The sequence below is a fragment of the Panthera uncia genome (genome assembly GCF_023721935.1).
Source record: "Panthera uncia isolate 11264 chromosome A3 unlocalized genomic scaffold, Puncia_PCG_1.0 HiC_scaffold_11, whole genome shotgun sequence".
NCBI classification, from domain to species: Eukaryota; Metazoa; Chordata; class Mammalia; order Carnivora; family Felidae; genus Panthera; species Panthera uncia.
This window is the reverse complement of record NW_026057578.1, coordinates 83,613,858-83,758,036: the sequence shown is the minus strand read 5'-3', so window position 1 is coordinate 83,758,036 and position 144,179 is coordinate 83,613,858. Positions and strand designations below refer to the sequence as shown.

The window sequence follows — 144,179 nt, the reverse complement described above, 5'->3', positions numbered from 1 at the left end:
TGCCATTGTGAATAGAGTGTTCAGAGCAGGCTTCATGGAGGAGGTTACCTCTGAGCAAAGACTAGAAGGGGGTGAGAGTGACTATGTGGATTTGGAGGAGGGGGGAAGGTTGTTTCAGGCAGAGGAGCAATTGAAGCAAGGATTGTAAAGCGGGAACACGCGTGGGGTGTTTAAAGAATACCACGGTGGCCACTGGGGCTGGCGTGGAGTAAGAGGCAATGACATCAGAGATGTAATAGAGGGCCATGTGGGCTTTTGTAAGACTTTGTCTTTTTCTCTGAGTGAGGAAAGGAGTGATGATATGATGTCATGTCAGGATCTAGGTGCCATGTTGAGAATGAACTGCTAGGAGGTGAGGACAGAAGCAGTTAGTAGCCTATTACCACAATCCAGGCAAGAGGTGATGTGGCACAGACTATTAGTTTCCACGTATTTCTGAGACTGGCGGTATTGTATGGAGAATAAATGTTATCTGACCACTCCATAATTTCTCTTTTACAGACCTGAATTTCAAGTAAACAAATATATGAATACATTACTGGTTGTGAAGACCATGTGGGAATGTGAAAAACCCTTGAGATGAAATGGTGAGTGACAAAAAAGGAAAAGGCAAAGTTATGTATCTGTGTAGCATGGCTATTTAAAAATAATCCATGGGGCGCCTGGGTGGCTCAGTCGGTTGGGCGTCCGACTTCGGCTCAGGTCACGATCTCATGGTCCGTGAGTTCGAGCCCCGCGTCGGGCTCTGTGCTGTCAGCTCAGAGCCTGGAGCCTGCTTCCGATTCTGTGTCTCCCTCTCTCTCTGCCCCTCCCCCACTCATGCTCTGTCTCTCTCTCTCTCTCTCTGTGTCAAAAAATAAATAAACATTAGAAAAAATTTTTTGTTAAGAATCCAGGACCTCCTAAGTGGTCCAGCCCCTGCCTGCTTCCTCTTAGACTTCATCGTCTGTAACTCTCCCCCTCACTTGATTTTAATAACCATCCTGCCCTTCTCACTGATGCTTGCGCCTCCCAAACATGCTGTCACTTTACAGTCTTTGCATGGGCAGTTCCCTTTGCCTGCAATTCTCTTCCTTCCGTGGACCTGCATGGCTGGCTCCCTCACCTCCACTTGGGAGGCCTTCCTTAGACTTGACAATTAAATAGCAACCCCTTCCCCTTGGCATTCCTTGTCCTCTTACTTTTTTTACCCCCACTGTATTTATCACCACCAAACAGCCACTTCACTTTAGTTGTATATTTGTTTATTATTTCTCTTCTCCCAGCTCGAAAGCAAACTCCATAAGGTCAGGGGTTTGGTCTGTTTTCTTTAGGTTTTGTTTTTGATCCGTACATAGTAGGTATGTACAAGAAATCTTGGGGGGAAAACTGTGACAAAGAACTGAATTTTTTTATTACTAGCCTAATTACTAGTTAAAACAATTTTTTTAAATGCTTATTTGTTTTTGAGAGAGAGACAGCATGAGTGGGGGCGGGGAGGGGCAGAAAGAGAGGGAGACACAGAATCCGAAGCAGGCTCCAGGCTCCGAGATGTCAGCACAGAGCCCTACGTGGGGCTAGAACTCAGGAACTGTGAGATCATGACCTGAGCTGAAGTCAGACGCTTAACCGACTGAGCCACCCAGGCGCCCCTATTACTAGCCTAATTATTGATGAAAATTCACATGAGAAGCCTGATTGGTGAATGAAGGGCTCATGTGGAAGGTTATAGAAAGAAGGAGGTAAGGGACTACTTAAACCACAGCCGTTGGAGGAGCTGAGTTGAGGAGATGGCCCCTGTGCGTTGCTGTGTGAGAACCACTTGGTAGACTGACAAGCCTCAGGTAAGCAGCAACCGAAATGCTGAGGGCTCAGAAGAAGCAAGGAAACACTTCCTTGACTGAAAATGTGGACTCTGAAACATGAATTGATGAGAAATGCCCTGTCGAGGCAGCTTCCAATCCTAGAGGAGATTTTGGGGGAGATGACATCAGAGGAGAAGAGCAGGAGCTCTCTGACCCAGCCGAGGGACAAAGGCAGCCCAAATGGTTTCCTAAGTCTCGGTACTATGGGCAAGATCTGGACTGGAGAGCGAGACGGCAGCCAGAAAGCAGATTCTAGTAGCAGGCAAGGGAATAATCAGTGCAGGCTATCTATCCTCGTGTTGAGTTAGCAAATTCTAACGGCATGTAGCTTGCAGAGCTCTGGCTTAGTAGTTTTAGGCAATACTTAACATGCACCTGTTATACATAGTACAACGGTAATATGTAGTGCTAAAATATCAAAATATTTCCATACAGGTTGGTAAATAGCTGTTGCCTAAGCCCCTCCACCAGTATCCCACCCCAAACTCCCCAAGATCTAGAGCTCATTAAGGGAAGCTTGAGGCCTCTGCAATCCTGCTCTGGCACTCTGGCTTGTATCTGTTTTGATTGGCTTGGACCCGTTATATGGCTTGCTGAGTGTTTTTATTATCATACTTGGTTTGAGAAGGTATACCTCAAAGTCCTGAAAATTCCTAAGTAGCAAGAGTAGTGTCAGGCTTCTGAAGTAGGGTCCAAGGTGGAAGGTGGAGTCATGTCCAAAGATCTCCTGACTTCACTGACCATTTGTCAGTCAAGACAATTTTGTTGATCGCATTTATTCAGGACGTGTTCAGTCCTAACAGGGGACAGCAGCATTCACATGGGTGTTGCCCAATGGATCTTACCTTCCCCGGATCACAGATCCCTTTGAAAACTCCAATGGAGTTCAGTCAGATCCTTCGAGTATGTACGGTAACTAGAACTAGTCTTAAAAGTTGGCCCACGCTTTGTAAAGTGGAGACTCTGGAGCATTTTACAGTGGGTTTGATAAGCATGATGCTAGTTAATATTTTGCTCTCCACCCATGGAGCTTCTCTTAAAACATCTAGACGTGCCTTTCATCTTTGACTCAGAAAATAGTCATCTTCCATCTACTCTAAACGGGGTATAACACGTTCCAAATGAAAGGGATCCAAAATAATGAGACAGTGCAAAGTAATAGAATAGACTGTGTCCGGGAAATCAAGATAGGGGAAGGAATGTGGAGATATTTGGACCTTTTAAAGTCAGGTAAAGGCCATCGGGAGAAGCTTCTAGGTAAAATCATGTGGATAAAGACACTCTGCAGCTAAAATGCAAAGTATCCCAGGCCTAGAAGAGGGTGAGGCTTCTGCCTCTCTCCTCCGTGCATGGAGTCCAATCTCCTTCCTTGTCCACCCCCAGCGCAGATGTGGGGCTTAGGGACATTGCATTTCAAGAAGTCATAGGCATTGAGATGTGGTTATAGACATTTTGTTATTTTACATTTAAGTCAGCCAAAAATATAAACATCCTTGATGCAGCAACTGGTCCAGATGTTCAACCCCAACAGTTACTCCAACACCGAATACAGAGGATTCATGGAAATCTCCGCTGCATGTGTTCCCCCTAAGAATGCAAAACGCTGGAGTTCTGTGATGCGGGATGTCCGTCCCTCCTCCTGACCTTTGAAGCCAGTGCGCCCGGGCTGTAAGTACCGTCACTTACTCTGCTGTCCTAAGGCAGTTACACGCACATGCCTGCCATTCAGAGTTTTGGAGTGTGCGTTGACATCTCTGTGTGTGTGAAGAGAAACGGGTGCTTGTTTTGATGCAGGACATGATACAAGGGCCCCGCTGGTATGCTGTCAGAAACCTCATGTTAAAGCCCATCCCTGGGGCGGGTTGGACTCTCTTGCTTATGGACCTGTTAGGGTATAATCTATTTCTACTCTACAATTGTCTTTTTAATGTGGGAGCCGGAGCCTTAACCAAGATAGAACACCGAATCAAAATCAACAACTACTCAACAAAGGCACAATGTTGAGGAGAGACTTTTCCTCAAAATACAAGTCTTCCTATGGTAGTTCAAGAAAACTGCTGTAAAGTTGCATTTTAGGGGAGGAAAGAATCAGAAGATGGTTGCGCAGGGAGCTTACAAGAAAAAGGAGAGTGGAGATATTGTAGCTAACCTATTGGGGTAAACATAGGAAAGTTTAACTCAGAAACGAGGAGAGTATTCCAGTGTATCAAAGACCTGGATCCAGTCTTCTGGACACAACGCCAGCTGCCTGTAATTGCACAGGGAGTGCACTGAACAAGTCAGGAGACACCAGTCCCACCACCTCAGGGGAGAGAGCACTCCCTGGAATTTTCCACCCAGCCTGACCGCACCACACCAATACTGCCACTAACTAGGGCTGGAAAGTGATATGAACTTGATTTGTCCTTCCTAAACCAGGCACACAATCAGTTTCACCAGGTTCTCAGACAAAGGCATTTGGTATTTTTCATCTGCCTAATAATGTTGTTTGCCACAACTTTATTTGGAACCACCTGATCAGTTTGGTTTAGCCATAAAGATGGATTTGGCAGAGATTTTGGCCATCCTGATACTTCATTGCCAGGGTGAAGGACCTGGGCTTCATGTCCAGCTGCAAATCGCTGCCTGCCTCCTGACTGTGAACTCTCTAGAAGGCTCAGCTGGGGCTTACTTAGCCCTTGCCCCAACCTCAGGGAACACCGGTTGAAAAGTCTGTTTTCTTCTTTGTATAAGAGTCAGAATGCCTAGGTTCAAATCCTGACTCTATCACCTTGTAGCTCTGTGACCTCTAGCAAGTTATTGAATTTTAGTGACCCATACCTGTGATGGGAATAATAATAGGGTTATTAGAGGGAGCACATTTGGTGATATACACAAAGCACTTAGCACAATGCCTGTTTATAGGAAAGCACCTAAGAAATTTTAGTTGCTATTATAATGAAACACTCACCCTATGTTTCAAAAGCCATTTAACCAGATTAAATCTGTATGAAAAGGCCCTTGACCACAAAGTTTATACTTCCCTGTTTCTAAAAATGTAAGCTTCTAAAAATTTATATAAATTCATTTATATCTATTAGCTTAACTTAGAGATGCTGGATATTTGATCTGACTTCAGAAATGTTGATGTGAGGACGGAAGCCCTATCACTTGAATTAATACGTGTTGCCACTGATGTGTATTGTGTTGATTCTTAGTATCTATTCTAGGCATGTGTGAAAGTGAACCGCATAAAAGCAGAACTTAGACATTCCTGCCAAAAGGAAGTGGATTGAAAGGAAGAGAAGCAGAGCTTCTGTGAAGAGAAAATTGTCCTATCTCTTCGCCAGTGTCAGAATGTGGAAATGTTTACAAAATGCTCATTAAAAGAAAAAAGGATCGCAAGATAGAAACAAAATCTGGTGCACAAGTTTACACTAGGGAGATAAGAAAGGCTAGGCCCCTATAGGGGATTTTGTTATCCAATTACTGCAACCTGACTTTTGAGGGGAGAGGAAGAGTGGTAGGGGGAGGGAGAGAGAGGGGAAGAGTTTCCAAACTTGTCTCCAGTGACACGAGACATTAACGCGCTACAAGATAAAACTGCCACTTAGAGCCCAGGAGAGCTAAACCTTCCCGGGTTGGCCTGGGGGCTTGAGCAGAGTCATGGGTTCTCTGGCCCTGCAACTGTGTGCTCTCGTCTGCCTGGTGGTTCACTCAGTTTCTGGCAGCCCCATCATGAGTCTGGAGCAGTCGCCTCTGGAAGAAGATATGCCCCTCTTCGATGATGTCTTCTCAGAGCAAGATGGTGTCGACTTTAACACATTGCTGCAGAGCATGAAGAATGAATTCCTCAAGACACTGAACCTCTCCGACATCCCTTCGCAGGATTCAGCCAAGGTTGACCCACCAGAGTACATGCTGGAGCTCTACAACAAGTTTGCAACAGATCGGACCTCCATGCCATCTGCCAACATCATTAGGAGCTTCAAAAATGAAGGTAAGTTTACATATTATTGATAGATTCTGCTTGGATTTTCTTTTCAAGAGGCGGATAAGTAAATTTACAATGCGTGGGAATAATATAGATAAGGGTGAATGCCTCTGTATAAGGGTGTATGTACATAGATACTCAAAAACAATTCACATTTTGGGTCTATACCATTTTCATGGTCATTTCCCAAATGTTATTAAAAGGTACTAAAGAATATCTTTTAATCCAAAGCCATTTTGACTTCATGACTGGGTTGTTAAAATTTTTTTAAGTTTGAACAGTAAGTGATAAAAAAATTATGTTGGTCGACCACTATACTTGTGAGTGTCATTTTCCAGATACATCTCAATTTCCGTTTGTCTTTTGATTGACTCAAAAATGCATGAACTTCTGCTTGGAATGTAAATGATGAAAACAGACAACACCCAAAAGTTGTGATTTGTGCTTCTTTCGAACTTTGAATGAGTTTCTATTTTCTGACCTTATTAAAGAAATATTCAGACAGGCTGAAAATGTATGTTTTAGAGGTTCTTCCTAAAGTTTTGGTGTGTTTGTGTGACATGTTTATCCTTGAATCACTGTTTATAATGCCCAGGAATAATGTATGACCCAGTTAATGATCCAGCTTATTTCAATGTCTTTATGAATAGTAATGTGCAAGTTTTAAATATCAGTAGGAAACCTATGGTATCTCCCCCAGCTTTATTCAGTGACTAAATCTAATGACCTAGCAAGTTAATCTTTTAGTTAATATGGTACTAGTAGGCATATATATGGTAAAAGCTGTAGATCCAAAGAAATGAATTCTTTAATATTAACCATAATCATTGACCAGGTAGAAAAGAGGGTTTTGATTGATATTGACCAGACGTTCTTAAAAGCAGAAAGGCAATAGCAAAGCAATAGCTTAGGATTTGGAATTTTGAGATACGCTTGACTTAGTAGCTAGAGATAATTAGTTTAATTTCTCGGGGCCTCAATTTACTCATCTGTAAATTGGGGATAATATACCTATGTAACATAATTGAGCTATTTCAAAGAGGTTCTGAGTAAGAAAGCACTGCATTTACTATGAATTGCTGAATAAACGTCAGATATTACGAATGAATTCCTTAAATTCTAGGCACTGGAGGAAACGGGGAGTTGGTGTTCCTCAGTGCTAAAGATATCGTTTGCCTTTAAAATTTAGGTAACTGCCCAAATTTCAGATATTTAGTAACACATTGGAAATGTTACTTAGTAACATTTAGTAACATAATGGAAATGGCAAACTGAAGTTACAGATTCCTTTTGGGGGTGAGTCTGGATTGAAAATAAATAGCTTCCTTCCATGGGAAACCTTCCTAGTGTTTCCGACAACTGAGCCCTGGGTGCCTGGCTGAGAGTGCAGGTGGGAAAGTGTTCACATCCCCTGGGAAAACAGGAGTGCTTCAGTTCTCGCTTCTTCCGTGGAGGATTTGCGTGAGGCAGGTCAGGAAGTGGAGTTTACAGAGCATCTGATCACTGGACACCAGCGAAAGCCGGAGCGGATCTCTCCGTGGACGCCCCGGCTGTGGCGTCCTCTGCCAGTCTGCGGGTGGAGTGTGCACTGGGCTAGCCCTAGTGGCTGTTAACTGTCCCTCCTTTGACTCTTTGGGTCTGCACAGTGCAGCTGCCTAGGAGACAAAGACCAACCCCTCCATCCCCACAAAACAAAACAAAAAAACCTCCTCCAAATCTAACTAATCAGGGGAAAACAAGCGCACCTCTAAGGTAGAAAAAAACCATGACTTTAATTCCTACCGCTGCTGACCTCACTTCATCGTTTTGGGGAAGTCAGTCCTCTGCATTGAGGCTTGATTTGTTCTGGTGTAAAATGAGCACAATAGCAATAAAGAGTCATTGTAAGTACTAAATAAAACAATGCTTTCAAAACACCTGGCACGTTACAATATGCTCAACTAACGTCAGTTCCCTTGCCTAGAATGCAACACCTCCATCCACTACTTAGTATATTTGTACATGCTCTGCGAACTTATTTTTTTAATGGCTTTATTGAAGTATAATAGATATACAATAAACTGCACATATTTGAAGTATATAATTTGACAGGTTTTGACATATATAAACATCCGCTGAAACCATGACCCAATCAAGATCATGAACATATTCATCACCACCCAAAGTTTCCTTGTGCTCCTTTGGAATTTCTTCCACCCACCACCATAAGCTTTTATCCTGCACTTTTGTCATGGATGGAGCAACCTGTCTACCTTCCTATTTTTGATCTTCTCATGTTCCCTGTCCAAGGAGAGTCAAGTCTCTCTATTCTTATAAGAGGGACAACTCCCAAGTTACTTGATGTATTAAGAACATATGCCATGCCCATAAATCAGTTTGATCTGATGTTCACAATCATCAACTAATCAATATTTTGAAAGTGTTGCCTCTGTTTAAGGCATCATGGTAGCATGGAGGCACAGAAGGAGTTTAAGGCACAGTACCTGCCAGCTTGGTCATGATCTAGTTGGGAAGACCCATTCATAAAAAGAAACCTGAAATGGAAGGATATAAATGGCAAAGCTCAAAGGAGAGACAGAGAGTAAATATTCAAGGGACCCAGAAGGGAGTGAACTTCTAGATAGGGATGAGAAGAGGGGCCCACGAGGAAGGGCCACACACCCAAAAGGGGAGAAGACTTTCCAAGAGTCAGAGGAACATCTCCAAAGGTGCAATACACAACAAGGCAAAGGAATGTTTTGGCAAATGGTGAAGATATCAGCCTACTTTATTTTTTTTAAGTTTTTATTTATTCATATATTTTGAGAGAGAGAGAGAGAAAGCGAGAAAGAGAGAGAGAGAGCAAGCACAGTGGGAGAGGAACAGAGAGAGAGGGAGAGAATGCCAAGCAGGATCCTCACTGTCAGTGCAGAGCCCGATGTGGGACTTGAACTCACAAACCATGAGATCATGACCTGAGCTGAAATCAAGAGTTGGGCGTTTAACTGACTGAGCCACCCAGGCACCCCTCAGTCTCCTTTCGATAGGAATTTTTATGATTTAAACTTTCAACAAATATCAGTTGGCCAATTACAATGTTCCATGTACTGTAGGGGATGAATGGCAGCTATACATCGATCAGGAGGTTAAGGCCTGGTTATAGCTGCTTTTAAGAGTCATGTTAGAGAATTCAAATTCATTCCTTTGACCAGTATTTCCCACTGTTGGTGTTTGAGATGATTTTAGTGGTACCCAGAGAAAGCTGTAAATTATGAGACCTTATTATATATTTTCATTAACGTGGATCAGAAAAAAGTCCACATGGCTATCACCTCAATGCCCTCATTTCATGAATGTTGTTGCTTAGGACAGAACTAAAAGAGATATTAAGTACTAAAAAAAATATTACAAAGTGAAATAAGAATATTAAAGGGTACAATCTGGAACAAGGACCACACTAAAATCAGGAATTGGTTACAGAGTTGGGAAAACTGCCAGAGGTGATAGAGAACCCCTCCATTGGTGGGTCCTTAGTACCCTGGTTTCACGGAACCCTTTGCTGGTTGACAAATGCCTTCAGGGACATTTTGTAATCATGTATTTCCTGGGGGCAAGTGTACAGAGGCTTTGGGCTCCCGTAAAATTCTCAGATAGGAAGTCAACATGCTAACATTTGGAGGCATGCTTCTGAGACTAAAGGACTTTTAAAAATTTGTTTCATAAACATTCCGAGTGATTCTTATGTACCAAACTCCGTGATGTTTGCTAAGGGTAGAAGACTACCCTTGGGATAGAAGACTTCTATCCCAAGTTTCCTTTCCTCCAATTCCTCCTTGTTGACAACCACACACCCAAAATTCATCCACTGTGACCCCCTTGGTATTTGGCTGTCTGGTTACCTTGTCAGATTTTGGCGTCTAGAGCAGAAGTCAACAAAATATTTCTGTAAAGGGCCAGACAGATAGTAAATATTTTAGGTTTTGGGGGCCATGTTGTTGTCACAATTCTGCCATTGTAGTACAATAGTAGCCACTGACCACACAGAAATAAACGGGTCAGGCTATGTACCCATGAAGCTTTATTTCCAGAGGTAGAGCCCAATATGGCCCATGGGCTATAGTTTGCCAACCCCCAATATAGCTGGAGGTCTTTTAATGCTCAGCCAACCATGTGGGCAATCTCCACCCATTACAAATGCACATGTGAAAAGCCATGAAGTCCTCATCTCTGAAAAACTTCCAAGAAAGAACAACTACCCCATGTCCAATTTGACGGCTCCTCACTGGTTGGAATAACTGGGGGCTTGCCTGCACAGTCTCCAGGCTTCCTCCCAGCTCTGTCATTCTGTGGCTGATAAGCTACGCAAGCAAGGCCGGGAGAGCGGTGTCCCATTCATCAGGCAGCCATTTTCCATCTTAGCCTTGGCCGCGAAAGTCAGCTTAGTATTCTACCACTGACCTTTCAGTGTTTTCTGTCAGAGAATGTTAACATTGTGTTTGTTCTCATTGATTTCTCAGTGTCAAGCTTCTCGTGCAGACAGGCCCTTTTATCACATAAATAAGCATCTGTTTTTCTCAGTGACATACAGCAATTCTGATTTTTGTCTTTTTTTTTCAGATCTGTTTTCCCAGCCAGCCAGTTTTAATGGGCTCCGAAAATACCCTCTCCTCTTCAATGTGTCCATTCCTCACCATGAAGAGGTTATCATGGCTGAACTGAGGTTGTACACGCTGGTGCAAAGAGATCGCATGATCTATGATGGAGTAGACCGAAAAATTACCATTTTTGAGGTACTAGAGAGCAGAGGGGACAGTGAGGGTGAAAGAAGCATGCTGGTCTTGGTGTCAGGGGAGATCTATGGAACCAACAGTGAGTGGGAGACTTTCGATGTCACTGAGGCCATTAGACGTTGGCAAAAGTCAGGTTCATCCACCCACCAGCTGGAGGTCCACATTGAGAGTAGACACGACGGAGTTGATGATGCTGGCAGGGGACAACTGGAAATAGACACCAGTGCCAGGAATAAGCATGTCCCTTTGCTTGTCGTGTTTTCTGATGACCAAAGCAGCGAGAAGGAGCGGACAGAAGAACTGAATGAAATGATCGCCCATGAGCAACTTCTGGAGTTTGACAACTTGGGCATGGACAGTTATTCCAGCGGACCCGGAGAAGAAGCTTTGCTGCAAATGAGGTCAAACATCATCTATGACTCCACTGCCCGCATCAGAAGGAATGCTAAAGGAAACTACTGCAAGAGGACCCCGCTCTACATCGATTTCAAGGAGATTGGCTGGGACTCTTGGATCATCGCCCCACCTGGATATGAAGCCTACGAATGCCGTGGGGTTTGCAACTACCCCCTTGCAGAGCATCTCACACCCACAAAGCATGCGATTATCCAGGCCCTGGTCCACCTCAAGAATTCCCAAAAGGCTTCCAAAGCCTGCTGTGTGCCCACCAAGCTAGAGCCCATCTCCATCCTCTACTTAGACAAAGGCGTGGTCACCTACAAGTTCAAATATGAAGGCATGGCAGTCTCTGAATGTGGCTGTAGATAGAAGAGGAGTCCTGTGCTAATTTAATAACTGTAAATGTGTATATTTTGTGTTCCTATTTAATGAGATTATTTAATAAGAGTGTACAGATGATAGAGGCTTGCTGCCTTAGGGAAATGGGCAGGTCAGTTTGTTGTAGGAAATGCATGTTTTGCTAATACAATATCATCCCTTCCAATATGTTTTTCTTTGGACTTGCCATTTCTTGTCAATGCCATTTCCAATAGCAAGTGGCAAGCCACACTAATTGTCCTCTATGTCAATTTGAAAACAACAGGCCCTAAGCAGAAATAGAGTGTCAGTGATAGATACTCGTGTATGTATATGTGTACAGAGATAAACTTACAAAATTCTCCTGGTTCTATAGAGGTAGATTATACTCACACATATGCATGACTCAATCAAATGTGTATATATTAAAAACTGATGGTATATTCTCAGTCAACTCTTCTCTGAGTAGGATTTATGTCAAGATAATTTGCACCAGGAATTTGACCATCCTATGAAGTATGACATTTCCTAAATACTATTGGAAATGTAGGTGTAGCTTTTTTTTTTTTAACTTTTTTAAAGTTTATTTATTTATTTTGAGAGTGATAGAGACAGTGTGAGTAAGGGAGGGGCAGAGAGAGATAGAGGGAGAGAGAGAGAGAAAGAGAATCCCAAGTAGGCTCTGCATGATCAGCACACAGCCCGATGTGGGGCTCGAACTCACAAAACTGTGAGATTATGACCTAAGCTGAAACCAAGAGTCGGAGGCTTAACTGACTGAACCACCCAGGCGCCCGGAAATGTAGATTAGCTTTTATCAGTTGAGTTTGTGCCATTGCTCAGGGCAACAGGACCAGGTAAAGGGTGCTGCCTGTTTAAGGAGAGGGGTTATCTGATACAGAAATCAAAGGGCTTCAAGAGGCAGTGGCCTTAAGCTACATTACCAAAGAATGAGTCCCTGGAACACCACTGCGCTCTAGAGGGCAGCGCCTGGTCAAGAAAAAAAAAAGAAAGAAAAAACAAAGAGGGAACTTCAGGATGTTCCTGAGATAACAGGACAGCAAGGCCATGTGTGTTGGCCTTTACTGCTGCAGAGGGTAGAGGAGGTGGGACGGTGCTCGCAGGAGAAGAGAGAAAAGGATATAGATGCTAACCTAGGATGTGTTTGTAAAATTATAAGCAGTTTTAACTGGAGATTTAAATCTTTTGGACAAAATAAAATTACCCAAGACCAAGAGGAGGAAAATCAGAAGGGATCCGTTTGTTGGACTCTTCTTAATATTTTTCTTTAATTCTTACTATTTCTCCCTTGCCTCTGCACCCCTGCTTTTGCTTCTTTCCACCCCTCTCCTTCCTTCTTTCTTTTCTTGTCCCAGCGTCTCATATCCTTCTGTCATTCTTGTTTCTCCTGTCTTCATTGGCCTTTATTGCCCTTGCTGTGGGGTTGGGAGGGAACACCCGAAAGCATTTGCTGTCAGGGTGAGTGGGGTTAGTGCTCTAATTTCTAGATTTCCTCCCAAGATTTAACTTGACTTTACTCTAATAAGTATTCTTTATGAAAGGTTTTTTCATGAAGAATACTTAAGTATAAGAAAAAAGAAAACCAGGGTCCAAACAGATACACCTAAATAAATGGATTCATAAAGAGACACACAAGCTAATGACTCAAGAGCTAAGCCTCAATTCTGAAATCAGGTTTGCCCCCTGGTAGGCTTCCCAACTCTCCCATGCTGCAGTCTCCCAGTTTGGAACTGGCCAGGGCTAAGGTAATGGGGAAGTGTTCCTGATACAGGTGGTCCAATGGGCTCGCCAGCAGTTGGCTACATGGAGGGACACTGAGGCTCTGATCTTAGCTCCTCCCAGCACCACCATCCATGTGATATCATGGGCTTTGTGCAGGAAGAACGAGAGCAGTATAGGTCTCAAATTGTTTTGACTCCTCCAGGAAGCCGACACTGAAGGTTCACACTTCTAGGAATATGGTTTCCAGTACATTGTCCCCCACTCACCCCATTGAATGCTTCCTTAAGAAGTCTTGCATTTTTTTTTTTTTACCATGGGAAACCAGCAGCCTCCCTTTCACAAACCTCTTGGGGTGATAAACTCAAATTGCACTAGAAAATAGAGGTAAGGGAAGCTAGAAGGACATTTTGTCCGATTTGGACCTCTGCTCTGTATATCCATTGTCCACTGATGTCCAGAGGGCAGATTCTGGGAAATCACTGCCCCAGAAAAGTGGAATTTTGACCTTCAGTGAGTATACAGTGATTGACAATTTGAGTTGGCCACGCAACTCAGATCATTCGTTTATGAAAGAGCTTCCATATAAAGTGGCGTGCATGTGTGCGTGTGTGTGCGCGCGCGCGTGTGTGTGCGCGCGCGCACATGGGTAACTGGCTTTGGATAGTGACACTTAGAGCCCTCAGAGGGACATAGTGCATCCTTTATATCCACGGTATACACTCTAACCTCACTTACTCTATGGTACTGCTTCTCTTTTCTAAAGGACACTGTCTATGATAGACATACAGTAAAATCTCAGCTGAACAAGATAGTTCTGGTTAGATAAAAATCCAGCAACATTTTCTTTATGTCTAAAATACATAAGACAGTGACGTGCTGGTGAATGCTTTGCAACCAGCAATCCTGATTTGTAGGTTTCAAAGGTGTAACTCACTGTAGCCTATTTCAAGCTACCAGTGTGATGTCAAACGGCTTGCAAAATTCCTTAAAACTCAGCAGGCTGCTCTCAGGAGCCACGTGAACAGGCCCTACACCCCGCTGCTATTAGAGTGCTGATGGTAGAACACTAAGATGTGCCAGGGCCTGTTTCCTTCACGCCCTCTGCTGACTCAGCCAGGTTTGGGGGGAAATCTTGTGGCAAGCACACTCTTCTGTTAAAGAGATGTGAACGTCTAGGTTGTCAGTGATTAGGCTGTGTATCCCAGATGTTTGTCCTTTTACTACAGGCCAGACGTAATCATGCATTTCTATGATTTGCTTCTTCACTATGGAAAAAGAGTAGAGCAAGTCACATGTTGGTTATTCAAACGTTGCTAGTTGCATTTTTTTTTCTCGTCAAGAAATGCAAAGGCACAAACCTTAAATAGGGACCCCCATCAGGCCTCTTGCAATGTGTCTCACCTCTCCTATATCCCTACGCTAATACGAAGCCATGAAATTGTCAGATCCTCGGGAGGTAGAGGTCACTAACGTCCTTGCTGGTCACAGACCTTGGCTGCATCCTGTGCCAGTCTTTTTTATTATGGAAGAATTATCATCACTGAAGTTGACACCTAAATGATTCTTGAGGAGGATTGTAGCAGAGGGATTTTGACAGCCCACAACCAAAATATTCTTGTAAAAGTTTCTAGGCTTCTTACTATTTATTGATGGATATATTTATTTTTGTAATATAGTGTAGAATACCAAATATTTTATTTTTAATGTTTGTGATTCCCTCTTGGATAAAATAGTCTTCTGTGCTTTTCAAATAATACCTTCCTCGGAGTATGGCTCCTTTACAATTTACGGCCTGTATTTTCATCCGTCTTTTTTGCATCAACATTTCCTGTTACTTTAAGAGGACTTGTAATAAGCTTGCCATAACTGTGTATATTTGCGTCTGGTAGGCATGCTGTGAGCCCCTTGGCATATTTACTCATTTGCAAATAGTACAGTTCTTTTTTTTCAACATTTTTTTTTTTTATTTATTTTTGGGACAGAGAGAGACAGAGCATGAACGGGGGAGGGGCAGAGAGAGAGGGAGACACAGAATCGGAAACAGGCTCCAGGCTCCGAGCCATCAGCCCAGAGCCCGACGCGGGGCTCGAACTCACGGACCGCGAGATCGTGACCTGGCTGAAGTCGGACACTCAACCGACTGCGCCACCCAGGCGCCCCTGCAAATAGTACAGTTCTAACTGAATAGTGTAGGTGTTCCAGAAAACATTTAACCAATACATTGTCATGTCATTTCCTGGGCTGACATTGTCATTTTTCCACAACAGGCAAATATTGTCAGGCTGTGAGGGACTGTGACTGCCTGCCAGTGAGCGGAGGCAGTGTTTAATGGGGGTTTTTCATTCCCCAAACTAGGTGCTTCCTCCTGACCGTATTCATTGCTTTCACTGACCAGCAATGTAGAGACCCAGTTGGACAAATCCATTTGTAATTAGTCCAATTACTCTATAAGCAGAAACAATGTTAAGTTAGCGATTCCCCTAAGAATCAGCCTCGAAATGCTTCATTCTTTCCCTGTGTGTAATTTTTGACCCAAGGAATTCATGGTAAATACTTTTCCCAGCACTGTGAGTAAATGTTTTGCTATTCTTTGAAATCTATATTCTTCAAGTAAAACAGATTTTCACAGAATGGAATTTTACATATTACTTCTTACTGGACCCATCAACAGCCTATGAAGCCCAGAAGCGTTGTGGCAAAACCATTTACAGTTTGTCTGTAATGCATAGTGGATATTGCCCTTCCTAAGGACTGTAGATCTTTTCATAGAGTCACCATGGGTCATACTTGGCCCTTTGCAGTTCCGGTGAAAAAGGAACGCTGTTGTGCATTTTCTCTGCATTTTCTCATTCCTGACAAACGCATTTGACTTCACACATTAGGTGGAAGGAAAACATATAACACTGTACACCAGCAGCAGAAAAAAGTGTTTCTGGGTGTGGAAATGTACCCGTAAGTTAATAACCTCATCTAGGAATGACCGTTTGCTGTGATCAACACGCTTCTCTCGCACATGAACGCTTGTTTTGTGTGTGTCTGGCTTGATTGCACTTGGGAAGTGGGGGTGATCGTGCCCACCCGACGAACTTCCACAGATACGGGAAACCAGCTAACGCCACAGTCACACAGAACCAGCTGAAGCACACGCATTTCTTTTCTTGTGTAAAATGTGTTCATCATTTATTTCCAAATGTATGTAGTAATTACTAGACTGAAAGGAAGATGGAGATACTTTACACTGTGTTCATATGCCAAAAGTGTACATTCAGAGTCATCTTGTGAAATAAAATGGAACCATTATTTTGACGATTATTATTTGCAACTTATTTTTCTTTCGGATGAAATGTCTTTTGCGCTCCCCCCGCCCATCACCCTTGGCCTTTTTTTTTTTTTTTTTTTTTTTTTTACATTTCTCTTTCACAGTAAATCCAGGTGGACTAAAACTTCATGCTATATTAGTAGAACATGGCCTGAGAAAACAATGTGTTGGCTCTAGATTCTAAGTGGTTTCACCAGAGAGTAAGTGTTATGTGATTATCCCATTTCACACAACTTTCTATAAATCCCATGAATGCCAGAGACGTACCTAGAAAATGAAATGAGCTCCTCTTTGTCAATAACTGGGAAATATTTCTTCTTCAAATTTAGAATGACACAGATTAAAGAGCGATTACTTTGGGAAGAACATTCAGGCTAAGTTTCACTGAAACATGATTATTGAACTTCATTGAATCTCAGGCTACAAGGGACTTGTAAACATTATTTAGTGTGCTCCACTGCCCCCAGCAGCCGACCAAAGCACTTTTAATCTTTACTGCAAATATCAGTAAAGAGAAGAGAGTGCCCTACCTCCTTAAAGACACCTGTTACATTTTTAGAGGCACCGCCTCAATTGTACTGTATTTAACCAATGGTGTAGGTCAGTATGCACACAGGTCACTGAAAGAGAAACAAAGATAAGCAGAAAGTTGTGGGGAGCTCTTTTTCACATGAAATTGATGTGTCTCCTGTTGTCCCTCATAACTTCCCAGTTCACAACTCTTGGGGTGGCACGTATGCATCGAATCCATCTTTATGACAGCCCTTGGCGTGCAAATAGTTCTCCTGTTCTTCTGGATCCCCTGTTCCCCATTTCCTGCAATGGTGTGCGTCTGAACACAGTCACACGTAGTGAACTCCCTCAGCCAGATGGAAATAGATGGAATGTCTGTACCTGGACTAGACCTGCCCCCTGAGTGGGTAGCAGGTCTGGTGACCAGAAAGATCCCGCTGCCTGCTCTGGAAGGAAGTTCATTTCTGTGGCAAAATGTGGGATTTGAAGGGCATGGAGACAGAGCCACGTGAACTAAAATTCCTTCCATCAGACCATCATCCTGTACCGCTTTTGGGGTGAATCCTCTATATTCCCACTGGCAGGGTTTATCTGGCAAGTGCCTCAACAGAGAGCACACAGTTCTTGTCCCTCAGTATCAGGGGAAATGACAAGGGCAAGATAAGAGTTCTAGTCATGGAGGAAAGGGAGCTAAGAACCAAAGATGAGTCATGGGCCAGCCTTGACTAAAAAGGCCTGGAAACCCATCATTATTACTTGATTTTGAATTCTGTAGCAACCTATTCATTCTGTTCTGTAAATAATTCCGTTTACAGTGGTCTCTCACAGCATGGTGCCTGGACCCATTCTCCATTTGTGGTCGACCTGACCATGGCAGCATAAGACCAGCCACCATTGCTCTAGGAGTTTCTTATCTACAGAGAGAGCACGGGACCGATTTGGGAAGACACGGCTGCAAGTTATTTTGGGGGGTGGTGTGTTTACAAAGTAAGAGAAAAAATTGTTTTCAAAGCTCAGATTATTAGTGTCTAACTTCGTGGTGTTGGGGGAAAATAATGCCATGAGACGGGCTGCATGTGACTCCAGTCACACGGATGAGAGCCCACTTTTGCACAGAAGTGACTATTTGTAAATAAGGGGCCTATTTGGAGAAGGTGAGAGCTTGTTAACTTGGGTGGTTATAAATGGATTATGCGATTATCTCCAACTCACTCTCCCGAACTGTCAGTTTACAAGAACCAGTTCCTGCCCTCTCTTAACCTTCCTCATACCGTTAGCACAGATCCAAAATTCTCATCTTTCCAAGAAGGAAGCCCCAAAACACATGGACATCTCAATCCATTTTTCACTCTTAAATGTGATTCTGAAAATCTTACACAAGATTTAGGCTCTTCAGTTCAAGTTGAGATTTTTGGTGGGAAGCATGAAGCACCACGGTCAAATCAGGATTTGGCAGAAAATTTTCACTCACAGGACACAGGGCCAAATTTCTGGTGCAGCATGGGAATAGTGTTAGAAAATCCAGTTCTAACACCTTATGAGTATTTCTGCCTAAAATGCTTCACCTAACCTTATCAAGAATGCAGAAACATCACATGAGCCCATTTGAAGAACATTCTACTGCAGTCTTCAAAAAACATCCATGAAAGGCAAAGACAGATTGAGAAACTGTTATAGACTAAAAGAGATGAAAAAGATGTGACAACTAACTGGAACGTGTGATCCTGGATTTGATCCCAGATCGCTAAAAAATAGGCAAAAAGGAAATTATCTCTTTGTTAGGCTCACTGCAGCTCAGTTGGGAGACTGTTCAGCTTTATCATCTGTAGACTCTCAAGTGACATTCACCTGCAAAAATCTCCTGCATGGTTATTGCTCTTTTTTGGAAACTGTAAGAGGTTTGTGTGGGAGGAGTAAGCAGGCTTTTGACCAATTTGATGTTGAAGAAGCAAGCAGGCTGCACTAAAAAATGAAACCTTTGCCCAGTAGGCGAACTCAATGGGAGGAACAGAGCCGGGGTGGGGGGGGGGCACTTAATCAGCGTGGCAAACCTGACGTCAGTACATGAACTGCAACAAAACATTTTCCTGAAAGAACCAAGCTCAACCCTCCATTCCCCGAAAAGAATGCTTTTCAGGCAATCAACCATCTGTTTCAACTGTTTAGAAAACAGATCTCCAATCCCTGGTAATTTAAACTTCCTTATACCCCAGTTCAATGCTTGATAAGGAAAGAGTGCGAACAAGAGGGGAACTGAGTTACTATATTAAGAAACCCAGACAGAACGAAAACCAGCCCCCTCCGGTTGTTTTGTTTATGCAGTGGACCCATCTGTTTTAATTAACATAATATTTACATGAGGCCAGCTCCTGGTACATCTTTTGCTGCAACTGTCACATGTTTCATTCTCTGTTTTTTTATAAAGTTCCTGCAAAAGCAGAACTGCGACCTTGCCCAAATAAGGGATATATAGTGGAATCACATCACAGCATCCTAGCTCCCAAGGGCCATGCCCACTTGCTTCATGCGGTATGGAGCCAAGTATCAGGTTGCCAGATGAAATATAGGAGTCCAGTGAATTTTGAGTCTAAGATAAGCAATGAATAACTTGTTTGGTATAAGTGTGTCTCAAATATTGCATGGGACATATTTATACTGAAAACAGGATCATTGTTTTTCTGAAATTCAAATTTCAGCCTTAGCCAGATGTTGCTCAGCAGGTTACAGGAGTGGAAAGAGTCAGAGGAAAATAAAGTAACTGTCCTTCTGTTCCCACATGGACCACAAATCATGCCTGGCAGAGTTCATTGTTAAAGAACAGCTTTGAGGTTGGAAGTTGAAATCTACTTGAGCATGATACATGCTATACCAAAAACAGTAGCATTACCTAACACGCCCTCCTCCCCCATTTCCCCCCAGATCTTACTTTTAAAGGTTCTCTTTTTCATGGTGACTTTGCCTGTTTCAGATTTTGTTATATTCATTAAAATGAAATTGCTGGAGAAAAGACATGCACGTTTAAAATATATCATCCTGAGAGATACTAGCAAGTTCATCTACAAAATGTTACACAAATTATACCCCACCAGCTGTATACAAGAGTACTGTTTCTATACAGTTTCCAACATTCAACACTACCCCTTTTCTTTTTTTTTTTAATTTTTAAAAAAGTTTTTATTTATTTATTTTTGAGAGAGAAACAGAGAGGGAGAGCAGGGGAGGGGCAGAGAGGGAGAGACAGAGATAGAATCCCAAGCAGACTCTGCACTGTCAGTGCAGAGCCCAATGCGGGGTTTGAACTCACAAACCATGAGATCATGACCTGGGTCGAAACCAAGAGCTGGACACTTAACTGACTGAGCCACCCAGGTGCCCCAACACTACCCCTTTTCTTAATGGATGCTGCTATGGTTGAATTGTGTCCCCCAAGTTCATACATTGAAGCCCTCGCCCTTAGTACCTCAGAATGTGAACTTATTTGGAAATAGGGTCTTCAAAGAAGTAGTCGGTTAAAATGTGGTCTTCAGGGCAGACCCTGACCCAATATGCCTGGGGTCCTTATGAAATAAGGCAGATTTGGACACAGAGACAGACATGAACACAGGGTGAACGCCATGTGAAGATAAAGGCAGAGGTCAGCATGGTGTATCTCCAAGCCAAGGAGTTCTGGTGATTGTCAGCAGGCCACCAGAAATTAGGAGAGAGGCATGGACGAGATCTTATATCGCAGCTCTCAGAAGGAACGAACCTTCCCAACACCTCGATCTCAGACTTCTAGCTTCCACAACTGTGATACAATAAATTTCTGTTTTCCAAGCCACCCAGTTTGTGGTGCTAGGTTACAGCAGCCCTAGAAAACTAATGCAGATGCTAAGTACAATAAATATGAATAAATTTAAATGTATTTCTGTAATGATTGGTGAGTCTAAATATATTTGCGTATATTTCATGACTAATTCTCTTCATTCTATCAGTAGACTTCCTGCTTTCACCCATTGTTCATATTCTTCTCACTGATTCATTGGCACATGTTATGCCATATATATTGTGTGCAATCAATTCATTATATGCTGTCAATTGTTTTCCCATTTGTTGCTCATCTATTGACTTTTCAAATATATTGTGTTTTGCTACTCAAAAGTTTTACAGTTTTATGTGGTCTTTTCCTTTGTGGCTTCTTGGTTTTATGCATCTTGCTCAGAAATGGTTTTTCCGTCTCAAAATTATGGACATGTTTTTTCAGCAAGGGAACGTTTGGCCTAGCTTAGTGGAACAGCCAAAGGAAGAAGAGGTGGAGGGAATAGGAAAGTTTTTTCCTGACTCAGACCTTCATAAACCAATTTCATGCTGGGCCTGGAAGAAGTTTAAAGTCTCACTTTCTCTTCTAAGTTCTTTGAAAATCTCCAATTTTGCAATTGCCTCTCAGTCTGCAGTCCCTATGACCTGAGAGCTGGTTGCTTACTCCTCCTACAATGCCCAGGGAACCAGGAATTGACCCCGGGTTCTCCTGTGCTAATGTTCCATCATGTCTTTAGGTGGTCTTACTGAAGGATGTTCCCATTATCTGTCCCTGGGTAACAAACCAGACCCAACAGTGCTCAGACCGGTAACAGTAAGTGGAAGCCTTCCTCACTCACAGGGGTGGCACTTGGCCAGTGGCTCTTTGAGTCTCTCTCACTTCTCTGTCTCTTTACATGGCTACCTCTGGGTAACTGGACTTCTTGTATGGTCGCAGAAGGTTTCCAGAGTGCCTGTCCCAAGAGTGATAGTGAGGCAGAAGTTGTTTTGTCTTTTATTATCTAGCTTTGAAAGACATGTAGCTATCACTTCTGCCACATTCTATTTGGTAGGAGTGAGTCACTAAGGCCAGCTCATGATTAGTGGGATGGGAATTAGACCCATCTTCTGAATAGAGGTATGCTGATGATTTTTTCAGACATCCTAGAAAACCCCCATCAATAGTATCTAAGAAATCTCTAAACTGATTCTCTCTCTTCTGTGCACTGTCCTTCCTGGGTCTATGGGATACTCCTGAATTCCTTGCCCTGTTAGCCCTGAGAGAGCCAGCCCATTGGTGCTCAACAGTAACTTCTATTCTCCTCCACCAGAGGGAGTCACCATCATGGCTCCTGAACTTGGATTTCCTGGGTGGGGCTCAGACTTGAGTCCTTGATCTCCCTCCTCATAACCTAGGAATAGCCTATCAAGTTCTCTGCCAGGCACAGTTTGAAGCAACTCTTACTCAACTTCAAGTCTAGGGCAGGAGCGCTTCCCTCCCCTTAATTCCAAAATGCAGAGACAGTCCAAATGAATTCACAGTCACAAATCATGTTTTGCATACATGTAGGCATGGAAAATATTTCCTTCATAGGAAAATATTTTCTGAAATCAAGTCAAATTGTGATAGGTTTTAAAATCTTGGTGTCTCTACATGGTAAGCATGATGTTGAATCTAGAGCTGTAGGCCTCTTTTGGTTCTTTTTGCTTACTAGATGTGAAAAAAATTCTAATTTGGAATTCTTGCTGTTTGGACAAAGGAATAACAAGAAAAATCAAGCTAACTAAAATCAACTAGTTAGTCAATGGAAGAATTAATCATTAAGACCTAGACACTGTAACTTCTTACATCAGGATTCAACCTCACGCGAACAAGATGTTTTTAGCAAACTTTTAATCCTAAGATTTGCCTCAATACTTGGTTGTTGTTGTTTTTAACAAGCAGAAAACAAAAAATTCCAGATCCTAATAGACTATCTTCTGTATTTTCCAAGCTTTTATGAATGTATTTGAACAAAAGCCAGATTTTAACAAATAAATATTGCCAAGCATTATTATTTAGAGTACGGATCTCCATAATGTGGTCGAATGCCATTGGCTTGAGGGGTTGCAAAGTGAGAAGCAAAGTGCTTCTGAAACAACCCAGGAGCATGGTGTTGAAAAGCTACATGTGGAATTAAGTAAAGGTTGGAGGCAGTGTGGGTTCACAGGGCAAGTACAGTAACCAAGTCCCGTGATGCATCACCTTTAGGTTTGTTGTGTTTTGCCATGACAACAGCTTATCTTTGGTAGATGTGTTTGGATCCACAGCTGACACTTGAGGAGGTGGCTTTTCTGAACTGGATTGACAAAGGCCGAAGATGAAAATGAAGCAACAGAGCAAGAGATTTCTAGAAAGAGGATATTAAGGGGTATATTATAACTGCCCTTTTCATGTCAAAAAGACACTAAATAGAGAATACTGGTTTTTCTGAGCTCTTATATTCACAAATAAGATGCAATTAATCCATACAGCTAATCTGAGCCCTTTAGAGCTATTACTAGTGCTATAACTACCACAGTAACTTAAAATCAATTATTATTGATTATTATTATTTATTAAGGGACACCTGGGTGGCTCAGTTGGTTAAGCACCCAACTCTGGACTTCTGCTCAGGTCATGATCTCACAGTTGTGAGACCAAGCCCTGCTTTGGGCTCCCTGCTGGGCATGGAGCCTGCTTAAGATTCTCTCTCTCCCTCTCTGCCCTTCCCCACCTCATGCTCTCTTTCTCTAAAAAAAAAAAAAAAAAAAAAAAAAAAATCAATAATAGAAAGGTCAAACTGTTGGCCTCTAACCCTTACACCACACATATTAGATCAACCTCAAGTTCTAGTGCCAGATTTTAGACTGTGCCATGCCACCCTGAGTTTGTGTGGCCATCTTGTCATTCTGGACAAGTACGGCATCGGGACTGGTACAGCCCTAGTCCTTGTCTTCTTCTTAGACCACCAAAGGATCCCATCATTCTCTTTGAGCTTTCTGGAGGAGGGCTGGCAACCCGAGGGGCCAAGCAAGTGACATAAGCAGTGAGGTGGCCTGGAGGCTGTGGATGGCTTAGGTTCTACCTGTTGGCAACAGTACCAGTACAGTTCCAGGCAACTGTTGCCATGGTAGGGTTTAGGCCCATGTATACCAGATCTCCCAATTTTTAAGGCAAACTAGGAATCTGGAATTTAAAAATTTTTGAATGCTTCCATCTGACTCCAGAAAGTGTCTACATTCTAGGAAGTACAAATGATGCATATCTGTGAGCCAAATTTGGCCCACAATCTACCCCTCCGGCCTTGAGGTTGGAAACATGGGAGTTGCAATCCCCCTGATTCCTACCAAGCCCATACTCTGGCAATTGTGTCCAGAGCTGGAACTGTTCCTCTTGAGGCTCATTTTGACTGTCAGCTGCTTCTCTTGGTTAAGAAGAATCAGGAGTTGGGTTGGGTACTTCCTTGCTCCCCAGTGCTGGGGAGTACCTCTGCTCCTTGGTGATGCAAAGTCAGCAGCATCTTTAGAGTCCCAGTAACCTGTTAAAGCCTGATCTTGATCCTGGCATTGTTCCTACAGCTCAACATTAGGATGGGACTTTCTCCAACAAAGAGGCATTCTATTCCAATTGTTCTCAGGCTACATCAGAATCATCTGAGCAATATTTTTTTAAGAAAGAGTCTCTGGTCTTACCCAGGAGAATCAGATTTAGTCAAAGGAGTATGATCTTGGGCAGCTGTTCTCAAATGTTTTATCCTCAAGACCCCTTTGCATCTTTGAAAATTACAAAGAACTTTATGTGGGTTATATCTATTTATATTTACTATATTAAAATTTTAACTGAAAAAATTTAAACATATATTCATTGATCCATTTCAAAATTAATAAACTCACTGTATGTTAATTTAAAAGAATGTATTTTGTGAATAATAGATATATTTTCCCAAACAAAATTGACATCATGGGAAGATTGGCATTGCTTCACAATTTTACAAATGTCTTCAATGTCTGGTTTAATAAAAGACAACTGGGTTGTCCTATCTGCTTCTGCATTCAGTCCATTACCATATGTTGTTCTGGTTGAAGGGATGAAGAAAATCTGACCTCCTAACAAATTTTCAGTTAAAAAAATGGAGACATTTTAATAGCCTGTTCAGATCATTGTGGATCTTCTTCTTTGATACTATACTAAAACTCAGTGAGTGGTAGTTTCCTAAATGTTAATGGCAAAGTGAAATCTTAAATCATATTAATGAACTCTGAACTTAGTTACATTAAAATCCACTGGCCTTTTTGCACTGTTTCTCTTTCTTTCTTTCTCTTTTGGTCTCACAGTAGTTTGGGACGCTAGAAGTCCAAAATAAAGGTGTCAGCAGTGTTGGTTTCTTCTACTCTAAAAAATGTTTTGACTATAGTTGATACACAGTGTTATATTAGTGTCAGATGTACAACATAGTGATTGAACACCTCTATATGTTGTGCTGTGCTCACCACAGTGTAGCTACCATCTATCACCACACAACACTATTACAGTATCATTGACCATACTCCCCATGCTGTACCTTTTATTTCTGTGCCTTATTCATTCCATGACTGGAGGTCTTCTTGCACTTTTAATGCATATTTACCCAAGAATGATTCTATAACATCACACATTGCCGCTTGGAAAATATTTGTTCACAGATCTTTTACATGTTGACACATTTCCTTATACATAGACATCATCACACATCACGTAGCCTCTGGAAAAGTGCATTGCACATTCCATGAGAGAATGAAAACAATAAAAGGGAATATCTTGGATTGTTGCAAACATGGTTTTGACCTCTACAGACCCTCTGGTGTATCAGAAAAAGCCCTTTTCTAGAACTATATAAGTCTACTGTGTATAGTGCTACAAGCTAGCTAAGTGACCTTAAGACAGTTTCCTCACCTTTCTATGGCAGTTTCTCAACTTTAAAATGGAAGTTTGGAACTGGAGTTGGTGTTTATCAGTGGGGCACCATTGGCATTCAAGGCAGAAAAATGTGTTGTTGTGAGGAACTGTCTCTCGTGTTGTGGGATAGTTCACATCTCTGTCTCCCTCATGAAACACAAGTTGTACCACAGCCCGTATTTAATCCTTGTAACACACCCAGAACCCTGGCGAGAACCCTCTAGAGGGCGATATTGCCTCCAGTTGAGATCTAGTGGACTAAATGAACTTCAAGTTTCCTTTTTATTCTGAAACCAGTTCTATTAAAAAGTGAGAAAATGACCTAAAATAATTTAACATATTTTGAATTTCTCCTTTGCTTTTTGTGTGTATGTGTGCATGACTCTGTGTGTTTGTGTGTGTGTGTGTGTGTACACTTCTTTTTTAAATATACCTGACTTGAACAAATGTTCATGACCATTTTGGTCTAGTGACATAGAAGGTAACATAATTAGAGGAGTGAGAGTGGGGGTAGGAAGGGGAAAGAGGGGTAGGAAAGATATTCACATTCTCCTGCCGCATTTTTACAAACTAAGAATTCTTAAAATCTTTAATAGTTGATAGTGTGTTGTACAATCACTTGTGCAGCTGACCAGAGGGGCGGGAAGAGAGAGCTAAGATTCCCTAGACTACCAAACTTTGGGGAACCTGTAGACAGCCACATAAACATCCCTCAGCCAACACTGCCTTCTTTCTGCTCCTGAAAGGGCAGTGCGTGAAGTGACTAAAAGCTTGAGTGCCAGAGCCAGCCTGCCTGCCTGTTACTTAAACTCTCTATGCCTGTGTTCCCTCATTTGCCAAGCAAGAAAAATAAAGCACCTACCTTATAGACCTACTGTGAGAATTAAGTGTGCTAACGTATACGAAGTATTTGGAACAGCATGTGCCAGTGGGTAAGGAAGCAATACATGCCAACTGATAGTGTTAATAAGCAAAGGCAGGAAGCCCACTGCCCTCTGCTGAAAATCCCCCTCTGAACAAAAACTTTTGTTTACCTTTCCTTGTTACATTTTTCCATTCTTTTCTCATAAGGCTGACTATAAAGCTGACTTTATCATACTTTCATGTGAATACATGCACAGTTAAAGGGGGAAACTCCATGTTTATAACCCTGGATGGTTTCAGTGAAGAGATCTTAGGCTGCTTTCCTGATGTCCATGCTAAGTAAAGGCAGCGACATTTCCCAAAGCCCAGTAGAGCTGGTGCACCAGAATTTGGGGGGATTGGAGCACACACGTTTAAATGGGGCTGATCTGAAATTGTCTCTGCTGGCAATGAAAATCCCACAGAAACAGACCAAAATGGAACTCCCAAGATGTTTGGCTTCGCAAATGACCAGTGAGAAGAAAATTCCAGATTTAACAGGGAGACCACCTTGCCAGGACTTTTCCACAGTAAGCACTGGAAAAGGTTTGGAGGGGAATCCTGGAGGTCGACTGTCTTCCTCTTCCTCCTCCAGAAAGACAGAAATTGATTTACATTTGCGCACTCTGCTCTTTGCAGAACCTCCCCCTGGGCTCCAGAGAATTTACACTTTCACATCACCAGAGAAATGAGGGTGGTGAAGAGATAAGAAAGCAAAGGCACCTACCTCTTGGGTTGACTGTGGACCTATCTGCAATCTGACTTCCGGCTGGCTCACGGAGTCCTGAGAGAAGAATTCTGACAGATGTGTGTATTCCATCCGCGTTGCAGAGATAAGAGGAAGGTGATCTCACAGCAAAGCTTCTGTATGTTTGTGTATGTGTGTCTCTGAATAAACACTCTTGAGTAGAGCTTCTCGGTCTGTATTTCTCATGTCTGTTTTGAGTGGCCCAGACACTTAGCTACTCTTTCCTCGAGATACTACTAATGACCAATTTAAGTACTTAATGGGCAAGATACATTTAGGGTGTCTTCAAGTTGAGGGTCTCTTCCAGCTCTGTACATGTATACATTTATATATTTGCAGGACTGGAGATGGCCTCAGAATTCATCTAGTTGAACTCTATTATTTTTTTTGACATGAAAATGTCCTGGATCAGAAATCACTTTCATAGCAAGACTGAGCCAAGAACGTCCAAACCATAACACTTTTTACTACTTGCTCCAGGGTTCTTGAAATTGGGGTCCATGTGCTCCCCTTGAGCCATGCAGCTGTGTGCACAGTAGATCAAAAAATGTAGCTTACAAAGGCCTTAGAGATATGTCAGTGGAAATGTTTGAGAAGACCATGGTGATGCTAAAACCAGGTGCCTCAAAGAAGCAGCTAGACTGTGGCCATGCGCCCCATGTTTCTATATGTTACCAAAATCCATTGTGTTTTGAAATGGGATGAATGAGAACATTGTCTCTCTTGTCTCTGTTGGACAAAATTCCTCCCCTTTCCACCTAACTACATAATCTTTTCCCTTTTCTTACTTTGTCCCCAAGAAAGGCTTCCCTGAACTTCCAGACTGAGAGAAATCCTCCAGTTTTATGCTTTATTGAAACCTGCACTCCTAACTTGTAGCCTTCAACACACTTGGTTCATGTCTGCCTTCCCAGCTATGCTGTCAGTTTTCTCTGTGAGGTGTGGTTCATGTTGGTCTCAATACCTGATATCTCTGATGCCTTGACCAGAACCTAGAACATGGTAGGTAATAAATAGTGTTTAATTAAAACAGAATTCAATTTCCTAAGCCAAGCAAAGTAGTAATTGAAGATGCCTGGCTTACTCTGCTCCAATCCAGAAACAATGGTGCTTGGCCCGCCAGAATATCAGCAACTCACTTCATACCAGATACAGGCCAGTGTCTCCTGCTGCCTACTTCCAGAAGCTAAAACAGATGCAGGTCACTGACTCTTCAGACCCAGTGGCCCCTCACCGTGACTCAGGCTATTTGGCCATGTCTTACCACCAAGGTCACTGATGCCCAGGATTGTCTTATTTCCTAGTTGAGAATTATTTGAGGTAAGGAGTCCAGCAAGGAAGTGGATTTAAAAAAAAGGGGGAGGGGATGCCTGATGTGAGTCAGCAAAAGTGCTTGAGAAGAGTAAAGGATGAATTCCAGAAATATTTTGAGGAAGAGAGTCACCTAAGCTTGGTGAGGGAATGGATGTGATGGGAATAGAGATCAGGGTGTGGAGAACCCCGAACAGTTCAGTGTTTTGTAGCTTGGATGACTGCCTGAATGGGGACACTGTTAACTAAGAATGATGAAAGAGAGGAGGATATATGAAGGGGAAAAACAAGAGCTCCAGTCTTAAAATATTGAGTGTGAGATCCCCACTGCTGTGATGTGTGTGTCCAACAGTTAGAAATATGAATGCAGAGATTGGAGACAGGTCAAGGCTGGAGACCTATACGGGGAAACTGCCAATTACCCCTGGAAGGATGTTCTGTTCATAGTCAACTACCTGGCTCTTTACCCAAGATCCTGGGGTAGGGACCCTAGATCCTCTCTCTTGATAAATGACCACAGTGCCTGTGGCCTTTGGGTCAAGTAAGGTAGTGGTTATGGCAGTCTCAGTGGGAAAGACAGGTCAAGCCACCGGACTTGGCCCAGCCTCAGTTAAAGATTCATCCCTGACCATGATCCCAGAGGAGGCAGGGGTTCCAACATTATCAGGATTGGCTCTGCTGGTGAGGTGACAGGAGGTGGAACATATCCGTGAAAATGTGATAGAAATAAGTGGGAGGGGTGTCTGGGTGGCTCAGTCCATTAAGTGTCTGACTCTTGATTTTGGCTCAGGTCATGATCTCACGGTTTGTGGGTTCTGGCCCTGTGTCAGGCTCTGTGCTGACAGTGCAAAGCCTGCTTGGGATTCTCTCTCTCTCTCTCTCTCTCTCTGTCCCTTCCTCTCCCCCGCTCATGCTCTCTCTCTCTCAAAATAGATAAATAAACGTTAAAAAAAATATGTGGGCACTTGTCAATCTTGATAGAAAAATGGACACTTGTGAACAATTTTTTAGAAACAGAAGATGTCAAGCCAAGTAGATCTGTGATGTGTGACATGGGCAGATAGAAATAGATGTATAGTAAAACCTTGGTTTGTGAGCATAATTTGTTATGAAATCATGCTTGTAATCCAAAGCACTTGTACATTAAAGTGAATTTTAAGAATCATTGGCTCAGTTGTGATCATGTGACATTAGGCTACTCACATAACTACTCATATTGGAAGAATGGCTCATCAATCCAGTTAAAATTTATTAAAATGTTTGTTTGTCTTGCAGAACAAGCTACTTGCAGTCCAAGGTTTTACTGTATTTAGTTCTTATTTTGTAAGGGATTCTGCCTGGTCTGCCCTTCTAGCCACTTGGCTGAGTTGTCCACTCTTTTCGTGCTCTCCCTGCCTCACTTTCACTGACTGTACTTTCTCTTGGACTTACTTAAGGTAATTACTTATTCCCCAGAATTCCTCATCTGACCGTGTGACTTTTCCAGCTGCATCGCCACAGGCAGAGTGAAGAGAGATGACAATGGAGTCAAAGAAAGAAAAAAATCTGGCTGGCACCAGGCAATTAGCAAAAAGGGAAAATAAAGCCTTGAAATTCCAGACTTGCACCAGTTTACTCAGTGGCCAATTTTTAAAAGTCTGGGCTGGGAAGTAAGGGCATAGAACTGTGAATGGTCTCTTCAGAGATGTGAATTTTGAATAATTGGCATGAAATCCTGCCACCTTTATTTCAATCCAATCTTCCTTACTCCTTCTGGGACCTAGAACCATCCAGCCAGATTGATGGCTGGTTTCTGAATTAATTGATTGCTCTGCTTTGCATGTGTCATCGTCTCCACCTCGAACCACCCTTAACCTACCCACCAAAAGACTACCATTCAAGTGCCATCGTCCCTGGGTGGCTCCCCCACATTTGGTGTTGGGTTCTTCTTTTTTGTGTGGCCTATCTGCAACCTGTACATGTTTCCATGACAGTACCTGTCCTGTTGATCTGGAAAAGCCTTCTCACAAGGACGGTTTTTTTAATCATTTCATCCCATACCTACCAGGAAACTTGTCTCTGCTGTCTCCTTTGACAGAATGCCCTTCTTAAGGCTCACTCTGAAAATCAGTTTATTCCCTTGCAGAGTACCCTATTTACTTCTTTTATAGCATTAATCATCATCTGCAGTTCTTTTGTTAGCTTTCTAGCATCCATCTCTCTCTCCCCTTGGAAGGACCCTTGGGTGAGGGCAAGGACCTTGCTTTCTCATCTCCATCATAGGGCCTGGCTTTCACGAAGTGCTCCAAAAATATTAGCTAGAATAAATAATAACATGCCCTGCACATGCATAATAGTAAAAAATGCCTAGAATTCAATCCAGAGCTGCTTTACTGCATATCTTTCCAAAAGCTAATTATCTGTATTTTTTTGTTGTGGAAAACTCTTATTTCATGCCAACCAATATCATTAATATGATACACAGACACACACACACACACACACACACAAATGTTTAGGTGGAAACCTTGCAAAAGGCTTTTTCGGTGTGATGGCATCTGGAAATGGCAAGAGCGGCACGCTTCTTGGAGAGTACTGGTGCTTCAGAGCTTTGAGACAAAACATGTTGTCGTTAAAATCCCTTCCTTCTAAAACTATTGGAAACACCCTTGGGCATTCCATTCTAGGTTTTAGAGCAAGGGCCGGGCCCAAGGAGCCTATCCTGTAACCAATGTTGGTGTAATTGTGAGGCTCACTCCAGCCCCACGCTCCATACCCTATCGATCTACGATCTCACCTCCACTTACCTATTTAGGTGCAGATGACGAACTCAGGAAATGATTGTTTCCTCAATATTTCCTCCAGCAAAGAGAAATATTGTTTGTCACCATGGAGTAGACAAGACATGATTTTTTTCTATGTACTTTTTTCTTAGTATAGCTGTCATTTAAGGTACTGCCCAGGAGATTGTAGAAGAAGGTGGGATGAGGAGAGGCCCCAAGGATGCCCAGCTTATTGGTCTTACCTGGTCACTTAACACAAATCACTCTCCCAGAACAAAGAAGTCTGTACGTAGATTAAGTGCCCTGGTGCTGAGATTAAGTGCCATGTGCTCCCAGATGCCTCTACAACTCTGAAAGAGCCACTGAACTCTTAAGAAGAGAACTTTGACTTCCCTTGCCTTCATATTTCTTGAGACTTCCAGCTCATTTGGGACTGCAGCACACAGACCTACCTAAAAATACTAGAATTTAATGAATCTTACTTCTCTATTCCCCACTCTTGACATGAGTAGTAATTTCTCTGTCTGGTAACCAAATTTGCGCTGGAAGTTCCTCGTATTTTGCTTTGTTAGCACAGAGCACACTCAGTCTGAATTTAAAAGCTGGTTGCACCTGCAACAGGGTGCGATGCTGGGCTAAGCATGTGGCCTCGCCAAACCTCCTTCGTTTCTTGTTTGCTCGTGTATTACTGCTTAGTGAAATAGGAGTCATTGTCCTAATAATACCTACTTCTTAAGATTTTATTATTAAATGGAATACTCCACATAAACTCGTTCTACCACGTCTAATGTACCGCCAAAGCTTACATTTTAGCACTAGTAATAAAAAAATACAATTAGTCAAAATGATAGCTAATCATGCATGATAAGTTATCAAGATTTACCACCATCATCCTTGTTATGATAATTATTAAGAGAATGAGTTTTGGTATAAAGCAAACCAGCTTCTGAGTCTGTGTCTACCACTTACCACCTCTGTGCCCTTTTCCTCCTATGCAAATAGGAGCAACAATCACCCTCAGAAGACTGCGAGAGGATAAAGGGAGGTCAAGTTAAAAACAAATAAGTAAAAGCTTAGGGCCTGGCTAATAGTTAAGTGTTCAATAAACAGGGAGTTGCTCAAAGAGAGAGCTCAGCGACAGAAGTCTCTTCTCCTCTGGGAGGAAAGAGTTCAGAGACCCTTTTTCTCTGACAGTGTCTTTTTGTTCATTTTGAGTTGTTTTGTAGACACAGGACTGCAATCCCGAGGCCATCAGTTAATCAACCAATCCTGACCAAGCCAGAGGTTCCCAGACCTTCTCAGTTCGCAGTGCTGTTAGTTTCTCAGTAAGTGGTTCTCCGTGTCCCTGGGCCAAAAGAACTACCTAATGGCACCATTTATTGAGTAGTTAAGTACAAACAAACTAGTAAGCATTTATTTATTATCTAATAATGCAGTAGCTGTTTGGGGAAAAAAATGCTCGTACATTGGAACAAAAACAATACTATTTTTAATTTCACCTTTAAATCACCACAATTACTAGCGGGCTGTGCTCTTGTTGGGCACTGTCTGCTTTCCCAAACCTTGGCATGAGCTCGGACCCACCACCCCCGTTTGCTGTTCCACGTTGATTTTGTGCAACTCTCGCATTTTGTCACAGCAACAGCCAAAAGCCAAGGTTCAAAAATGATGTCATTGATGTCATCGAAAGGAATGCAGGTGATATGACATTGAAACTGTGCACTACCTCCAGCTGGTAGTCTGCTCTGGGTCCCACAGATGTTGAGGATCACTGTGTTTCCCTCAGACAGGTAAAATATTGTGGTGCCCTGTGGATTTCTTGCAGCTCCAAGGGCAGGGTGCCTCAGCACACAGTTTGGGAACCACCAGTTGGGTCAGTTGCCACGTGCCAGGTACTCTGCCAGCACTGGATCTAATGCATGAACCAGATGGATACAGTCTGTGCCCCATGATTCTTACACGTTACTGGATGAGACCAACATTAATCAAAGAATCTTACCAAAAAGTCCATTATTACAAACCAAGTGCAGTGAAGTGAAACCAGCCTGTTCCTGGCTGGGCCTTGTGTTCAGACCTGAGAGGAGACTCTGCCCGCATTTGATTCCAGCAGGTATTTCCTTTGGCAGCTACAAACCTACAGTTGTACTCAGCACCATCCGTCCTAAACAATGACTTGGACAGAGAAGAAAACTGGTGTGCCTAGAACTAGGAAATTAAAAATAGCAATGTCAGCTTTAGTGAGATGCATCTGGTGGGGTCAAGGATACTCTACCTACCTCAGCATTATCTCATTACCCCTGGTTCTCAGGGAAGACATTCAGAGGGGAATAATCACTATTTCAACAAGGCTTTCGCAACAAGTCTACAGGTCTGGCCAGGGTGCATGTCTGGGCTTCTTAGGATGGATGCCTTTTGTCCAGGTCCTGGACAGGCTAAAGCTTACATCCTGGAAGCAGGCTGTCTGGCATCTCGAGCCCTTGTACACTAGGCTCTTGCCCTCTTCTCTAGGTCTGTAGTTTTTAAACTCACAATGTATAAGGAGCTGAAGAGGTGAGGGAAGGCCCCAGGTCTCTCTTACCAAACTACTTGTGTGCAGTAATGACTCGCAGAAGACAATGCTGCAGAGGAGAGTTTTGACCTGAGCTTCTCAGCCCCTCTTTCTAGGCCCACCAAAATTATTTTCACCCTGAGCTCCAACTCTCCTCTGGTTGATGGAGAGACATGAACCTAGAGCTCCCACTAGTGGCAAGAGGAGGCCACCACCCTTGCCTGACTGGCCATTTGTTTCTTCCCTCGTTCTTATTCAGTTTACCAGCTAGGCTGATGGTCTATCAGAAATATTCAAAAATGCCGCCTCCACTTTTCTGTGGACATTTACCCAAATGTTGGCAGTTTTCTATAGACCTTCAGGGAACAATGGATGGCTCCAGGCTTTTATGAATGTCACTTCCATTGTTGACCCCCAAAGCCAAAGCTACTAGGAGTAAAGTATAAAGTCACCGTATCCCTACCACCTCCCCTCTCTTCCCTTCTTTTTATGGGGACTGTTCAGAATCAAGACATGTGGAGTTTGCACACACACACACACACACACACACACACTGCCTTCCACCAGCAGGGAGATAGGTAGGGCTGCTGGGGGGGTCTGCAATGAGTGGCTTAGGAAAGCTCCACTCAGGGATTAAGAAAAGTACTTCCCCCACCCCCTCCTTTTCTTGTTGATGCTTCTTCATAGGTCTGCTTTTTCTCAGTGTCAGGGTGGTGAGATTGGCAGAGGTGGGGAGCAGGGAGCAGGAAGGGGCCAAGGAAGCCGCCCAGCCTTCTCAGAGTACAGGCTGCAAACCCACCTCTAGCCCAGGGACCAAGGGCCTGGTGCTGCCATGATGTCCAGCCCAGGACACAGGGGGATTAAACCGTAGTTTGGGCCAAAACTTTGGTAGAAATAAAGAATGTGCTCTTGTCTGGCACATCCCCACAAACCTACCACAGTAAGAACTGGGTAAGTATAAGTTCAGCATTCAGGGTTCCTGGGCCAAGTTAGATACCGCCTCATTACAGCTAACCAATAAAAGTATTAATAATAATAGTTTAATAAATAATCTAATAAAAATGCTGTTTATCATCCTTTAAAGCCAGGTTTCCTGACCCCCATTCAGTGCCCTTTTCACAGCACACATGGGTCAGCAAGATTTTAGAGTTCTACTCCTACTGATTTTCTGTGTAGAAAATTTTAAACAAAATGCAACAATAACAGTTCCTAGTTATGAACATATTGAAATTTTTACTGATTTGCAGAAATTGTGAGAGATAAGGATCTCTCTTCATTGGAGATCTAAGTGATGATACTTTTTAAATGTTACCAAGTATTGTGGGCTGAATTGCGCCTTCCTCCCCATTCATGTTGGTATCTTAACCTCCAGTACTTTAAAATGTGACTGCATTCGAAGACAAGGCTTTAAGAGGTGATTAAGGTAAAATGAGGTCATACGGGTCATTCGACATTAATCCAATATGACTGGTGTCCTTATAAGTAGAAAATGTCAGAACACAGACAGACACAGAGGAAAGGCCATGTGAGGACCCAGGGAGAGGGTGGCCTCTGGGGGCCAAGGAGAGAGACCTCAGAGAAAAGCAGCTCTGCTGACACCTCAGTCTCAGACTTCCCACCTCCAGGACTGTGAGGAAGTAAATAACCCATCGGTCCATGGTACTTTGTTATGGCAGCCCCAGAAAACTAATGCACCAAGGTTGGGAGTTTTTCATCACCAATGATGATGTCAAGTCAAAAATAATACCATTGAATAGAGTAGAACTGGGATTCAAATTCAGGTAATTCTCTTTCTGGAGACTTTCCATATATGGCAAATGTTATTAATTGTTTACCACCTAGGGCTGCTTTGAAACAATGACTTTCAAAATAATGGTTTTTAAAAGGCTATTTTTTTTTTTTAATTTTAGAGAGAGAGAGAGAGAGAGAGAGAGAGAGAACATGAGCTGGGGAGGAGCAGAGAGAGAGAGAGAGAGAGAGAGAGATTCCCAAGCAAGTTCTGCATTGTCAGTGCAGAGCCCAGTGTGGGGGCTCAATCTCATGAACTGTGAGATCATGACCTGAACAGAAATCAAGAGTTGGATGCTTAACCGACTGAGCCACCCAGGCACCTCTAAAGAGTTATCTTAAGATGGACTTCTTAGAAAATCTCTTGAGATCTAAGAATCCTCTTATCCCCTCTGTCTCTGAGTTTTTACCTAGTTACTTTCAACAAGGGTGGCGGGCCTGAACTTCCTTGTTCTCAACGTGCTATGCTGCCATTTCTGCTCCACTGAGGCCGTCTGTTGGAGAGTCTGCTGGAAGCTCCTTGGTGTGAGCTGAAAACTTCCCGCTGTGGGCTGGCTCAGCCCTGAGGCGCTGGTCTTAGTGAGCTGGCTGTACCTCTGTGTGGAGGAAAGTTCCCCCTGGGTGAGTAGTCTGGCCCATGGCTTCAGGGGCAGAGTGTGGGCAGAGTGGGAGCTGCCCTCATGCCCTCAGCTGTACAGCTGCACAGGGCTGCAGCGCTCACCCCCAGTTCCACATGGCAAGCTCCTTCTGCCTTCTGTGTCTGTGTGTGTGTGGGGGGGGGGGGTTCTAACCATTGCCCCGCCCAACCCCACCCCTGGCCAGACCTTCAGTTCAGTGGTCCTGGAAGAGGTCTCGGCCTTGCCTTGTACACTGTGTGTGTCTCTCCGTCAGGTGTAAACTTACTTATGTTGTTGCCTCCCTCTTCACTTCACTCTGGTTTCTAGTAAATCTCTGTTTCTTGTTGGCCAGCTTGGCTATTAATATGTGAAAGCAGACTACTTTGTCAAAAGCCAATTTGTCAGATGAGCATTTCACCCAATTACTGGAGATTTTTTGAAGCATTAACATTGCCCTAAACCTGCCCCAGCTCTGTCTCTAACCCTAGAAACTGTCAGAAAAATGTTTTCCTCCAAATGGGAGACAATTAGCAGAGCCACAGTCAAAGGCAGGAGCAAAAGCAGAAGCAATTTGTTTTGTTGTGAAAAGGGAATATGACTATCTAGCTCAGGGAGATTTGTTAGGATTAACTCAGTTAATACAAATAAAGCACTTAGAATAGTCTGGCAGGCAATATTCAGCACCCAATGTTAGCAATTATTACTAACAATTTTTACTTTTAATTTTTCATGTGCATTTAAATTATAGGAATTAAACTATATGCTAGATGAAAAATAAAGATAACAATTTAGGGGCACCTGGCTGGTTCAGTCAGTAGAGCGTCCAACTCCTAGATCCCAAGATCATGAGTTCAAGCCCCCATGTTGGGCATGGAGCCTACTTAAAAACAAAACAAAGCAAAACAAATTTAAATGGGAATGTTGGGAAAGAGGATGGATAGAAATCACTAGGGCCAGTTCAGTGGTCCATACCTTTGGTTTCATCATTTACCTGGGGATGGGAAAAGTGGCTGGAGACTGAGTTTAATCACCAATGGCCAATGACTTAATCAGCCATGTCTATGTAATGAAACCTCCGTAAAACCACCAAAGAACAGGGTTCAGAAAGCTTTGAAGTCGGTGAACACGTGGGGACGTTAAAGCTCCGTGCCACTCTCCCCATTTTTTGCCCTAGAGTTATATCATTTTATAATAAAACAGTAGTCTAATAAGTAAAACGTTTCTGAATTTTGTGAGCCACTCTAGCAAATTAATCAAACTGGAGGAGGAATTCGAGGGAACTTCTGATCTATGGCCAGTTGGTCAGAAGCACAGGTGACAAGCTGGACTCCCAACTGGCATCTGAAATATCTGGGGCAAGGGGGACTCTTGCAGGACCGAGCTCTTAACCTGTGGGGTCTGATGCTGTTTCCAGGTAGATAGTGTCAGACTTGAGGTAATTGCTTAACTATGTTGGGGAAAACACGCATTGGACATACTAATTTCAAAAGTGTTCAAATGAAAAAAAAAATGTGTCTCAGAAATAAGACATTACCTATGAGTCTGAGCAAATTACTTAACCTCTCAAAGTCTCAGTTTCCTTATCTATAAAATGGAGATAAAACTAGCAACCACCTCATAGTTTCCTGTGAGAATTAATTGACACATTGCAGGTAAAGCAGAGTATATCATGCTTCAGGAATAGAAAGCACTCAATAAGTGTATTTTTTAAATGTCCCTAGTTAAATGTAGTTCTTCTAAAACACTTACCTGCAGGAGGAAGAACTGGTGTTGTAACATTTTGCTGCATCATGAGTGCAGTTTGCTTGTGGTAAGTAAAGATATGATTGGCAACATAGCTCTCCAGATTCTAGAGATCAGCTTTCTCAAGACTGGTGTGGCAGCTACCAGATGCTGTGTGATTTTCATGTGTTTTATTTCTCCAGTAACCCTCAAATTCTTTGGGAGATAGATCCCAATACTCTCAGAAGAGTAAGAAAGACACACAAGAGTGACTGTCAGCGACTAAATAAGTAGCATGAATAGCAAGCCAGACAATTGATGTGCACCTGACTGACTCCAACCGAGTCTATGAAACCCTATGTAGGAAATCTTAATGAAGGCTGTAGCTTGAATTCTGAGGGTATTAGTTTTGCATTTTAACAGTTCAGTAAACTCAGTATTGCGGAGCATGGTGTTGGCCTTTTCTGATTGGGGTTGGTTTTCCATTGAAGGTAATATCCAGCCCTAAGATAGACACAGTACGTAATCCAAACCACCTGCTTCCTGGTAATCAAATTCAAATTCCCACAGAATGTGTCTGATGTCTACCCAGCCAGCTGAGCTGGGCCACGTGCTCATCTAGCTCTTTCCCTAAAAGGACACCGACCGGCAAACCACTGCCTTCTTTCACAGTCAGGAAAGAGTGACTTCTAAGGAAAATAAAGGCTTTCGTACCTTAGCTGAAAATAAGTAATGATAAAATGCAAGAAGCAGAGGGCCAGTCCAAGTAAATGCATCATTAGATGGGCCTTGTCTCCCAAGGAGTCATGTATTGACACTTGCTCTGCTCGCTGATCTACTGGCAGTGTTTTGAAAACAATCAGACCACATGAAACAAGCTGAAGACATTCCAGTGCCTTTTTGCTCAGAAGCTGCAAGCCTCCAGGCAGAATGGGCTCTTTGAGGCTGTAAACATCCACAGGGCAGAGCCTATATTTAACTTACGACACATCTTAAGATACGGAAAGGATGGGGAATTGTGTCTTTATTTCCTCCCACCAATACCACCTCTTTCATGTTGAAGCCCTAAAGTTTCTACGTGGAATAAGAAGAGGTTTTTCTCTCTCTTAAAGGACTCAGTGGCAGTACATCCTTCAAGCTTATCCAATAAGCCCACTTGAGGGCCCTTCTAAGCTCATGGAAAGAGAAAAATTCTCTCTAAATGGAAAGGAGAGAGGAGAATATATGAGGCACTCACTCCTTAGCACTGTGGAGCAGAGACTCTTGAGAGACCTTGATCCCAGAGTTACTCCCAAGAGACTTTTCTTTTCTTTTCTTTTTTTAATGTTTATTTATTTTCAGAGAGAGAGAGATTGTGTATGAGCAGGGGAGGGTCAGAGATGAGGAGGGGTTGGACAGAGCATCTGAAGCAGGCTTCACGCTGACAGCAGAGAGCCCAATGCGGGGATTGAACTCATGAACCATGAGATTGACTTAAGCTGAAATCAGACACTCAACTGACTGAACCACTCAGTCGCCCCCAAGAGATTTTTCAAGTGTGGAGCTAATAACATAGGACACTGAACCTACTCCAGGCAAGGGCCTGGTGTGGCGCGTGGCCTCCAGCCACTCTCAGGGCAAGCAGGCAGGCTGTGTCTTGGGATGTGGCAAAGGTATCTGCCTGCAGATATTTCTCCCCTTTGATGCTGAATCAGAGCAAAATTAGTGGTTCTTTCTTGGATCTGCACCAGTATTCTTTAAAAAAAAAAAAGTCCCCAGGATGCCTGGGTGACTCAGTCGTTAAGCATCTGACTTCGACTCAGGTCATGATCTCACGGTTTCGTGAGTTCGAGCCCCATGTCAGGCTCTGTGCTGACAGCTCAGAGCCTGGAGCCTGCTCTGGATTCTGTGTCTCATTCTCTCGCTGCCCCTCCCCCAACATGTACTCCCTCTCTCTCTCTCTCTCTCTCTCAAAAATAAATAAAACATTTAAAAAAATTTTTTTAAGTTAAAAAATTTAAAAAAATAAGTCCATGGGGCACCTGGGTGGCTCAGTTAGTTAAGCGTTGACTTCGGCTCAGGTCATGATCTCACGGTTCTTAAGTACGAGCCCCCCGTCAGGCTCTGTGCCGATAGCTCAGAGCCTGGAGCCTGCTCTGGATTCTGTGTCTCTCTCTCTGTCCCTTCACCAGTCACACTCCTTCTTTCTCTCAAAAATAAACAAACATTAAATAAATAAATAAATAAATAAAATTAAAAAATAAAAAATAACCGAAGTAATTTAAAAATTAAAAAGACCTTAGAAATTTTATTTTGGTCCATCATCACTTAGAGATAGCTGTGCTGCATTCCCTCCCCACATGAGTGCGAGGCCAACACAGCATTGAACAAATTGGACCAACCTAGCTCTTAGCTCTGCTGCATTGAAACCTCCATTTCCACATCTGTAAAATAGGTAGAGTAGTACTTAATCCAAAGAGTCTTCTTAAGATTTAAAGGATACGACACTCACAGAATGTTTGGCACAGTACCTGACAGAGAACAAATGGTATTTGTTGCTAATGAATGGTAGTTCCTCTTATGATATTGGTAATGGTGCTAATCAAGAACAGAGGGCAGAGGAAGAAGTCCAAGTGCCAACTCGGACCAGTTGTCAGATTTTCTGCAGGGCAAGTCAGCTTTCCACCCTGCTACCTAAATCCCCCTTACCCCTTTTAAAGCCCTGCCCCCTCGCCTCACCTCAGATCATATGCCCTGTGCTCTCAGGTGGCCAGTGCCCCTACACGACACTATTCCTTGGTGACATCTCACACTCTCCATCTATCCCTCCACCCACAAGCATCTTATCCTCCTGTCATCATTTCATTACACAGCTCTCTGCTTGGAATCAGTATACTAATATTAAGATTGTATTAATGATTAATGGAAGCTTCATGGTTATTTCCCAGATATATCACATTCATGGTTAATTCCCCTAAGGCTCCTGATAGAAATTTCTCAACCTGCTATGAATTTGAAAGGAAGATGGTTTTAATCAGAGCTTTTCTTGAGACTCTATAAATCAAGTCCTCCAGTACTGACCTTCTTTGCCTATGTATAGGATCAAGGCTTAAAGCAAGTTGAGAGAATTCCTGTACATTAAGGAAATCTCAAGATCCTTAAATTTGTTCATGACTAAGCTATTATTATACTGAGATTTTTTAGGTAACGTCTTTGGGTTCATTTTTTTCCCCATTTAAAAAATGGATAAATATCATAGATCCATTTTCCATTGCTTAAGCATCTCTTATCCTAAATGGGTGGACACATGATAAACTAGCAAATAGGAGGGACAGAGCGTGTAGTTGTGTTGCCTGGGGATAGAAAAAAGGAGTAGGTAGATTTAATATTATCATTAGTCATGACCTGAGCCAAACTTATCAGTTTTAGAAACATGTTTAGCAATTCTGTCTGCATATTAGAATTAACTGGAAAGTTTTTTAAAGAAAAAAGTTCTGGGATGCCTGGTGGCTCATTCGGTTAAGCGTCCAACTTCAGCTCAGGTCATGATTTCATAGTTTGTGGGTTCAAGCCCCACATCAGGCTCTGTGCTGACAGCTCTGAGCCTGGAGCCTGCTTCAGATTCTGTGTCTCCTTCTCTCTCTGCCCCTCCCCTGCTCGTGCTCTGTCTCTTCCAGTCTCTCAAAAATAAATAAACGTTAAAAAAATGTTTTTTTAAAAGTTCTTAGGCTCCACCCTTCAAAATTCTGATTCAATTAACATAGGATGGGGTTTTAGCATCAGATTTTTTGAAAATCTCCTTAAGGTAATTCTACAGTGCAGCCAAGACTGAGAACCACTGTCTTAAAACAGCATCAGTAATATAAAGGAGGTAGAAACTAGCATCATATTAGATGAACGTTGGTTGTGACCAAGATATGAGACTGGCTCTCTATTCTGGAAGTACTCAGCAAGTGACGTTCAATGGGTTTCACATGGTGGTCATGGCCTGGGGGAAAGAACTCCTGGATAGAAGCCAAGAATCAGTAGGTAGTGTGCTAGAGGAGGCTCAAAAACCACCTAACTAATCCTTTTCCTTATCGCTATGTGAGCACTTGGCAATTCAGCTTGTCTTCAGGCCTCAGTTTCCCTATCCATTAAATGAGCAGATTTGATTAGATTACCTGAGCTCCTGGGTGTTTTCCAATGTTGTACTTCTCTGATTCTAAGATAATTTTTGAGCGTCACAGGAAAGATGCACCTACGCATTGGTATTCTCTGCTCATTCCTCCTCTGAGGTCACCCACCCTGGGAAGCCTACTGAACCACAAACCCTACAGCTCCAGCTCTTCTGCTGCTGGCCAAATGCCACCCTGGCCTCCTCCAGCAGTAGCAAGACTTCCATCCATGAGGCCTTCTCTAGCAGGATGAAGGCTTGTGTGCAATTCTTATAAAGACAACTCATTTGAATTGCAGGGGCAGCCTCTAAGTGATCTCTCTGCTCCACAGCAAGCACACGCCTGACCACTGATGCTATCTGCAGAGGAAGTGCTGGAATGCGGAAGTTTACACGATATCAGTGTGCGCACATCCTCCTGTCTTTAGCCCAGGGAGCCCAGCCAACAGCAACTGTACCACGGTGCTCCCTGTCTGCCCCATCTCGGCAGCCTTGAGCTGCCTTGGAGTCTCCTGCTTTGTGCTTTTTTTCAATGGATGGGCTGTGGAAAAGGGCTTAAGGAATTGATCAAAACAAAAACACGTTTGGTGCTTACAGCCTCTGCACAGGCTCTGTACTAGGAATGTCATGCTCCATGTCTCCAGACCTCAGACTCTGACCAGAATTCACTGGAAGGGAATTGTTGTGGTCTGGGTGTTTGTGCCCCTACCCCTAATTCATATGTAGAAATCCTAACCCTCAGAGATGATGGCATTAGAAGGTGTATAAATGTTTAGGGTGGAGTCCTCATGAATGGGATTAATGATTTATAAAAGAAGAGAGATTCCTAATCCCTCCACCATGTGAAGACACAATAAGAAGTCTGCAACCCCAAAGAGGTCCACACTTGACTCTGACCTCAAACTTCCAGCATCTGGAACTGTGAGAAATAAATTTCTGTTGTTTATGAGGCACCAAGTCTGTGGTATTTTGTTATAGCAGCCTGCATGCATGAAGACAGGGATCATCTCAGCCAATCCCTTAGTGCAAAATGTCCTATCCAGTGCACAGACTTACTGGGAGACCCATCAGCTCTGCCTCAAACTCGAGACAAAAGTGACCTGATACGCACCATGCTTGGGGCTGTGTGGTAAATGAAAAATTTTGGTAGGGAAGATGGCCAGGGGTTTCAAAGTACATATTGCAGATCCTTTTTAGTTTCTCAACATCTGCACAGGTAGAAGAGAGGTAAAGGGAAGAGGAGGTGGGTGGCTGGAAAAAGGCAGACTGAGTAGATCTTGTCCATGGAGGAGCTGAAGGTGGGGGCTCCAGGGTCAGCAGAACACCAATGACAGAGGTCTGTCTCTGGGTGCTGCTTCCCAGATCCTGGCTCCTTGGTCCAGGTGAGATCTGGAGCTATCCTGTTGTCTACCTCACATGTAGTCTTTTGGGCATTGAAGCCAGTGACATCAGACTCCAGATCTTCTTCCCTGGCCCTTCCTTGCACTCACAGGGTATAGAGTGCTGGAAAAACTCTGTTTCTTATGTTCTCTTTATATGGACAGTGTTAGCTTAGGCAAGCCAGGTTCCCCTCTTGCTCATGAAGAGGAATAGACACTCCAGCTTCCCAGGCTGAGCGGAGAGGCCACTCTGGTATCTCATAGTACTGGTGGAAGAAATAGAACAAGAGGCATCACCTGGCCAGGAAGAGCTTGGAATTCAAATGCAGCCCTTCTGCTCAGTCTGAGCTCATGCTCCCATGCCCAGCAAGTTCCTGTAATATGGACCTGCAAGCAAACAGTCTTCAGGTCCTCCTCTTTGCACCTTCAAACAAATGTTCCCTTTAGAATTATGAAGCCAACTGCTTCCATGCTCAGCTGTGTTTGAACACCTAAAGAGTTTGGGTGAGGAATTCATGGGAGAAAACGGGCACTATGTCTGGCAGAATTGTAGACTCTCATCGGTGTAAATGAGGTGTTCAATAAGTGTCTCCCTGCTTGCGACTCTAATTAAAAAACAAGTAAACCCCAGGAAATCAAACATTTTATTGCTTTACTTAATGATGTTCCAAATCAACCCACTCCCACACCCCGATCTTTCATTAGCAGGTCTCTAGAACAAACATGCCAGGTCTTGTCCCTGCCCTCCATCAGTCTGGTGACTGGTGGCAGGAGAAACAGGACCTGAGTAGCAGGACTGAGCAACACTGACGTCACTGTTTGTACCACTAGGTCTGTAGCTAATGTGTCATGGCCACAGGCAGGGGTGGGGCAGGGGGAAACAACCAGAGCGAAGAGAACAAAGAGAAGAGGAGGAAAGGTGAGAAAACAAAAGGAGAAAAAGAAATAATTGAGGAGACACACGCTGGGAAGACTAAACTCTCACCGCAGTAACCATTGATTTCAGACCTCTGATGAAGTCATGTGGTTTCAAGAGTCAAGTCAATGTATGACAGCAATGGGGATGACATATGTGAAACGAGAACAGGTAACACCTGCTGGGAAATCTGGCCAGTGGCCCCCAAAGCTGAAAGCACATTTGTTCTTACCCTTACTCAATGTCTGTCCTGTATATGTTTTATGATTTACATGATATAGCAATGTAGCAGTACATGATATAATTTATAAGTAAAGAAATATATTGGGGGGGTGTCTGCTCAAATATTTTCTACTCATGGAGTACATAGTCAAAAGAGCTTGGAGACCACTTAATCAGGATAATGACAAAAATTTTTAAAGCCTCCACTATCCTTCCTAGCGAGGCTTGGGGCCTCACCCAGGCCCTCTGCCAGGCTGGCTTCACTCTAGGAGGAAAAGTCTGCCAGGAAGGCTCCTCTTCTAGCTACTTTCTAGTGCCTCTTATCCCTAACAAGAGTGAAATCACTGGCATTTTGGTGAAACAGAAAAAATATTATTGGGACTACTACTATCTAAAACCCCCAGCCAGCCTCTGAGGAAGTCACAACGTGGTGAGAAGGCCTCTTTCACAGGCCGACCATACACAACTGTGGCCATGGAAAGGCAATGTAATCCAGCCCATGTCCTGCTCACCAAGCCTTGCGCCTGGAGAGGGGTGTGTCTGCTTCAAGGAAGGGGCACCTTTCACTAAGGCTCACAAAGGTGTTTGGAAGGATTACCAATAGCCCTGCTCTCATAAATACACATTTATTGCTTGTTTTGTCTTAGTCTAATAATAATTTTGAGTTTCCAATCCCTGGAAAGTGTGCATCATGGAGGGGGTGGCAGAATGGGGCTCCAGTCAACAGGTGCAGCTCCCCAAAATACAGCTCACCACAGGTGAATACAAGAAAGCTAAATATCATTTTCTGCCCCTATGTCTCAGGGACACCATGAAGCCATCTGACTGGATGAATTGTTCCACAAAGAAGAAAAGAAAAAGAACTAACGCCTCAGTCCACCTTCGGTTGGGGCCAACATGTTGCCTAGGTCCTTGGCACATGGCCTCAAATGTCTCCACTGGACATAGTCACCCAACCATGGAAGGTTCCATCTCACTCAGCCTGAGACCACGGTGGAATAATGCAATCCTTTTGAATACAGCCACAGGGGGCCATAGATGTCCCCACATGTCCCTGCTCACCCTCATCTTCCTGCAAATTCCATTGATTTATTTTACTGGGAAATGTGGTGTTTCCCCCCAAAATGTCTTCTTCTCCCTCATAGGGAGTAATTTTGCTTCTCAGTCATCAGGTAGCGCTGAGAAAGGGAGAGTGTCAGGTGGGCCTCTGTGGGCTGTCTCCATGTTTTCCTGGGACCCTCAAGCATCGGCCTTGGGCTCTTTCATTGATTTGACAAATTCCTTGACTTCTTCTTCCAGGGCCTTGTTCCTCCTCTCAACATCCTCCCGGGAGCGCTCCACATTGTGGAGGCTGATTTCCAAGGCTGCAAATTTCTTCTTCTCCTTCTCCAGTTCTTCATTGAGCCTCACCACCTTGGCCCAGACATCGTAATTTTCCTTCTCAAGGCTGCAAGGAAGAAAATAGCAGAATGAAAGAACAGGGTAGGACCTCTAGACTGTCCCTTCACCCTTGCTCACAACACCCTCTGTCCATTTTCCTTTCTACATCACAAGACCTATAGCCAACCTGAACCTCTTATTAATGTTCCACCCACCCCCACACACGCAGACTTCTCAGTAAGCCTGAATTCCCAGGGCATGTCTGAACCTCTCTTTTGTCATTTTAATACCATCTTGTGACATCTCTTGTGTTGTTCCTTCTCATGTCATTCTATGTTTTGTATCCTCCAGCAAATAATAAAGTCTTTGAAAGAAGGAACCACCTCTAACATATGTATATTTTCACCTCCACAGCACCTTGCACATGTCCTGCTCAACAGAAATGTTAATTGACTGCTGAGGCCCCGTATTCCAGATTCCCAACACCTTTGCACACACGAGGACCTGCTCATCCTGCTTCCACGGAGAGTACCAGCGCCATCTCTTATCAAGACCCCCTAGGGGTGGAGGTTTGGAGAAGTGTGGGGAACTGCCGTTTGGAAGCAGAGGTCCTGACAGCCCCACCCCCACTTCTGAATCTGCTCCAGGTGAAAAATCTGTTGGGTTCCCGAATTCCCAGAATTTTCACTGTTACTGGTCCAAATCTTAGTCTAGTCCCAGGTGCTCCCTGCTCTGCAGGCTATGCTGAATTAACTCCTAGGAATGAGAGTACAATGCCATTTTTAAGCCCAAAGAGGAAATTTCAGGACTGTGGGGAGATTGTGTGACTGGAAGTTTGCTTCAGAATTCCATTCTATGAGATGCTGCCTCCCTGCCCACCCCGCCTCCAAATGGCATATTTTATATAGAAAATTGAGCTCTCATTTGAGCCCAGCCTGGCTTCTATCTTCAGGGGCTTTGGCCCATTCTGCATGTAACAGCCCATCTTTGGAGCCTTGCCTACCCCTGCCTATCTCTTCCTACAGATAATCTAGTCTCATTCCTTCTGGCCCTCTCATTACAAATCTAGTTTTCTTCTCAGAGTTTACTCTTGCTTCCATCTTGCTTTGGGAGAAATCTCAATTGAGAGAATACTGCCAGATTTTGACCACTGATTCCAGTGGAGAGGTAGAATCTGAGTGGGCTCAGGAGCCTGACTAATTCAGGTTCAAATACCTGATTACATCAAATACTGATGATTAGTTGTGTGACCCTGAGGAATCTTTTAATACTTCCTGAGCCCCTATTTCTTCTATAAAATGGGGCTATTACCTATTTTGCAGGATTTCTGTGGGGATTACATGAAAATGTGTATCTGGGGCACAAAGTTCAGAGCAGGCACTATGGACTGTTAACTCTTCCTCTGTTGAAAATGGAGGACCCTTCTGATGGGTGAATTCAGAGAACTTGGTTCCATTCAGAAGGAGCAGCCCTTCCATGGCAGCTGGGTCTTTCCCTACCTTGTCAGTGACATTCACGTCAGAGTGCAGTGGGAAACTTCTCTGGGGATGCTTCCCTCAGAGTCAAGATGGCACATGAGTGTTGTAGGCCTACAGATGATTGACTTCAGGATCTTAGACAAAGGATCTCCATTTTGCTTTTAGACGGGCACCCCTCTATGTAGGGAACAAAGAATGAGGGCTCACAAAAGTCTTCCTGTCATGTACCTGAGTCTCAATGGACTGAAAAGTGGTCATGATTGGGAAAACCCTACTAGTTCATATTTCATTGTCATGATTAGTGTTAATATGGATTAAGTCGGATTGAGCTTTCCTCTCATGAAAAGTCAGTGGTGTGAAAAAGATTTCAAGAAAGTAGTTTAGCTACCCAAGAGGGCAAATTGTGTCCAGGCATCTTAGGGATGTGCATGAAAATTGTGGCATGAGCTGCCTCACTGGCCTTCCATTCACCCCTGCAGCCTGTACTCCGTAGGAAGCCAGTGATTCAGTGAAGCTTTAGTCAGGTAGATCTTCCTAGAAACTCTGCTCCACACAGGCTTTAAGGGGGCTGGAAAGGCCTCCTGCACTTGTCTGCCCTCTCTCCTCTCAGTCACCCTCTGCTTCTCCAGCTCACCACGGCTCTTCCTGTGCATTAACATGCCAGACCTGCTCCCTTCCATGGACTCTGCACCTTTGCTTCTCCCTGCCTGGCCTGATCTTCCCCAGTATGTGGACCTGACTCATTCCCTCTTCTCTTTAGCCCTTTGCTCTCATGCTACCTTCTCAGTGAAGCCTTCCTGACCACATTATTTAACATAGGAACCCCCTTCTTGAACCCTTCCCCAACTCCTGCCCTGCTTTATTTTTCTCCATTGCATGTTCCATCCTCTGACATAGCATATATTTTAATTATGCTATGCCTTCCTATAGAAGGAAAATTCTATAAGCACAGGCAAAACTTTTGTTTGTTTTGTTCAGTGCTGTTTCCCAACAGCCAAGATAGTGTCTGGCACACTATAGGTGCTCAATAAATATTTTCAGAATGGATGTATTACATTAAGATGAACAAAATGTAAAGTTCCTCTTCATTCATTACAGCATGCCGATCCTTAAGGAACAACTATTTGGAAATGGTTGCTTAAGCCTTGTAAGCTACATACTTAACTTCTCATGAATTTAACCTAAATAGAGTTTTCACTAATTTGGTCATCTGATTACTCCCTTTACCCCTTCCCGTAATTAAGCCCAATTGCTGTAGATTAGTGTGTTCTCTAAACTCAAGCTTTCTAGTATCATTTCTTAGCAGATGAGAACAGTCCCTGTTACTGCTGAAGATGGAGGCCGGGTGGCTGCTCAGGACCCCTCTGCATGTGACTTACTTTTTGATCTGTTCCTCATACATTTGCTTCTGTGTTTCTATTTCCTTTTGCAGTTCCTGGACCACCCTCTGCAAGGATTCAAGTTCCTCTTCTCCAGAGTTCTTTTTTCCAGGTCCGGTTTCAGAGTTTGGGCTGGCAAGAGTTTCTCTCTTGGAGTCACAAGCATGGGAAGAGACCGCAGCTGCCCCATCCCCAGGGGCCCCAGGCAGGGAAGGGATGTTATCATAGGTGGAAGTCCGCTGGGAGTCAGAAAAGTGGGGCATACCTTGAGACATTGTTCTCCGGTGCCCTTCCCCTGCTTCTACCCCTGAAGAGGGTGACCAGAACTCATTCTTAAAGATCTCTACTTTGTTGCTGTTGGCACCTTGAAACGTCGATGTCAAGAAGCATTTCCGATTAGGGAGCGTCTGAGTCCTTTTTCTCGACTGCAGCTTCCAATCTCCTAGCTTTTCCTTGGGGGCTTTACTGCTCTCTTCCAAATACCCATCACTCGGCTGTTGTCCAGTGGGGCTTCCTACGTCTGAGTCGCTGGTCTAGAAAAAAATGGCCACGGATGTCATGTGGGTTTTTCCCATATGTATCATGTTCCCAAGATAAGGAGTAGTGACTTGGCTGCACACCCGTGAAACTCTTAATTAGAAGACCATCTCTTAATTCATCACATTAGTTAGATGTGCACGATCTGTGTGGTGTTTCTTTAAGAAGATATTGCACTTAAGAGGAATTCATGCTCTCAAATCAATGGTTTATTAGTGGTTAAGAGAGTCTCAAACTAGGATTCTTTCATAGCTTTAGGATGAGGAGATCTTGCTAGCTAGAACTGAAAATCCAAAAGGCATAAAATGCAAGTCTGATAAATTCAACCCACATGGGTTTCCATGACCCCCTAAATTAAAAAAATAAACAAATAAATTGCATATAAAATCAAAAAAGAAATGACAAACTAGCAAAAATATTTGCAATACATATCACAGACAACAAGCTACTCTCTCTAATATATAAAGTTCCTAAAACTCAAAAAGAAAAAGACCAGCAACCAACAAAAATCTAGACAAAGGACAAGATCAGACAGTTCACAGAGAAAAAGAAAAATGCAACAAGCCTTTACACATAAGAAAATATGTTCAGTTTCTGCCATTATCAAAGAAACCCAAATCAAAATTAAAACTACTGAATATCAGTTTACACCTCTCAGATAGGACACGTCCCCAAATTTGAAAACACATTCTGCTAGTGAAACTGTAGGGAAACAGGTTCTTTCGTGCATTGCTAGTGGAAGTACAAAATGGCACAACCTCTATTTAACAATTTTAATAAAAATTACACAATAATCTACTTACCCTCTGATTCAGCAATCCCAATTCTGGGAATTTATCCTAGAAATACATCCCCTGAGCATAAAATGAAGTATGGTCAATATTATTCATTGCAGCCTTGTTTGTTGTACAAAGGAATGAAAACAAGTTGGTCAAATGAGAAACCTGTCCATGTATTGACATAAAAGGGTCTCCAGGATATACTCTAAAGTAGAAAAATGCAAGACATGAGCAGCGTGTGTGCATGTGTGTGTGCATGTGTGTGTAGAGAGAGAGCAAGAGATGTTACATTTGTATAAAAAAAAAGTAAATAATTTACATTCATATCTGCTTGTATTTGCATAAAGGAACACTGGAAGGGTAAGTACGAAACTAATGAAGGTGGGGAAGGATGGGGTAGATGGAGATAGCAGAGGGAGCAAGCTTTCTCAATCTGTATCTTTTTCTCTTTTTTATTTTTTTTAACCATGTGTATATATATTTTGAAATTAACTTTAAAACAAAAAAAAAAGATAAGGAAAAAGAAAAAGAATGAGCCCTAAAATCAGAAAATCAAGACTCAAGCTCTCCTTCTAATCCCTCTAGCTAATCACCAGCTTTTGCAACCCCACCTGGAGTCAGAATCACCTGCACCTCAAGGTGAGAACCAGAGCTAAATCCCATTCTTCAACATCCTAGTGCTGCTACCTTGGGCCAGCTGGTCAACCTCCTTGAGACTCAGCTCCGGAATGATAAAATGTGGATGATAAATCCTGCCCTACAAAGTTATGGTGAGAACCCCAGAGGTGACTTATTTATGTTTGTCATCACAGTGGCTGCTCATAGCTACCCACAATATTATAATAAAGAGCAGAAACCTGTCATATGAGCCTGACAATGACTACTCTCAAGGACTGCTAGTAGGACTTCATTATAGGAATTATGAGCATTTCTAAATATTAATTTCATTTGAGAGTGTTAGTAAAATACACTGTGTATAGACATCACCTAAGAAAAATCAGTACCACTATCTACCTTTTTTCCCAATACTTTCTTAATTATCCTTAGGATTAATAGTACTGCAGGCAACTGACATTACCAAGTCAGTCAGAAATTTTAAATTCATTTCTTGGCCACACATAAAGAACCAAGCTGCTACATCAAGTTCATGGTTTTTTTAAAAGTATTTGTCTCCATCAATATATAAAAATATTTGAGCTTTGTAACTAGTCTACATTTCAGAGGCTGAAGAGTTTTTTGACATTGGGAACGTGAGCCCCAACACTTCAGTATAAATGAGGGGGTTGACATTGCTGAGACAGCTTATCAGGGAATGAGAAATATTACACGAACACATCACATACTCTGAGAAAGAAATCACGTTTCATGGGTTAGCAGGAAACCAGTTCTCTCTGGACTTTCACCCGGAGTTTTCAACAACTCTTGCTAAAACAGTTACAATGTGATATATAATTTCCCCTATTGAAATTCCCTGGACTGTGCTTGGAATGGCTTCCCTTTCTGAGTGGACTTTACTGAGGACTCCCATTGCTCAGCCATTAGGAGATTGGCACACATGCCACTAATCCCACCTCCAGGATGCCAACAGAGACTAGATTTGAAAGAGGCCAGGCTTTCAAGACGTATTCAAATGGGGATCTACCATCTGTGCCCATTGTCACAGCATCATCAAAAACTCCCCCACATTGCCACACTAGACAAGCTCTTACATAGAACGACTTGGACTAAAGGAAGAGTCAGGTGCAAAAAGAAGGCTCTCCGCACTTACCGTGTTACTAAAGCTGTCTGTCCTAGACATCGTGGGGTCTTCAGTGGCATCCCAGCCCACAGAACTTCGAGCCACTGGAGCTTTCTTGGGGTCATTTTTTTGAGCAGGGGGTGACAGGGGTGTATCCTTGGACTTGGGAAACAGAACTTCATGGTCTCTGATCATCATGGTCATCACTCTTTGGATTTGAGGAGTCCCTGAAAGAAAGAAGAAAGAGATCTGTAGAGTTGTACCATGGCAGGAGGCAGACATTCCTAAGGGTCTCCATCATGGGATGTCTCTAAACTTGGCTCTAAAACCACAGAGTCCGAAAAAAACGTCATTTTGCTCCTCATGGGACACTTCTGAATTGCTTGAGGTAGAAGATTGTGGTGGAAGAGAAGAGATAGAAGAAGGATATGGGAGTGGGTAAAAGAGGGTTATTTTCAGCCTGTATGGTCCTTTAGTCAGTCTTTGATCAGAAAATAGGCAGTATAATAGTAGAGAAAATGAAGACATCTTTCTCCCCTCATGTGGTCCTCAACATGACATCTGATTTCTTATTGCACACATAATAAATATGTGCTAGGAGTACTGCCTTCCCAAATCCATGGTAGACAGCAATACTCTATGCCAGGACTTTTGCTCACTGAACCAAGACACAGCCACAAGTGTGGCCTTTTTGTGAATTCTTACAAGTGGCCTTTTTGTGAATTGTCTTATAAAATCAAACTTGCTTTCTCCACTTTCTTGCAAATTCGCTTTCTCTGGCTAAGGCTATTTAAAAGTAATTAAAGACTAAGAAACACTAGCTGTTTTTGTGCTAGCCTATTGTACTGTGTGACCATTGGGTAAATTTTGAATCTCTCTGCTCTGCTGTGATCTGGAAAATGGACATAATTCCTGCCCTGCTCCTTTCACAGGGCTATTTCACAATTTGGGCAAGTTAGTCAACAGAAAATGTTTGGCAATTTGCAGAGCACTTCGGTAGCTGTGTAATTGTCGTTACTTCCTCTGCACTCGACTTCCCCACAGGACCAGTCTTACCTCTCATGATCACAGCAGGGTCTTCAACCTTTGACCTGATGAGATTCACACCAATCACAGTAGCCAGGTTATCCACGCTCATTTTATTAACACCACAGTTCAACTGGATTTCATGTAGGAACCTGTGGGCAACCAGGAAATCCCATAGTAGGAAACAGAAAGTTGCCAGAAGGAAGCACTTCCAGCTATCAATGAGATCTCAGAGATGGATCTCATCTCCTTCCTTCTAGTCTCAGGAAGGGGACCAGTCTGGTCTGCTCTGCCCACATGAGTTTAGCTTCACCTTGAAAGACTCAAGATCAAGGTAGAAAAGAAGCCAAGAGGGGCCTGTCCAGCTTCTGGTGGTGGCATTGGGGCTGGGGATGGGGTGTTGGCAGGAGGCAGGGTCCAATGCAGGGAGCTAAATGGAAACTAGAAGGACTCAAATGGGTATCTGACTATCCCTAGTCCCAATTTCCTAGGCTTATCTCCCAGGTTCTCAGTATCCATCCCACCCAAGTTTCCAGAGAAGAAAACTTTCTCATGAGGAGATGTCACAGAGGGGAATGAAGAAGTGACTCTTGCTTCATCCTCTGATTATAGCACCAAGCATCTCAAATTCTCAGTGGGTGCTCAATAACTAGCAATGAATTTTTACTATAATTCTACCCATTGGAGACATGAAGCTCTCCTCAGATTCACTATATTAAAAAAAAAAAAAAACTGAAAACATCAGCAAAGGAATTTCTACTCTCTCTAAAAACCATTTTTAAATGAATAGGCTGAAGCAACATAGAATTCCAAATACATAGAAATTATCAAATAAATGGTGGTGTTTTCAAATGAGGAAACATTATGAAATATTACTGACTCATTTATAATCCTACTTTAGGACAGGCAGAAATGTTCACAATATAATATTAAGCCCAAAACAGCAAGACACAAATATGTACAAGAAATCGTTCCCCTATATTTATATTGATGTATGTAAAGATCTATCAGAGAAAGAAAAACGTCCAGAAGGAAACATGCCCAAATAATAATAGTGATCTTTGCTGAGTGAGGAAAAGGCATTATTTTTATTTCTTATTTACGGTATGTTGTATTTTCCTTTTGCAAAGCATGCATCACTTTTATAATCTAGAAACTACAACAAAAATTTTTTTAAATAAAAGCAAATTTCAGCTCTGTCTGGCAAGAAGATCCAGATTCCCAGCTCAGACAGACCTGGGTCCATCTACGCACTACATGTTGCCACAGAGAAGGCACGCAGGTCCTCAGAAAGGGAAATAAGAAGGGTGGCCAGGAATGAATCTAGGGCACTAAGTTATGGTCCAGAGTCAGGAAGATGGAAGATCATTCTAGAAACATTCATAAGGATTCTGGGTTTTAATACATGTCCCAGGACTCCAGGTAGCACTTGGGCAGGCCTGGAAGAGGAATATGTTTACTTCATGTGCCAATCAGATTTTCAGCGGATCTTTTAAATTATCTTGTGGACATAGGGAACAAACTCAGTGCTATGTGAATACAGTTGACCTTCCCAAAGTCTGGACCAGAAGCTCTGAGTTCACAGGGACACTCTTTCCTCCTCTAACCAGGTGCTTCTTTCTGATATGGCTGGAAACTGATACCAGGGGACTCTTACCTGCATATGTAGCTCAGGAGGTTATAGTTGTCTCGAGGAAGGATGGACAGCTGCTTCACCAGCTCCTGCTGAGCCTGGGAAGAGATTTTGAACACCCTAAATGAGTCTGCTCACTTGCCAGCAATGAGACTCTGGAACATAGGGAACATAACTGATGTATCTGTGCAGAAAGCAACACTTTGGTACTCACTCCTGTTCCCATAGTTTTGTGTGTTTTTTAAAAGCTTTTTATGTCCAAATAATTATAAATTCACAGGAAGTTGCAAAAATAGTATGGAGAAGCTCACAGGTTTTTATACAGCACATTTCTTTATTTGTCTCTCATCATGCCCTCTTCCCCAACTCAGAACTACTCTAAGGCAAGGACGATTTGACATCTCATACTCACAGTAATTGTTTGCTTAGTGAATGCTTAAGATATAACACTCCAGTGAAGCACTGGATCACATCCAAATACCCCAAGTCACTTTAAAAGTAGTGAGAGAAGAAGGAAGCTTCAGAGAAGGATTTTAAGCATTATGGCCTTGCTGAGATCTGCGGGGACACAGGACAAGCTGACCAATCGTGGGAAAGGCAGGTAATGTTGGAATGTTCTACCTCCATGATGACCATGAATGTTAGAGAAGAAATTCATGTGCCAGGGAGAGGAAGGACAGAGAGCTTTCTTAGTTCTTTTCACCAGCAGCTGCCTGTAGGGTCTGTAGTCACTGTCAGTAACATCGCGATTGTAAAAGTGTGCCAGTTAACATGAGACACGCAGGCTCCCTCAAACCTGAGCAGCTCCTCCTGGAGAAAACGCACCCTATGGCCTGTCAGCCTGCATGTAGTGACTTGGTGCAGACCCCCTGTATCTAGAATACCTGCTTCATATTAGGATTCCCTCTTCCAGCTTAATTCGTGAATTCTTTGTAAAGGTTGCTATAGATTCATTGCTCTCAACTACCACTCCTGCCACATTTTCACCAATGAGGGAGGCTGTGGTCTCTCTGCCCTGCCCAGATGTGCGTTACCACAGATCAGAAACTCAAGCATGTTGAGGGGTGCCTGGGTGGCTCAGTCGGTTAAGCATCTTACTTCAGCTCAGGTCATGATCTCAGTTTGTGGGTTCAAGACCCAACAGCTCAGAGCCTGGAGCCTTCTTCGGATTCTGTATCTCTGTCTCTCTCTGCTTCTCCCCTGCTCACGCTCTGTTTCTCTCTCCCTCTCTCCCTCTCTCTGAAAAATAAATAAACATAAAAAAATTAAAAAAAAGAAACCCAAATATTTTGAGATGGAGAAAAGTTGGGAGAAGCAGGTCTAAAGCGAATAAGTTCAGGGGTGGGAGTCTTATTGTCAGATCTGCATCCGCATACCTCTTTGCTTTTCCTGGAGCTATGGGGTGAGAGATTGCCTGAAACAATGATGCTTTTTAGCCAACTTTTAAACCTCATTCTATAAAATGTTATTAATTTCACAAGGGTGAGCTGATATACCTATATTAATTAAGACTTCTCATGTCCTCATCTCACTCTCTCCCCCAAAAATTTATAAATCATGCACAAAATCATTCAGTTACTTATTTTATTTTATTTTATTTTATTTTTTAATGTTTATTTTTGAGAGAAAGAGAGACCGAGTGCAAGTGGGAGAAGGGGAGAGAGAGAGGGAGACACAGAATCGCAAGCAGGATCCAGGCTCTGAGCTGTCAGCAAAGAGCCCAACGAGAGGTTTGAACTCACAAACCGTGAGATCATAACTTGAGTCAAAGTTGGACGCTTAACCAACTGAGCCACCCAGGTGCCCCTGGTTATTAATTTTAAAGTGGCTTGAGGTGTTTGATTATAGTCCCATTCTTTTTTTTTTTTTTTAAGTTGATTTATTTATTTTGAGAAAGAGAGAAAGCACACAAGCAGGGGAGGGGCAGAGAGAGAGAAGGAGAGAATCCAAAGCAGGCTCCACACTGTCTGCATGGAGCCTGAGGCAGGCCTCAAACTCACGAACCGTGACATCATGACTTGAGCCAAAACCAAGAGTCGGACGCTTAACCAGCTGAGCCACCCAGGTGCCCCATTATAGTCCCTTTCTTTTTGTTTTATTTTATTTTATTTTATTTTATTTTATTTTTTAACTTTGTAATTTAACTTTATTTTTTATTTTTTTAAATTTATATCCAAATTAGTATATAGTGAAGCAATGATTTCAGTAGATTCCTTAATGCCCCTTACCCTTTTAGCCCACCTCCCCTCCCACAACCCCTCCAGCAACCCTCAGTTTCTTCTTCATATTTATGAGTCTCTTTTGTTTTGTTCCCCTCCCTGTTTTTATATTATTTTTGTTTCCCTTCCCTTATGTTCATCTGTTTTGTCTCTTAAAGTCCTCATATGAGTGAAGTCATATGATTTTTGTCTTTCTCTGACTAATTTCACTTAGCATAATACCCTCCAGTTCCATCCACGTAGTTGCAAATGGCAAGATTTCATTCTTTTTGATTGCCGAGTAATACTCCATTGTAGATATATACCACATCTTCTTTATCCATTTATCCATCGATGGACATTGGGCTCTTTCCATACTTTGGCTATTGTTGATAGTGCTGCTGTAAACATTGGGGTGCATGTGTCCCTTCGAAACAGCACACCTGTATCCCATGGATAAATACCTAGTAGTGCAATTGCTGTGTTGTAGGGTAGTTCTATTTTTAGTTTTTTGAGAAACCTCCATACTGTTTTCCAGAGTGGCTGCACCAGCTTGCATTCCCACAAACAATGCAAAAGAGATCCTCTTTCTCCGCATCCTCGCCAACATCTGTTGTTGCCTGAGTTGTTAATGTTAGCCATTCTGACAGGTGTCAGGTGGTATCTCATTGTGGTTTTGATTTGTATTTCCCATTATAGTCCCTTTCTTTGTTAGATCGTTACATCCCAGGAAGGCTGTCACCCTGATTGGCTTCATTTGCCTTTTGTTGCTGAGGAAGACCTGTATGAGATCATGCAACCTCATTTTTGTGCAGGCAAATAGCTACAATAGCTACAGCATAATTAGCTGCATCATTATTCTTCCCTTCCTTTCCTAACGTTGAAATATAAAACCGCTGTTTTTCTTGTGCTGAGATCTACTTAAATCATGAGGCTCCTCACTCTTAGAAGTTCTCATAGCTATGTTTTCTACCAGGTCTAGGGCACTCCATTGCTTAAAATAATAATAGTAATAGTAATAATAATAATTATTATTATATATATATTTCTGGGAGTATATTATATAATAAATGTTAAAATAGAGAATAAGCCTCTCCTTAAACTGATACTTTAAAAATATCACTCACCTATCTCCTATCCCTTGTCCTCAAAACAATGCTAAGTATTGCAGATGCTATTATGAAATTTGTCTAAGCTTGTGCTATCCAACACAACAGCTACTTGACACATGTGACTATTTAAATAATAAAATAAAATAAAATTAGGAATTGTTTCTTTAGTTGAACTAGCCGCATTTCAAGTGCCCAATAGCCATGTGTGGCTAGTGGTTACCATATTGATCACTGTAGCTATGTACCAGTTCCACCATTATAGAACGTTCTGTTGGTCTAAGGAAATAAACTGAGTCTCACAGAAAGTGCTTAATTTGCCTAATGGCAAAATCAAAGTTAAATCCATGTCTTCACGTGTAGGCTTTTCTGTGCACCACTTTGGCAGAGAGAGCTTTAAACATGGTGGCGCTAGGGGTGCCTGAGTGGCTCAGTCAGGTAAGCGTCCGACTTCAGCTCAGGTCATGATCTCGTGATTCATGGGTTTGAGCGCCACGTTGGGCTCTGTGCAGACAGCTCAGAGCCTGGAGCCTATTTTGAATTCTGTCTCCCTCTCTCTGCCCCTCCCCTGTTTGCACTCTGTCTCTCTCTGTCTCGAAAATAAGTAAACATTGAAAAAAAATTTAAAACATAGGAGTGCTAAAAGCGAACCTCCCAGAAGTGGGGAGTTAGACCCCAATTATCAGCAGTATAACACAAACATATTCGTGGGGCATTTGGTTTTGCAAATCCTGGTTAAAAACCAGGAAGGTTTTATTGTTGTTAGATGGGTTTTCATGGTGGCTTTTGTTGGTCGGTTAATTTTGTTTAATTAATATGACTCTAGTGTGGTGATTGTTGACTTTAAGACCTTTCAGGAAACAAATTACATGGGAACACAAATCCTGCAGGCAAACTTGTGAACTCTAACAAGCATGATGCTGCAGACACTGACCACACCCCCTTAAGCAGCTGCAGCTGAAAAGAACAAAGAAAAGTTCCTTGTCCTTCCTTTCTCTGGTGTCTACATTCCTTGTATGCCCATGGCTGACACTCATGATCATGGTGCAACTAGAACATTCTCCCCTCTCACCAGCCTTCCAGGTTGGTCAGCCTGTCCTTGTGTCCACTGGGTCTCAGCAAGGCCATATTGCTTGAAAGCCTTCTCAGAAGCTTTCTCTTTGTCATTAAAGTGGCTTGGGTATATTTGATTATAGTCAATTCTTTTTTGGATTGTTACATCCCAGCAAGGCTGTCACGATGACTGGCTTCAGTTGCCTTCTGTTGTTGACAAAGTTCCAGTTTGACAAAGTATCTCACTAAAAGGTATGAGTCCCTTGACCCACTGTTGCTTGCCTACCAGAAGAGTGTTCAGTAACTATCACCTTCCAAAGCAGGACAACTAACTCTAATGAGATACAAACCTTTGCCTCATCTGCATTCATGAGCTGCCCACACAGCAGGAACCCCTCATACTGGCTCCAGGGAACGACTGGCTCTGGGAGGTCTCGGAGGTAAAGCTTTAACAGGGAGGCCACGGTGTGTACATCTGTATCTCTGTAAGAAAATAAACAATGTTGTTTGAAAATAAAGCTCCAGAACATCCCTTGCCTTCCCCTTCGTGGTCCACTAAATAGAATCCCAGGTTCCAAAGGGGAGTTTTGCAGAGGAGCAGAGTCTGATAAAGATGTATCCAAACAAAACATCTTTGCTAATCTTCTGGAATCATGACCCTCAACACTTTTCTCTTTATCTCTTCCAACCAACTGCCTCAAAAGTAAGTTCAAGGTCTACTTTTTCATTAATCCTATTAAATTATTTTAGTCTTCATCTCTTTCTATTTTCTCCAAGTCACTTAGTACCTCACAATTTTGCATTTTCTGCTTAGTCTCTAATTTTTCATGTGATAACTCATTTATATTGATGGCCCATGATCTCTTTAAACCCTCAGAGAGCTCAAAACAGTTCTGGGATTCATTCATATATTTGTGCAATTGTTCAATAAATAAGCATTGAGAGAACCTACTAGGTGAAAGATACTACCTCAAGCACTGGGATTTCAGCAGTGAACCTGAGGGATATACAGGACACCTGGCCTCATTGAGCCACAGAGCTGTGCAGACTCAAATGTTACCAAGTCACTACAAAATTGTGAGGCTAGTGCCATGACTAACCTGGGACTGTATGGAGGTGTGTAAAAGGGACACCCAGTGCAGAGCTGAGGATCCATAGGGGACAAGATCTGAAGAATGACAAGGAGTTACAGTATGAGGAAGGGAGCCTAGAGGGTGGGGAGCAGAGGCCCAGCTGCAGAAACACAGACAACATTCAGATGACTTCCTGTTAACTGAAGGAAGCTTGGACTTTTCAGTTCAGCTTGTCCAGTTTATAACAGGAGTGGGCAAAGTATGGCCCAGGAGCCAAATCTGGCCCATTGGCTGTACAGTCTATGAGCTAAGAATGGATTTTACATTTTTAAATAGCTGGGAACAAAACTCAAAAGAAGCAGATATCATAGCATGTGAAAATTATCTGAAATTTGAATTTCAGCATCCATCAAGTGATATGGCCATGTTTATTCATTTTTGGATTGTCTTTGGCTGATTTTGAGCTATAACTCTGCTAAAAGCAGAACTGAATAGTTGCAGTAGAAACACTCTGGCCTGCAAAGCCTAAATATGTCATATATGGCCTTTTATCAAAGTCTGCTGACCCCTGTTTTATAGAGCTATTGCATTTATTATGCAACTCTATAAGAGAAAATAAGTCTGAATCTACCATATGCTTAAAGCTCATTAGTGAAGAAATTATTTACTTCATATTTATTTACTTCACATCAAAAAACCCCCCAAAAAACTGGTATTCTTAAGTGACTGTCCTGGTAGTACTTTGAAAAGCGAGGATGTGCTGAGAGGTTCAGACAATCTGAATGGCTCCTCAGTTTCATTGATGGGGAATATAGAATTCTCTGGGTAGGAGTGCCTCCTGGAGAAGGGACAGGATGGGCTGGTTTGGGCAGAAGGAAAAGAAGGGAGGCATTGGAGGAAGCAGAAATAAGAGCATCAGGACTTGACTGTAAAGCTCTGCCTTGGTATCCTGAGTAAGTTTTTTTGTTTGTTTTTGACAGCCAGTGTTTGGAGATGTCTTCTGAAAAGGCCCCAGCTTTGCAGCCTGTCAGCTCTCTACCTCAAAATGAGAACATGAACTGGCACGGAGCCCTGTCTGTGCTCCACTGCTGCCTCAGGAAACGGGGGTGGGAACCATTCACTTAAGGTGGGGATTCTAGAAAAGCCTTCCCTGCTGAGTCACTACCTAAAAATATCCCTGGACAAAGTCCTCTTGTCAAAATACGTGAGACATTCCCAAGAAAATGGCAGAACGACAACCAACTAACACTTTGCAGGAGGAGCATTCACCCAAAGTTGCAAAAGGAGCCATGAGGCTTCTCCTCATGCCCCTGCATCACCATCCATTCCATGGTCTTGGTCAGAATCCGGGGCCTCTCCCTCACCCCACACCCAATTAGGCTCCCAAATCCCCTCAAGTCTATCCAAATGTCACGTGAATCACTCTAAGTCCTGCCCCCCTCCACTGCCCTATTTCAAAAGCCAATGGCCTTTTGCCAGGATTCTGTCCCAGCTTCCTAGCTGGCCTTCTGCCTCCACAGTTCCATTTTCTGATGCACTGTCCACTGCCTGGCAAAATACAACATGCAAAATATGCCCAAGGAACGAGTGTTGCAAACGACAAATTAAAATGAGAAAGACAGTAGAGACGATGAATCAAAAAACAGAATCTTTTAAAGAAAAATGACAACAACAAAAACCACAAACTACTAGATAGTTCAATCAGAAGAAACTATGACAGCAAAAATATCCAACATTAGAAAAAAAGGTTATAACCACTGATATAGTGTAGATGCTTCAGTGTTATAACCAGAGAACATAATTATCTATGTAAATCATCTTGGAACATTTAAAACCAGAGAAACCTTCCCGATTCATTTTATCAGGGGGAGATAATGCTGCTTGTCCTGGCTAACTCCTTATGCTTGTCTAAGGCATCTCAGTGTAAACGTCATTGCTTCTTGGGGGTCTCCCTAAATCTACCAGATGGTGGCAAAAGGCCCCTGTTCTAAGTCCTCATAGTACCATCTAGTTTTCCATTTTAGCACTTAACACAATGGAAATTATACAATTATTTTTGTAAATTTTTAGTATAATGTCTGTGCCCTAATTTTGTCAGAGCTGACTCACTTGTCACTGTTACAGTTTACATTTCCAGCATGATTTTTCCTGAGTTTGCTATTCCTTCGACCCAATGAAACATGTTTAAGTCAAGTTAAACATGATTTTTTTTAAGTCAAGGACTAAGAGAAAGTCAGGAGCCAGGTTGAACTTCTGAGCTCAACACCTGATCCACTAGAGGTTAGCCCAGGCCCCACCAATAGCTCTGCCAACACTTCCCTGGTGGCACCAACCTTAAAACATGGCACATCTGTATGTTTCTCATGGAAGTATAGGTATCAGAAGTGTATTGGCTTTATGACTGGATAGTATCCAGTCCAACAGAAACTCAACAAAGAGATTTTAAATTTTATTCACATATGTTTAATGAGAATCAGATACAGCTGCACTAGCACCTACCAAATAAAAGGTCCTTTGTTTCTTTTCATTCCAGTGAGACAATTTGGGAGATCTCATGGTGAAACCACACATATGACCAACATAGGGGATCTAGATGACTACCCACAAGGATTATGTAGACCCAAGCATCGGCCCTGGGAGGACTCTGAAGAGCCCTAGGTGACCGTTCCTATTTCTGGGTATGTAAACGCTACTCCTTAATTCTGGGGGTGGAGAGGTCATGACAAGCTGTGGTAACTTTCCTCCTTCCTGCCCCAAATATTTCATAGGTATCCAAGACTGTGACTCCACCACCCAGGCCGACTTTATAGGAACATAAAATCAAGCCTAGGGCAAGTATCTGACAAACCCTTGCAATCACCTCTATTCCTCCTGGCTGACTCTTCACATGGCTTTAGCAACAACCCACCTGTATCTTTTGATCAACTCAAAGCTAATTAAAAACATAAGAAGGAAACTGAATATAAAAAGGTGGTGAGCTTAATTGATCAGGTGCCTGACAATGAAATGCAATTTATAGTGCTGCTGAGAGGTCTGTAAATTTGATGCCCGTAACCTGCTGTAGTTCCAGTAACAACTCCACCCGTTGCTTTCCTGTAAAAATAAAGCACCCTTGGTGAGTTAACCTACTGCGTGCTGAAGGCAGTAAAGACAGACACGCTGTGGCCCAAACTCAGACAGTGGCGGTGAGATTGGAGTGAACAGAAGGTATCAGAGATGCTTCACAGGGAGAATGGGCATTGCTGGTGACTGGGGTGGATGTGGGGAGAGGGGACTAATGGCACTTAGCTGTTCATGATTTTCCCAGGATCACCCCTATTCCTAGGTCCTAAATAACCCCTTGGGGAATTTCAACCTTTGGAAACTGGACAGAGTTTGGGCCTGCCTTACCAAATCTTGATTTATGGGCTGCTGATTTGGAAAGAACAATGGCTCTTTCTTGCCAGCAGGACAAGCGCGCACAGGCAACCGAGGCAAATATTGCACAATAGGCAGAGAGTGCGTACAATGTCGACGTGGGTGCTGTACTAGCTGACTGTGGCAGAGCCGAAAACCTCACCTGGGTGGCTGGAGGCGGTGGGGCAGGTAGGCGATGGTGAGAAGAAATGTCACCACAACTGATATTCCCCAACCAAACCTGGGCAACCTCCATGGGGGAGACCTAAGAAGACGCCAGGCTGCCACGATATCAGTATGTACTCTCCAAAAAGGCTCAGAACTAAGTTCAGAGCCGCACATTACTTATGGTCTCCCAACCTGACAAGAAGTGCTGCTTCTGGCCATTTCTGGAAAGCTGAGAGCATCGGAGCCCTCGGGTATAGGTGTGCTACGTTCTCTACCACACTGAGTCTGTTTGTACAGTCTGCTCACTCTTCAACGTTCCTCACCTGCCCAGTGGTGTAGGCCTTAAGCTAGGTCCCATCATCCTCCCGGCCTCCCCTACATCCTAAACATCTCTTGACTGCTCAGCAAGGCCCTACTTCTAGTTCACTTCATTCCTCACGTAAGTCGCCAGCAAAATAAAAAGCTCTCTTTGTTGCAAGCCAGGGCCTTGGAAACTTCTGTGTGAGTCCGGTAGCTCAGCCGGTAGAGAGAGGTCCTCCTACCCACATATGGCAGGGGGAGGACATGGTGAGGACAGGGTACCTGTCAAAGGAGGGCCGCTCCCCGGCATCAAAAGCGTCTCTGAGCTGCTTCACCAGGTTGTCCTGCCCAGGCAGTCGGAAGATGCCCTCTTCATTCAGGCCGTGCTGGAGGATGAACTCCGCACACTTCTCCACCAGGATGGGCACCAGGTGGGGGCCAAATTTCTGCTCATAGGCCACGGTCTCATCCAAACGCTGGCCAAACACAGCTAGAAAGAGAAAAACAGGATGTTCCCATCATTCTGACTTCCATTGGATGAAATGATAAGTCAAAGTGCTTTCTTTGCCTATTTCTAGATTTGCCAGTGTTGTGTATAACCTCAAAAGTTTTAGTGCAATGATACTAAACGAAATATAGGAGACAAGCCATCCATAATATTTCCTGGAGCTACAAATTTGGGAGAGTCTCTGGAAGTCTTTTTCTCTTGACCCACAGTTTTACATATTCAAAATAACAACTCGCTTTTACTGAATACCTGTTGTCTGCTAGAAATTGTGCTAAGCACTTTGCACACCTGTTCTCATTTCATCTTAACAGCAACCCCACGAGGTAGTAGAATTGTTATACTCACCTTGCCATTAAAGACACTGAGCCTTAGAAGCACTGGTGAACTTGCCAAGGTCAGGTGCCAGGGCACAGTAGTCAGAATTCAAGCCCAGGCAGTAAACTCAAGAGAATGTACTCTTAACTATGGCAGCAAGCAGGCAGTTTTGAATTCTGCTTGTGTCATACAGCATTAAAAAATAAGTCTATCACACAGATGTCTCATACCCTATTAAACCATTGTGGCATTCTTAATAATATAGATTGTTTATTATGTTTTACTATTTTCAAAACAGCTACAGTGAACATGCTTATCCACCGAGCAGAGTTCCTGGAATGTATTCAGCACAATGTATAATTTCTAATTAATTGCTTAATTAATTAATTAACATTTGGATAGGTGATCACAGGCTTTTCATTCTTTTGAACTATTTCCTTAGGGCAAATTCTCACAAGTTGAATTACTAGGTCAAGTGTTTTGAACATTTTTATGACTCAGTGGTATGCAAATTGTTGTCCAAAAATATTTTTCCAAATTACACTGCCTCCAGCAAAGCATGTGTGGACCAGCTCCACCCCAGCCCTGTCAGTACTGGCTCTATAATTTCCCCACCCCAGCGGTATAACAAGGTTAGTTTTTAAATCAGGACAATCGTTGGCTACCCATTCTCCCACCAGGCCCCTATTCCCTTTGGTTCCTGGAGGCTCAGAAGACAGGTCATGGCTTCAGCTCTGTCCTGCCTGATTTTCCCTCTGTCATAATTAGGACCTGGTTACACTGACCACTTCAATTCCCAGGACACTGCTTCCCAGAGTCCTTTGGTGTTCCCCATGGTTCGCTCTCTGGTTGGTCCCCTGTATCCAGTCTCTAACGTGGATTTCACCTGTACAGAGCTATACTGAGCTCGTGAATCTGCCGTGTCCTCTGCACTCCCACCCATTGCCCTAAGCCAGGCTGGACTATTCTCTCACCTATGACAGCTGTGGTGTTCTCTTCTGACATGTTCAAAGCCCTCCTGCTGCCTACCTTTCTAAACCATCTCCAATTTCCCTAAGCACGCTCCCCGCCCCCAACCCTGTTTTTGTCACCCACTTCTTCCCCAATTGCCACAGTAGCATTTTCTAAATTACTCCTCAAAGTCCTAGGGGCTTCTTCTGCAGACCCTCAGATGCTGGGAGGTGAGAGCAGTGGATCTGGGAGGAGCTGAGCATGGGAGTGGTCCCTGTATTTCCTACTCCCAACCACATCTGCTGGGCTGTTGTCTGTTTTACTTATTGCGTTTCAGTGACACTGTTTGATTAAATATTTCTGTGGCTGCAGTTTGAAAGTTGGGGCTGGCATTCCTTAGTTTCGCATTTGGTCTAGCCCCCGCCTACCTTTCCAGCCTGACTTCCTGTCGTGCCCCCACAGGCACCTCACCCTGATGTTCCCAAAACCCTTGGATGGTCTTCTCATTGCCCAGTCTGTGCATGTCTCCTTCCTTGTCTGCTGGAATTCCATTTGTCTTCCTTGGCCTGGCTCAAATACCATCATGTCTGCCAAGCTCTCCTTGACCCCAGCCTGAGAGATTCTGTCCCTACTTTGTGCACCTGTATTCTTTCTCAAATACCCCAATCCCTTTCGACACCATACTGTAATTATCTATATGTACCCACACCCTCTGCAAGACTAGGCTCCCCAGAGCTGGAAATATGGGGGTGCTCTCTATTCAACCCCAGTGTTCAGCACAGGGCCTGGCACAAGGTAGGTAGCACATTTTGCTGAATTACTTAAAGAATTATTTCATCTTTAAGCAAGTGCTTTCCATGATTAATGATAAGTTTGGCATTTCTTTAGAGTAAGCTCTGGTAGAGACCTCCTCAGTGGAAGAATTCAGCTTCACACTAACATTTCTTGAGTGCCAGCAGCAGCTCATGTGGAATAGGTAATACAGACAAGAGAACATAGGATATGGTTCTTGCTTTCAATTAAGTTATACTCGAGCTATGAAAATGAAATGACCACATGCAAAATAATGAGAAACAATTAGACAATGGCAGTAACAATGTAGAATTTGGTTCCTATATGTCTGTGAAAGGAGCTGGATAGACACTTGGAAGGAAAAGTTTGAAACAATCTGACTTAAAACATAGGCCACATGGCATTTGTAAAATTCCCTTGAGGAGCATCTCAAGGGGGGAGGCAGATGTGTTTCTGAGCAGTTGAAGACTTAGGCTCAAGGGGCCCCTTGTACCCTGACAGGGAGAGATATTCCAATACAATGTGGGGATTTGCATGGAGATGTCAGAGCAGTCAGATGGGAGCCCCATTCCTGAGGTCCCAAGGCAAATGCTCCATTTTGCAGGTGACCTGGAATCCTCTCGGTAGCAAGTCCTGTAACTTTTCTCCCCATCCCAGCCTCTCAGCCTTGTCCTGTGCTCCTCCTTCATCCCTCCCAGGCCCCACAGTCAGTCATTGTAATACCACTCTCACCAGTAAACCCACTTCCCAATCCCCCCTTTCTCCTCCATCATCTCTGCTCTGTGGACTCCTAGTACCCCCTCCACACCTTCACCAGGTCACCAAGAGCCCCAAGGGAACACAGCATTCCATATCACGGAGGCTTTTATTCCCAATCAGAAGACCTTGGTTCCAAATCTCCCCCACTCCTCTTGCTCTCACCACCCACTCCTTTTCCCTCTGTGTCTCAGCAGGTGACCTGGTCTCCTCTTTTCCTTCTCTCCTCAAGTGGAGGAAATCATCAATGAACTCTCTTATCCCCAATCCCTGCCCTTCCTGTCCCTCCTCCTCTGTCTGTTTTCTCTCAAAGGAAGAAAAGGACCCTGTGCTTTCATCTAAAATGATGCTTTTTTGACCTGTGGGTTCCATCCCTTTGCAGCTCTTCTAGGACTTCACTCCCTCTCTTTTGTATCTTAAATATTTCTCTTTTTAGTTGAAAGAGCCCAGGTGAGTCTAAGTCTGCCAATTTATCAAACAATAACCTCCTACCCTAGCTCTCAAACAACCACTATTTGCCTTCCTTCTCTTCATCAGGACACTCATAAGAACATGTCTACTTCCATGCTCACAGGCTCTACTTCTTTGCTTATCAAACTCTCCACCTCTCAACCCATCCAGTCTAGTTTCACCAGTTTGCATCTTTCCACCCAATCCACTCGATAAAATTTCCAACGCCTTTCTAATCGCCAGACATGGCCTATGCTCATTCCACAACCCACTGGTCTTCCCTGAAGACTCATGATGGTATTGATTCTCCTTTCTCCTCATGAATTTCTCCCGACATGATGACAAAATCATCGTTCTCATTCTATTCCCATTTGCCTCCTGGTTCCTCTGCAATCTCCTTTCCTGTGCTCCTTCCTCCACCTGCTCCTTTCCTGTGTCACTTCCTGACATTCCAGCTTAGCTGTCCCCTCCCTCTAGACATTCTTTTTGAGGAAGGTCATATGATTCCATACATTTGGATATCACCTACAAATTGGTAACTTGTAAATCCACATGTCTGGGCCAGACCTACCTATCTTCTATCTACCTATCTATCTATCTATCTATCATCTATCTATTTATCTATCCTTCCTCATTCAACATCTAATGGCAGTTCTCCCAGTGTCTTCTCCAGTCTCACTCTTGTCCCACCCCCAACACTCCCAAATTACTGCTTCTCCTGGAGCCTTCTTCCCAGACAATAGCATTCAGTCAGTCAAGCACTCAAGCATCAGGCACTTTCCTAGTCATGGATAATACAAAACCATTAACACAAGGTACCTGCACTTGACAAACCCCATCAGCAAAAGTGTGAGTGTCGGGATTATCTGCAATATCCTCTTTTTCCCTCCAAACAGATTAGCACTTTCTTTTCTTTTTTTATGTTTTATTTATTTTTGAGAAAGAGAGCATGAGCAGGGGAGGGGTAAAGAGAGAGGGGGACAGAGGATCCAAAGCGGGCTCTGGACTGACAGCAGTGAGCCCTTTGCAGGGCTCGAACTCACGAACTGTGAGATCATGACCTGAGCCAAAGTCTCAAAAGACTGAGACACCCAGGTGCCCCAGATCAGCACTTTCTAAATTAAACCATCTCTTCTCTGTCCTCACTGCTACTGTCAAAATTATTGTGATGGTTGCTTTTGCAAGTCTGTTTCTTGCAAATTCCTTCCACTGGAATTCACAAAATCATTCGGCAAATACAGACTGAGTACCTGCCTCTTGGGTAGCTGGAGATTATTATAGAAGGAATGAAGAAAGGTCTTTGCTTTTGCAAACTCTGGAGCTAATACCCTTCCTTCTCCTCACCTTGAAACCTGATCTTCCTGCAGCAGAATTTCCAACTGTCTTCTTCTCAGAGGGAACTGATCCCTCTCTCTTCTGTGCACACAGAGCTACTTCTCATGTAGCTTAGTTTTAAACATGTCTCTCTTCCACTGGACTATGAGCTCCTCAAAGGCAGACAGCCTGTCTGGTTCACCATCTATTTTTATGTCCTGGCACAGAGCCTGGCACATGATGGGCCAGTCCTCGAAGAGCTGTCATCGGCTGTCTGCCATTCCTCTTGTCCTCCGCCCCTTCTCTCCTGAAAGTACTCTGATCAGCACTTCTCCAAACTTGCTCTGGTCAAGGAGATCAGTGGCCTTTATGTTTTTAAAATCTAGGACTCAAATTCTCAGTCTTCCTCAGAACTGCTCTATCAGCACCATGTGACACAGAAAATCACCCCTTCTTGAGACACTTTTCACATGGCTTTTGGCACTCCCACTTGGTTCTCAATTTGTCTCATGGGCCATGCTTCCTCAGTCTCCTCAGATGATTCTTCCTTTTCTCCCTGACCTCTAAACATTGGAGTGTCCCGGAACTTCCTTCCCCCATTCTCACGTGCTCTTTAGCACACCCACTGCTTTCATGTTACCCATACAATGAAGACACCAAACTGCATACCTCCAGCCTGGAAATTAGTCAGAGCTATTCCCTCCAACAAGAAATGGGCGCTATGGGCTGCAGAGACAGCAGGACCAACAGGAGAGAAAGAGCATCCTGATTTTCTTTAGTTTGTCTCAATCAGGCTTTGTCAAACTCCATCTCAGATCACATATGAGGAGTTTGGAGTACCTCCCTGGAACTCCAAAGACCCAATCCTGAGTTGCACGTACCTCTGACTTCTCAGTCCTGATCACCCCTTCTGATCCTGGGTGGACATGAAAAGGCTTAGACCCCAAGGGAACTAGGGAAGGAGGAAGACAGCAGACAGTGGTGTGGGAGGTCTTTGGAGACCATTCTCCACCCCAGGCTCCCCCATCATCGGCGCCATGCCTCCCAGGCTGCACCCACTCCTTCAGGGAACTGGTGCCCCTGCTCTTCCTGCCCTTGGCCAGCAAGTCATTTACTCAGAACACCTCCTCACTCTGGACCAGTCACTATTAATAGAGGCATTGCCACCTTCATAGGTACAAATCTTAATTGATTAATTATAATATATAATGTAATAATTATTAATACATTTGATTAATTACACTAATTTTATGTGCCCTAAAAGTTTTCATGTGTGCTCTTGTTTAGTCCTCAGAAGAGCCCTACAAAATAGATATTATTGTTCCATTTTGCAGACTGATAAATTGAGACTTAGGTTAGGAATTTGTCCACTGTCATATTTGCCTTGTGATTCTAAATTCAACACTTTAATTTCTCTTGTTTAAAGCCAGTGGAATACAACTGTTTAGGTGAAACTTCAGACATCACTACGTCTCAAGGGGAAGAAGAAAGGCATAGGGGGCTGCCTAATCTCTGCTCATGGGCATCCTCCACCCTTTACTTCTAAGCCCCCTCCTCAGATTTGCTAGGCAGCCCCAGGACACTGAACTGCTTTAGGGAAGTGAAAGTGGAAGGATTAGCTGTCACCTCCTTTCTAACCTCATCCTCCCTTTCTGATCACACAGATGCTCCTAGTTTCAGGACAAGAGCTCCTCCCCCTACCCTGCCTCTGGTCCAGCCCAGGTGCCCAGAAGGGCCCGCCCCACCCCTGTCCCCCTTTCCCACTGGCCCAGAACTGATACCTGCCTCCCAGGGGCTCAGTTCCAGGACCATCCCCATCTCTGCAGGAGAGGGAAGGGGAGCTGGGCAAGTTTCTTTTGGTGGAAAAATTGAATCACAAAATAGGGACGAAATACCTTTCTTTCGGTGCTTGGGTGTTTTCTTCCTGAAATTCCAGCAAAAGAGCAGGGCCAGAGCAGAAAAGCCACAGCCCGAGTCCCACCGCGGCATCCTAAGAATATGAGGCATGGTGGGGGCCAAGGAATCACAGTCTCTGCAGAGCCAGCCTCACGCCTTCCCTCCTCTCCAACCTGGAAGAACCATCTTCTCTCGCTTCCAGATCAGCACATGCTTGTAAATACTGCTCAGGTTCTGACTCCAGGAAATCATGGGATCTGTCGGCACCTGCCCCTGGCCCTCCCTTCCTCCTTCCCACACCACTTCCCCTCCCCACTCACCTTTACACACATGAGTCTTGGCTTTTAAAGAGTGAACATAAAGCTGTCAGGGCCCGCAATAAAAATAAGTGCCTCCTTTTACTTAGCAGCTAATTGTCAACTGCCATTCAAGGGACACCGTGTAGGTGGGTTAAAAAAAAAAAATCCCCCACACAAGCCCTTACCAGCATTGCTCCATATATCAAAGTGTCTGGCAGGAACACAGGATTTCACTTAGTGTTGATGAAGCCAGCCCACTCTTCTCTGAGTGCATGTGCTTTCAGAGTTGCATGTGCTCAGTCAAGCCTTCAGAAAGAATGATCTTGGAGGTGGGTTGTTGGGCAAACTGAGATGATTGCCCCCCTCTCGTTGAGGAGATTTTAGCAAATAGTGCAGCAACCCTGCCAGACATACCCAGGAGACTTGAAATGGACTCTTAGCATCATGAAGGGACAGGCGGGGGCAGGGAAGGGTTGCCAGGAGGAGTAATGCCAGGATGCTGCCAGCCAAATGTTCATCCCTCCATTCACCCATAGGCTGGGAACAAAGGACTTGACTGACACCACATTCACCTTCCATGTCAAATTCACTCCCATGTCATGGCAATGTCACCTCTGAAACATTGTACAAACCTGCTCACTTCTCTCCATCTTCACCACCACCACCCTCATCTAAGCCACCTTAGGATGAAGACCAACATCGTTAGCAAGCTATATTCACTGTTTTCACCTTCCTCTTACTCTAGAGTCTGTTCTCCTTTCTGTCACAGGACCTTGGTATATGCGATTCCTCTGACTGAGGAATATATTGTTCCTCTTTCCCCTCCTCTGTCTACTTAGCCTCCACTGACCCTTCAGATTTAAGCTTAATCATCACTAGTTCAGGGAAGCTTCCCTGAACTTCTTGACAAAGACATTTTCCCCCCACTGTGCATTATATGTTCTTCCTTCATGGTACTTTTCACAGTTGTAACATTATGGTTTGGGGGTTGATTCATTTCTGTGTCTTCTATTAGACTGTGAGCTCCTCGAGAGAGGGGACTTAGTCTTTTTCTCACTGTTGTACCCCCAGGGCTAGCACAGTGCTTGGCACAAGACACATGCTCAATAAATATTTGTTGAGTAAATGGATAAATAAATAACTGGCTTGTGTCTTGTGTTAGGATCTGGGGAGAGGGGGATTACCAAAAATAAGTAAAAATCATCCTTGGTAACTACCAGTTTAGCTCTAGCTAAAAGAAAAAGAATCAGAATACCTGGAAAAACAATGAATCACAGAGATACCACACTCCCACAGGCTAAACCCTGCTGTAGATTGTGAAATCATGCTCTGAAGGATGCAGACAACTTAAGAAATGAGAAGAAGGAAAGGAACCCACGGCATGTAAAAGCACAATGTTTATATACTCTATGCTTAGTGTTGGCAAACACACAAAGATGCTTAAAACATGGGACTTGCCCCAGGTCTTACAACCGGGTTGGTCAGAGAATAGCTAGGCACAATTCAGTGCAGTGCTTATATACCTAGCAGTAGCCTGAGAAAAAGACGGAGAAGCCAGCCTCCAGAGCAAGAGAGCAAAGCAGGTTCCCACTAAACAGCAGTTTGCAATATGGCCTGCCTGCTCCCTGGGAGTGGGACAGACACCTGGTTTCAGTGTGGGGATCCTGGAAGGACAGAGCCCTCCTACTCAGGGAGGAGGTGGTTTATAGAAAAGGGGGAAGCTGTGAGCCAGGGGACAAGTCACTAGAAGTCCAGATGTGATCACCTCTCTTCCCTTTCTTCTACTTAAATCAAGAAAACTTGGAATTACATCCAGAACTTATGGGAAAAAATTAATCTAACTTTTCCAGTCAGGTCCTTTGGAAAGAATAGTGGGGGGAAAAAGAGATAAACTGGCTGGCTACGAAGGAAAAGGCTGGAAAAGCAAGGTACACCAAGGTGGTGCTTTCCATGGTGATTTATAATAAGAAATGTATTTTTGGTCTTTCACCCATTTCCTGGCACAGAACTCCTAACTAAAACTCTTGGAATTTCCTGTGATGAGAGAGATAAAGGTATCTTTTATTACATTAATGAGGTGAGTTTTGAAAAGCACCTAAGATAAGGGACTAATTGACTAGTGGAACCAACTTAGTGATTCCTAGGTTAGAACATTCAGTCCCACCCCGTGATCTCCAGGGAGGGGTGAGGTGCTGGAGATTGAGTTCAATCACTAATGGCCCATGATTTAATCAATCATACAGATGCAGTAAAGCCTCCATAAAAACCCAAAAGGATGGGGTTTGGAGAATTTCTGGGTTGATGCTATGTGGAGATTTGGAGAAGAGTGGTACTCCCGCAGACAGCCTTCACTGTACATCTCCATGTGGCTGTTCTGAGTTATATCCTTTTATCATAAACTGATGACCTAATAAGTAAACTGGTTTTCTCAATTCTGTGAGCCCCTCTAGCAAATTAATTGACCCCAAAGAGGGGATCATTGGAACCTCCAATCTACAGCTTTGGGTCAGAAGTACAAGTGACCATCTGGACTTGAATTTGGCACCTGAAATGCGTGGAAGGGGACACGTCCTGCAGGACTGAGCCCTTAGGATGTGGAATCTGATGTTATCTCTAGGTAGATAGCGTCAGAGTTTAGTTAAATTGTAGGACATCCAGCTGGTGTCCAAGAATTTCTGGGACGTGTGGAGAAATACACTAGAATTGGTCACAGAATGGGACAAAGTGAGAGGAATGTTCAGAGCCAGCTATGAGACAGGAGGAGCCAAGGGGGAAAAGTTGGATGTGCCGTGGGAACTATGTGGGCCATTTCTCTTGTCAAGGGAGAAAGGGAGCCAGAAAGAGACTGGGGCAAAAAGGGTCTTAGCTCTGCAAAATTGTTACTAGAGTGACTTCTAGAACAGTTTGGACCCATTATCCAGGTCATACAAATGGACTACAGGCATCTGCAGTCGAATGCAGTTGAACACAAAATTATTCTGTCTGAACATTTTTCCAGGGAGAGTTTCCATAACTTTTATCAGATTCTCTAAGGGGTCTACAAACCATGAAGAGTTTCACCAAAGCTCACCATTACCACACTCGGAGGAGATCATTCTAGAGGCAGCAACCCATTGACCAAATAATTTCCCACATGGTCATTTAGCAAAGAAGAGAGCCAATGGGAGTAGAACATAGTACCAGCATGGGAAGAGAAGACCGTTCCTTCGCATCTACTGTGCCAGGCACTGTTTAGATTCTGGGATACCGCACTGAATGAAACAGAGAAAAAAATTCCTACAAAGTAGATTGAAGATTTCCTCCTAGCCAGGGGAGGCCAACTATGAACAAATGAGTGAAATATTTAGCATGTTATAAGAGGGTAGTACTAAGGAGAAAAATTAAGCAGGAAAGAGAGATAGTAAGGGCTGGGGGTAGGGCAAGGAAGGGGTTCGATGTCAAATGGGATGATTGGGGGAAGGTTCACTGAGGTAATGTTTGAGCAAAGACTTGTAAAAAGCAAGGTACCAAACCACACAGCTACTTAGGGAAAGAGGATTCCAGACAGAGCAAACCGCAATGTGCCTGAAGCAGGAACATGCCTAGGGTATTTGGGGAAGAGCAAAAGAAGTTGGAGGACCATTGCTGTTATTCAGACGAGACAGAATGGTACGTCAACCAGGATGGTGGTAGTGGAGATGGTAAGAAGGGAGCAGGTTCTGGGTGGGGAAAGCCATAGAAAGCTTCAGGAAGGGCTGGAAAGAGGCAGCAGCAACACATCTCAGTGACTTCCCAATATTTCAGGGGGCATGCCCTGCAGACCTAGTGGACCGCAGATCAGAGGCACTTTACAAGTGGGACCAGCCTGTGATGAGAGCTGCCTACAGAGGTAGGAGACTCAGCCCCGCTCCTCGGCAGCTGGGCTCCTTGGACTAATCATCTATTTTCTCAGGACACTAGTTTCCTGACTTACAAACAGGAAGAGCAAATGTCTGGCTTGCCTCGTGGCCTCAGTCTTAAAATGCCTTCTCATCCTGAGATCTAGCATTCAGATTCCATGAGAGGCTTCAGAAACATCCGAAATGCCACGTCAGAGACAAATCCTGTTCTCTGAATAAGTAAATACGCTGTGCTCTTATTTCTCGTCCCTTGGACTTTCCCCTGACTGCAGGATTTATGCTTGACTTGCTTCTCAAGTGGTGGCCTTTTGAGGTGGGGTAAGGAAGAAATCCCCATGTAGATTAGGACTCAGTACAGCAGCTCATCATGGTAAGGCTGAGCCCAGCACCATATAAGGCACAGAGACTGCTATAGTACAGAGACAGCATTTTGACTCAGAATAAGTGCATAATTAGGCAATGTCCACTACCCTTGTCAATGCAGGCTGCCTAAAGCACTGGACTGAAGAAAGCAGGAAACGTCGATGGGGCTCACAGTCTTACAATCTGGGGCAATAAGGAGGGTCACAGCGAAGATTATCCAGGCTGAATGGTATACAAGAGAGCTTTCATAAATGAAAACCTCATCTTGGACTGATTAGCACAGTAAAAAAACACCGTATTTGGGAACTGGGAAATGGTTACTGAAAGGAGGCTATTCTTTTTGTAATACGATGTGGTTGCTCACGATGGCTATGGCAAGCACTCTTGAGTTTGGGTGTCCTATCAGTAACTTCTCTCCCAGGCCCAGCAGGGCAGATCACCAGCTACAGGACCACCTCCCTGCCCCAGCTCCTGAGTCTTAAAGTGCTCTCCTGCCCCCAGCTATCCAGATGGATCCTCCTTCTCAGGAGTATGGAATGGGGTGGTGGAGGCTGAGCTCGGCCTCTGCTGTGCTCAAGAGAGAGATACAGGAAAGCTGGGGCTGGCACAGCTGGATTGGGCCAGGAGTAAGTTCCAGAACGCTGCTAAGGACGCAAAAACAGGCAGGCAGAGAAAAGCAGAATGCGAAGCTGATTGGCCCCAGAGAAACTGACAGGGTAAGTTCTGGGCTGATGGTTCAGTTCTTGGGCCCTAATCTCTTGAGCCCTCTTACCACTTCTCCCTTGGTTTCTTTGAGTAGCTACTGTACCTACCCAGTAAATCCTTCTTTGTTGCCTAACATCATTGGATGAAATTTCTATTTTTTGGAACCAAATAATCCCTGGAATGAGTTAATTAAGAGTATCTAACAACATGGGAAAACCCCTTTAGCTATAAAATAAAAGGTATTAAATTGTATATATTCCATGCTTGTCATTCTGAGGGAAAAACAGAAATGTATATATGAATACCAACTGGATAGAAAACGTAAAAATTCCTCTGCTGGCTGTAGGGGTGACTGTTTTCCCATATTTTTTCAGATTTCCACAAAATTGTTACGGTGCTCATAATTTTTTTAAAGAAACCATTGGGCAATCCAATAAATATTTAATATTTGAGCTGTAAGAGCCCCTCCCCCCGCCACTGCCATGATTTCCAGAATAACAGTCAGCACAGTCGATAAACAATTATATACAGTTATCCTGGAGCTGACACAAATAAGTGCATTCCTAAAAAGTTGAAGGAAAGTGGTCAGTGGAGATCACCCGTATCAGTTCTTCATATTTTTATAAAAGGAAAAAACACATAGTGGATTCACTTGTTTGTTAATTGCAGATTTTTTTTTTCACAGCGGTTTTTCCTCTAGTGCAGACCCAACACCAGGTTTCCCAGAAAACTCAAACACCTGAGTTATGGAACCCAGAAAAGTGCTCACCCTGAATTCACCGAGAACCTGAGAGTCCGGACGCATCTCCTGAACCTCTCCCAGTCTGAGCGCCCTTACTCTGGCCAGCCACTCAACTGTCCTGTGTTGATCATCTCCTCTTAGCTTTCAGCATAGCTCTTGCCATCCATCCTCTGTGGCCCCACAAGGCCATAACCAGGCAGAATCATGGTGCCGCGGAATGTTGGTGCTGCTGGGGACTGGGGCCAACTGGTCCAACCCATCCATTTTACAAATGACAACACTGCAGCCCAGAGAGGAGAAAAGGCTGCTTCAGGGCATCACACACATTTGCCAATGAGGTACAAAGGGCTGCAGTCTGTCCAGCTAATCTAGAGTTGGCTCTCTGAGGTCACAGAGGTTGGGAAGCTAGATGCTTGGCAATGAGTGTGGCCTCAGAGTTGTCCTCTGGTGGTCTCCCCATCTTTGAGATGTCACAGACACCTGCCCAGGCAAGCCTGCAGGGTCCTTACCTCCAGAGGGCGTGCCAGCGACTCTCTTAAGGAATTTAACCCACTCCTCCATCTCCGCCTGAGAGCTGGCCATGAGGACATAGGAGTCCTGTCCAGTGCGACTCTGGTCCCATGAGGCTGGAGGAAGAAGTAACACTAATGAAGGTCTTCAAGTGGTAAGAGGCCAGGACAAGGAAAGTGAAGGGAAGCCAAACTTCAGCTGCTTCCTTGGTTCAATTAAACAACCAGTCAAACAACACAAAGCATTGTCTACTTATCCTCAAGGGAACTGAAGAGCTATGCACCTGAAACTCTAATTCTATAGATAAACTATTGAGCACCAGTGGTTTGCAACTGGGATGCCTTGGGCTGAGATCTGCTCCTATGGATGACAGAAGCGATTTCCTCCCAGAAAGGAAGAGGAAGTTCAAAGGGCAATGTCAGTTAGAGGAGACAGGCTCAGCCTGTATGAGATGGACTTTAGTCCTTCACACCATCACAGACATTTTCCTAAGCTACTCATAAGCTCAGCTGTTGTGATGGGGAGGGTAACAGCAACTCAGAAAGGAGAGACAATGAGCACATGTGTGTCTTCCTCACAAAATCAGTGCTTCCTATCCAGAATTTCTACTCTCCTGCCTACACAAGGCGTTGCACATGGTAGATTCTCCATAGATAGTTGATGGACAAATGAATTTTATTAAGACTTTCCTTACAATTTTCAATTTAAACCCATGATTATTCACAGACATATGTAATGTTTCCTGGGTTCTTGTTACCAAATGCATAAAAGGGTGGTGGAATTGACAAGGGGGTGGAGCAAGGAGAGACTACCAAGAGAAAGAAAGGGAAAGTGACAAAAAGAAAAATTGGGACAGAGAGGGAGAAGTGAGGGGGCAGAAAAGCCTCAAACATAGGTCTTGGGAAGGATAAGAACATAACAGCAGCCTCTTTCAATTACAGGATACTATTAAATTTCAAAGTGTCTGTGTAAACATCAACACATTCTTCTCACAATGTCAGGGCATTTCTCTCAAAAAAAAAAAAAAAAGCCTGTCCTGGCACCCCAGTTGTGCCCAAACCTGTATATTCTTGCAGGGCAACAAAAGACTTTCAAGTTCCCTTTGGTTTCCTTACAAAGCCTGTCTTAATATCACTGAGCTCCACCTTCTTTTATGCTTTGGGACAACCTGATTCTGAATCCATCTTATCATTGGGTCATCAGCTCTTTTGACCAGAACAGTCAGTCCATGAGGCCCTGACTATTCCTGTGAGCTAGGTGTTTCCAGAAGTAAAATGAGAAGTAAAAAGTGTTCAGAGCAAAAGTAAAGAATCCAGTAAGAATCACAATATCCCTTTGAAATAGAATGGGCTCTAGTATCATTTCAACTCTACAGCTAATGGAACTCAAGTCCAGAGATGCAAAGAGACCTGCCCATTGGAACCCAGTAAGTTACCACCAAACTCAAGTCAAGGCCCCTGGTCTTTCTCCCAATAATTGCCACTAGCCCTTACTGCTTTCAATTTGACCTTGGCCAAAATTTATCTGGTACTCTTCTCCACCATAATACCTATTCTCCACTCTATTGTGTTATCAAAAACATGCCTTTTCAGTTTACCTTGATTCCTGGGAGATCTTTTAGTTTTGTCATTAGTTTTGTCTCTACTTCATTGAGATACATCCAGCTCTCAGGATGCTCCTGAATGGCCAGGGCTTATATGGACTGACCTTTCTGGTCAAAAAAGCCGATGACCTGATAACAGGATGGATTCTGATCCCAAAGGGTGAAAAAAGGTGAAGCTCCATGATATTAGATAGGCTCAAGAGATCAAAACCAAAGAGAATTCAAAAATCTCGTGTTGCCCTACAGAACAATTAATGTTGGGCACATTGGAGTGCCTGCTCTGTTCAAAATGATAAGTGAACCACAACCATCCCCACCTCAATCAGAATTTTTTCTTTTTCTTTCTTTTAATTTTTTCCATTGTGCTATTCCATCATAAAAACTATTCCATTTACTCATTTATTTGGTTTGTTGTCAGTCTTCCCCATCAGACTGTAATCTGCATGTAGGCTGTTTTCTTCTCTTCTGGATTCCCAATTCCTACAATAGTGCCTGGTTCACAGCAGGTACTCAATACACTTGTTGTAACAACCCACAAGGCAGTATAAGAATTAAATGCAACAGAAGGAATAACTCTCTCTATCCCTGATGACTTCCTTTGGGTGGAAGGAGAACAGTTTATTCTGCTAGAGGTAAGTAAGGAGAGGGAAGCTTGTCCTAAATTTTTGCCTTCCCCAAACAAAAAAAAACATAGCATGAATACAGTGAAAGTCTTCTCCATGGCCTTTGTGCAACTAACACTGGTGATCACAGAGAGAGGGCCCTGAGTAGGAAGGCCATTTCCTATGCCAGCACTGGCCCCTGAAATCATCCTGCATAAGAGCAGGACAAAAAGAAGAACTAAACATTCTCTACATCATAATACAAAAGGTGCCTCACTTTAAGTTGGGTGAAGACTTGAGAATCATGGCTCCTTCCGGAAAATGGTTCCCTACCTTATTATTGCCTTAGAATTGTTTGTTCTGATGAGATGTGTGTACGTGCAGATGCATGTATATCAGGAGACCACAGCAAGTGTAATTGATAATGAAAAGCTAGATCTTCCCACCCTAGCACAGCAATCTTCAAGGGTTTTGGGCTTTTGGTGCAAAGCCCACCACGAATTTGCAGCCAGAGCTCTTGGTAGGGCTACCCTTGACAGAAAATTCAGGCTCTGGGACACATGTTACCATGGATGGTTGCATCCCACGCATTGTTCTGGGAAAGGGGCCCTAGGACTAGAAGAAACTTGTGGGAAAAGAAGCGGGGTTTCTCAGAGAGGAGAGATTGAAAAAAAAATAAACTCTTCCTTTGAGGAGGAAGAGAGATGGGAAGACCTTCAGATAAAAAAAAGCAAAAGAGAAGGGTGCCTGGCTCAGTCGGTTAGGCATCCGACTTCAGCTCAGGTCATGATCTCACGGTTTGTGGGTTCGAGCCCTGTGTCAGTCTCTGTGCTGACAGCTCAGAGCCTGGACCCTGCTTCGGGTTCTGTGTCTCTCTCTCTCTCTGCCCCTCCCCCACTCTCACTTTGTCTCACTCTGTCTCTCAAAAACAAATAAATGTAATAAAAAAATTGTTTTAAAAAGCAAAAGAAAAGTGGTTTATATATACAATGGAATACTACTTGGCAATGAGAAAGAATGAAATCCTGCCATTTGCAATAATGTGGATGGAACTGGAGGGTCTTATGCTAAGTGAAATAAGTCAATCAGAGGAAGACAGATATCATATGTTTTCACTCATATGTTTTAGAACTTGAGAAACTTACACAGGACCATGGGGGAAGGGAAGGGGAAAAAATAGTTTCAAACAGTGAGGCAGGCAAACCATAAGAGACTCTTGAATGAGAAGAACAAACTGAAGGTTGATGGGATGGGGGGGCAGTGGAGGGGGGAAATGAGTGATGGGCGTTGAGGAGACCACTTGTTGGGATGAGCACTGGGTGTTGTATGTAAGCAATGAATTACAGGAATCTACCCCCAAAACCAAGAGCACACTGTATACACTGTATGTTAGCTAACTTGACAATAAATAAATAAATACATACATACAATACAATACAATACAATACAATACAATACAATGCAATAAAAAAACAAAGGAGTGCCCATTGGGAAGGAGGCCAACTAGGAAGAGCTGAACTTAAAAAAAATTGTTTTTCTTTGTTTTCTATAGTAATAGCCAATTTTAGGATTGATTTCTACCTTATAATTTCCTTTAGTTATCTCTCAAATAACAAACATTTATAAGGCACTATCTATTAGTCACTATACTCAGTATGCCAAATATACTTTTCATCAGCCCTCACTGTCATCATCATTGTCCCCATTTCACAGATACAGAAACAGAGGCAGGAAGAAATTAAATAACTTGATCACAGTTACACAAATAGAAAGTGGCAGGGCCAGGATTTGGAGCTGGGTGGCATGGCTACAGACCAGGCACTCTAAACTCATTGCTATGTTGGCTTCCTTGTCATTTCTTATGCACACGGCTGCCTTGTGTGAGTGGTAAGGAGGCAGTTAAGGGAAGGAGAGCCCACTCAGGGGACTCGTAGCCTCCCCTGCTGTGTCAGCCTGGCTGCATAGCCAGACCAGCAGTTCTGGAGTTCCCGGTGGGGCTGGGGCCAGCAAAGGAGCAAGAGACAGGGGGAAGCAGAAATATATTTGGTACACTTGGTATAGTGACTGATACAGAGTTAGTGCCATGTAAATGTTTGGTATTTGGGGGATAACTAGAGGAAATTATAATGTAGAAATCAATCCTAAAACTGGCTATTACTATAGAAAACAAAGAAAAACAAGTTGTTTTTTTAAGTTCAGCTCTTCCCAGGTGGTCTCCTTTCCAAACTGCACTCCTTTGCTTTTTTATCTGACGGTTTATCCATCTCTCCTCCTCCTCAGAGGAAGAGTTGCATGCTAGGCTCACACAAACATGGATTCCCCTTGAGACAAAGACAGCCTCCCCTTGCCCCAGATGTATTTGAGGAAGGTAACTCTAGCCTGAGAAAAAGCACCCTCTAGTGCACTGCTAACACGCACAATAGGTGAATTTCAGCACCTGACATGTATTAAGTGCTCAGTAATTTGGGGCTGTCATTTCTTATTAGGTCATGTTGAACCATATGTGACTACTGACTGTAGACCATTTTTGACCTACCAAAATGACAGTTTCACATCACTCAATTTATATTTTAACTATTTTTTTAAATCTCTGATTCTTTTTTTTTCCTAACGTTTATTTTTGAGACAGAAACAGAGACAGCGCGAGGAGGGGAGGGGGAGAGAGAGAGGGAGACACAGAATCCGAAGCAGGCTCCAGGTTCTGGGCTGACATCACAGAGACCGAGGCAGGGCTCGAACTCACAGACCATGAGATCATGACCTGAGCCAAACGGGCGCTTACCGACTGAGCCACCCAGGGGCCCCATATTTTAACTATTAATTTTAGTGTCTCACTCAGCTTCAAAACCGAGCTCCTTTCAGTGAGCGGGAATGATGTACTTTTCCGAGCAGTGTCCCAGGGCCTAGGGAACACCTGGCTGCAAGCGTGCACTGACGAAAGGCTTACAAGTATGTGCCCACTTAGTTTGCCTGCAGGCTAATGAACTAGTATAGGTTCATTAACTATATACAGAATAACTATGCATTCTTACTAGGTTGGTTGGTTAGCTAGTTGACAGACTCAGCCTTGACTTCTAGGATCCAGAAGTAAGATGGGAATATAATGTACCTGTATCCCCACTTTGGTTGCCTACCTGGAATGACTTCAAAGACAAACTTCCCCGCTTCTTCTGGGTTTGTGGCGATCTCCTTGATCGTACTTCCTGGTAAATACATGCAACCCTGAAAGAGCAAAAGTTAGCTCCTTAAGATAAGCAGCAATTTGGTCACCTATAAACTAAAATTAAGTTGAAGGACAGATAGGATAACGACGGGATAGGTGAGGGAGATAGGTGGAAAGAAACATGAAAAGCTAGCATCCCAGTTTTGAATGGGGCCCTTCTGCTATTCAGGTCTCTGTCAAGTTAAGTGACAGCTATCTGAGAGTAAGCTAGGTGCCTAGAGAGAAAAGAACAAATCTTGACAGAAGAATGAGGGGAAAGGGTGTCATCGCTGACACCTGTCTCCTCGTACTTTTCCAACCACCTGACTTCCTGGCCAAACCAGACATCTGATCTTTGTAAGCAGGGCAGAGACTAGTAGGCCTTGCAGAGATAGTATACAGAGGTAGTGTGGCATACCATTCTACCTGCCCGGCTACCAGAGAGTCCACTGGGGGCTGAACCACAGGTAACCATTCAAGAAGATGGGGGTACTTAGTAGCAGCAAGAGCTGCTGAGCAGCACATCCCAAGTGTCTGCCCCTTTGTTAAGCACCTTGAATGTATTATTCATTTAGTCTTTGCAACAATCCTCCCAGCAAGGTATCGTTACGCACGTTTACAGGTGAGGAAACTGGGAATCAGAAAGGTTCTATGACATTTGCCCAGTGTCACAGAGCTAGTAAGTGACAAAATGGTAATTCATCTCAGAAGTGAGTTAAAGCTGAGGTGGTCGGGACCCATCAGCTCAACGGCCCCTGGAAGGGGGGAGGAGGATCATGGATCCATGGCAGAGATTGAGGGCGCGAAGGACATGTGGCCTCTTCTACGCGCATATGTTGTCAGAAACACAAGTCACTTCCAGCATGTGTTTTGCTCTGTGCTCTACCACTTACAGGGCACGGTCACATGCGCTATCTCATTAGATTCCCACAACAGCTCCGTATCAGAAGCATGGCAAGACTTGTCACTTCTCTTTTGTAGATGAGGAAACCAATGCTTTGGAAGTCTAAGTGACTACACAAAGGGACACAGCTTATTTGTAGGGTTAGCTTGTCAGAATTTCTCACTGGCCATGATAGCAGCGTGTCTGATGCTAGCTGGGTAAACATACGTGTCTTTGGAACAGAGTGTAAAGGGACAGGATTGGCATCAAAGAATCTATTAAAATCAAAAACAAACAGAGATCAGCCTTGAAAATTCCATGAGCAAATAAAACCCATTTAGTCATACAAACAAGGTTCCATTTCACTGACTTTGCAAGACAAACTTGACCTGGATCATTTCTTGCTTATGCCTCTGGAAATCATAAGCAAAACTTGAGCTGTAATCACTGACCAATTCCCTATCATTTAAGGAAATTCTAACATTGTAAGTAATCACTGTGAAGAATAAACTGTCACTGCTTTCTCACTTAAAAAGCCGCTTTATAACAATATATCCCTGAGCTTCATTCCACGTTTTGGTTTCAGTACTTCCAGTTTGCAAACTGTCTTTCTGGTGTGTACACAGTAAACTTTTACTAATTACTACTTTGGTGATTTATTGGTTTTACTTCTGTTATTTCCAAACTTTTGACAGTCTTAACAAACTCTCAGATCAGCTCAGGAGCCTGAAAGAATAAATGTTTCTTGAGAGTCTAGAAATAAAAATGTCTAAGACTGAGTGAGAAAAAGAGTAGAAGAAAAAGAAGAAGAAAAAGAGGAGGAGGAGGAATAAGACAGAAGAGGAAGAGTAGAAGTGGAGGATGGGGTGGAGGAAGAGGGAGAAGGAGGAAAAGAAAAAGAAAAAAAATCTATAAAAGGGAATTCTGCATTTTTCTACACTTCTCTAATTTTATTACTTAAAAATAACTCCCACCTACATGATCATCATCATCTTTAAATAATATCAATGGCCTCAGAAAAAAAAATGACCCTGAGATTGTGCAGCTGGCCTACTTTGCATGAGTGATGGCATTAGAATAAAAAGTTGTATTATTTTTTTTAATTTTTTTTAATGTTTATTTATTTTTGAGAGAAAGAGAGAGAGAGACAGAGCATAAGCAGGGGAGGGGCAGAGAGAGAGGGAGACAGAATCTGAAGCAGGCTCCAGACTCCAAGCTGTCAGCCCAGAGCCCAGTGCGGGGCTCGAACACACAGACCACAACATCATGACCTGAGCTGAGGTCAGACACTTAACCAACTGAGCCACCCAGGCACCCCAAAAGCTGTATTATTTTTAAACAAGAAAGAGCACTGCCTGGCAGAAGAAAAGGAAAGTATAATTTCAGAGGTGTCTGCCTCTTCTAAATACCTCTCTACACTATTATTTGATATGCCCAAATCACCTTCATCCCAAAACAGTAAAAATAAAATACAAAATATATTAGTACCATTTATTGAGCAGTTACGAGGTGCCAGGCTCTGTGCTAAATGCCCTAAATACACTATCATGTTAAATCTTCATAAAAACTCTGTGAAGGGCAGACTGTTGTTTTCCCCAATGGAGAGATGAAGTAAGGGTCAGAGAGGTTACTGAGCTGATCCAAGATCACAAAGCGAGTTAATAGGAAAGTTGTGATTCAAATCCCAGTCAGTGGAATTTCAGAATGACAAGTAAGGCTTTACTTACAAGTCCCACTTACTTGCTAGAAGAAATAACCATCAGTTAAACTTATTCCCACCAAGACATAAATGAAAAACTGCAAGCCCTTCCTCATCTTTAAAAAAAAAATTTTTTTTAGGGGCGCCTGGGTGGCTTGGTCGGTTAAGCGTCCGACGTCTGCTCAGGTCATGATCTCACGGTCCGTGAGTTCAAGCCCCACGTCGGGCTCTATGCTGACAGCTCGGAGCCTGGAGCCTGTTTCAGATTCTGTGTCTCCCTCTCTCTCTGCCCCTCCCCTGTTCATGCTCTGTCTCTCTGTGTCTCAAAAATAAATAAACGTTAAAAAAAATTTTTTTTTAATAAAAAAAAATTTTAATGTTTATTATTTATTTTTGAGAGAGAGAGAGAGAGAGACAGAGTGCAAGCAGGGGAGGGTTAGAGAGAGTGACACACACACACAGAATCAAAGCAGGCTCCAGGCTCTGAGCTGTCAGCACAGAGCCCGACACGGGGCTCGAACCCACAAACCGTGAGATTGTGACCTGAGCTGAAAGTCGGACTCTCAACTGACTGAGCCATCCAGGTGCCCCTAGCCCTTTCTCAGCTTGAGCACAAGAGCCCTGAACATCATAAATGAAGAGAGGAGAGTGGGAAGCGGTAACAGAGACAATAGTGGTGGTGGGGACACTGATGGGGAGGAGGGAAATGGCCCCAGGCAGGGAAGGGACCAAACTGTCCCTTTCACCTGCACAGCCAGTCGACTGGGGTGGACTCTGTACAAAGATGGAAGGAGGTGGGCACGTATGCTGGAGGCCACAAGTCCTAGGGCAATGAAGCAGAGTGGACAGCCTGGCAGTGGTGTGCTCACATCAGCTCACAAGAACAAACTGTTACATTCTCAAGAACAATGTGAGCCAGCTGTTAACCACAGCTGGTATCAAAAGTTAAATTCTGTAAGCTTACAATGAACTATTTTATTTAAAAAAAAAGTAATACTCAGAATTCATAGTTTCCTAATTATTTACTAGATTTTACTATTATTTCTGTATGTGTGGTTATTTACATCTATCTGTGCAGTAAAAGTACTGTGAAACATTGTGCTTCGCATGTCTCTTCTCAACTCTGTGTTCAGTGATGTCATGTTGGCAGCTTGAATCAGCCATGATGGGGCATTTACACCACGGATATTGGCTAATGCTGCATCATTATCAGCTCACCACCAGAAAGCCTTTTGTGAAACACTTTCCCACCACTGACAGACAGCCACCTGCGGGAACGTCCCAGAAAGCCGGGAGATGACCCAAGGGGACAACTAATTGAGGATTGTCTAGAACCATCATTGTAGTAGGGACTTGAGGGCAGTTTGCTGAGGTTCTGTTTTAAACAGTTTCCCCAACAAAGAACCTTTGGGAATGAGTTCTATGAAGGTAAGTTATAGACTTACAGAGCATTGTGCTGTTAAAGCTGGACAGACCTTGCTGAGACCTCAGGGGAAGAAAATGCACTTAGACTGCCTTCTGTTGAGCCCCAAGCTTCCCGGGGAATATGCACAAGAGTCTGTCATATAGGTTCCATAATTTATTTAGTCATTCTCCTTTGTTGGACATTAGGTTCAAAGTTTCTCATTATAAACAGCACTGCATGTATCTTATTTCTTTTGGATCACTTCCTAAAACCAAACTGACTTGGTGTAAGCATATGATATTTTTTGTCGCTCTTAGAAATCTGGCCAAAAGGGTTTTCTAGAAAGTTTTGCCAACTTTTTTGCATATCATCAATGTACATGAGAGCCTTTTTCATCTGAATGCTCCAAGATCACTGGGGTTTCTGTTTGAGATTTTTTAAAGGGGTAGAATGTGTGCGTGTTCTTTTTGAATTTACAATCAATTTAGGGGCGCCTGGGTGACTCGGTCGGTTAAGTCTCCAACCTCAACTTCAGCTCAGGTCATGATCTTGCAATTCATGAATTTGAGCCCCATGTTGGGCTCTGTGCTGACAGGTCAGAGCCTGGGGCCTGCTTCAGCTCAGCATCCAACTTCAGCTCAGGTCAGGATCTTGCAGTTTGTGGGTTCGGGCCCCACAATAGGCTCTGTGCTGACAAGTCAGAGCCTGGAGCCTGCTCAGGATTCTGTGCCTCCCTTTCTCTCTCTGCCCCTCCCCCACGCATGCTCTGTGTGTCTCTCTCTCAAAAATAAATAAACATCAAAAAAAATTTTAATAAAAATAAATAAATTTATAATGAATTTATACCTTTGTTATATAAAAATTAGAAAATGGACAAAAAAGAGGAAAATTAAAAATTGTGTGAAATTCCAGTTCTCAAAGATAACCATTAACGGGTCTGTGTATTTCTTTCCCAGCCTTTTTCCATAAATACAGATTCATTATTTTTTCCCTCAATAATGGGATTAGTACATACATCATCCCCTGATGTAAACTGGCTTTTTCTGGTTTTGTTTTCAAAGCAATATTATGGATATCTTTCTATTTCAAAAAATATAAATTTAGGACACAAACAGCAGAATTGTATTCTATTGTATAAATATACAAAAATTCCTTGATATAACTTAGCCCCTACTACTGGGTATTGTTTTCAATATCACTATTAAAAACAATACAGTGGTAAAAATCTGTACAGGGATTTTTAATTATCTACATCAGTCTTAAGCAAACACTTTGGTTAAATTCCTGGAATCAGAAATGCAAGGTCTAAGATTTTGCAAAAATTTTTAAGTCTATTTATTTATTTATTTATTAGAATTCCAAGCAGGCTCCATGCTATCAACACAGAGCCCTACGCAGGGCTTGAACCCACTAATCATGAAATCATGACCTGTGACAAAACCAAGAATTGGATGCTTAACTGACTGAGCCACCCAGGTGCACTGAAGAGTTTGCATTTTTAAAAAGGCATGTATTACGCTCCAGAAAGGTTGTACAGATTTTCATTTTCATCAGCTGTGCATTATAATTCCTGTTCCCTGTCCTTACCAACACTGAAATTTCTGGAAAATCTTTGCTAATTTGTTAAGGGGATAGTGATGCCTTGTTAGATTACATTGCATGTCTTTAATTATTACTGAGACTGAATTTTTTATATACACGTGTTGGCTCTTATATTTCTTTGGTAAATTGTCTATTTGTGTCATTTGCTCATTTTTCTATTGAACTATTTGGACTTTTAAAAATAGATTTGAAAGAATATTTTAAATATTAGGAATATTTGTTTATGATATTCATATATATAATATTTTCTTCCTTATTATTTGCCTTTTCACTTTATGATGTTGGTTTTTAAGATACAGACATCTTTAGTTATGCAATTAAATTAGTCTTTCCCATGTGCTGTCTTTGTTGCTTATGCTATGCTTAAAAAACACCTGTCTTCCAAAGATTATGCAGATAACTGCATTTTCTTCTAGGATTTTTATGAACTTTTTTTCTTTACATTTAAGTCTTTAGTCCATCCAGAATCATGAATGGTATGAAACATAGCATAGAAATATACCTTTACTTTTTTCCAAGAATTTAGCTAATGTCTGTAACTTTTATGCCATTTCTAGATGTTTTCAATGTCTATGAATCTCAAAACAACATTAAATGATAGCATTAACAAGTACTTTATTCTTTGGGGGGCACCTGGGTGGCTCAAGTTGGTTAAGCGTCCAACTTCAGCTCAGGTCAGGATCTTGCAGTTTGTGGGTTCGGGTCCCACGATAGGCTCTGTGCTGACAAGTCAGAGCCTGGAGCCTGTTTTGGATTCTGTGTCTCCCTCTCTCTCTGCCTCTCCCCTGCTCATGCTCTGTCTCTCTCTGTCTCAAAAATAAATAATAAAAACATTTTTTTAAAAAAGTACTCTATTTTTAAGTTTGTTTTTTAGTTTATTTATTTTGAGAGAGAGAGAGAGAGTGTGTGTGTGTGTGTGTGTGTGTGAGCAGGGGAGGGGCTGAGACAGAGAGGGAGAGAGAAAGAATCCCAAGAAGGCTCCACACTGTCAGCACAGAGCCCAGCACGGGGCCCGAACCCACGAACTGTGAGATCATAACCTGAGCTAAAACCAAGAGCTGGCCGCTTAACCGACTGAACCACCCAGGCACCCCCAAAGTACCTTATTTTTAATAGATTTTCCTTTACCTTAATGAAATAATTATGGATATACAAAAAGCAGACAAGGATGCCCAGTTAACTCTTATTTGTAATAATAATATAAAAACAACAGCCCAAATAAATTATAGAATGTCCATACAATAGACTGTTCAGCCACCATTAAGAATTATATTGTAAAAGAATATTTAATAATAACTTATGACTTATCATTAATTTTTAAATTAAAGAATATTATTATACTAATTTGTATTTAGAATAAGTGAGTTTCTAATTATATATGTATAGAAAGAACTAGAAGAAGTGAGGATTTAGGTGGTTATTTCTTGTTAATGGGATAATTTTCATTTTCTGCTTTGTGCTCTCTGCATCTCCCAAATTTTCTGCCATGCACACAGATAGCTTTTGTGATAAAAAAAAAAACACATCTATATAAAATAAAATCTTCTTTCTAATACATTATCATCTTACTCCTAAAAGCTTTTAAAAACTTTTTATATCTGAAATGAGTAATTGATTTTATCAAATGCTTCTTGTAGCCACAATTTAGAGGTTGTGTAGTTTTTCCTTATTTGACTTATTGATCTCACCCTATTGATCTCAACCTAGTGATCATATTATATTAACAGATTTCCTTTAGGAAAAAAAAAAACAAAACATAGTTGGCATCCTAGAAGAAGCTTTACCTAATTATCCTAGGCTACTTTAATCCTGAGAGGATTTTGAGTTGCCTCCTTCAGAAGTAAAGGAGAGAAGCTAGGACCTCCAATAATTTATTTAACCCTTGATATCAGTTTATGTTTTCACAAAACAGTTTTTTACACATGCTTCATATTATTTTGAGCCTGTGATAAGTGCAGGCCAGGTATGATTGTATCATTTTACAAAAGAAGAAAGGAGGACCCAGAACAATGAAATAATCACACAGCCAGACAGTAGAAGAGCCAGGAAAAGAACACAAGCTTGGACATATGACACCTCTTACCATCTACACCCCGTGGAAATAAACCCCACTGAGCCATCCTTTCTGCTGATCTGGGAAGGCTAATGTATTAGTGCCGCCTCCCTCAATCTGCACAGGGGAAGACTTCATACATCGGCTACTCACCATCACCTTAGCCTATAATTGCTTGGTTCTGATAGGGCCTGGGTTGTTCGTAAAGTAAAAGAAAGTCTGGCTACCAGGCACAGGACACTGAGCAAGAACCCAGTCTGTGGTGGGGTCTCTGGCCCTTCTCCAACCTTTGCAGTGACCGACACCCACAGCCCTCAAGTGGAGGGCCTGCTTAACCAGGTGCTGCTGATGTGTCACAGATCCCGAAGCTTATTCTTAAAGAGAACTGCACTCTCCCAAAATGACTGTCTAGTTTCTTTACCTACCCTGCCATCCACCCTCAATATCCTTACCCTTCTTGGGGCTTTTTTTCTGAATCCAGAAGGTTCTGGAATCTGTCTTCCCGAATAAGCTCCTTCTGGCCAACCCCGCTCTTCCACCTCCACAAACATGAGCTCTAGATGGGGTGGCCAGTCATCCTGGTTGCTCCAAGACATGCAGTTTAAACCTGGGGTCCCAGGATAATTGTTAATGGCACCCCCTTTCACTTTCATGCACTACTTTGGCCATGAGGAATCACTAGTCCCAAGATTTAGGACGAAAGTCCTCTCTGACCCCATCCATTCCATCTGGAAATTCTGTTTGCTGTACTTTCAAAGTATACCCAGAACCTGATCATCTTCCTCTAGCCCACAGTTCCCACCGACATTCTAAATGACACAACCTCTCACCTAGATTACCACCATGCCTCCTGCCTCTGGCCCTGAATCTATTTTGAACACCATAGCCACAGCCATCTTTTTACAACATAAGCCAAAGAATATCCCCTTTCTTCCCCATAGCCCAGTGCTTCCCCATAGCCCTCAGTGTAGTGGTCTTCTTTGCTATCTGCACTGTGACCCCTCAAGTCTGCCCTCCCCTCTCTGACCCCATCTCATTCCCTAGTTCCGTTGCCTCCATGTTGACTCCTTGCTATTCCCAATGCACAGCAGGCACGTTCCACCTTCGGGCCTTTGCACTGCTTTTCCTCTCTGCCTGAAGCCCTCTTTCCCCAGAGACCCACCTGACTAATTGCCTCTCTTCCTCAGCCATACTGACCACCCTTTGTAAAATTGTACCACATCCCCCAAATGGTTGATCTCTCCTTAACTCTTTTTTTTTTTTTCTTGGAACTAGTTGTTTCTTAACAAACCACATACTCTCCTTATTTATTACTTTCTGTCTTTCCCCTTATCTTCTAATTTCTACATGCAGGGACTTTTATCTGTTTTACTCACTGGTTGATTTCAAGTATCCAGAACAACCTGTCCAGAACATCCTGGACATATGTACCTATGTCCAGTACATAAATGATGTTCAATAAATATTGGTCAATCAAACAAACCAATTCTCCTGAACACAAATCCACTCTCTGAGCCCTCATACACCGCGACCCCTCCAAGACCATGTCGCCAGCCTTGACTTAAGGGCTGCGGTTGGGAAGCTCCTCAGTGCGCACCCCCGATCTTGGCCGTGGAGGATCACCTGTCATCTCTGCGACTCAGTTTACCTGCCTAAAAACTGGTGGAAAGGAGAAAGGGAACACTTCTCGGATGGATGCGGGTCCAGCCCCAGGGAGAAGGCCTGCGGGTGCCTCCCCCACCTGTGTGCGCACACAGGGGAGCCCTGCCAACAGGGACCAACAGCCTAGCCGGTCTGGTACCTGCGGCTTCACGTCCTCTTCGTCCTTGTAGTAGTAGAGCTGCTGTGCCCTCAGCACAAAGTATCTCTGCTGCCAGTTCTTCACGATGGACCTCTGCTTCTTCAGCCAGCCCATCTTGATGGGCCTCTCCAGCGGGTTGGGGGCGGACGGCTGGTGGAGGGCGGCCATCTGCTCGCCGGTCATCACGCTCCTGGACCGAGCTGTGGAGAGGAACAGACAGGCAGGCTGGCTGAGGGACATGAAGCGGCGTGCAGAGAGGGTGGGCGCCGAGGCCACAGAGGGAGCCCCAGGGGGCCGCGTCCCAGTCAGGCCGGGCTCACGGGGCCGGGCTTGCAGGAGGGATGAAGCCCCGAACCCCCAAGGGGCAGCCGAGGGGCCTGCTCAGGACGCGGGCTGGCCGGGGACAGGGAAGCCGGAGGCAGCCGGAGGCCCGATGCGTAAGAAGTCCGGAGCCCGAGGCCGGCCCCGTCATTCTGCAAAGAGAAAGGCTGGCTGGAGCCTTCTGAAGAGGAAGTGGCCGCAGCATCTGACAAAAGGTGCTTCCTTTTTCCTGCGTGGGAGTCGGTATCTGACAAGAGAGAAAACAGTGCCCGCTCGGAGGGTTCGGGGACTCCCACGCAGCTGCAGAGGCAGCCGGAAGCTGGCCGGGCACTGTCCCCAGGGCAGGAGCTGGCGCGCCCGCTGGGACCTCGCGTCGTCCGGCAGCGTGCCTCCCCAGCAGGCCCCGAACCCCCTGCCCAGTCCACGCCCCCAACGTGCAGGAAGCTGGCACCTCCTTGAATGCTCCTGCCCAGTGTCCCTGAGTGCCGCTCTGTCCCCTGCCCTCTGAGAGTGTTTACAGCCCTTTATGCTCCACCAGGGGCCTCACTGTAGCTGCCTTCCTACCACAGGGTCAGCCAGATGGGCCCTTCCATGCGCTGACGACACACAAGCACTGGAAAGGAAAATGAAATCTGCCAGCAGAAAACAGCAGGGGAATTTGAATTCAGACCCTCAACCCTTGGTATCTCGCAGTTGGTTTTTGTTTTCACACCAGAGCTCTGCTGTCACTGGATCAGATCCAAGTGTCCACAGCTTGTCTCCAAGGTAACTCCGGGGTGGGATAACTGTCTCCTTTCTTTCCCTCCCCAGCAATCCATCAGCAGGCCTGTGGTCCTGCTGAACATATCCTCTGAGCCCCACCTCCCTTCTTTCCTGCCAGTTCTACAGTGCCCTTCTACAGAGTTCCACCACATCAGAGTGCCATCCTGGCTACATGCTGCCAGCCCCCAGTGCCTGCACTCCTATCCTTGATGGAAGAAGTCTCTGTCTTACAGCCCCTTTCTTCAGCTTTTGCAGGTCCGTGCAAAAAGCAGCTGAATGCAGCCAACTTCACTCTTACCCATTTCACCCAGCCTGGTTGGAGACCAGCTCTTCCTTTTCTGGCTCTTGGACGCTTGAGTACATTACACAACTTCTCTGAGCCTCAGTTTCCTTGCTTGTTAAGAGGATAATAATTCTATGGAATTATTGTGGAGATTAAACAAGCTAACATATATAAATATATATAACTTGGACAGTACCTGGTCCAAAGTAAGCTAAAGTCACTTGTTAGTTTTATTAACAGGTGACATTACTTCCTGCTACAAGGTTGGAGATCATCTCTGACAGCTTCCTAAACTTCCCTCTGCATTTGAGAATGTTGCTCTGTAATCAACTTCTTCTCTTCCTTCATTCCTATCTTTAATGCATTGAATCGACAACTTTTCCTATTGCTTTTGACTCCTTTCTTTCTATCTGCTTCTAGGCCTGTGGTTTTCAAACTTTATCTATGCTCATGGCATACTTCCGGATACCAGAATTTTATGACATCACAGACTAATTGTATTCAGAGTTATCCCCCTATTTACATGTTTTACGCTTCAGTCCTGTATTGCTGTCTCCAGAGGACTCTGTTCCCTTGATCCTCACAAGGAGCCTCTGTTCCTGTCACATACATTGTAACTTGCAGTGACCCCTCACCTCCCACTAGAAATTGGAGAGATCATACCATGTGGTACACCAGGGGACAAAGCATACTTGATTCTTCCTCCTTTTAGACAGATATCATCTTAACAGTGCAGAAACTCAGTTGCAGAAAAAAGTCATTTGACATTTTGATGCCAATTTGGCAGCATGCTTGCAAAGGGTTTGCTTTGTATCAGTGCGTCCTAGCACCCCAGTTAAGAATTTTATCTTAGGAGCATCCGAGTGGCTCAGTCAGTTAAGCAGCCAACTCTTAATTTCGGCTCAGGTTATGATCTCACGGTTAGTGAGATTGAGCCCCACATTGGGCTCTGTGCTAAGAGGGCGGAGCCTGCTTAGGATTCTCTCTTTCCCTCTCTCTGCCCCTCACCCACTCATGCTCTTTCTCTCTCTCAAAATAAACATTAAAAAAAAAAAGAATTTTATCTTAGATCTTGCTCCTCAGTTAACTACTGTCTTCATGATCTTCCAATCTTCCACCTGTCACTCAAAGAACAGCCACTCTGAGGCTAGTCACGTACTGTAAGTCTGCGTAAATGATCTAAAAGAATGATAGGAGGGTCTTGGCAAGAATACAATGGGAGGAAGGAATTTGAAGAACTGTATACAGCTCTGTCTCTCTAGGTCAGAGACCATTACTTGCAAAGACTCCTATCTGTCCTAGAAAGAGGATAGATTGTAGGCAGAAATGAAAAGAATGGTTCACACAGAATTTGTTTAAAAATGGAAGAGTGAGGCATTCCAGCAAATTTGGGGGAGTTCTTCTTCAGCTTAATAGCCTCAGCATAGCCTAGCTCAATGTGACCATTCACCTGAAGCAGCATCAGACTTGGGAGGGACGGCCACCTTCCTAACAGGGGCATAATGAGGAGCCTTTAGTTGGCTTCTGAGGTGATGTCACCACATGAAGCCAGCCCAGGAAGGAAGAGAAACAAGCAGATGTCACATGAATGTTTTGAGGACTCAGGCATCCTGAGCCACCCCCAGAGACCCAAAGAAATTGTTAGAACCACAATGGGAGAAACCACAGGTCTCAAACAGCATTGAAGGAGTGGGATGGAGGAAACAGAAGCCAAAAAGACACTATAATTGAAAAGAATTAACTCAGCACAGCACTTAGTTGCTGGGATATTCATCTGCGGTTAGTTCTGTGAAATGTTTATGCTCTGTTGTGGCAAAGACAATGACAAATATGTGAAAACAAAACATCCTTTAGAAATATCTGTGCATCATAGGATGGCCTGGCAAAAGCAAGAAGAGGTATGGAGAGCTTATGTTCTCAGACCTGGCCAACAGGGACTCTGATGCCCGTGTGCCTTATAGGCAACCACCTTGTCTGCCTGCATTATGGTCAAGGCCTTGACTGACCATCTTTTATATTCCAGAAGTGATACCATTCACCCACACCTCCACCCAATGCTTCTTGAGTACCTGTTCTCATCCTCATTGTGAGTGGTATGGCTACACACCACAGTTTGAGTGTGGATAGCTCTGTACAAGCCTCCACAAGGCTAGAATTAGTCCCAAACACTGCAGAAGTGACAGCTAGGGCTCCAATGAGCCAGTGGCTAAGGCAGCTTTCTGTCCCATGTCAGAGCTATCTCCCACCTTGGCCTTCAGCATTGCTTACCAGCCAGACCTATCATGAAATGATTCAAATATCAAGGAAGGAATCCTGATGGGCTTTAAGTTTGACTTGTTTGGGGCTAAATTTCCTTGTTAGCTCCTTTGAACAGTCTCTCTTCTTTGTGGGTGTGACTTGTTCCCAGATAAAGTAAACAAAGAAATCTGTTACTATTAATGGAGCTGTTTCTCATAATGAAAATAAAAACTGTGATAAGCTTTGCTTGTGAGCCAGTCATTGCACACAGAGTGCACGCTCCCAGCCCTGGGGGAAGGAGATCTGAGCCAGGCTGTGGGCTGGAGAAGGGGCTGTGGACAAACGAGGCAAGGTGGGAAGTCAGAAGGCAGTTGCTAAGTGTTTACAGAAAGCTCTGGGGAAGTGGGAAGTGAGGGCTTCCATAAAATCAGAAACCCACCCTTACTTTAGTAGAGAGAGAAAGAAGGACCCCTAATACTGTGCTGTCCAACACAGTATCCACTTGCTGTGAGTGGCTATGTATATGCAAATGAATTAAAATATATTAAATTTAGTTCCTCAGTCACACCAGCTACCTTTCAAGTGCTCAGTAGCCCCATGTGGCTCACGGCTACAGTATTGGACAACACAGACAGAGAATATTTCCATCATCACAGAAAGCTCTACTGGTTAGCACTTCCTGGAATCTGAGTGTTATCATTACTAAGCATGAAACAAAAATGGATTATAAATGATGGGGCAGCATTTCATCAAATAGAAAACCAAGCTAGAGGTCCCTGAGAAGAAGTATCTTCCGGTGGCTGAGTGAGGAACTCAGCCTTGATCTGAGAGGTACTATGGAGGCACTCCATGTACCTTGGCAAGGGAGGCCCATGAGAAAATATGGATGAGTTACATAATAGTACATACAGTGTATGCTGAATTTTACTCTGCATTATGGGAGGGCACCAAAAAGAAAAGAGAAATGGAAGAAATGCCACATGCCCAGAAGTGCCAGATGATGCTTCTGCAGTAGAAGTTACCTACTCTCTGCCCCAAGTTGGAGCAAGAGAAAATTCAAGACAGAAGTATAAACAGAGAAGTCATCTTGGGAAGCATGATCACTTCCTTTCTTCATCTTCCCATCTTCTGACCCCTAACCCCAAAAATAATCAATCACAAAATCTTCTAGGGCCAACTTTTGAGATATTTCTTCTATCTGCTCTCAACTCCACTTCAGTTTTTCTTCTATTTTAGATGGCTTCAAATCTATGGGTGAGATGCTAATAGTTCATTCAAAGCTGGGTATTTTCTCAATGTGATGATATGAGCGGTGCATTAGTCTGAGAACCATGTTTAAATGGCTTTGAAAAAAGAGTAGAATTTACACGCTTCACCCCCCAGAAACCCTCTCTTGAGCTGCAGTCTCAACCATCTAACTGCCTGCAAGTACCTCGGTAGGAATCTCAAGGTCACCACATTGCTAGTGAATATATCACCTTCCCCTCCTTACCTCCACCATTCCCTTTGCCTTGCACCCACAAACACACCCAAACCTGCTTTACCTCCCCTGATCTCCATGATGTGCTGTGAGTGATGTCTTCCCAGCCAACCAACTAAATCAGAAAGCTGCCCCATTCCACAGAGTCACCACAACCAACAACGCTCTCTCTCTGATCTAACCTTCCTTTCTATTCACCCCCTCCCTGATTTTGTGGACCCTTCTATTCTCTTTCTGGATTTCCACAATAGTTCCTGATGTGTCTCTTCTCCTACCAGTCTCACCTCCAGTCCATTGGTGACATTATCTATGACATGGTCCTTCTAAAACACAAATCTGCTCATGTTACTCTCTTGCCTAAAGCCTCAGATGACCCTCCAACCCCTTCATCCTAAAAGATGTGGGCTAAACTCCCTACCAGGAGTTCTGAGCCCATATTTTTCCTCCTGCATTTCCTGCTCCTTTTTCACACACATACTGCACTTCTCCCTGCCCATCCCCAACCACCCCCAATTTGACCTTTTGGAAAGCTCTTGTTCATCCCTTAAGACTTACTTCACGCCACATCTCCCATGAGAAGCCTTCCTAGCCTTGTCAGACTCAGTCACTCCGTGGGCTCTGTTATCTCTTAACTGGGAACACATGTCCATCAAAACACTTCTCATCCTGCCTGGTCCTTTTTTCTTACTCTGTCTTCCCTTCCCATGTATGCTGTAAGGACATAGGGGCTCTTCCTTTGGACTTGCTCATCTTTGAATCCCCAGCAGCTAACACAGTGCCTGACAAAGAGAAGGCAGAGGGCACAGGCTTCCACATATGTAGCCTTGGGTGAGTCATATTCAATCTGTGAGGACCCATTTCCTCCTCTGTGAAATTGTGATAATGATATATACCATGCTGGTGGCTAGTCTATAAGAATGAATAATGATGGGTGGACAGACCCAAACCACTGTCTGCTTCTTAGAACATGGGCATTAAATGGAGGTTATTATTATTAAAATGGACTAGATTTTATGTTAAATGGGAGGAAAGACAAAGATGAGAGAAGGGATGAAAGGAAGGAGAGAGGGAGAAAAGGAAAAAGGGAAGACTGGTTGGACATTGTACAATATTCCAGGTGCAAATCCAGAGGCCTAATTTGGACGGTGGTAATGGAGAAAGATAGAATAGGAGAGGCAGTTGTGAGGTGAACCACCAGACCTCAGCACCTGGCCAAACAAGGAGGAGTGGGAGGCGAAGACTTGCGTGAGCGTTGGGGTCACCTCGAGTAAGGTAGCCTTCTCCATCTGTTCGTGTGACATACATTGGCTGAGTACGTGGTGTGCACCAGGAACCATGTCCAGTTCTGGGATAGAAGATCAACCAGATACAACCCTGTCCCCAAATAGCTCAAGGATCTGGAATACCTAGTCATAGAGGCAGGGAAGGAGGTCAGAAGACAAAGTGGGTTTGAACAGACAGGGGAATCCAGTTCCTGGCATGGAAGGATACAAGGCTGGACCAAGAGCTGTAGACTTTTCCAGAGCTCTGGTGTTGACTGGTAAAGCCTGGGAATTAAGAAAGAGATTAGGGGGAGAGGTGCAAGTGAATGCCAGGAGATTGGAGTGCTGTGAAAATTTCAGATCTGAAAAGTAGCACAACAGATGTTCAGAAACCAAAGAAAAGCCTGGGCACACAGGGCACTGGCACAGAGGGAAGCGCTTTTAAATCGAGGCTATGGAGATAAACTTAGGTAAGGGATAGAAAAGGTTACTGTTTTCCTTGGGACTTTAAAAAGACCTTACAGAAAGTCTAAATATGGGAAAAAAGGAAGTGTAGCAAGAAAATCCATGATCACCAAGAGTTTGGGGACAGAGCAGGGGCTACCACTTGGAAGGGCAAAATGAGAGGAAAGAGGCTGTGATTCTGTGCCAAGCAAAATCCAGGGCCAGTTCAGGCCCATTTCACATCTCTGGGCCAGGAGCAGTGTTTGGAGCAGATGGTGCCTTTGAGTGGAGAAATAGGTTCCTCTGTCTCTGGATGGATGGATGCAGCCCCACACCAGAGTAATAGCTTGATGAGAGGAGCAGCAGTGGGTTTCAGCCCTATTCATCCTTTCCGTCAAGGCCTTAGTACAGTGCACGCTTACACAACCTCACATGTTCGGCAAGAGCTCATTTAAGGATACAAAGCACCATTCAAAAGCAAGAGGTTCTTTTTGAAGAAGTATTTGAGTTTCTGATCTCAGTTTTTTCTCTCAGAAAGGTATATTTGGCTACAAAGGTAAACTGGAGGCCCCATGGCCTCAGGGATAAACATCTTTGTGTTTTTATCACAAGTCTGCAGGTGATAAGTTGCTGGAACTATAAAGAGATTCTTGAGAGCAAGAACCGTGTCTTATTCATTTCAGTATCCCGAGGAGCTTCAGTGTCTGGCGCAGAAAAGTTAACTGGGAGGAATGAAGAAATTAGGGAGGTGTATGTGTGCATGTGTGCGTGAGAGGTGTGTGTGTGTGTGTGTGTGTGAGAGAGAGAGAGAGAGAGAGAGAGAGAGAGACAGACAGAAGGAGAGAGAGAGAGTTATGGAGAGAAAATAATGTTGAGTAATGTTCAAATAAAAGATTCATAGCATGGATTTTTAACAACAACAAAAACCCTTTCTCTCTTATCTCTTTAATTAACCAATCAGAAAATTTTATTGGGCATTTCTTATAAGCAGGGCAGAGGGCTAGGTAATGGTCCGGGTTTAAAAACTAGAGGAAACCTTCTAAATTAAGATTGAGACTTGTAGGGTTTCAAATATTTACTGTGCACCCTGGCACACAAAAATTCATTCCACCACCCCCTGTTGCCAATGGCTGCCCCAGTCCCAGCCCTAATTCTTGATGACATCAGCCATGTCACACTCTCCTTGTATAAAATAGGGGGATTCGTAATCAGTCATGAATCAAGAAGTGTTAAGGAGAGATTAGCATCTAGTTGAGGCTTTCCTTCTGGTAAAATTAGAATGGGAAAAGAGTTGCACTGATGAAGACAATGGAATCAAAGCTCAACCATCAACAAGTAGGTTCCCAAGGGCCCCGTGGTTTTACCAATTTCTTCACCAATCTAAACATACCTTCTAGAAGAGTATCTGGTTAAATGAAGTTTCCCAATATATATTTGTTAAGTGAAATAAACATTTTAGAATGAAAAGCAAGCCACTATCAGGTATTGTGTATATGCAACAAATATTGGCCAGTTTACCTGTTCACGGGATTTCTAGATGCATTCACATGCGCCCACTCCAGCAGAGTGACCGATAGAAGATAGAAAGCCTGATCTAATAATGATGTGTATCTATAGTGATATATTTATTGAGTGTTTACCACATGCCAGCCACAATGCAAACACTTTATAAATCTAGTTTCATTTAATGCTCATGCTAACTCTTTATGGGAAGCACAATAGCTGTGTTACAGACAAGGTCATCTCTGTCTTACAGACAAGGATCTGAAGCTCACAGAGGTGAAATGAATGGCCCCAGTTATACTGCTAGAAATTGGATTTCAAAACCCAATGCCCATATGTAGACTACACTGTCCACAGGGAAGCATGTATTCTAGTGGTAAAGAGAGGCACCTAAATTGGGAACCAATGTGTAACAGTTCACAGGGGCAGACGGTAAATGGGAAGTGAAGAAGAGACAGTGCTACCCTTGCCCTGGGCAAGGGAACAAAGGCACTATTCCCAGCCCTTCATGTGGGACACCTGCTTCAGCCTGTATCCATTTTGCCTCAATATTATGCATAAATAATTTTGTGCTATTTTTCCTGTCCATTGTAGGCTCTGTAAGCCTCAATAGGTCTTGAGAAAACAGTGACAAAAGACAGTGCTGAAAGCCCAAGCCCATCACGGAGACTGTCCTGACAGTCTTACAGGAAGATGGATGTATTAGGTGGTCCTGCCATGTCTTACCAGCTCTCTGCCCAAGCTCATTTGAAGAGACCTAAGGACTCCGACCAAAGCCCATGGTGACTGACCTATGAGAGGGAGGAGTTAACCCAGGCTAGCCCTCTACTCAGGCCCACACCTCAGCTCACAGCTAGTGGACCACCCAGGCTGAGAAAGGGGCTGAGGGGAGCCACACAAATCATGTGAAAGGCACATGTGCGTGCACGCCCACGCACACACACACACACATGCATGTACACGCACACCTGCCTATCCGGTTACCAGACTGTGGGAAGATGGCCCTCCTAGAAGAAAGTTAGGCCTTTAACCTCAGAACCTTCAGACTCACTTTCTTTATTCTTTTTCTCTTTTCTCTCTCCAAGGCAAACTGCCCTCCGTTTTAAAGCCCATACCATTCGGGACATGGGAAACTTTTAAAATCTTTTCAGTTTCAAGACCTGGCATTTAAATTTTAGGAAAAGTGTACCCTGTGGTTACTCTCCTAGATTTTTCTTTTAATTCTAAGCTTTGTTTTTAATTTTAGTATGAAAATCTTTTCCACCTGCCAAAAGCCACAAGCCATAAGATGAGGATAGCCAAGGGGATTTCTCTGTGCACCTGAAATGAGACAAACTGACATAACCCAAATCAAAGAAATCTCTAAAAGTTATTTTCTGAACGCCTGCCTCCGTACTCAGGAACTGAGCAGGTTTAATTTTCCCATGTTCTATAGCTTGTAGAAATGTCATTCATTTTTAAAAAAATTTTTTTAAAGTTTATTTATTTTGAGTGGGGGGAGAGAGAGAGAATCCCAAGCAGGCTCCATGCCTTCAGCTCAGAGCCTGATATGGGGCTCAAACCCACAAACCGTGAGATCATGACCTGAGCCAAAATCAAAAGCTCAACCAACTGAGCCACCGAGGTGCCCCTGCCCTTCATCTTTTGGCAAGTAAGCACTTCAACCTAAAAAGGCAAATTTTGTTTTGGAAAGACACTTAGGCCAGATCACTGTCTTTTGCAGGAAGAGGTTAAAAAATGTGGTCTCAGTAGCAATATGAAGGAGAGAGAGTGAGTGAGAGAAGAAAGGGGGGTGGTGTCAGAGAAGGAGAGAGAGAGGGAAGAGGGGGCGGAGACAGGGGGAAGGGAGGGAGAGAAGTGGCTTCCTGTGTCTCGGGCTTGCAAAGTCTCCTGCACTCACAAATGCTCTCAACCTAGGGTGCCTCTCCAGGGCCACCCCTCTGGTGTCCACATTTTGGAGCTTGTGTGTTTCTTGGGAATTCAGAGTACAGTTGCCTCTTGTGGGCGCGTGTCTCCATCCATTGCAATAGTTTAAGGGCCCCCCTCTTTCTACCTTTGCATAACAGGAAGCCAACTGTAATAACAAGAAGCTTACAGAATTGTGAATGCTTCCTACTTAGCACTGCCAGGGCTGCCTCTTCCTCAGCACAAGGTGAAGTGGAGATTTGGCAATCGGGTGGTAAATGTTTCTTGGGTTGAGAATGTGGCTGTTTGTGTATAGAAGCCAACTGCCTTCCCAGACATCAGCGTGAGGAAGGACTTTGCATCATGTAGGACTGTGGGACAATTAGCACAGCAAATTCCGCTGGGTGTTCATGTGGTGTGCTCAAGCAAGAAAGGGACTTAGGAGAACTATTGATCCTTCGATTGTCACTGCTCATCATTTTTTTCTAGTTAACAGGTTTTGCTTAGTCACTAACATTCATAAATAAATAGCACATTCAAAGGTTTGACGTATTTGTATTTTATAAGCCCAAATGAATTCTGGGACTCCAGTGTTTCACAGCAGTGATCCAGCCAGGGCAACGCTGAAGCCTGGCACCCATGACCAAGCACAGGGTCACCCATCCTATAGATGTCACTCCATTCTATAATGTGTGTTTGTGGAAACACAAACAATAATGTGTGTGTTTCTAGGGCCTTCACCTGGTCTTCAGTGATTTCTAACCTTGTGGTCCTACTAAGGATGTGGACAATGAAAAATTTGTACGGTGGGATGGGCCTGGCATACAAGTCATGATATGTTTCTCTTATTCTACAACCTGATGAAAAGATTCTATTAAAAACTGAGGCATTTAGATTATGGATAGAGTATAGATGATACCAAAAAATTATTAATGAGTTTTGCTAGATGTGATCAGTCAATGTGGTTAGGGAAAAAAATGTCCATAAATTTTCATTGTATTTACTTATTTTGAGAGAGAGAGAGAGAGAGAGAGAGAGAAAGCACAAGCAGGGGAGGGGCAGAGAGGACAGACAGAATCCCAAGCCAGCTCCGTGCCATCAGCACAGAGCCTGGTATGGGGCACGAACTCACGAACTGTAAGATCATGACCTGAGCTGAAATCAAGAGTCAGAGGCTTAAACGACTGAGCCACCCAGGCACCCCCAAAATGTCCACATTTTTAAAAATGTATGTTTAAGGATGAGGAATAAAATTACATAGCATCAGGGAATTGCTCTAAAATGTCCCAGCAAAGAAAAAAAAGACCTAGTAAAAGCAAATGTGATAAAATCTCGATAACTGTTTAATTTCAGTAATGGACATTCAGAGGAGTTTATTGAACTTACTCTATATTGGTGTTTGAAATGTGTATATAATAAGCAATCTTTTTCAAGATTCTATTAAGTTTTCAAACATACATTCTATTAGTCTTATTTTTTTTCCACACATCAGCTATTGCCCCGAACTTCAACTTGCTCATTTTCCCAGGCCTGCATTCCCAGACCTGTTAGTTATTCCTCTGAGCACAGCAGAATGATCCTACACAGATGTTATACCACACATGGACACATTCTTCCCGGACAGACCCTGCCCCTCCATTCCACTGCACTGTCACTTATCACTTAATGAAGGGGGAGAACGAGGGATTCCTGATACTTCCAGTTATGGATAGTATTTCCCATAAAGTCAACTTTTACTGGAACTGTTAGCCGTGGTGATGGTGTGTGCATGTGCATGTGTACACGTGTATATGTGCACATGTGTATACATACACACACACACACACACACACACACACACTTCCCCAGCATAGGGGGAGAAGGAATGGACAGCCCCACTGTGAAAAACAGCTGTGGCAAGGAAGGCAGAGAGTCTCCATCTTGTATGACAATTCCTTCTGATTAGGGGGGATGTCTGGGATGTCTGAGGCTTAGTACAGGCTCAATGGGAAAAATGCAGTGACTGCTTATCAGTGTTTGCAATGACGGAAGTTGGAGAAAGTGATAGTCCATAGGCCACCACTGCAGCATGGTAAATAGCCCACTTGATCTTTGTTCCCCTACCCCTGAGGTTGAGAGGCAGGCAACGTAGAGTAGTGGAAGGTGTATCTGATTGGGCATCACGAGACCTGGGTTCAAGTTCTAGCTCAGACACAAACCAGCTGTATAATTCTCTTGGCCTTCCTGAGCCTTCGTTTCCTCATTTAGAAAATCAAAGGATGAAAATAAACCATCTTGAATACATTTCCAACTCTAAATGTTTTCTTTTTTTTTTTAATTTTTAAAAAAAAAATTTTTTTAACGTTTATTTATTTTTGAGACAGAGAGAGACAGAGCGTGAACGGGGGAGGGGCAGAGAGAGAGGGAGACACAGAATGGGAAGCAGGCTCCAGGCTCTGAGCCATCAGCCCAGAGCCCGACGCGGGGCTCGAACTCGCGGACCACGAGATCGTGACCTGAGCTGAAGTCGGACGCTTAACCGACTGAGCCACCCAGGCGCCCCTAAATGTTTTCTGATTACCTACAAAATATCCATCAGGCACCTGATTAGTGTTGTAATCCTATTTTAGGTGAGACAGGTCTAACTTAATTTGTCAACTCAGGCAGGACTCTGGATCCGATATCAAGAACACAGGCCTCTAGCAATGCATTTATTTAACTGATCAAGAAAAATGGAATTGGCAAAAGACATAATCTGGGCGATTTTAATCAAACACAGGTGGCACGGCATGCCCCTGGGTAGAATGTTTGTGAGTTTCATTATTAAGCTAAAGTTGATCCCCTGAGAAGTCCCGGTGATAATACAGAGCAGGAAGGACAAAGACAAAAGCCACTGTAACTGTTACTCAAGGACTGACAGTTCAACAGGCTGTGTGATCAATTTCTTCTGGAGTAATATCTTAGTTCCCAAATATTATGGACCCATCATCTTCTGGATATATCTCTCTGACTCTAAACCAGACCTTACATATTAAAAACTGCAAACACATACACACTCTTTCAACCAAAGAAACCTAAAAATTTAGTTAAGGAGATAATAATGTATGTGTATTAGGTTTATTTATAAGGATATTCACTACAGCACTATTGTGTAAAAACCATAAGCCACTAAATGTCCAACAACACGGAATCAGTCAAATGAAGTATGGTATGCCCATAAAGTAAAATACTATGTAGACTTAAAAATGATGCTTTATTGGGTTATAAGGACGTGGGAAAATGTTGAATGTATACTATTGCGTTAAAAATCACTTATTCCAAAATGGTACATAAAAAGTGCCTCCATTTTGTTAAAAAAAATATACACATGCACACCCATATACGCACACAGTGTAGCATAGGAAAATCGCAAGCACAAATGTGGTATAGCACAGAAAATCATAATAGCAAGATTCACACCAGAAAGGTGTAGAGTTAAAGGTTATTTTCCTGAGAGGTGGGAGTATGGGGAGTGTATATGTCTTCCCTTTGCTGTCATTTTTTTAATAAAGAAAACAAAAATCACTTGTAATAACTCTGTGTTAGCTTTCTCTTCAATGACCTTCAGGCTGAGTCTCTCAAAATGAAAATTTTAAGACTAAATGAGTCAAGAGAGAGAAATCACTAAGGAGAATCTGTCCCAGTGTTAGGAAGAATTTACATAAGATAAACCAGAGTGAATTCCAAAAGTTTTGAAATAGAACATTTCAGGAGCGAGCTATGTCATCCTGGGCACATGACCCCGTCCTGCCTCATGGGATTACTTGCCAGCAGGATACAATATATAAGTGATCCTTTCTTAAATGTAAAATAGGTTTTGCTTTATTACTATTATCATTAACGAGAAGAACTTACTTCTGAAGAGCTTCATTGCTACATATATAATACGAGGTGGTTTAACAAGATGCTTGCTAAGGTCCTCCTCGACCCCCAAATTCTTCTATTCTCTGTTTACCGGCAGTTTCTACTTAATACCACAATGCATGCAGAGTTTGCAGTTAGAGACAAGGGCAGCAGAAATGAGGGATTCATTATCTGGGAAAGAATAAAAAAGAAAGCATTCAGGGAAGGAAAGGGATCAGTATGGCTTGAAAGCTGTCAGCCAAGACGTCACAGGAACCATAAAATCTGAACACATTCTTTGTGGATAAGCAGGGGTAGTCCTTGGGGAGAGAGAAAAAGGCAGTGTGAAGGCCAAAGGGAGCACAGGGGATGCGCTGAGGGAGCCCAGAAGGAAGAACCACCTAGAATTTCAGGCGGCTTTACCTCATGGGGTAACAGACCCATTTCCAAATTTTCATTGAAATGACCAAAAAATTACTTCAGTTAACAATATGGGGAAATGTGAAATGAAAGCAAAAGCAAAGAAGAATGCTATCTGCCTGCTATTTGGGGGAGGAGGATTTCTGTAAGACATAGGAAGGCAGGGCTGACCAACATGCAATGCAATAGAAGTAGAGGAACAGCTGCCCGCCCAGAGGGGAAGGTCGCAGGAAGCATTTGCACTGACTCCTGAGACAGGGGCACCAGCGCTGGAGACAAGGAGCAATGAATACCCCAAGAATCACTTTGGGAAGTGCTTAGCGATCAGAAGTCTGGCTGGGGTGTGTCATTTCCAGCTTACCGCAGGTGCGGAAAGTCTGGCCAGAGAAGAAGTGATGGCGCCATCCTGCTGGCTCCTAAACTGGGTCACTGTACCAGTGAGAGTAGGGGACACTTTTCCAACTTCTCTAGGGCCACCACCAGGTGAAAAAAAAGAAACTCTCCACCAGGGGAGCCACTGTCCCTACACTGGATGCTTTTTAAAAAGTTAACACGTAAGCTTATCACAGGGCCCAGCAATTCCACTTCTAGGAATCAACTCCCGAAGACGTGAAAGCACATTTCTTGGATGCAAATGCTCCCAGCAGCTTTATTCTTAATGGTCAAACTGGAAACAATCCAGAGTCGATCCCGTGGTGGATGGACTAACACAGTGTACACGGAGTGGTCCAGCCATTTAATGTAGCACCATTCGAAAACAAAAAGGAATAAAGTACCAACACATGCTACAGCATGGTGAACCTCAAAACCACTGTGCTCAGTAAAAGAGCCGAATGCACAAGCCAGCATATTCCAATTCCATATACGAGAAATACCCAGAAATGGCAAGGCTATCGAGACAGAGAGCATGCTGTCTGGGGCCAAGGGTGAGGGCAGGGACACACTGCAAATGGGCAGGAGGAAAGTTTCTGGGGTGACAAAAGTGTTCTAAAATGAGTTTGTGGTGATTGCTACACAGCACTATAAATTTACTAAAAATCATCGAATTGTATAGTGACAGTAGAAGAATTTTACGGCATTGTACCATAAAAACTTGTACCTCAGTAAACTATAAAAGGAAAGATCAAGAACTATGTATATTTAGTTGCCACACACGTGCGCATACACACTCACACATACATACATGCGCACGCACACACGCACATACACGTACACACATATGCATGCACACATGAATGCACATGCACACACATACACACGCACACACACACACGAAACCCACCTGGAAGGACTAAAAATCAAAACAGTCTCTGCATAGAAAAATAGAGTAATTCCACTCATTTTATAAAAATCATTTTAAATAAACCATAAACTCCACAAAGTTAGAGAGCTGCCTGTTTTGTCACTCATGTACCGCAAGTGTCTAGAAAACTCCAGGAATGTAAAAGTACTTCAATATTAGAAAAATTATTCTAAGCATTTTGTAATGGTTTATTATATCAATAAGTCAAAGAACTAAAAATCCGTATGTTTTCAAAAGATTGTGAAGCTACCCTTGATAAAGTTCAATTCTGATTTATATTAGAAAGTCAGTTATCAAGAACGGAAGAATATTTCTTTGGTGGTAAAGAATGTATATCTCAAACCCATAGGAGGGGATTGAGAGAATACTCTGTTCCTAAAAAGTCAACTCCTGAAGATTGGAAGAGCCCGACATTCTTGGGAATTAGATCAAGTGTTTGCTGTTGGGCTGTGTAAGGAAAAACGAAGAAGTACAGGTGAGGTATGTCAAAGAAACAGAAAATGACACAGCAGAAAATTTCTGCACTTCTGTGCAGCACTTCTGGGCTGTCGAGTGGATGAAAGTTTCCACTGCCCTGACATGTTGCAATGCTGGTAAAAAACATCTTAGGGTCTGACAGAAGAAATCATTCTAAAATTCATGAAACACAGTCAAACAGAAAAATATCCATGTCCATGTCTTGGCTACAGCTGCTGACTTGTAAGAAATTACTGAGGTTTTAGTTTTTTATAAAATGATGTCCTTTACCAGCGTCTCTATCCATTTCAAGCTATGCTTCACGGTACTCGAGTGAGGCTTTGCAGAGTGCAGCATTTCCCCTGTGATTCTGCTACCGACATCCTGCAGTCATTTCCTCTTCAAAGCTGTCAAATTTTATCAGCTGTCTGAAAAGAAAATGCTTTGGAGGGGGAGTTCTCTTTTATCACCCAAGGACCTCACAAAAATGTTAGGATTTATTTTGTATGCATCTGTGAGCAACCATAGTGTGGCTGTGTGACCCAAGCTTTGTTGGTGGTCAGACACAGACCTTTGCCCTGATACGTCTCTTTGTGTTTGGCCACATTGGATGGCTCTCACAGTCTCTGTACCGAGTCTCTTGTCCACAGAAGAACGAGAAGAATATCATTCTTTCTTTTTTCTTTATCCATTTGTTTGCTTTTAGCCACTGATCCCTGAAGGACAAACTAAGCTTTGAGGTTCTGGGTGCAGACGCTGAAGAAGCAGGAAGCACAAATGGACAAACAGGAAGTGGAAGAAGGGGAACCATGAATGGGTGACTCGGTGACTGACACCGTGACATGAGGGATTCACTTGCATTCTGAGTCCCTCTGGCCTGGAACACCTTATAGTGTAAGGGACCTTTTCAAGATGAAAAATAACTTGTAATAGTTGGGTTGGGTTTAAGACAATAATTTCACCGAACTGAAGGGAGGCACTAAATGGAGATGTATCAAACATAAAATAACTGACATGTCTTATAATAAACTGGCATGGGGCACATTTAGAATAGAAATGCTAAAGATTGTATTAATGTGGGGCGCCTGGGTGGCTCAGTCCGTTAAGCGGCCGACTTCGGCTCAGGTCACGATTTCGCGGTCCGTGAGTTCAAGCCCCACGTCAGGCTCTGTGCTGACAGCCCAGAGCCTGGAGCCTGTTTCAGATTCTGTGTCTCCCTCTCTCTGACCCTCCCCCATTCATGCTCTGTCTCTCTCTGTCTCAAAAATAAAATAAATGTTAAAAAAAAATTAAAAAAAAAAAAAAGATTGTATTAATGTGAATACAAAAATGGAAGAAAGGACTGACTTCTTGTGTTCAAGGATGAATCATATTTTTCCTCTTCTACACTGTAACTCCACCCTTTCTCCTCTCCTTTTCTTTCCCAGCATTCCTTTATTGTATCAACTGCGAAATGGCTGACTTCTCAACGACCTAAGTGGGAGGGCACTGTATCCAGACGTAAGAGCAGCCTCTGAAAACATCTGTTCTTTTGAATATATGGGAAATGTTTCAAAAAACAAATAAACATAGCTAACTAATTGACTGAACATTAAAGTCCATTGATCTATAGCATGACTTCGTTACAGCAGGGATGGGTATATTTTGTAGGGGGGGGGGGGGGGGGGGATGAGTTTCCAGAATATAATTTCTACTTGCATAATTTTGAGAAAAAGGATCCAGAATGACATTCTGGAGTGTTCGACTATAAACATAGCACTGACCACTCCAAACTTCCAACACTTGCCCCTGCATGATTAAAAGACATACTTTGGAAAATGTGACTTTTGTGATCTTTGGGAGGAAGCCTGGAAAGGGTGGTTTGAGGGTTCTGAGTGACACAGGAAATCTGTGTTTGTAAGGGTTAAGTGTGTGGGTGTGTTCATGTGGGCAGTGCTGGAGAAGAAAAATGAAAGAAAGTGCTTGCAGACCATTGCAGGCAGGAGCTGAATGAGAAACTCAAAGAATTCATAACACTTACAAAACATATTTGATATCCGCAGAATATCCTGGATTGAGATTCTCAAAAACAACTCGAATTAAAAACACAATCTATAGAAGAAAAATCTGACATTCGACTTCATTGAAATTTAAAGCTTTTTCTCTATGAAAGGTACTAAGAGAATAAAAAGCAAGCCACATATTGGGAGAAAACATTTGCAAATCACATATTTGACAAAGGAGCTGTATCCATAATAATGTAAAGAACTCTCAAAACTCAACAATAAAAAAACAAACAAATCAATTTCTAAAATGGACAAAACATTTGGGCAGACACTTCACCAAGTGAAAAGATGCTAAACATTATTAGTCATTACATAAAGATAAAGTAAAACTACAATGAAATGCCACTATAAACATATTGGCATAACTAAAATAAAATTTAAAAAAAATTTTTAACATTTATTAATTTTTTGAGAGACAGAGAGAGACAGAGTGTGAGCGAGGGATGGGCAGAGAGAGGGAGACACAGAATCTGAAGCAGGCTCCAGGCTCTGAGCTGTCAGCACAGAGCCCAACATGGGGCTCGAACTCAAGAACTGCACGATCCTGACCTGAGCCAAAGTCGGACATTTAACCAACTGAGCCACCCACGTGCCTAGTATAACTAAAATAAAATTTTAAAACAAAATAACAATATCAAGGACTGATAAGGAAGGAAAACAACTAGAATCTTCATTCATGACTGATGGGAACACAAAATAGCACAGCTACTTTGGAAAACATTTTGGCAGTTTCTTACAGAGTTAAAGTAAACATATATTTATCATATACCCCAGCAGTACCACTACTCAAAGTTTGCCCAAGAGATTTGAGACATTATGTTCACACCAAAACCTGTAGGCACATATTTAAAATAGCTTGTTCATAATCTCCAGAAATTAGAAGTAACCCTAATGTCTTTCAACTGACAAATGGCCACATCCATACGGTGGAATACTACTCAGCAGTAAAAACAAAGCTATTGAGAGAAGAAGTGACATGAATGAATCTGCATTCTGCTCAGTAAAAAAAAAATCAGGCTCCAAAAGCTATATACTCTATGATTCTATTTATAAGATATTTTGGAAAAAGCGAAACTATGGGGACAGAGCACAGATGAGTGGTTGCCTAGGCCTAGGGTTGGTGAAGAAGAGCTGACTTAGAAAAGACAATAGGAGGGGCGCCTGGGTGGCGCAGTCGGTTGGGCGTCCGACTTCAGCCAGGTCACGATCTCGCGGTCCGTGGGTTCGAGCCCCGCGTCAGGCTCTGGGCTGATGGCTCAGAGCCTGGAGCCTGTTTCCGATTCTGTGTCTCCTCTCTCTCTGCCCCTCCCCCGTTCATGCTCTGTCTCTCTCTGTCCCAAAAATAAATAAAAAAACGTTGAAAAAAAAAAAAAAAGACAATAGGAGGAAGTTCTTTTTGGTGATGGAACTCCTTTGTATCTTGATTTTGTGGTTGTCACAGGACTCCTGGCATTTGCCAAAAGTCATATAACTACAGACCAAAATGAATAGATTTTACTAGATGCCAATTTCAAAATAATTCTTTTCATCTGCTCAAATTTGTTGCATGCTTGTTACGTAGAACTATTTGGCATTTTCACCTCCTTTTGACCTTCAAAAATTTCCATGGCTAATAGGAGTCCTGAATGTAAAAAACAGTTATTTCTACCATCCTGCAGTGACTTGGGTGAGGTGAGTAGCCTCAGAAAACATGGAAATGTGGGGAAAATTAACATGCCAAGCTAAATCTCTCCAGCTGGTAAGGGAACAGGATCCCAGGGGGGCTGGGAATGCCTTTCGTTTAGCATGTCCCTGTCATGGGGGCTAGGGAAGGTATGACATGCCATTCACAGCAACAAGCTCACACTCCTGTGAAAAAGTTCGACCATGATCCTCATCCAGTTTATTCATTTTGGTGTTCCAAACAAATAAGGGGATACAGCCAGGGATGTCTCCTTCCATAAACGTATTCTCCTAATTTCAGTAGTACTGGGTTTTTAGTGTAGGGAATGGCACAACGGTAAGTAAGCAAGTTGATAGGGTTCTCTTGTGGAAAAGCAGTAGGTAATCCACTGGGTAGTGTTCGTTCAGGAGACCTAATATCGATCAAGTCCCAGTTGTGCTGCTAATTTGCTGTATTCAGATTTGGGCAGTTCACAGAATTTCCACCATGTTTTTTCATTGCCTTGGTCAACAATTTTTTGGCTATAAGAAACAGATTCTGAATCAAACTGGTTTCAGATAGATAAATAGATAAACAGGTCAGTCCATCAGTTGGCTGTAGAGTAGGGACAGTTACCCTCCCTCCCCAGACAATATTTGGCAGTGTCTAGAGACATTTGTGGTTGTCACAGCTGGGAGGGCTACTACTAACATCAAGTGGATGTTGGCCAGGGATGCTGGTAACTACCCTATGATGTACAGGACGGCCCCCACAACAAAGAATTGTTTAGCCCAAAACGGCAATAGTGATGAGGCTCGCTCACACACACACACACACACACACACACACACCCCTATGATTTTTTAAGGATAATATAGTATTTCGAAACAAAATCAAAGGAAATTTCAGGGGAAAAAAACCCCATGGATTAGGATGTGTAGAAATCAAGGCAGATTTTGTGAGTTTTGAGCTCCAAATAGAGCTCAAGGGCTTTCCTCTTAGTACCCTGTGATTTGCAGGGCTCAGTTCCGTGAGCCCATTCTCTGCGAGCCTGAGGCTGGGAGAAAACCAGAGACGAAGCTGGACTCTGTTCTTCCTGCTCCAGTCAGTCCTGTCCTAGGGGGCGGGGTTACAAAGGCCAAGCCTGTGGCCGCCCACGGAGACCGTGTTGGAAGCCCTCCGAGGGGTGGGGGTGGGGGTGGGGCTGGGAAACAGCCCCAAGGAGGCCTATTATATTTATCGGTAAAGTGATAACAATACCACTGAACCTCTACAAGCCTAAAGTTAAACAAATGACTGGGGACCTCGGGTCACTTGGAGGAAGCGGAAATGGCAGGTCTCTCCTTGAAATGGAATTCATTTTTCTTTTTGTTTTTTTCCTCTTCTGTCTTGAAGAATAGTTTGCAATTTTTATACTGCTACAGAACAGATGTTTCACAGTTTGTACAGCTGATCGCATGAACTGTACTAAGTTCTGCATATGTATGGCTGTCCCAAGTGACACCTTAGAGCTGTGGAGGGTAATTTTGCTATCTACCCTTTATGATATAGAAGGACCAAGTGAGATCTCAGAAAGTACAGTAAATCCCAGCTCCAACACAAGAAGTGGGGACTGAAATTCAATCATCTACTACACAAGGTCATGTTCTTTTGAAGCTTATGAAATGGCCGCCGGGCACCCGCTCAGTTTACCAACAGCAGCCCCGGGGCGGGGGCGGGGCCGGGGGGGGGGGCGGTCTGGCGGCGCCTGCGGATCCATCCCGGCCCTGGCTGGGCGTGCTGCCCTCTGGTGGCCACAGTCAGCTTCAGTTTACCGGTCAAGGGACAGGATGAGGGCCTGTGGCTGGCCAGGACTTGCAGTTCAGCCACAAGAAGCAATTCTGGGAATTTCCCAACTGTTGTCGCCCTCCTGTTGGCCCAAGCCGGGAAGACTGGGTCAGGAGAAGACTGTGAACAGGGGAACCTGTGTGATGTTTTCCCGGTCAACCTTACCTTTTCCTCCACATCACTCTTCACACAACACCCAGAAAACACCTTTGGGCTGGAGGGGCAGGGCAGAGGGTGGGAGTCATTTGCCCATCACATTATACCTAATTATCACAGAGTTCCTTGCTGAGATGCGTTTCCGTGCTTGGAAACATAGAGGCTTTAGCCTGTATAAGATTACAGATCTCTGTGAGAATCTGCATGTACATATATAATTTTTCTTACAATCTGGGGAAGGTTGTGAGCTTACTGAAGCCAATCCAGGACACAAAGGCAAGGACTCCAAATACAGGCCTGATAAGGATGTTAGTTGGGTATTAAATGTATAATCATAAGCCACTCTGAAGTCATTTGGAACAGAAGTGGAAAATGTCAGGGGCTAAATCTATGCTAATTTAAGGATCTAAAGCCCCTCACTGTCTTCTAGAATGTGCCAAACGCCCATAGGACTCTTCAGCCATATTTACTCACACTATGTATCCTCCACCTTTCCTTTTCGCCCTTCACATTGGGTCCCCGTTGACATACCTGAGTTTCTCCTGGCTGTTCCCATTCCCTCTGGTTTCTGTCCAGAGTCCCTGGCAGAGCAACAGCAAGGCTGCTGGGAGTGGGAAGAGTGGCTGGGGCTAGGCCAGCACCCCAAGTCACCCAGGTGGGCATGAGTCAGTCAGCCCCCCACCTCTGTGCTCTGACTGAGGATGAGCATTCCTTATTCCCTGTGGGGATAGAAGAGACACTGTGTACAGGTGAAAATCATGGAAAGAGAAGTGGCCTACAATTTTTGGAGTCTGTAATACTATTGCAAAAGCAAGTCCTTCTAGAACCCTCCCCAGGCAATGTGTGCTTAGAGCAGGTGAAGTGTCAGCCAGCCCTGCACTTTGGAAGCACTCATGGCAGTAGATCCCAAACTTTGCTATGTAGCTAGTCACTTAGGAGCTTATAATAAATAGTCCAAATACATAGACCACACTCTGTCACTTAAATTGGTATCTCTGGAAGGGAACTAGGCAGCAGAATTTTTAAAGACCCACCCCCCCCGCCCCAGGCAATTCCAGCAAGCAGCCAAGTTTGAGGAGCAGTGATTTACAGGAGGTGTAGGGAGCTTCCACTCCAGAGCCAGATGTCACCTGTGCATGGTTCCCTTGAGCCCTGGGGAGCTTTGCTGTGATCAGTGACACTATTGGCACAAGAGGTGCTGGGGAGCTCACAGAGAACGAGTTCAAGACTGTGAAAACCAGAGGCTGAACAATGGCTAGGAGGCCTGCAGTAGGCAGATTTGCAGTACAGTCAGGAGGTAGAATGAATAGACTGATGGACACTACTCGGGGGAGGAAGATGTCCTAAGGTCAGAAGTGGGCTCACAGAGGACCCACTTCCCAGATTAAACAGTGGAATAATGTCAACTGTATAATTTGCAGGGCCCAGTGCAAAATGAAAATGTGAAGCCCCTTGTTCAAAAATTACTGACTTTCGAGACAGCAACAACAGAGCATTAAAGCACATTCGGGACTCTTCTGAGCATGGGGCCATGTGCAACTGCACAAGTCAAGTGTCTGCACAGCCAGCCTTGAGGAGGGCATCTCGGCCAATTGTAGAGCAGGGGGTGCATGGAGAGAGATGACTAGAATGAAGGCCACTGGACTGATGATTCTGTCATTTGAAGGACCCACAGAAGTGCTCCTTGGGGTTATTATAGGAGACTAGAACCTCTCTCCGACTCTCTTCCTTCCTTTCCTCATTTCCCTTGCTCATCCTCACCCCTTAGCTCAACCTGTACTGACTGTGTGACAACCCCAATGCATAGCTTTAATATTTGCATTTCCTGAGTACAGCTGCCTTGTGCATGAGTTAGGAGCTCCCTGGATGCTAAAGAGGAGAACTGGCGTCCTGTTAAAGAGAAGAGGGAAGGAAGCAGACTACTGAACATGGCTCCCCGGCCCCCTGAGTCAGAGGTAAAGGAATCTGTTGGCCACTCTATAGAACCAGTCATCAAGAAGATTGATCATAGGGGCAAGAAGTAGCCCTTGTGACCCTATTCAGCAGTCTGAGCCCTGTGATCTCTCTCAAGAATAGATGAATGCTCAGTCACCCACATGCTTTCCAAGTTAGATTTAGACACCAGAAGTCCTACTTCTTTCTCCACAAGAAAATCAAAATTGTCTTTCTGGATCAAATTGCTGCTCAACAATAATAAGAGCAGAAAAAAAACACGCATTAGTCGTATTTTAACTTTCTTCATTTCACTGGATGGAAGAAAGCTGGCCACAGGCCAGTCCCCAGGTATTCCACAAACATCCCTTGATCACCTGTTGTATGTCAGGTGCTGTTCTTGGCAGTGGTAATGTAAAAGGGAACAAAACAAATGAAGCTCTGCCTACAAAAAGCTTACAGTCTAGTGGAGGCTGGAGGCCACAGATCACAAACAAGTAAATATCATTTCAGGTATAAAAAGTGTTATGAAGAAAATGAAGTAAGATAATGGGATAAAGACAGACTGGAGTAGGAGGGCCATATTAGATACTGTGGTCAGGAAAGACCACTTCAGAGAGACAATATTTGAACTGAAACTGAATGGGGTAGAGGAAAGACCATGGTAAGATCTGGGGGAGCATGCTTCAGAGAGAGCAGCAGACAGGCCATGCAGTAGCTTTGAGCACCCGTGTTGAAGGAACTAGAAGGTGGGTGTGGCTGAAGGGCAGTGTGAGAAAAGCCAACGAGTGGTAGATGGGTGGGGAGGCAGAGGCAGGGTTCAGATCCCATAGCCAGGGATCCTTAGATTGAAGTCCATTCCATGCATACTGAAGGTTTCAAAGAAAACATGACATAACCTGATTTCTACTTTCAAGATATTGAGTCTGGCCATGGTGCAGAGAATATAAGATACAGGACAAGAGTTGGAGCAGGAAGACTAGTTAGCAAAAGATTGCAGTAGATTCGGCAAGAAATGATATATTTATAGTATCCGAGGGATGGAAATAATCAGATCGGAGGCATTACTTAGTAATGAATCCAAAAGTTTTTCTGATGGATTAGGTGCAAGATAGGAGAGAAGAAGTCAGACGGAAGAGGACTGTAGGTTTTCAGCCTGTGCAACCTGGTGAATGGTGGAGACTTTATTCAGGTAGGTGCACTTCGTGGGGTAGAGTGGGAAGAGAGTTTCCTGAATTCTGTGTTGGACATGAATTGTGTTGGACCTCCAGGTGGAGACCTCCAGGTAAAGGTAGCAAGGAGTCTAGAACCCAGCCGAGAGGTAGGGCTAACATGGAAGAGTGCAGATGGAATTTAAAGCCATGGAAGGGATGAGGTCACCCAGTGAGTGAGGAGAGAGACCGGACAAAGGAATTGAAACCTGGGACCAGGGCTGGGTTTGTAGACATGCAGCCTGTACAGTCTGGGCCCCACACTTAGACCGTCCCTGTGCTTAGTTTAATGCTCTGCTGTCACACGCTTGAAAGTCTTAATAATTTGGCACAAGGGGTTCCACATTTGCATTATGCTCCAGGCCCCTCAGTAGCTGGTTCTGCCTGGGACACTTCGGAGTTAAGAGGTCTGGTGGAGAAGGAGACTCCATCACCAAGAGTCAGAAAGTGTGGCTAATGAGGTAAAGGGAAGCCAGGGAGTGTGCTATCAAGGAAGACTTGACGTCATCTCCAGGAAGAAATGGCTATGTGAAATGCTGGTTCACCCTTGGCTTGCCAAGGTACAGATATTAGCTATTTTGATGAGGACCTTCTTGGTGGAGTGATGTGCATTGATGCTTAATTAGGTTACCGCAGAATAAGACATGCCCAGATCCACCCCTGACATTTGAGAATACAAATGGAGGCCCTGTCCTGCAGCCCGTGCCCTTTCTCTCCTCCCACCCCCAGCTCTGTTTCTCACAGGGAGGGCCTCACACACATGCCCAGGGATACATCAGTGCAGACACGCAAGCTCTGCTCTGGGCCTCCCTGCAATCAACCACTTGGGGGGGGGGGGGGGGGGGGGGCGGGCAGGCAGGAAAACATTCGTGCGAATTCTGGAAGCAGCTCTGGCCAACTGTGTAGGGATTTTCACGGCCCCATATGGTCTAGAAGCAAGTAGGGCATGTCCCGTTGGCCAGGCACCTCACCCCATGAAGGAGGACACAGATGGAGCCAGACGAGAGCAGGACTCTCCAAGATCCGGGCCTCCAGATGGGGGCCCTCTTGTTCAGGTCTAAGGGTTAGTGCTGGAGGTGAAGGTGTGGGGAGACTGAAGCATCCGGTGGCAGAAAAGGAAGGGGGTTCTCACACAGCTGCCCATGTTTTTCTCTATGAAATATAAAAGTGAGGGTAAAAGCAGGACGAGGCAGTAAGGCCTTGAAGAGAGTAAGAAAGGTTTTGGGGGGACGCCTGGGTGGCTCAGTTGGTGAAGTGTCCCACTTTGGCTCAGGCCAAGATCTCACAGTTCGGTTCATGAGTTCAAGCCCCACGCTGGGATCTGTGCTGACAGCTCAGAGCCTGGAGCCTGCATCAGATTCTGTGCCTCCCTCTCTCTGCCTCTCTCTCTCTCTCTCAAAAATAAATAAACATTAAAAAAAAAAAAAAAAAAGATGGCGCACCTGGGTGGCTCAGTTGGGTAAGCGTCCGACTCTTGATTTCAGCTCAGGTCATGATCTCATGGTTCATGAATTTGAGCCCTGCATCAGGCTCTGTGTTAACAGTGTGGAGTCTACTTGGGATTCTCTCTCTCTCCCTCTTTCTCTGTCCCTACCCTACCTGCTCTCTCTCTCTCTCAAAATAAACAAATAAACTTTAAAAAAAAGAAAGAAGGAAAGGTTTTGGGGAAAAGAAAGTAAATTCACTAGGTAGGCATGGTAGGCTTGTCTGGAACTATTGAATATCCACCTGATATGATTGGTTACAGATTTAAGTAAATCCAGGGGCGCCTGGGTAGCTCAATCGGTTAAGCGTTGACTTCAGCTCAGGTCATAATCCCACGATTTGTGGGTTTAAGCCCCACATCGGGCTCTGCGCTGACAGCTCAGAGCCTGGGGCCTGCTTCGGATTCTGTGTCTCCCTCTCTCTTTGCTCTTTCCCCACTCGTGCTCTGTCTGTCTCTTTCTCTCAAAAAATGAATAAACATTTTTAAAAATTTTTAAGTAAATCCAGGCAGCTCAATGGTCTGATTCTCCCCAGTGATGTTCAGCTGCCCACGCACAGGCATCCAGAAAGTGGGTTGTCGGGTTTAAATAGGGTTAGGGGATTTTCCCCATGGTTACAGCAGTGGGAGAGAGGCAGAAGGCTCAAGGGCATCTATTCAGCAGTGCCACATTGCCAGAATGAGGAAACTATAGTAAAGAGGCCATGATGGGTGATTAATAGTGAAAAAGTAGTAGGACCAATGGAATGGGGGCTCACTGAGATAAGAGAATTGCTGGAGTGGGCAAATTGGGCACCACAGCATGGGAAGCCTGAAAGTGAGCTTTCAGGGATGGTACAGTTATAGGAGATGATACAGTTTACTTGTGACTAGGAGCAGCTGAGCTAGGTGGAGAAAGTATTGGAGATAAGGCCATCAAACGAGAGATACTACCAATATAAAAACAACAGTTTGTTGCCAGGCACCCTGCTAAGTGACTTGTACATACATTATTTGATTCTTATAACAAATCTGTAAAGTGGGCAGGACTATTGCCCCCATTTTTCGGGTGAGAAAACCAAGGCACAGTGAGATTATAGCTACTTGCCCAAACTCAAAAAGGAGATCAAAAGCTGAGCTGGATATCAAATGCAGGCTTATCTGACTTCAAGGGCTGTGTTCTTAAAGAACTTCCCCTCCTTACACTCAGGTCTAGCTTCTTAGTTGAGTTGGTTTGTGGGGTTTTTTTCTCCTTTAAGAAACACTTTTTATCTGGAACCTCACCTTTTGTCTGTAAAGACACAAACGTGACTAAATTATTAATTGCTTTCATCATAATGTTGAGCATTTCAGGCCATAGAAGGATAAGATATGAAGACAGCATTGTGCTGCCCAGAGACTGGTTTAAACCCTAGGCTTTCTGGACAGAAACCATAGAAACCACTAAGTTTACCTATAGAAGTGCAACTACACTATCTGCTGGCGCCCTCTACTGGCAGTTAATCAGAATGGCAGCCTGGAATCAGAAACTTGATTTGTCTTTTTTTTTTTTTTTTTTGGAAGGAGAGAATAGACTTGAATTACCAAGTAAAAATTTGTCCCTTTAGATATTTAGGGGCTGTGGTTCAAGTGGGGCAAGGAAGCTGTAGTTACAGAAAGAGACTTGTGTCAGCTTTTTAAAATCTCACAATTGCAGTTGCTTTGCTTAGGAACTTCTGATTCTCTTTAGTGGGAGAACTCTGCTTCCCTCTGAGTGTCTCCCTATGGAGACTGTCAGCTACCTGAGGTCAAGATCTTAATTTTTTTTATCTTCTCTTCTAAGCCTAGTAAAGTGCCCAGCACATAATACGTGCCCAATAAATACAGCGGTACAATTTCACAGAATGGGAGGGACTAATCCTACTTGGGCAATTCAGGAAGGCTTCCAAGAGGAGATGGGTGTGGCCATGGTGATGGGGGGAAGGAGTAGAATAAAAAAGAAAATCCAGAAAGTAGAATGGCCATCCCAGGGGGCAGATATAGAGATCCCACAGGGCAGGGATTTTCTGTGTGATTCTGGAAGGAAGTACTCAGCCATCTGGCTAACAGGTGTGGCTTCCAATCCTTCCAGAGAAGGTATGAGCCAGAATAAAAAATTTCATAAAAACAGATAGAGGAAGCTAGTATAGAAGATGCAGATAAGCTGAAGAAAGAATTTGGAAGGAGTTCTTCTGACCACGGGTATTAAAAAAAAAAAAAAAAAGAAGAAAGAAAGAACAATTCAAGGTTTAAAGAAGTTTTCCCATAATTTCATTTTTACCCTAAATTGTGTGACCTCACCGAAACTCAATTCAATAGATATACAGAGCACCTATCACAACGATGGCAGTATTTTCTCAAAATACCTTTTATTTTCTCAGACAAAGCACTAGGACCAGGGTGTCTTTCCTGGTTTTCATACTGAGACTCTCATATCTCAGGAAACCCTAAGTTCCAGGCAAATCGGGACTCAGATTGGCTCACAAAGAGGTCAGTACCAAATGAAGAGAAGGAGGTTAGTGTCAGAACACGGCACAAAGGGCCTTGGCTGAGAAGGGTGTAGAGGTGACAACTATACTCTGTACCTGTTATCATCATAACTCTGCTGCGTGCGTGGTGAGACATTTTTCACCCACCAGGAAAACAGGTTTCTGAGTCTAAATGACCAAACACACAGAAAACAATGCAGAATGATAGTCAGAGGGGAAAAACACACTCACACAAAAACCCTTGGATTGCAACAACAGAAATGAGGCTAAGGGAAGATGGGAGTCTCGTGTCAAAGGTCCTGCTGGTTCCTCAAAATTATATCTAAAAATAATTGTCTAAAAATGAATAGTAAGCCACAATAGTAGGATTCTTATAGCACACCGGAAAAACTAGCCTGCTGGTGCTGTAACCCACATGTAAGTGATCACAAACATTAAACACTGACTCCACTGAGGCCCAAACAAACAACTTTCAACCTCACTTTAGTGGCCAGAGGTACATGTGACAGCACAGAGGTTAGCAGCTCTGGAGGAAGTGGTTCCTCAGTGATGGGGGAGGGTCTCTCAGGCAATGCACAGCCCAGAGTCACTCTTTTCCTCCCCAAAGTAAGGGAAGTTTGAGGAACTTCTCCAATCACAACAGTGCAGTGACAGTGACATTTCTGTAGCAGGCATTCTGCAGGAAACTTACCAGAAACTCCCCATTAATGCTTCCTGGGAAGTTATAACTCAGGTACTTTCCTGATTTAGGAAAGAGATGGTGAAAGAAAGAAAGAATGAAAGAAAGAAAGAAAGAAAGAAAGAAAGGGAGGGAGGAAGAAAGAGAAAGAAGAAAGAAAATGGAAAGAAGAAGCTATGTAAACATAATTTATAAAACTTGTATGCATGAAGGAAGGACTCCTCATTTAAAGGCTGGAGAGAGAAGGAGTAAGAAATAAGAAATGACTAGTCAACAACAGCCTAGCTCAGTTGTTGTGGGACAGGGACAGTCACTGGGCAGGAAAGTGGATCAGCAGATGTTTCAAAGACCATTTGTTTAAAGAAAATACAGAACTTAACTGGACCAAGACAAAACCCTAGCACTGCTGGCTGTGGCTTTCAGCACTGACATGTTAAAAGGAGTTGATATCATATCTATACTGTAGTAATGCCCATGTGGTAATGATTACAACTGATATTTATAAAGCACATACCAATGCCTGCTATTCTGTTAAGGATTTTACAAAGATCATGTCCTCATGATCCTCACAATAACCGTATTGCTTAGCACTACGATTGTGCCCATTTTACAGATGAAGAAACTGAGGATCAAAGTCACATAGGTAGCAATTAGTGATGGTGGGATTCACATTTAGGCAGTCTGACTCCAAACCTAGAGTTCTAACTACCGTAATATATATATATATATATATATATATATATATATATATATACACACACACACACACACACACAGCTGGCTCCTTTTATTATAGCTAGTTCTGACTTTGTCAGAAAATTCTTTTTAGAATCTTTATAGAGTTGTTTTAAAAATATGAAAATGCGAGGGTGGGTGAGGGGTATTGAGGAGGGCACCTCTTGGGATGAGCACTGGGTGTTGTATGGAAACCAATTTGACAATAAATGTCATATTAAAAAAATAAAAAATAAAAATATGAAAATGACTCTACAGAGACTTAAAATCTTCATACTGTAACACTTCCTCTTTCACTTTGAAATTCCCAAACCAACAAGGAAGCACACAAATGGTTTGGAAGCCGTAGGCCAGGGCTAGAACAGTAGAGTATCACCAGCCCCATTTGGAACTAAGATCTGTGTGTGTACATTTTGGGAATGAGTGGGTAGCATAAGGAGGAAGCAAGGAAGTGAAGCAGCTGTCACCTGAGTCAGTCACAGTCCTGGTGACTGACACCTCACAGCTTATGGAGAAAATGTGGTGGCACCAAAGTCGAAAACACTTTTTTTAGAAAGATGGAGGTGTGGGTGAGAGTATGTTATCAGTGTGAGAAGTATAACATCCAGAACGCCCCCTGAAAAGGACCTATCATATAGACGTCAGCAAATAAAGGTTTTATGAATAAATGAATGAATAAATGAATGAATGAGAGAAATGATTGATCTCAATGCACTGAAAATGCCATCATTTTATACAATACCAGGGAAAGAATATAAATGGTCATAGAATTGCATTTTCATTTATAGAATAAAAAACTAATTCTCAGCACTGCCATTCTTTGAACATTCTTTAAAAAATTGTAATGCCCATGTACCCCAATGTTTATAGCAGCACTCTCAACATAGCCAAATTATGGAAAGAGCCTAAATGTCTATCAACTGATGAATGGATAAAGAAATTGTGGTTTATATACACAATGGAGTACTACGTGGCAATGAGAAAGAATGAAATATGGCCCTTTGTAACAACGTGTATGGAACTAGAGAGTGTTACGCTAAGTGAAATAAGCCATACAGAAAGACAGATACCATATGTTTTCACTCTTATGTGGATCCTGAGAAACTTAACAGAAACCCATGGGGGAGGGGAAGGAAAAAAAAAAAAGGAGGTTAGAGTGGGAGAGAGCCAAAGCATAAGAGACTGTTAAAAACTGAGAACAAACTGAGGGTTGATGGGGGGTGGGAGAGAGGGGAGGGTGGGTGATGAGTATTGAGGAGGGCACCTTTTGGGATGAGCACTGGGTGTTATATGGAAACCAATTTGACAATACATTTCATAAAAAAAAAAAAATTGTAATGCCCAGTTACTACTACTAAGTATGAAACATAGCCTATCTGAGGAGTTGTGTACTAATATATTGCTTATACTAACCCTTCTTCAAAGACTTAATTGGCTCTTCATTTTCAAGTAGAAAACTCATTTTCAATGAACACATAGATTTATAACAAAGACAAAGGAAAATATAAGTGTGTTAACTGAATAAGTAAAAGTTGTGATTGAGCTTCAATTTAGCTCTGAGCTTCCTGGCAGCCAAGACAAAAAGAGAAACACAATAACTTGCACAAATGTGCAGAAAGGAGAAAGCACATCAGTCCCTCAAAGGAGACAAAGTATTACCAAGCACTGAATTTTCAAAGAATTTTTTCACAGAGTTTCATTAGGAGTCAATGGCATTGTCCATTCCTTGTTCTCATTTTTACAACACAATCAGGCACAAATTTCATGAAATCATTCCTTGCAGTAAAGATAAAAACTGAGAGTGTAATATTAAAGCATAACTCAGGGAGTCCATTCTGTGAAGGTGCCAAGGTAATGTAGTCCAAGGACAGCCTCTAATTTGATCTGGAGTTGGAAAGAGATTATCTATAAAGAAAGGAAACTTGTGTTTGCTGAACATCTAACATGTTATGTACACAAAATACTTTTTTCCTCTCAATACATGTATTATTATCCTATTTAATAAGTAAGCTACTTGCCCTGGGATTCACTGCAAATTAGCAGAAGGGTTTTAAGCCCAAGCACCCTTTTTTTAAAATGTTTATTTACTTGTTTTTGAGAGAGAGAGAGCACAGCAGTAGAGGGGCAGAAAGAGAGAGAGGGAGACTCAGATCCTGGACCCTGCTTCAGAGCCCAATGTGGGGCTCAAACCCACGAACTGTGAGATCATGACCTGAGCTGAAGTCAGACGCTCAACTGACTGAGCCACCCAGGCACCCCTCAGGCATTTTTTTCTCTACCACACACCCTCCTACCCGCCTACACTCCTATTGAGAAAAGTCAATGAACAATTTATCCTTTAGACAATCTTCTGTCAATGTCACTTTTTACAGGCAATTCAAATTTATTTTCTCTAGGGAGGGCCTAGAACATTGGTGTTGCATTTTTCAGATTAGGACAAATTTCTTTGTTCAAAAACCAAGCCATATGTTGGTGGAGTTGACTCATATATGCAAGTTGAGGAAAATTCATTGAACTCATCTAGAAGGAAGTCCACGGTGTCTAAACTATAAGCCTCTCTGTTTAAACAGCTTGAGAAGGGATTATTTTACTCTTCTTCCAGAGATTTGCAGACTTAGAGACTCCTAGAGGGCAAAATGTCTATGCTGTGACCAAAGCATGGGTAGGAACTGGGTGATAGAAAGGGAGTCCTGAGTAGAGAGGGCTTCACGCAGATGCGACAGAGCAGGGAACTGAGAAAGCTAAGACAGGGCTGAGGTCTAGAGTAGGAGTGTGAGCGTGCCTGGGGAAGCACAGATAGCCGGGGACAAGTGCGGAGGTGAGCGGGTCCAGATCCGAAAAAACTTGAGTTTAATTCCTTCACCAGGAGGACCCATACAAAATTACAAAGATTTTTTTCTTCTCCAAAGAAACAGAAACTATGTATAGGAAAACCAGCCAGAAAAGAGGGCAAGTGTGGGACTCACTGAAGAAAGCACAGGTCTGTACCTTAAAGAAAAGAATGGCAGTCATGGGGAGAGGTGGCTGGACCAAAATTCCTACTCACAGCCACACTCCTCTGGCCCCTCAGCTGTTCTCATCACAGGACTTGTCTTGGTGTCTTGTAATTGTCTCCTTGTCTGTGTCCCATTAGCCTGTAAGCCATGCAGGAGCAGAGAGCAGGACTGTCTTTCTATTTGGCTACCACACCTATGGGTATTATATATATTGGTAAAGTGATTTTTGTTTTTTTAGAAAACTTTCAAGGGAAAAAAATGTTCAAGGAGAAAAAATGGTGACAAGTAAAGCATAAAACAAGAAATGTAAATTATTTTTCTCTTTTTGTAACTTCCATATCTCAGTTCCTGCCTGGGAACTCTGCAAAATTTACATACCATCCCCTGGATGGAATCCCTTGATTCAGGATTGTCTCCAAGGACCATGGGTGTCCCCTGATGTTGCCCCTGCTTCTTCACCATTGCCTGTTGGCCTTAATCACTGTGGCCACAGCCAGAGCTGCATTTCAGCTGTTCACACGCTCCCTTCTCTTGCATCCAGTTAGCCAACCATGGTGCTGCTTCATGAGAGATTATACTTCTTTCCTTTCAAATGATCTTGGGTGTGAAGGGTCCATTACCATCAACTTATCCTTCTTGATCATTCCTCCGATCTTTCCAAAACCCCCATTATGCACATTCCTTATTCACAGGACCACACTCCAGCTCTGAAGAGACAGGAGGAGTCACCACATGGTTGCCCCACTAGACACTCTGTGTAGATGCTTTATAAACTGTGAGCCCAACACAGCAGTAGTACCTTGACTGGAAGATACTTTGGGCTGTGTATACCATGCAAGCACCATGGAGTATCTCGTTTTGGATCCATTTTCAAAGAACACGCACCAAGTCACTGAGCTCACCCCTGCCAAACCAAGTATATTTCGGTTCCCAAGCAAAAACAAAGTACAGAATCTAAATCAACCTTGCCTGGCATCTGCAGGGAGGACTTTGTCAATGAGTGTGCGGAAAACAAGATTTTGGCTTCCTGTCACCACTCAAGTCAGTCCTCACTCTGCTGCTATTTAGAATGACATCAGTCTCTCTTCCCCAAATGGCCAGGAGGCTCTCACTGGGCAACAGGAGGCATGCACTTTGCAGAAAGAATTTAATTTATGCCTAAAGGTAAGTAGATGACAACATAGGACAAATATTTTTACTTGAACAAAGAATAAACGAAGTATGAGGCCTGAGAAGAACACCACCTCATGTCGGTATTCACTGTCTGATGAAGGCATGGCGTTCCCCTTGACCCTGCCTGCACATGTGGGGATCTTTATCCATCAGGGACCAGGATCGTTATCCATCAGGGACCAGGAGCTACCCAGGGAGTACAGAGGCTTCAGCCACAAGCAAAATAGACTACATTTGGTCCCAAACCCAGGCTGATACAGATTAGGACATGGTAAGTTTAGCAATGAATTTTAAAGAGAGTGTTCACCAAAGCTGAATGCCAACTAGTACAGACAGGCTCACCATGGGCTTCCAACCTGGGAACCAGCATTTCTGTGTTCATAGAAAGCAAGAAATATGCTCAAGCGGGCTTCCCCGGTCACTTTGGGACCATGTAGCTCTTCCAGGAAAACCCTCTATCCTGAGTCTAGAAGTGCAGGAAGTCTACGGACGGCCAAACAGCACATGTCACCTGTAAGACCTTATGCCAACATGCTTGACCAAGCACTATGGAATTTGTTTCATCTTTAAGCATTTTTAATAGCATAGTTAATACTTACTCATTATAGGAAGCTTGGAAAATATTTATAATATAATAAATCAATTCCTATCAAAATACCAACAGTATTTTTTCACAGACCTAGAACAAAGAATCCCAAAATTTGTTCAGAACCACAAAAGACCCTGAATAGCCAAAGCAATCCTGAAAAGAAAAAAAAAAAAAAAAAGCGAAGTTGGAGGCGTCACAATTCCAGACTTCAAGTTATACTACAAAGTTATACTACAAGTTATACTTCAAGTATACTTCAAGTTATACTACAAAGCTATAGTGATCAAAACAGTATGATACTGGCACAACAATGGACACATAGGTCTTATTTAGAATAATATAATAGAATTATATTATTATAATTCTATAATTATTATAGAATAATATAATATAGAATTATTATTATAGAATAACAGAATAAAAAACTCAAAAGTAAGCCCATAATTATATGGTCAATTAATCTTCAACAAAGCAGAAAAGAATATCCAATGGGAAAAAGACGGACTCTTCAACAAATAGTGTTGGGAAAACTGGACAGCAGCATGCAAAAGAAAGCAACTGGACCACTTTCTCATATCATACACAAAAATAAATTCAAAATGGATTAAATACCTAAATATGAGACCTTAAACCATAAAAATCCTGGAAGAGAACATAGGCAGTAACCTCTTTGACATCATCTGTAGAAACCTGTTTCTAGATATGTCTCCTGAGGCAAGGGAAACAAAAGTAGAAATAAACTATTGAGACTACATCAAAATAAAAATCTGCACAGTGAAGGAAACAATCAGCAAAACCAAAGGCAACCTACGGAATGGGAGATATATACAAATGACATATCTCATAAAGGATTAGTATCCAAAATATATAAATAACAGATACAACTCAAAACACAAAAAACAAATAATCCAATTTTAAAATGGGCAGAAGACATGAACAGACAATTTTCCAAAAAAGACATACAGATAGCAAACAGACACATGAAAAGATGCTCAACATCAATCATCATCAGGGAAATACACATCAAAACTACAATGAGGTATCATCTCACATCTGTCAGAATGGCTAAAATCAATAACACAGGAAACAACAGGTGTTGGTGAGGATGTGAAGAAAAAGTAAACCTGGCTCTCTGTTGGTGGAAATGCTAACTGGTACAGCCACTGTGGAAGTATGGAGTTTCCTCAAAAAGTTAAAAATAGAACTCCCTTATGATCCAGCAATTGCACTACTGAGTATTTACCCAAAGAATACAAGAACACTAATTCACAGGGATACATGCACTCCGATGTTTATAGCAGCATTATTTACAATAGCCAAGATATGGAAGATATTTCCAAGATATGGAAATATATATATATATATATATATATATATATAATTCAGCTATAAAACAGAGTGAAATCTTGCCATTTGCAACAAGATAGATGGAGCTAGAGAGTATAATGCTGAGCAAAATAAGTCAGTCAGAGAAAGACAAATACCATATGATTTCACTCATATGTGGAATGTAAGAAACCAAACAAGCAACGGGAAAAAATAAGACAGAGAGATACAAATTAAGAAACAGACTTTTAACTATAAAGAACAAACTGATGGTTACCATAGAAGACGGGGGGGGGGGGGTATGGGTGAAAGAAGTGATGGGGATTAAGGAGTGCACAAAAAAAGTAATAATAATATATATGTGTGGTCAGTATATCTTACCCATACATCCTTCACCCATAGTTAACTACTACTAATAAATTGTGTACATCCTTCTGGATATTTGAGGGCTTATATACATGTTCATTTCTTTGTTCATTTTCTATACAATAATAAAATTAACTCTTATGTATCTACCACCGTTGTTAGGTACCTTTGAAGCTCCCCAAATGGATTTCCCTTATTTTCCCTCTGGAAGTAACCATCACTCCGACTTTATTAGTCAACTCCTTCGCTTTTCCTTACAGTGTTGCCAGACACAGATATTATTCTTTAACCTTAATATAAATAACTCCCATTCTGCTCTTCTGTGGCTTTTCTTTTCCACCAAATATTAAGTTTTTGCTATTCAATCTCATTTAACTATATAATAAAAATACTGCAGTTTATTTTTCCATATATTATTGATGGGCATTTGGGTTGCCTCCTGTCCCCTATTATTACAGGCAATATACTAGGGAATGTACGTACATCTATTCTTATTTATAGGCACAATAGTTTCTCTGATTTCCATGCACAATAGCTTTTCCAGGGGATCATCTCGGTGGTGGTGAAATGGCTGCTTCCAAGGGTTTACACATCATCAATTTCACTAAGACACGCCGAATTGTTTTTCAAAAAGGCTTGTACCTTCAGTGTAGGAGAGTTACTATTGTTCCATGTGTTCAAGAAGACTTGATATTGTCAGACTTTCCTTTTAGCCAATGTGGTGGGTGAGAACTAGTTTGTTGAGCTTCTAACTTACATTTCCTGATTATTGTGATTAAGCATATTTCCATATGTTCACTGGTGGCATTATCCCTATTCTGTAAAATTCCTATTCCTGTTGTTTATTTTCTTTTATCATTTTTATTAGTTCATAGGACCGTTTTATATATTAATTCTATCTCTGTGTATCTGTGGCTGTATCAGTGCCTCTATCTAAAACTATACTTTCAACTCTGACTTCTTTTAACAAGAAAAATAACCTCCACTGCATAAAGCCTTAGGTCTTATGAATTGGTCTAGTTACAGAGGTCTTTTTTTTTACACTTATTTATTTTGGGGAGACAAAGCACAAGTGTGGGAGGGGCAGAAAGAGAAAGAGACACAGAATCTGAAGCAGACTCCAGGCTCTGAGCTGTCACCACAGAATCCGAACTCATAAACCATGAGATCATAACCTGAGCCGAAGTCAGAGGCTTAACCAACTGAGCTAACCAGGCACCCCCACTTATGGAGGTCTTAAGGACTAAATGTTTTCATTCCCTTTACTCTGATTTTCTAAAGGGCCAAACGAGACAAACCATATCAGACAAATAATGATTTACCAAATAGAAAAAAAATCAAGTGGGGAAAAGGAACCCCACTATTGTCATTATTCATTTTACTACTTGGGAGACTAGAATAATGACATTTTGTTTCTGAATAGTTTTTTTCCAACATTAAATTCAGGGGGAGAAAAACTTTAAAACAACCGCCAGTCCACAATTCCTATCATTATGTGTCTCAGCTCCAAAAGCTCTCTAGGTTCTGTTTCCTGTTTGGACTTGGAGGACCTGAAAACAAGATAAGATGTATCTGAGCCAGATGTAATATGGGCTGTCCTGAAATTCACAGGTGATCTTCCAACTAAACGCTCCCAACCCACAGGGCAGAAGGGGGTTTTCCCTGGATGGTCAATACCCTTTTACATGCTGGGCACGCTGGATATGCCAGACCCTCAGACAGTGTGCGAGAGAAGATGCTAAGCCCTGCAACCCACCCTCTGAAGCTTACGATTCAATGAGAAAGACAAATATGTGGAAAGTAGAATATTTGAGTAACAGTGCATGAATGCAGTGGAAGGTTCTCATGAGTTTCATTGTTGAACTAAATGGAAGATGATAAAAGATCAAAGAAATGTATGCTCTGGGCTCCACCTCAAGTCAGATATGTTTGCTTTTCATTCCCCTTTCCTCCAGGGGTGGTCCACCAAGATCACCAGGTGAGATGCGGCTTGGCCTGGGTCACATTCTCCCAGCCCTATCAGGCCCCTGGTGGTGATCCTTGGACCAGCTCTGCCAGCCAGTGCCCCTCTCCACCTCAGCTCTCTGAGCTGAAAATGCAGTGGAGAGCCCCTCCCCCACTCTCAGAGACTTTCACTTTCACTCTGGCCCTGGCTCAGCACTCACAAGAATTACAGGAAACTGGAAACACAGCTGGCCAAAAAGAAATAGCTGGGACCCCCTCCTGGGCCACATTCGTGTGTCAGAGCCTTGCTATTTCCCTAAGCAAGTGCTGGTCCTCATATCCTCCTTATGCTAATGCTTATCCCCCTGAAGTTATATCTTAGGAAAATTCTCTTTAAAATTGACCTAGGCAGTGAATCATGAGGTAATACTTGGGTTCCACCCTTTGATGATCATCCGCTCCAGTGGTTCTCAACTAGGGCAGATATCTCTCCCCAGACATCTGGCAATGCCTGGGGACATTTTTGGTTGTCATAACTGGTGGTAGTAGAAGAATACTGCCATCTTCTAATGGGTAGAGGCCAAGGCTGCTGGCTAACATCCTACAATGCACAGGAGAGCCCCCATCAGTAAGAATGATCCAGTCCAAAATATCAATCTTATCCAAGTTGAGAAACCCTGATCTCCTCCTCACTACCCAGATCGGTCACTGACTTCACTGACACTGCTGCATGTTCCACACGTCTTCTTAATAGCTATGGGATTCTTTGATATACTGTTAAGCTAATTCTTACAGTTGCTCCTGGACACAGGATGCTGGTGAGCGGACCAATGGTCCTGTGGCTGAGTCAGTGACTCTCTCTCCTGGGAGAACTCAGCTTATGATCTGAATCCTTATCAATGTGACACTCATGAAAGCTATTCTCACTGTGGTCCAATCTCTTAGGGTGACAAACTTGTAAATGGCATGGATAATGAGAAGGGCTTCTTAATATTTATGTAATTATGTGATTATTTTTTTCATTAAATAATCATTATTTTTTCATTAAATAACACTAAATAATATCATCTGCTTACAGTCAGTCATTCACTCAGTCAACAAGTGCTACTTGTGTGCCCACTAGGACCAGATACTGTGCTCTATGTTGGATGAACGGTAGCTCTTCCAGTCTACTAACTTAGACCACAGCCCCTGGAGCAGGACTTCTTCATCGGGTGTGATGGAGTGGTGGGTTCTTGTTAAGTTGCAAGTGTATGAGCCTCCCTCCAGATATTCTGATTTCACGAGTTAGGATAATGCCCAGGACCCTGCATTTTTAGCAAGCACTTGAGGTGACCATGATTGAATAAACATAGGTAGAAACCATGAAATCTACCCAATCTAATCCCAGGTCTGAGAATATGCAGATGTATACTCTAATGTGGTAATTTCCTATGTCCCTGAAGAAAAAATTATTTGACCATTTAATCAATTAGTCATTTAGTTATTAACTAATCTCGTGTTTCCTACTTTTAAACAGAGGGAGAATAAGACCTGTTCAAACACAGAAGGTGAGATGGTAGAATGACCCCTTGTTAATAGAAGCAGGACACTTACAAGGGAACAAAATCATAGAAGTTTTACTTCTAAAAACTAATTTTTATGCCATACGATAACATGAACATTTACCCACAGTTATCAACAGTAATTAGGATAAAAATTTCTTGCTTATTTATGTATTCTCAGAATCAACCTCAGCATGCAATAGCTCCTGGCTTCATTAGGGACCACTAATTCCTTCCTAGACACCAACATTAATGGCTTCTCTGATTACCCTCAATTTTCTTTCAAATCTCTTCTCAGACCTATATCTTTAACCCTTCATTATGTAACTTTGCATTGGACCGCTTATTTTAGTAACATATCAACCACCACTAGAAGACCAAATCTAAACCTTGCTCCAAGCAAAACTTTTCCAACCCACAAGAAACACCTCCCCACATATTTAATGTCAAGGAAGTTAGCTCACTGTGCAGGTGTGAGTATGAAAGACAGGGAAATCGCTTTCAGCCCACTGCTCTGCCCTAAATTACTGTGATCGATTAAGAATAATTAATAATAAAAGAAACCCATATAAAGAAACTCATGGTGACAATTATATAGCAGTGTAAAATCAATGTGTCACCCTCACCATTAATAAGAAGACGTATAGATTAAAGGCCAGAATATCTCAGAAAACATGCCAGCATCCCTTAAGATAATTAATCTACAATACATCTCTCTTTTTTCTCAACTTCACTAAGAATTCTGTTCCATTCTGTCCCTTTAACCAAAAGTGTCTTTATTCCACCTTCGGATGTCTCTGTGTTCCAGCCCGGTCTCCACTGTTTGCTTTTTGCTCATTTTGCCTCACAAAGCAGAACACCCTGAGTTTGTTCACAGCTCAAGCAGTGAAGTTTTATGTGCGATCTGTAGCCTTAGCCCATCTCAAGTACACCATCTGTAGCCTCAGCCCTCGGGGAGGGGGGGGGGGGTGCTCCATTCCAACACCACCTCCAAACAGAAAAGAACCCCCTCCTGATGCTTGGGAACTTTGAGCCAACACATCCGTTTGAATGCAAATTTTCCCCAAACTCAGATTTGCTGAGAGATCCATTTCTAAGTAGATTAAGCTCCCTGCCCACCAACATGCAAATGGCGAGTGCTCACATATAAGAACCACGAGGGCAACAAAAAGATAGTGACCATACCTATTTTCCCGGCCTCCACTTTCAGGTTGAAATCCCAGTTTCTTGGCAACTTCAGGGACATTTTGTGCCCGGTTCTGGTGAGTAGCTGCTTGAAGGGACAAGTCTGTCTCGATTCCCGCCCTTCTTGCCTTTTCGATCTTTCCTTCTAGCTTTTGTGGGCGTGTTCCCCGTTATGATGTCTTCACAAGCAAGCTTGGGTTTGAAGTTGATTTGCCAACGTGTGTCCTCCTTTCTTTCAGAGGAAAGGTCCATCCATCTGTCACTTGGGAAGGGCCCCCAAATCCCCCCAAGGCTCCCCAAGGCCCCAATAGTCCCACAGGGGCTGGTACTTCCTGAAGTGTGCACTTGGCTTTATCTGCTTTTCAGCTTTACCAGAAATATCCCAGCTGATACTTCACTCTGCCTCATGGGAAGCAGAGCTCCTGTTCAAAAGAATCTCAGGCCTCACTGAGGCGAAGTAGTGGTAAACAACTGCTGCCTCTCGGCTTTTTTTTTTTTTTTTAACTGTCTGCTTCCTTGCATTTGAGGAAGTGGGTGGCCGTTCAGTGTAGATGGTGCATTATGAGCACACTTTCTTGAGAAAATGGTTTTTGGAAATGCTTATATGAGCAGAATGAGTGTTCTTGTGATATAAATAAGGCTATTTGGTGAAAAGAAAAATGCAAAATTCCAAGACTCCCACCATATACCTCTAAGCCCTCCTCCTAACTGAGCAGATCAGGTGTCTAAAAATGGTCCATGAGACAGCTTGCATTCCCCCCCCCCCCACCGTGCCCCAAGTCTCCTTCTTTTAAATTCTCCTTGCTCTAAGGACTAAATAGTAAGTTCTCCACCTGCTCGGGGTAAAGACTCATGAAGAAAATGTTCTGATGTACTTAGCTAATAAGTTAGCTTTAGCTGGTAGACCCACTCACATGTTATAATGGTTCTTTGCCATTGTGTATAGAGTATGGGTTTAAGAATCAGACTAACATGGGTTCAAAATGCAGATCTTCCACTTCCTAGCTCTGTAGCTTTTAACAAACAACTGACTCTCTGGGCCTCGTCCTCAAGCAGTGAAATGAGGTTGATAACAACCATGACTGCAGAGAGTTGTGAAGGCATCTAGCACAGAGCTTGACACACGGTGGTTGTACCACAAATGTTAATTCAACCTTTATTTCATTTACTTCAGTTCTGTGAAAGGCTTTCTTATGTTTAACTGGGTCAGTTTAATCTAGTGATTAAGTATTTGAGTCCAGAGCCAGACTGCCTGTGCTCAAATCCTGTGTGACTTTCCTGATGTGTGACTTTGGACAAGTTTCTTGATCACTTTGTGTTTCAATTTCCTCATCTGTAAATGAGGCAAATAATACGCCTTACATCACATGTCAGTTGTAGGGCTTTGTCAGATAGTAGGTAAAAGTGCTCACAAGGGTCACTGCTAGCCAGCACACAAGCTATACATCCTTGGTCCATTCATTCCTCAACCCTCCTGGATAACTGTCATATTTTCTTCTTTGCCTCCCATATGCTCATTCTCTGTTGATGACCTGACTTCCTGTTTTATTGAGAAAGTCGATACGACTGGAAGAGAATGTCTGCAAGCTCACTCTACTATATCTAAGTCCTACATGTAAGCCCACACACTCAACCTTCTCCTAGTTACAATGGATGAACCATGTTATCACTCCTTCATCTTTACTGAATCAATTCCTTCTCTCTCGGATCATTCCCAGCAGCATTCAAGCTTGTTTTAAAAAAATATTTCCTGACCCCACTTCTTCCTTTGGCTACAACTCCATTTCTTTCTTTCATTTTTTTAAGCAAAGCTTTGGTAAGAATTGTCTATACTTGCAAATGCCTGTCCTATTATTCTCTCCTGAATCCCTTCTGTTGATGTTTTCGCCCTCAGGATTCCACAGAATATAGTTTATCGAGGACGTTGACAACCTCGCTGTCACTAAATGCACTGTCAATTCTGCATGTCAGCTCAGTGCCCTACCAGCAGCTTTGGACACATTGATCACTGTCTCCAACTCTGAGACCTCTCTCCGGTTGGCTCCCAGAACCCCTCATTGGCCTGGTTGTCTGCCTGCCTTTCCAGCTACTCCATCTCTGTTTCCTTGCTAGTTCCTTCTCATCTCTCTGACCACTAAATATTAGAGGAAACCAAGACTCATCCAGTGGACTTCTTTTCTATCCATATTCACACTTTGGTGAGTTCACTTGTCCCAAGATTCTAAATGCCATGTATATGTTGATCATGCCAGTGTAGATTTTCAGCCCAGACCACCCCCAAACTCCAAATCATACACATCTCCACTCAGATATCTAACAACATCTCATACTGGACATACATGTCCAAAACTTATATTCAGGGGGACCAAGCTGAAGGAGCAGTGGTGACCTCAGGCATATTCTCATTGTGAATGAAAGGAGCCTTCAGAGGGAAGAACCACATAAACATAGTTTAAGGCTCTGCTTGCATCACATCTGCTCACATTCCAGTGGCCAACACACATCACGTGGCCAAGTCCAAAGGCAGTGTGGCAGGAAGTACACACAGCCCTGAGGTGGTGGGGGAGGGAAGAGGGAGTGAATATTTGCTGAGCGAGACTCCAATCCATCACACTAACCCAGTTTACCCAACTACCCTCCAACTTCCCCAGGGGTCCTGGGTTCCTTTGAACTTGACTCAGCCAACTGGAGACTTTAGAGACCTAACTGTGCATTATTGCCTAACACCACTGCTCATTTTCTTTCTTAACTTGGAGGGGAGGGGCAATGGATAATCATCCTGAGCCCCCACCCAGCAGCATCTTCACAGGGAGGCTGACACCATCCAAAGTCCCAGTCCTGGGACCTTTAGCTCAGGAACCCTGAAAATATTTTGAAGGTAGCACTTAGAAACATACAGAGAACTTCCTTTGCTCTTCAGGGTAGGTTCCTGTAAGTCTTGGAAAAACTCATGACTGTTGGGGAAGTTGGTTGTGAATACTTGGAAAGGCAATCAGATGAAAAGCACCTCTGGAAAAGCCCAACATGGCGGCCTTCCCTGTGAGGAGCCTGCTCTGGGTCAGCCAGCTGCCTGGGCAGGGTTAGAGAGCAGCTGTCTGCTGCAGGGCTGCTCCCCTTCTTCCTGACCTTCAGAGAATGAAGACATGGGTGTCCTGTCTGGTCCCAAAGTGTAAATCGGCATCTGCAGTAGCAAAAACAAAGGCAAAAAAAAATCCATTCATCTATTTGCTTACTGAATATTAACCATTTCTTGAGTAAGGACTTAATTTTTGCTGGACATTGAAGGAATGTCCATGAACAAGCAGACTTTGTTTCTGCCTTCAGTCAACTAACAGTTTGTTGAGAAAGAAGAATAGTGAGATATAGCATGAGAAGGGTTATGTTGGGAGAAGCGAGGGAAGCTATAGGAATTTATATCTGAGGTGCCTAATAGGGACTTGGGGAGTGAAGGAAGGCTTCCTGGAGGAAACAACTTTTACATTAAGGTTTGATGAATGACTTAGGGAAGCAAGAGGGTTGGGAGAGGTGTCCAGATAAAACAAACAGCATGCAAGAGGCTCAGAGGAAGGAAAGAACTCATCAGGTTGCTCCTGAAAAGGATGAAAGGAGTAGAAGGGAAGAGAGATGGAGAGATGGCTGGATTGCAGCTGGATCCCTGGTAAGCCTTGGTAAAGAGTTTTGACTTTACCCTGGAGGAAAGAGAAGCCATTTAGAAGTTATTATTGGGGTTGGGAAGAGGGGTGTGGCAGATAGCCAGCTAAGGGAAAGAGAAACAGAGAGAGAGAGAGACTGAGAGACAGAGAGAAGTCAGCAGCAGTGTGCAGGGAAAGAGGCAAAAGAGGCAAGAGCCATTCTGGTGGTGGGATTGACTGCCTGGGGAAATTTCTGTGGGAAGAAAAGAGACTCTCAAAGAGAATCAAAAGGAAAAGAGATTCAAATGCCCTGGCTCCAGTCCCTGGAGGGGGATGGAGCTCGCATCACAAAGACAAAGAGTGCACAAAAAGAGTGAGGGTTGCTAATGACAAATGGGGAGTCAGTTACCCCAAGGAGAAGCTGGGTGGGCTCAGTTTGGGGGATGTTGCATTTAGAGACCTACAGTACCCTCGGATGCAACTGTCCTGAGCCCAGAGCTCAGTAGACACATTCATTCATTCATTCATTCATTTATTCAATCACTCTATAAACATTTATCCAGGGCTGGGCTGGATGCTGAGTAAACAAGGATGATTAAGATCCTGGCCTAATCCTCAAATGAGTCAATGAAAGAGAGAAGTGTAAACATAATGGCAGTGCTGTTCGCGGTATAAAAATAGTGCATGCACAGGATAGGATGATAGCAGGAAATAGTGGGCTCAGTTTGGGTGGCCAGGGACAGCTTCCCAGGAGAGATGACCCAGAAGAGAGTAGCCAGGCACAAAACAAGGTTGGGGAGCAGGAGGAGGATGTCCGGGCAGATGAAACAATAGATGGCTGCCAAAACACAGAACCCTTTTAGGGAAGTACCAGAAATGATGTACCAGGGTAAGGCCAGAGGGGGACAGGGACAGAAATTGCCAGGGCTGCTAGGCCCAGGCATGATGCACTGGCTGAGGGAGTAGACTCCACTCCGAGGTGACAGTCTTTGGAAAGCTTTTTGAAACGTCTCTTTTATTGTTATGTTACCATTACAGTAGTCAGTCCATGCACAATCTTCAAAGTTCTAGGTAAGCATAAAGAACACAAAAATCACTGTTACCATTTAATGTGCAAGAAGAATTTTCCCATCTCAATCTCCCATCTCTCCTACACTTTCTATTTATGTATGTATATATATATATATATATATATAAAACGTATGATTATGTATTTTAAGTTTAAAAATTAGTGTATATGCTGTTTAATAAGCTGTTATCTTCCCTTGACCAAAAAAAAGCATAAATAGTTATCTTATTAAGTTATTTTCCCAAAACATCATTAATCGCCTCATAGTCCATAATTATACAGTGAGAGCAAAATTCATTTAACAAATCTCTGTATCATTGAACATGTGAGATGTATACAAATTTTCATCATATTCTTGTAACTAAATACAGTAAAACCTTGGTTTGTGATCATAATTCATCCTGGAAACATGCTTGTGATCCAAAGCACTTGTATATCAAAGCAAATTTCCCCATAAGAAATAATAGAAACTCAGATGACTTGTTCCACAACCCAAAATATTCATATAAAAATGATTATAATACTGTAATACAATATAAAATAATAAAGAAAAAACAAAATATAAGGAAAATTCACAAATTAACCTGCACTTACCTTGAAAACCTTTGTGGCTGGTGTGAGGGAGACGAGAGGAGGGTTATTGCGTAGGACGACTTTCACTAACGTTAATGGAATCACTGCTGTCTATTAACTCTATGGAATCTTTTTCTTTTCATGCAACTTTAACAAAGAACCTATCCAATCACACTTGCTTTTTCCTCATTTTGAGGATTTCACAGAAATATGACATTGCATTGTCATTAAACAGATTCATTGCTCACACTGCTACAGCCATATTTGGGTGGTGCTTTTCCACAAACTTTTCCCCGCATTTTACACATCTCTTTACTCTCATTTGAAATGAGAGATTCCTCGGCCTTTTTCTCCTCCTTCTCTACAGACAAGATGCAGACATAGGCTTCTTATAAAATCTTGTGATTTCGGCCACTTGCATACCTCATTTGTGCTTCTCGATGATTTCCTTCTTAACTTCTACCATAATCATCTCCTTCTTCTTACCACCTTTCTTTTCAACCTTTTTCTGGATGGGGGCCATTGTGTATGCTCGCACAGATGCTGACTACAGTATAGTATTAATAAACTCTTGTCATATACTGTATTTAATGTAACTGGCAATAAGGCAGCAGAGGAAAGGGTCTATATCTGCAGGGAGCCTGACCTAGAATGAAGCGAAGCATTCCTAAGCTTACTTTTGTATGGAAAAGCAAAGGACTTCCTTAGGTGCTTTGAAGTGGCAAAAAATACACTAGTGCCAGTTGTGGGCACCTCCCAACGTTCTGAAAAATCACTGATTTCTGCCAAACACCATTTCTGCTGGCCTGAGACCAAGCATCCAAGCATGGGAGACAATCACTCACAATCCCACAGAGAGAAAGAGAGAGACAGAGAGAGAGAGAGACAGAGAGAGAGAGGAAAAATTGGCTCAGTTGTGAGCCAACTGATGTGAGTTGTGAGTCATGTGATGTTTGACATCACATACTACTTGTATTGCAAGACATCACTCATTTATCAAGTTAAAATTTTTTAGAAATGTTTGCTTGTCTTGTGGAACACTCACGGAACAAGTTATTCACAATCCAAGAATAAACAGTGCAACTCAAGTTATTTTTGAATGTGCTTATTGGCCATTTGTAGGGGCAGATACATCTAGGTGTCTGTGTGTCTGAGCGATTTTGCAAGGAATCAGCAAAACGGGTTGGGGAGAGGTGCCTTAAATCTTCACTGGTGACTTTCATGCTCCTGGCTCCAGGATCTCCTTCAGAAACTCCAGTTATCTGCATGCTAGCCCTCCACTTTGTTGCCTCCTTGTCTTTCATTTTGTCACCTGTATTACTATCATCTGAATTTTGAGACAATTTCTTATGTTTATCCTTCATCTCACTGGTTTTGGTTTTTTTTTCACAGCTTTACTGAAATATAATTTACATAACATACAGTTCACACATCTGCAGTGTACAATTCAGTGATTTTTAGTGTGTCCACAGCATCGTGCAGCCATGACCATAGTCAATTTTAGAACATTTTTATCACCCCCCAGAGAAACCCCATGCCCATTAGCAGCCGCTTCCCATTCCCCTCAACCCAGCTCTGGGCAAACACTGGTCTAGCTTCATTCTCTATATATTTGCCTATTCCAGACATTTCATACAAATAGAATCATATAATACATGATGCTTAGTATCACTGAGCATAATGTGGCTTCTGGCTTCTTTCACTTAGCATAATGTTGTCAAGGCTCATCCATGTTGTAGCATGTGTCTGAACTTTATTTCTTTTTATGACCAAATAATATTCCATTGTGTAACTGTAGCACACTTTATCTGTTCTTTAGTTGATGGGCTGTTTTCAGTTTTCGGCTATTATGAATAATGCTATTTATAAACATCCAGGTACAAGTTTTTATGTGAACATAATGCTTTTGTTTCTCTTGGATATGTACCTAGAAGGGGAATTGCTAGGTCATATGGTGACTCATGTTTAAACTTTTGAGAAACTGCCAGAACATTTTCCAAAGTGGTTGCACCATTTTACATTCCCACCAGCAATGTAGGAGGTGTCGTTTCTTCCACATCCATCCTCCCAACATTTGTTATCATCTGTATTTCTTATTTTAGCCCTTCGAGTGGGTATTACGTGGCACCTCATTGTGGGTTTTATTTGCATTTCTCTGATGGTTAATAATGTTGAGCATCTTTCCATGTGCTTATCTGGTTTGGTTTTCCAAGACATAAATTCTGCTTCTTGAAATATCCAAAGATGTAGCCACAGGGAACCTGCATTTCCATGAGACTGCATTATGTTAAAACTTAAGCCTCCAATTTTGACTTACATTCTATTCTGTTTGGTTTCCTTTCAACCCTTCCTTAGGGAAAGATGTGTTACATACATCCCAGATTTCCAGCAGTCTTTTCCTACGTACTTCTGCTCCACTGAAGTGCCATCTTCCCCAACCCCCTATATGGCTCTCTAGAATTTTTAAGAGATGCTTTGCATAAAAAAAGCAGTCACACCTTATCAGCAGCAATTAGATTTGCTGGAGACACCCACCTGCCACCAGGTCTGTCCCTCTTTTTCCCCATTGCCTGCTCCAGGTGTGGTTGTCACCATCATTCCATTAGCATTACTACTGTAGCTGTTGTTTTCTGCAAGGATTTGTAACAGTACCTGGAAGGGATGGAAGAGCTATACACTAGCTGCCTCACTGATCAGCATCAGAGAAATGGACAGCAGGGAAAGGGAGTTCAGTTTTCAGGATTCTCCACAGTGTGAGCTTCTGAGTAGACTCCAGGAGAGTCACAACGTGAGTGCTCACCTTTGTCAGGAGGTCTCTGCTCATGAGACAACTTCAAGGAGGTTTCTCAGGACCAGGGTCCTTGTGTAGTTGGATGATTCCCTATGATCAGTAAGTTTCTCCTTATCAAGAACAAAGAGGAATTTTGTTGCTAGTGCTCCCCAAATGACATTGTTGATGCTGTTTATAACGGAATTAATTGCATATTGGGGGAAGGACATGAACAAAGATGAATCTTGAGCCTCTTGGGGCTGGAGTTTAAACAAAAGGGACTTTCCATTTTACTACTTAACCAGAAAAACTCTTGGAATACAAAGAGGTGGCTAAGGATGGGCTCCATCAAGCTTGTCTCCTACAGTCCTTGAAGAGTCACTTGGTGAAATTTTAAGGCCCAGACCACCGTGGTAGCTCCTTGAATCTAACATCTTCCTTTTTTCAGTGGTGAGCGTGTGGTGGGGGAAGAAGGGCAAACCATGGGAGGGGCCTTCCTTAATTAGGCAGTAGAATGCATTATCTGTAGAGAATTTTAAAAGTATAACATAACTAAAAGCCATCTACTTTTTAAAATCATCTCCTTGCAGGGTGCCTGGGTGGCTCAGTCAGTTAAGCATCTGACTTTAGCTCAGGTCATGATCTCACAGTTTGTGAGATTAAGCCCTATATAAGGCTGTGCACTGACAGCTTGGAGCCTGGAGCCTGCTTCAGATTCTCTCTCTCTCTCTCTCTCTCTCTCTCTCTCTCTCTGTCTCTCTCTCTCTCTCTCTCTACCTTTCCCCCGCTCACACTCTGTGTCTGTGTGTCTCTCTCTCAAGAATAAACATTAAAAATAATTATAATAAAATAAAATAAAAAATAAATAAATAAAAATAAAATAAAACCATCTCCTTGAATAGTAACTCTAAATAATGTCTGTGGAAAATACCCCTCCCTTTAGTTGGACCACTTCCAATCCCTACTCCTATGATAGGTCCCCACAACCTCTGACGATTATAATCCCACCTCTTCCACAGGAGAATTCTCTCCTCACTGTGGAACCTGCTAGTGTTGTGTATTTTGATTGATTACACACCCACCTGCAAAACCACACTCTCCCCACTCCTTCCCACCCCAGCTCCTCAAGGATTTGAACACTTATCCAAGCCCCTACCCTACTTTCCCCAGTGGTAGTCTAAGAAACCCTCTCTTACTGTGAGCTGTTCCATAAGCCTTGAATCTGAATTAGATGGCTCAGTCAGAAAGCCTGTAGGACCCCATTCTAAAAAGAAATGCACCTGTTGTGATGAGCACTGGGTGATGTATGGAAGTGTTGAATCACTAAATTGTACATCTGAAACTAATATTATTACACTGTATGTTAACTAACTGGAATTTAAATATAAACTTAAAAAAAAGAAAATAAAAATAAGTGTTGCAAAAGATTGTATCTTATAAAGAAGATGTGGTTTATATATACAATGGAATACTACTTGGCAATGAGAAAGAATGAAATCTGGCCATTTGTAGCAACGTGGATGGAACTGGAGAGTGTTATGCTAAGTGAAATAAGTCAAGCAGAGAAAGACAGATACCATATGTTTTCACTCATATGTGGATCCTGAGAAACTTATCACAAGACCATGGGGTGGTGGGGAGGAAAGTTACAGAGAGGGAGGGAGGCAAACCATAACAGACTCTTAAATACTGAGAACAAACTGAGGGTTGATGGGGGGTGAGAGGGAGGGGAAAGTAGGTGATGGGCATTGAGGAAGGCACCTGTTGGGATGAGGGCTGGGTGTTGTATGGAAACCAATTTGACAATAAATTATATATATATATATATATATATATATATATATATATACACACACACACACACACACACACACACATATATATACACACACACATATATGTATATATAATATATAATATATTATATATTTGTACATATATATATGTAAAGACTGTATCTTCATGGGTTTATCCTAACAATTTGAGTAGAGCACTTATTTTTTTTTAATTAATAGACTTTATTTTTAAAGGACATGGAAGTCTGCAGAAAAACTGAATGGAAAAGCAGAGTTCCCGTACATCACCTCCCCCCTCAACCCCACCACACACTCTGCATTGCCTTCTTATTAACATCCTGCATTAGTGTGGTACATTTGTTATAATTGATGAGCAGATATTAATATATTATTATTAACTAATGTCCATAGTGTACATTAAGACTCACTCTTGGTATTACGCATTACAGGTTTGACAAATGTGTAATGACATGCGTCCATCTTCGTGGTATTGTACAGAGTAGT

General features: G+C 43.1%; 2 protein-coding genes across 6 annotated transcripts; one reads left to right on the top strand and one right to left on the bottom strand.

Moving 5' to 3' along the window:
• The first annotated feature begins 5,278 nt into the window (after positions 1 to 5,278).
• BMP10 (bone morphogenetic protein 10) lies at positions 5,279 to 12,444 on the top strand. Its single transcript, XM_049651580.1, has 2 exons — positions 5,279 to 5,823; positions 10,414 to 12,444. The coding sequence occupies exons 1-2, from the start codon at positions 5,490 to 5,492 to the stop codon at positions 11,352 to 11,354; spliced, it is 1,275 nt and encodes a 424-aa protein (XP_049507537.1). The 5' UTR covers positions 5,279 to 5,489; the 3' UTR covers positions 11,355 to 12,444.
• A 33,367-nt stretch (positions 12,445 to 45,811) lies between these two features.
• On the bottom strand, positions 45,812 to 134,302 carry ARHGAP25 (Rho GTPase activating protein 25). Of its 5 annotated transcripts, XM_049651557.1 has the most exons (12): positions 133,836 to 134,301; positions 114,718 to 114,905; positions 92,279 to 92,478; positions 82,768 to 82,855; positions 77,428 to 77,544; positions 64,232 to 64,439; positions 59,363 to 59,495; positions 54,677 to 54,750; positions 53,050 to 53,171; positions 52,024 to 52,220; positions 48,940 to 49,472; positions 45,812 to 46,149 (listed from the first exon to the last, which is right to left on the bottom strand). In XM_049651557.1, exons 2-12 carry the CDS (start codon positions 114,740 to 114,742, stop codon positions 45,942 to 45,944), a joined length of 1,905 nt encoding a protein of 634 aa, XP_049507514.1. In that variant the 5' UTR covers positions 114,743 to 114,905; positions 133,836 to 134,301; the 3' UTR covers positions 45,812 to 45,941. The 5 variants fall into 5 exon arrangements, with proteins under 5 accessions (XP_049507514.1, XP_049507513.1, XP_049507515.1 ...); XM_049651556.1 differs by lacking the exon at positions 114,718 to 114,905; XM_049651558.1 differs by lacking the exons at positions 77,428 to 77,544; positions 114,718 to 114,905 and having other exon boundaries at positions 133,836 to 134,302.
• Positions 134,303 to 144,179: the final 9,877 nt, after the last annotated feature.

Excerpts from the sequence above, each read along its gene's own strand:
- BMP10 (XM_049651580.1), top strand. The coding sequence starts at position 5,490 with ATGGGTTCTCTGGCCCTGCAACTGTGTGCTCTCGTCTGCCTGGTGGTT. Across the intron at positions 5,824-10,413 it reads TAGGAGCTTCAAAAATGAAG|ATCTGTTTTCCCAGCCAGCC; the intron begins GTAAGTTTACAT and ends TTTTTTTTTCAG.
- ARHGAP25 (XM_049651556.1), bottom strand. The coding sequence starts at position 133,896 with ATGTCCCTGAAGTTGCCAAGAAACTGGGATTTCAACCTGAAAGTGGAG. Across the intron at positions 64,440-77,427 it reads CGCTGGCACGCCCTCTGGAG|CTGTGTTTGGCCAGCGTTTG; the intron begins GTAAGGACCCTG and ends TTCTCTTTCTAG. Across the intron at positions 53,172-54,676 it reads CTCCTGAGCTACATATGCAG|GTTCCTACATGAAATCCAGT; the intron begins GTAAGAGTCCCC and ends GGTTGCCCACAG.